The sequence below is a fragment of the Oncorhynchus kisutch genome, linkage group LG23 (genome assembly GCF_002021735.2).
Source record: "Oncorhynchus kisutch isolate 150728-3 linkage group LG23, Okis_V2, whole genome shotgun sequence".
NCBI classification, from domain to species: domain Eukaryota; kingdom Metazoa; phylum Chordata; class Actinopteri; order Salmoniformes; family Salmonidae; genus Oncorhynchus; species Oncorhynchus kisutch.
In genome coordinates this window covers 47,538,097-47,663,667 of record NC_034196.2, presented here as the reverse complement: position 1 = coordinate 47,663,667, position 125,571 = coordinate 47,538,097, and the positions used below count along the sequence as shown (strand labels likewise).

Genomic DNA, 125,571 nt, shown 5'->3' with positions numbered 1-125,571 from the left:
TGGCTGTACTAGAGAATTTAAAACCATTTTTGTAAGAACATAGTATATGGGATTGATTTTAAGAAATGTATTTCATTTTAATTAATTTGATTAATATTATGGTATTTCTATCCAAGAAAAACAAAAAAAACAGGGTTTCCGTTAGGATGGAACGGAAAATATGGTGCTATACAACGTGACGGTCGGGAGTAGGCTGCAGTACTAAGAGCATAACATTTCCACACCCTAATTGTAGTCTAACCAATACCCAAATGGAGATTCAGTGAAAATAAAAATCTCACTGATTTATCAAGACCAGGCCCCATGTTTGTCTCAGAGCAGAGTGAAACGGTGCTAAAATAGTTGTAGGCTATTGCTTCAAATCCTATTGCTTCTCACTTCAATATGCTTTTTAAATAAACAAGACCTACACCACTTTTAACAACACATTACTCAACACTAGTGAGACTCATGTCACCTACGGTAGGCATACAGTATATCAACAAATATTTTTTTTAATGATGTGACTCAGCCAATAATTATATTTAGAGGCTTGGAGGACTCTACAGTATATTAATATCTAAGGGGCATTTTCCATTAGGATCTCTAAGAATATCTAAGGGGCTTTTATATAATTTTAAATTACATACTGTAATAAACATGGTAAGTGCCTAATTCCTTACATAAGGGAGAGCAGGACATGTCCATACTTTCTCAGTGACCTCAAGTCATTCATTAACTCTGTCTTGAATACTTTTTAAAGGTTGCATGGACAGAAATTTCTGAGAGAGAGTATTAATGATGAACACCCGGAGGTTCACTGGTAAGACACATCTGCCTCAGGATCAATCCCAGTTGGTATTCTGTGTCCACTCGTGGTATCTGTCTTCGGTTACACATCCTTGGAATAGAACAGCATAACGGTCCGGACGGCCCTTGCTGTGCCTGGTGAGCAGTGAATCAAGTTCTGTTGTCAGAAGAGGAATGGAAATGTCAGGGTGAACTGACGACCTGACGAACCCACCAGGTATGTTAACTGTCTGTCAGAGGTGGAGTTCCAGAGCTCAAAAATGTAGTCAATTCTTGACTTTACTTACTTTGAGAAAACAAGTTGGGAATAATAATCTCCAGGTGTCCTGTAAAATATTTGTAGAGATGAATATTTTCAGCCTCTTTGGAATTTCCTTGACTTTCCCTTATTTATTGCTATATCTGTCTAACTTGCTGAATGCTCGATTTAGGTCACCTGCTAAAATAATACTTCCTGTCTGGGTTTGATCTAAAATTAATTATATCTAAAAACATCAAGTTTGCCCCTTGGGGGGATATACAATGAAATCAATGTGTATTTTTCCCCATGTAAGGTACAATTCAAAATTAGCAAATGTCCTTCTTGGTCTGTATGCTTGGTAGGATACAAGGGAAAAGGGTGCATTCTTATGTATCAGGATACCTACACCTCTGCTGTTACTACAGTAGGGGGCAGTATAGACCTCTGCTGTTACTACAGTAGGGGGCAGTATAGACCTCTGCTGTTACTACAGTAGGGGGCAGTATAGACCTCTGCTGTTACTACAGTAGGGGGCAGTATACACCTCTGCTGTTAATACAGTAGGGGGCAGTATAGACCTCTGCTGTTACTACAGTAGGGGGCAGTATAGACCTCTGCTGTTACTACAGTAGGGGGTAGCATTGGCTCTCTCCAACCAAGCTCCTCTTTAAATATGACATTTCTCCTTTTTTGAAGTGTAGCTCTTGCAGGAAAACCCCATCAGCTGAAAATATATTTAAATATTCAAGAACCTTGTGCCCCCCCCATCATCATGAAGCCTGTGCACATGCCATGTAATACATTAGATACATTATGTAATACATTAATACATTTACGTTGGCCTTCACATGTATAGAATCAAAGTTAACTGTTCCATCTGTCATTGAGAAACCAGAGGGTGGACATTCCATGGATATGGAAGAGCATGAATACATTGTATACCTTACATACATTACATATATAAAACCTATGAACATGTAGGCTGAGCAAACAGTTAAAGAGAACACAAAAAACATTAAGCAAGTACTTCTTTGTACTTTGTGCCTTTTTTTTAGGGCTTCAAGATCCTACTCCTCTCCTAATGTCTGTGGACTATATGTCACTGTACATAGGAAAAAGACTGCGACTTAAATACTGTGGTCAGTTTGTAGTATCTTGTGAGTTAAATTCAAGTATAGTGGCTGGTGGGGCTCTAGTTGTGGAGAGTAAGTCCACTGAAAGACCGAAGTGAGATGAGTGGAGGCACCACACATGCCCTCCCAGGTTCCCCGTCCTGATCCCTCGGATAGAGCCCATCTCTACTCTCATCAATAACCACCATTGGATCTTAACTATAAACAAACAAACAAACAAACAATGAATAATAACTTCACATCCTCTCCTAATTTGTCCAGAACTCTTTTCATTTTTACAAAAAGTCACAAAAAATAAATGAAATTACATTGTAGTATACACCGAGTGTATAAAACATTAGGAACACATTCCTAATATTGAATTGCATCCCCCTTATGCCCTCAGAAAAGCCTCAATTTCGTCGGAGCAAGGACTCTATAAGGTGTCCACAGGGATGTTGGCCCATGTTGACTCCAATGCTTCCCACAGTTGTGTCAAGTTGGCTGGTAGTGGATCTCTATTCCAAATAGCTTGTTCCACCTCACCTCACAGATGAGATTATCCTGCAAAAAAATTTAATTTCCAGATGGATACACTGCGGTCATGAAGGGTAGTGATGTTCAGATATCTTGTGGCGTTCAAACGTTGCTCCACTTTTATCAAGGGGCCCAATGTGTGCCATGAAAACACACCCCACACCATCACAACTGGTTCAGGTTATCAGTCAACCTACCAGGGTAGCTTGAAACAGCCCCTGTCTAGGGGTATCGTCGGACGGGGCCACAGTGTCTCCTGACCCCTCCTGTCTCAACCTCTAGTATTTATGCTGCAATAGTTTGTGTCGGGGGAAATGTAAAAATATATATAATGTAACCTTTATTTAATTAGGCAAGTCAGTTAAGAACAAATTATTATTTACAATGACGGCCTACCTAGGGTCAGTCTGTTATATCTGGAGTATTTCTCCCGTCTTATCCAGTGTCCTGCGTTAATTTAAATATGCTCCCTCTAATTCTCTCTCTTTTCATCTCCTCCCGGGGGACCCGAGACCTAGGACCATGCCTCAGGACTACCTGGCCTGATGACTCCTTGCTGTCCCCAGTCCACCGGGTCGTGCTGCTGCTCCAGTTTCAACTGTTCTGCCTGCAGCTATGGAACCCTGATCTGTTCACCGGACGTGCTACCTATCCCAGGCCTGCTGTTTTCAACTCGCTGGAGACAGCAGGAGAAGTAGAGATACTCTGAATGATCGGCTATGGAACCCTGACCTGTTCACCGGACGTGCTACCTTGTCCCGACCTGCTGTTTCCAACTCTCTCTCTCCACCGCACCTGCTGTCTCTAACGCTGAATGCTCAGCTATGAAAAGCCAACTGACATTTACTCCTGAGGTGTTGCACCCTCTACAACCACTGTGATTATTATTATTTGAGCCTGCTGGTCATCTATGAACATTTGAACATCTTGGCCATGTACTTTTATCAATTCCATCCGGCACAGCCAGAAGAGGACTGGCCAGCCCTCAGAGCCTAGTTCCTCTCTAGGTTTCTAATCTCCATCCGGCACAGCCAGAAGAGGACTGGCCAGCCCTCAGAGCCTAGTTCCTCTCTAGGTTTCTTCCTAGGTTTATGCCTTTCTAGAGTTTTTAGCCCACGTGCTTCTACATCTGCATTGCTTGCTGTTTGGGGTTTTAGGCTGGACACCGGCTGATGTAAAAAGGGCTTTATAAATAAATTGGATTGATAGATTGAAAGGAATGACATTGATCACATCTTTACTAACGCTGCGGATATTTAGCTTGAAAGCAGTATCCAAATCCATCGGATGTAGTGATCACAATATAGTAGCTATATCTAGGAAAACCAGAGTTCCAAAGGTTGGGCCTAATATAGTGTAAAAGAGGTCATTCAATAAGTGTTGTAGTGATTCCTTAGTTGATGATTTAACTAATATTGGTTGGTCTGTGGTGAGTAATGAGGAGAAAACAGATGCTGCATTAGACACATTTATGAAATCGCTTATTCCAGTTACTAATAAGCATGCAACCATTATGGAAAACGTTGGAGTGCCTTAAATGGAATTCTGGGGGGAAAAAATCCATAGGTTGAATCAGATGGCTCATTCATCACAAAACCCACTGATATTGCCAACTACTTTAATGATTTTTTTTTCCATTTGCAAGATTAGCAAACTTAGGCATCACATGCCAGCAACAAACACTGACACTACACATCCAAGTATAAATGATCAAATTATGAAAGACAAGCATTGTAATTTCTAGTTCTGTTAAGTGAGTGTAGAAGAGGAACAAATTATGGTTGTCTATCAACAACGACAAGCCACTGGGGTCTGACAACTTGGATGGAACATTACTGAGGACATTAGTCGATGATATTGCCCTCCTACTTGCCATATCTTCAATTTAAGACTACTAGAGAGTGTGTGCCCTCAGGCCTGGAGGGAAGCTAAACTACCCAAGAATAGTAAAGCCCCCTTTACTGGCTCAAAAAGCTGACCAATCAGCCTGTTACCAACCCTTAGTAAAATTCTGGAAAAATGTGTTTTTGACAAGATACAATCTTACTGATCATTGACCTGTTCAGTAAGGTGACCTGTTCAAGAAGATGACCTGTTCAGTAAGATGACCTGTTGAGTAAGATGACTTGTTCAGTAAGATGACCTGTTCAGTAAAATGACTTGTTCAGTAAGATGACCTGTTCAGTAAGATGACCTGTTGACCTGTTCAGTAATGACTTGTTCAGTAAGATGACCAGTTCAGTAAGATGACTTGTTCAGTAAGATGACCTGTTCAGTAAGATGACTTGTTCAGTAAGATGACTTGTTCAGTAAGATGACCTGTTCAGTAAGATGACCTGTTCAGTAAGATGACCTGTTGACCTGTTCAGTAAGATGACCTGTTCAGTAAGATGACCTGTTGACCTGTTCAGTAAGATGACCTGTTCAGTAAGATGACATGTGGACCTGTTCAGTAAAATGACATGTGGACCTGTTCAGTAAGATGACCTGTTGAGTAAAATGACCTCAAGTAAAATGACCTGTTGAGTAAAATGACCTCGAGTAAAATGACCTCGAGTAAAATGACCTGTTGAGTAAGATGACCTGTTGAGTAAAATGACTTGTTGAGTAAGATGACCTGTGGACCTGTTCAGTAAGATGACCTGTGGACCTGTTCAGTAAGATGACCTGTTGACCTGTTCAGTAAGATGACATGTGGACCTGTTCAGTAAGATGACCTGTGGACCTGTTCAGTAAGATGACCTGTTGACCTGTTCAGTAAGATGACATGTGGACCTGTTCAGTAAGATGACATGTGGACCTGTTCAGTAAGATGACCTGTGGACCTGTTCAGTAAAATGACCTGTTGACCTGTTCAGTAAGATGACATGTGGACCTGTTCAGTAAAATGACATGTGGACCTGTTCAGTAAGATGACCTGTGGACCTGTTCAGTAAGATGACATGTGGACCTGTTCAGTAAAATGACCTGTTCAGTAAGATGACATGTGGACCTGTTCAGTAAAATGACATGTGGGCCTGTTCAGTAAAATGACCTGTGGACCTGTTCAGTAAGATGAGCTGTGTTGACCTGTTGAGTAAGATGACATGTGGACCTGTTGAGTAAAATAACCTGTTCAGTATGATGACCTGCTGACCTGTTCAGTAAGATGACCTGTTGACCTGTTCAGTAAGATGACCTGTGCTGACCTGTTCAGTAAGATGACCTGTTCACCTGTTCAGTAAGATGACCTGTTGACCTGTTCAGTAAAATGCCCTGTTCACCTGTTCAGTAAGGTGACCTGTTCAGGAAGATGACCTGTTCAGTAAGATGACCTGTTCAGTTAGATGACCTGTTCAGTTAGATGACCTGTTCAGATGACCTGTTCAGTTAGATGACCTGTTCAGTTAGATGACCTTTTGAGTAAGATGACCTGTTGAGTTAGAGGACCTGTTCAGGAAGATGACCTGTTGAGAAAAATGACCTGTTCAGGAAGATGACCTGTTAACCTGTTCAGTAAGGTGACCTGTTGACCAATCCAGTAAGATGACCTGTTCAGGTAGATGACCTGTTGAGTAAGATGACCTGTGTTGACCTGTTCAGTAAGATGACCTGTGTTGACCTATTCAGTAAGATGACCTGTGGACCTGTTCAGTAAGATGACCTGTTCAGTAAGATGACCTGTTGACCTATTCAGTAAGATGACCTGTGGACCTGTTCAGTAAGATGACCTGTGGACCTGTTCAGTAAGATGACCTGTTCAGTAAGATGACCTGTTCAGTAAGATGACCTGTGGACCTGTTCAGTAAGATGGCCTGTTCAGTAAGATGACCTGTTGAGTAAGATGACCTGTGGACCTGTTCAGTAAGATGGCCTGTTCAGTAAGATGACCTGTGGACCTGTTCAGTAAGATGACCTGTTGAGTAAGATGACCTGTTGAGTAAGATGACCTGTTGAGTAAGATGACCTGTGGACCTGTTCAGTAAGATGGCCTTTTCAGTAAGATGGCCTGTTCAGTAAGATGACCTGTTCAGTAAGATGACCTGTTCAGTAAGATGACCTGTTCAGTAAGATGACCTGTGGACCTGTTCAGTAAGATGACCTGTTGACCTGTTTAGTAAGATGACCTGTTCAGTTAGATGACCTGTTCAGTTAGATGACCTGTTGAGTAAGATGACCTGTTGAGTAAGATGACCTGTTGACCTGTTCAGTAAGATGACCTGTTCAGTAAGATGACCTGTTGACCTATTCAGGAAGATGACCTGTTCAGTAAGATGACCTGTTGACCTGTTCAGTAAGATGACCTGTTGACCTGTTCAGTAAGATGACCTGTGGACCTGTTCAGTAAGATGACCTGTTGACCTGTTGACCTGTTCAGTAAGATGACCTGTTTGTTGACATGTGAAATATTAATTTTATTACAAGTGTATGTTATAATCACATCCAGACAACTTCCACAGTGTCCATAAAAGGACAAATCATGTCCATATCAGAAGAAAATGGCTGATAATGACAGGGCTTTTCTTGCCTGAGATGGAAAAATATGTTTTCTTAAGAGGTTCAATATGTCCTTAATGTCGTGAGGTCAGAAATAAGTCTTTATTTTGGTTTTTTAAAAATCGTACCGGTTTTGTCCCAGCTGCAGATAGCTGAGTAGTGAACAGAGATATCATCACCACACTGTGTTACATAACAGTGGGTAGGGGAGGGAGGAAGGAGGCAGTCCAACACCATTTGGCACTACATGTCTGCTTCCCCATCCTATTTCCTATATATATTGCACTACCAGAATCCTGGTCAACAGTAGCACACTAGATAGGAGGGATATTTGAGACGCTAACATGGATTCATACCAGTTAACCTTCGACCTCATCCCCAGGCTATTGGGCACAGGAGGAAGAGGCTGGTATGGTGTAATCTTGGCACCCCAGAATCAAATCCTGTGTGAGCAGCCTGTTTGCTTACGTTTGGTTCCTAGTGAATAGGTGTGGGAGTCAGACCACCAACCAGGAAACGTTAGACAGTATGTTAGCCAGTATGTGAGGTAGGTTTCCTCTTTGGCCAGAGGATTGCTGCTCTACTCTCCTGGACAGCTGGTTCTGTTAGTGCTTCAACAACAACATGATAAAAAACATGATGAAGATGCTGCTGGACTCTTCAAGGGCTTTGGGCATCAAAGACCATCAAAACACCTGCATTGTTTACAAAAAAAGATAATTGGCAACCAACCGTTCTCAACAGACTACAACCTTCTAACAGAAAAGAAACACTGCATATTTCCAATCAAAAACGCATCTTTTGACCAATCGGTAAAATAATGTTAATGGTGTAGAAAAACAATCTGTAAAAAAGCATCGAATCAGCTGAACTGGCAGGATCCCTTTCCTGTTGAAATCTTCATCTTCTCAAATCAACAGGACATAAAACAATCTAGATGCAACATAAATATCTATTTTGAGATGTGACATTTTCATATTCACTCAAAAATTCCTGTTCTTTTTCAAAGCTTTCTCACAACAAAACCCACAGCGTTTCTCTGTGAAATGTGCACAGAGCACTGAGCGTATACCGAGCTATTTCATTTCAAGCCTTTTACATTTTAATTCAGCTCGTGTCAAATTTGGCTGGTTATTTTTGTGTGTCACGGAAACAACTTTGAAGACGACGACAACAAAATGTAAAATCCTCAAAAGTTGTTAGGAGAAACGTGCAACGTCAACAGAGCCAGGTAGTTATCATCAGACGTTATGTTACAAAAAAAATCCTACTTTCTGATATAATGTTAAGGATATGTTAAAGAAAACCCCACTGAACGAGTCAGAACATAAATAATCGTATTTGTCTCGGTAAAATGTGTTATAAAACATAAGAAAGTGAAACTTCATCACCAAAGGGTGTTTTGGACACCCTAATATTAGTTTGGTCTCTACATTCGCTAATCCTTTGGCTGGTCGGTGGGACAGAACGCTTTATAGGACAGCCTGTATCAGGGTCGTGTTCATTAGTGCACAACGTAGCAAAACGTTAAACACACTGAAAGCGTTCAGCAACAAAAAATTTGTTTCTTTTTTGGACAAGTTCAGGTAGTCTGTTTTCTTCTGTTTGGTTTCTAGTGAATACAACCCAGGCTATTTTGGTGTGCAACAAAGTACAGAACAGGGCTTCCAGACAGACAGAGTAGAGAGAGAATAGTCAGAGTAGAGAGAGAGTAGTCAGAGTAGAGAGAGAGAGAGTGAGAGACAGACAGACAGAGAGAGAAAGAGAGAGAGAAGAGAGAGTAGAGAGAGAGTAGAGAGAGAGAGAGAGAGAGAGAGAGAGAGAGAAGAGAGAGAGAGAGAGAGAGAGAGTAGAGAGAGAGAGACAGAGTAGAGAGAGAGTAGAGAGAGAGAGAGAGAGAGAGAGAGAGAGTAGAGAGAGAGATAGAGAGTAGAGAGTAGATGGAGAGTGAGAGACAGAGAGAGAGGGAGAGAGAGTAGAGAGAGTAGAGAGAGAGAGAGAGAGAGAGTAGATGGAGAGTGAGAGAGAGGTAGAGAAAGAGTAGAGAGTGAGAGAGAGAGTGACAGAGAGTGAGAGAGAGAGTGAGAGAGAGAGAGACAGAGAGAGAGAGAGAGAGAGAGAGAGAGAGAGAGAGAGAGAGGTAGAGAGAGAGAGAACCATCCACTCTGCTCCATGGCTCTTCCCAGCAGGCCATTGTCTCACGTCAGATAGCGTCACTCCTACGGGGGGCTCATCCCTCAACCGATCTGTCACGTAGGACGTGGAACACATCTCTAATAATCTACATTTTGCTCTTCTGCCTAATTCTAGTTCCTAATTCTGAAAATAACTCTCTCTCTGTAGCTATGACACACTGTATACTACGGAAACCATGCTCAATCACTTGAGTAAACTCCAGTTAGCAGCCGAGTGCAGGGCTTGTTTGAATGGCCATACGGTAGATAGTTTGCCAGCTTGTAAGGCACCAAGGTTCTGGGACTGTTCTCAGAAATCAGCAGGTTTCTGACTCTGACAGCTGGCAATGTGCCTTGCTACATTCAGCTGTGCTGTAGAACTCGGCACCCTAAATCACAGCAGAACAAGATATCATGAAAACTCATTTGTGCATTAGCTAGAATTTACTAGGATTATTCAGCATTGAGTGTGTGTGAACTCGCATTGTTAGCATCCCTGCCTTTCATTATGGATTGATTTGAGACTGGTACAGCCAGCAAGCAGACACTAGCTACTGTAGCTGACGCGTTAGCTAGCTAATTTTAGTGTACATTACGAATTTCATAAATACTGATTCTTACAACCACATAACACCTTCGTTAGATGTAGAATTAGGTAGTGAAGATTTATTAGCTTCAGGGTGATATTTCTGGTAAGATTAACTCGAGGACTCCAGGGTGATATTTCTGGTCAGATTAAATCTGACTCCAGGGTGATATTTCTGGTCAGATTAAATCTGACTCCAGGGTGATATTTCTGGTCAGATGAACTCTTTCTCCAGGGTGATATTTCTGGTCAGATTAACTCGAGGACCCCAGGGTGATATTTCTGGTCAGATTAACTCTTTCTCCAGGGTGATATTTCTGGTCAGATTAACTCGAGGACCCCAGGGTGATATTTCTGGTCAAATTAACTCGGACTCTTTCAGATGATGTAGAGGCTTTTAAGCAGACGATGTCACCTTTGTAACGTTCCCGAATGTTAGCACAGCATATTGCGGCCAAACTTCTTTTTAGCTATCCCATGAGTGTTTGCAAGTTATCAGACAGATCAGTGTAGGCGGCCGTTGCGCTACCTGACGTGAGATAATGCCCAGCAGGCAGGATGGGACGTTCCGACTGACTGGGTTTCACAAATAGAAACACCAAAACTAAAAAGGACTTCAGTCTGTAGACCCAAAAGCCCATTTCCTTGGTAATCTCCCGTTGAGAGTATCTGTGTCTGTGTGTGACACTGGTAACTCGGGTAGAGAAGTGTTTGAGATGTTATGTCCACTTTCCAATGTGCTCCAAAGGGGAGCTGGCCGTGTCAGTCTTCCTCTGTTTCTGTCTCCTGTGGCTGCTTGTCCTGTAATACTGGAATGACAGACTCCCACGCTGCAAGGCACTGAAACACACAGAGAGATGGTCGTGTTAACACACTGAAACACACAGAGAGATGGTCGTGTTAACACACTGAAACACACAGAGAGATGGTCGTGTTAACACACTGAAACACACAGAGAGATGGTCGTGTTAACACACTGAAACACACAGAGAGATGGTCGTGTTAACACACTGAAACACACAGAGAGATGGTCGTGTTAACACACTGAAACACAGAGAGATGGCCGTGTTAACACACTGAAACACACAGAGAGATGGTCGTGTTAACACACTGAAACACACAGAGAGATGGCCGTGTTAACACACTGAAACACACAGAGAGATGGCCGTGTTAACACACTGAAACACACAGAGAGATGGCCGTGTTAACACACTGAAACACACAGAGAGATGGCCGTGTTAACACACTGAAACACACAGAGAGATGGCCGTGTTAACACACTGAAACACACAGAGAGATGGCCGTGTTAACACACTGAAACACACAGAGAGATGGCCGTGTTAACACACTGAAACACACAGAGAGATGGCCGTGTTAACACACTGAAACACACAGAGAGATGGCCGTGTTAACACACTGAAACACACAGAGAGATGGCCGTGTTAACACACTGAAACACACAGAGAGATGGCCGTGTTAACACACTGAAACACACAGAGAGATGGCCGTGTTAACACACTGAAACACACAGAGAGATGGCCGTGTTAACACACTGAAACACACAGAGAGATGGCCGTGTTAACACACTGAAACACACAGAGAGATGGCCGTGTTAACACACTGAAACACACAGAGAGATGGTCGTGTTAACACACTGAAACACACAGAGAGATGGTCGTGTTAACACACTGAAACACACAGAGAGATGGTCGTGTTAACACACTGAAACACACAGAGAGATGGCCGTGTTAACACACAGAGAGATGGTCGTGTTAACACACTGAAACACACAGAGAGATGGTCGTGTTAACACACAGAGAGATGGTCGTGTTAACACACAGAGAGATGGTCGTGTTAACACACTGAAACACACAGAGAGATGGTCGTGTTAACACACTGAAACACACAGAGAGATGGCCGTGTTAACACACAGAGAGATGGTCGTGTTAACACACTGAAACACACAGAGAGATGGTCGTGTTAACACACAGAGAGATGGTCGTGTTAACACACAGAGAGATGGTCGTGTTAACACACTGAAACACACAGAGAGATGGCCGTGTTAACACACAGAGAGATGGCCGTGTTAACACACAGAGAGATGGCCGTGTTAACACACAGAGAGATGGCCGTGTTAACACACAGAGAGATGGCCGTGTTAACACACAGAGAGATGGCCGTGTTAACACACAGAGAGATGGCCGTGTTAACACACAGAGAGATGGCCGTGTTAACACACAGAGAGATGGTCGTGTTAACACACAGAGAGATGGCCGTGTTAACACACAGAGAGATGGCCGTGTTAACACACAGAGAGATGGCCGTGTTAACACACAGAGAGATGGCCGTGTTAACACACAGAGAGATGGCCGTGTTAACACACAGAGAGATGGTCGTGTTAACACACAGAGAGATGGTCGTGTTAACACACTGAAACACACAGAGAGATGGTCGTGTTAACACACAGAGAGATGGTCGTGTTAACACACAGAGAGATGGCCGTGTTAACACACAGAGAGATGGCCGTGTTAACACACAGAGAGATGGCCGTGTTAACACACAGAGAGATGGCCGTGTTAACACACAGAGAGATGGTCGTGTTAACACACAGAGAGATGGTCGTGTTAACACACAGAGAGATGGTCGTGTTAACACACTGAAACACACAGAGAGATGGTCGTGTTAACACACAGAGAGATGGTCGTGTTAACACACTGAAACACACAGAGAGATGGTCGTGTTAACACACAGAGAGATGGTCGTGTTAACACACAGAGAGATTGTCGTGTTAACACACAGAGAGATGGCCGTGTTAACACACAGAGAGATGGTCGTGTTAACACACTAGTTAGTTACTGTTTGTTTTTCCTTTGTTTATTCAACCAGGATCAGCTGCACTGAAACACTAGTAGGGACGGAGAACGTTCAGCCTCGTAGGGACGGAGAACGTTCAGCCTCGTAGGGACGGAGAACGTTCAGCCTCGTAGGGACGGAGAACGTTCAGCCTCGTAGGGACGGAGAACGTTCAGCCTGCTGCACTGAAACACTAGTAGGGACGGAGAACCTTCAGCCTGCTGCACTGAAACACTAGTAGGAACGGAGAACGTTCAGCCTGCTGCACTGAAACACTAGTAGGGACGGAGAACCTTCAGCCTGCTGCACTGAAACACTAGTAGGAACGGAGAACGTTCAGCCTGCTGCACTGAAACACTAGTAGGGACGGAGAACCTTCAGCCTGCTGCACTGAAACACTAGTAGGGATGGAGAACGTTCAGCCTGCTGCACTGAAACACTAGTAGGGACGGAGAACCTTCAGCCTGCTGCACTGAAACACTAGTAGGGGTGGAGAACGTTCAGCAAGCTGCACTGAAACACTAGTAGGGACGGAGAACGTTCAGCCTGCTGCACTGAAACACTAGTAGGGACGGAGAACCTTCAGCCTCGTAGGGACGGAGAACGTTCAAATCAAATAAAACAGGTGGAGACTGTCGTGCCTTTGGCATCATTAAAACTGAAGACCTATTTATCAAATAACACCTTAAACTACTTATTAATCAGAAGACTAATTGATCAAATATTAAAATATCTGAAAAGTTATATTAGGAAAATTATAACTTAAATTAGAAATCTGAATATTTTCCTTGGTACCCCGACTTCCTCGTTAATTACAGTTACGTGATTAACCTTTTTGGGATATGGGGCAGCATTTTCACTTTTGGATGAATAGCGTGCCCAGAGTGAACTGCCTCCTACTCTGTCCCAGATGCTAATATATGCATATTATTATTACTATTGGATAGAAAACAGTCTGAAGTTTCTAAAACTGTTTGAATGATGTCTGTGAGTATAACAGAATTCATATGGCAGGCAAAAACCTGAGAAGAAATCCAAACAGGAAGTGGGACATTGAGGTTTGTAGTTTTTCAAAGCTTGGCCTACTGAATACACATTGAGATATGGATAAAGTTGCACTTCCTACGGCTTCCACTAGATGTCAACCGTCTTTAGAAACTTGAATGAAGATTCTACTATGAAGGAGGGGCTCATGAGACCTCTTTGAGTCAGTGGTCTGGCAGAGTACCTTGGTCTCATGACGCGTGCTCCCGACAGAGTTCCAGAACTTTTCTGAAGGAATTCTCCGGTTGGAACATTATTGATGTTTTATGTTAAAAACATCCGAAAGATTGATTCCATACATCGTTTGACATGTTTCTAAAGGAATGTAACGGAACTTTTCGAGTTTTGTCTGGATGAAGTGCCTGTGCCTCATGAAGATGGATTACTGGGCTGAACACGCTAACAACAAGTGGCTATTTGGACATAAATGACGGACTTTATGGAACAAATCAGTCATTTATTGTCAAACTGGGATTCCTGGGAATGCCTTCTGATGAAGATCATCAAAGGTAAGTGAATATTTATGGTGTTGTTTCTAACTCTGTTGAGTCCAAAATGGCGGATAGTCCTCTGGGTGTTTTGGGTTCTGAGCGCCGTTCTCAGATAGTTTTTTTCCATAAAGGTTTTTTTGTATTTTTTTTAAATCTGACACAGTGGTTGCATTAAGGAGAAGTCTATCTTTAATTCTGTGAATAACACTTGTATCTTTTATCAATGTTTATTATGAGTATTTCTGCAAAATCACCGGATGTTTTGGAATCAAAACATTACTGCACTGGCCCAGGAGTGTGAAGGTGAACCGAAAGGCACTGGAGCAACGAACCGCCCTTGCTGTCTCTGTTGCTCTTTCCACTGGGATTCTCTGCCTCTAACCCTATTACGGGGGCTGAGTCACTGGCTTACTGGTGCTCTTCCATGCCGTCCCTAGGGGGGTGCGTCACTTGAGTGGGTTGAGTCACTGACGTGATTTTTCTGTCCAGGTTGGCGCCCCCCCTTGGGTTGTGCCGTGGGGGAGATCTTTGTGGGCTATACTCGGCCTTGTCTCAGGATGGTAAGTTGGTGGTTGAAGATATCCCTCTAGCGGTGTGGGGGCTGTGCTTTGGCAAAGTGTTGCGTTTCATTCTCAAATGGGTCATCTACCATAAACACGGTGGCTCAAGGAGCTACTACATCTTATCATCTATTTTTATTTTATTTATCTGTTATTTTACCAGGTAATTTGACTGAGAACATGTTCTCATTTACAGAAACAACCTGGGGAATAGTTACAGGGGAGAGGAGGGAGATGAATGAGCCAATTGTAAACTGGGGATTATTAGGTGACCGTGATGGTTTGATGGCCAGATTGGGAATTTAGCCAGGACACCAGGGTTAACACCCCTAGTCTTACGATAAGTGCCATGGGATCTTTAATGACCTCATAGAGTCAGGACACCGGGGCTAACACCCCAACTCTTACGATAAGTGTCATGGGATCTTTAATGACCTCAGAGAGTCAGGACACCCATTTAACGTCCCATTCGAAAGACGGCACCCTACACAGGGCAGTGTCCCCAATCACTGCCCTGGGGCATTGGGATATTTTTTATACCAGAGGAAAGAGTGCCTCCTACTGGCCCTCCAACACCACTTCCAGCAGCATCTGGTCTCCCATCCAGGGACTGACCAGGACCAAACCTGCTTAGCTTCAGAAGCAAGCCAGCAGTGGTATCAACAGGTATATGTCGTATAGTTTAATTAGTTAGTTCCTTGTGTTTTGTCTTTTAGAGCAAACGGTACATTGGTGCCAGTCCAATTTCTATATTTACTATAATATTCAATGATTTCTATACAACGTCAATATATTTTGTGTTTAACCGTGGGGGATTAATTTGCGCACACTATTGATTACTGTAGAACAAGCTATTCAATACCGGTTTAGGAGTGTCCACTTGGTAAATGTTGTTGTTTCTCAGGTACTAATTTATCTAAATACAGTATAAGTCATCACAAGTGCGACACGTGTTTGTGATACTGTATGTTGAAGACCAAGACATAGAACTTATTTCAACATATTGATTATGAATTTGGACATTTAAAAAAAAACACCCAAACAGGAAGCAGCAACAGTATCGTTATCAAATTAAGTTTTAGGAAAATTAGTTATACTTAATAAAATAAAAAATAAAAATAGTAGACAGGTAAAAACGACGTAACGAGCCTAAAAACCTAATATGATGAATTGATTTTGATGATATTACTGAAAATACATTGGATCAATAAGAAACGTTTTCCCTTTGCACCCTGTACTACCACCTGTATTAAATGGACATATGATAACATGAGCCAGTAGTCTGTTGTAGTCAGTGGGTAGTCTCCCCTCTTACCTTCTCATAGTACTGGATGTTGTGGTCTGCCATGCCAGTGAGTAACTGTCTGAAGTCTTGTGTCTTGTTGTTCTGCCACTGGTCCCAGTCTGACTTCAGGTCAGCGTTAAAACACTCCACTCTGTCCTGGCACTTCTCCACGTCTGTAGGCACCTGTTGTAGAGAGGGGACAGAACTAAGCACCTGCAGTAGAGAGGACAGGGGACAGAACTAAGCACCTGTTGTAGAGAGGGGACAGAACTAAGCACCTGTTGTAGAGAGGGGACAGAACTAAGCACCTGTTGTAGAGAGGGGACAGAACTAAGCACCTGCAGTAGAGAGGACAGGGGACAGAACTAAGCACCTGCAGTAGAGAGGACAGGGGACAGAACAAAGCACCTGCAGTAGAGAGGACAGGGGACAGAACAAAGCACCTGCTGTAGAGAGGGGACAGAACTAAGCACCTGCTGTAGAGAGGGGACAGAACTAAGCACCTGCTGTAGAGAGGGGACAGAACTAAGCACCTGCTGTAGAGAGGGGACAGAACTAAGTACCTGCTGTAGAGAGGGGACAGAACTAAGTACCTGCTGTAGAGAGGGGACAGAACTAAGTACCTGCTGTAGAGAGGGGACAGAACTAAGTACCTGCTGTAGAGAGGGGACAGAACTAAGTACCTGCTGTAGAGAGGGGACAGAACTAAGTACCTGCTGTAGAGAGGGGACAGAACTAAGTACCTGCTGTAGAGAGGGGACAGAACTAAGTACCTGCTGTAGAGAGGGGACAGAACTAAGTACCTGCTGTAGAGAGGGGACAGAACTAAGTACCTGCTGTAGAGAGGGGACAGAACTAAGTACCTGCTGTAGAGAGGGGACAGAACTAAGTACCTGCTGTAGAGAGGGGACAGAACTAAGTACCTGCTGTAGAGAGGGGACAGAACTAAGCACCTGCTGTAGAGAGGGGACAGAACTAAGCACCTGCTGTAGAGAGGGGACAGAACTAAGCACCTGCTGTAGAGAGGGGACAGAACTAAGCACCTGCTGTAGAGAGGGGACAGAACTAAGCACCTGCTGTAGAGAGGACAGGGAACAGAACTAAGTACCTGCTGTAGAGAGGACAGGGAACAGAACTAACAGAAATAAGCATGGGAGTATGGGTAAACTGCTAGGGACACATACCGCAGCGCTCGAAGCAAGGCACTATGGGTAAACTGCTAGGGACACATACCGCAGAGCTCAAAGCAAGGCACTATGGGTAAACTGCTAGGGACACATACTGTAGCGCTCGAAGCAAGGCTTTATGGACATGTGGCTCTGCTTGGAGTCTGCTTCAATGGGCATAGCACTACGCTAAAAAGGGCTAAAGGAATGGTTGAGGAAAGGCTAGATCATTAGCATTAGCATTGACTTTGTGCAAGCCTAGATCATTAGCATTAGCATTGACTTAGTGCAAGCCTAGATCATTAGCATTAGCCTCTGATTTAGTGCAAGCCTCGATCCTTAGAATTAGCATTGACTTAGTGCAAGCCTCGATCATTAGCATTAGCCTCTGATTTAGTGCAAGCCTAGATCATTAGCATTAGCATTGACTTACTGCAAGCCTAGATCATTAGCATTAGCAGTGACTTAGTACAGAATTAGCACTGGATCATTACCACTGTACCACTGTCAACTACACTTGTTGCTTGCCTGCTCAGGAATGTCACATTCTTCATAGCTACTGTAGGTATGAGGAAAACTGATTCACCCAACCAGACACAGAAAAACGTGTACTTATTAGTTTTTTGACCTGCTATTAAACTAAGCTGTCTAAGTTTAAGCTTGTCTGTGTTCGAGTAATTTGTTTAGAGACATTGCTGTAGGCTCCTATGGATCTCAAAATGGCACCCTATCCCCCTATATAGTGCACTACTTTTGGCAAAGGCCCATTGAGTGTTGACTAGACTAACCTTGGCTGTTGGTCTCTCTTCTTTCCGGAGCGCAGCAGCTTCCAGTTTGGCCTCATATTCTGCCTGGACGTTGTCCCTCTTCTTCAGAACAGCCTGGCAGAGCAGAAAGATACCAGATGTTATATCTATTCCACACTCACATTCATACTGTTCATCATTACAATCCAAACTTCTTATTCAAATCATAGTTTAATATCTGTTTTTAAAGGTGGAAAGGTGGAGGAAAGACTAATTCTCCAACTCAACTCCTCTTCTGTAGAAACAAGACTGGGTTAGTTAGTTAGTAGAGAGATGTGACTGAAACAAGACTGGGTTAGTTAGTTACTAGAGAGATGTGACTGAAACAAGACTGGGTTAGTTAGTAGAGAGAGGTGACTGAAACAAGACTGGGTTAGTTAGTTACTAGAGAGATGTGACTGAAACAAGACTGGGTTAGTTAGTTACTAGAGAGGTGTGACTGAAACAAGACTGGGTTAGTTAGTAGAGAGAGGTGACAGAAACAAGACTGGGTTAGTTAGTTACTAGAGAGATGTGACTGAAACAAGACTGGGTTAGTTAGTTACTAGAGAGATGTGACTGAAACAAGACTGGGTTAGTTAGTTACTAGAGAGGTGTGACTGAAACAAGACTGGGTTAGTTAGTAGAGAGATGTGACTGAAACAAGACTGGGTTAGTTAGTAGAGAGATGTGACTGAAACAAGACTGGGTTAGTTAGTAGAGAGAGGTGACTGAAACAAGACTGGGTTAGTTAGTTACTAGAGAGAGGTGACTGAAACAAGACTGGGTTAGTTAGTTACTAGGAGAGAGGTGACTGAAACAAGACTGGGTTAGTTAGTAGAGAGATGTGACTGAAACCAGACTGGGTTAGTTAGTAGAGAGATGTGACTGAAACAAGACTGGGTTAGTTAGTAGAGAGATGTGACTGAAACAAGACTGGGTTAGTTAGTAGAGAGATGTGACTGAAACAAGACTGGGTTAGTTAGTTACTAGAGAGAGGTGACTGAAACAAGACTGGGTTAGTTAGTTACTAGGAGAGAGGTGACTGAAACAAGACTGGGTTAGTTAGTAGAGAGATGTGACTGAAACAAGACTGGGTTAGTTAGTTACTAGAGAGATGTGACTGAAACAAGACTGGGTTAGTTAGTTACTAGAGAGAGGTGACTGAAACAAGACTGGGTTAGTTAGTTACTAGAGAGAGGTGACTGAAACAAGACTGGGTTAGTTAGTTAGTTACTAGAGAGAGGTGACAGAAACAAGACTGGGTTAGTTAGTAGAGAGATGTGACTGAAACAAGACTGGGTTAGTTAGTTACTAGAGAGAGGTGACTGAAACAAGACTGGGTTAGTTAGTTACTAGAGAGAGATGACTGAAACAAGACTGGGTTAGTTAGTTACTAGAGAGATGTGACTGAAACAAGACTGGGTTAGTTAGTAGAGAGATGTGACAAACAAGACTGGGTTAGTTAGTTACTAGAGAGAGGTGACTGAAACAAGACTGGGTTAGTTAGTTACTAGAGAGGTGACTGAAACAAGACTGGGTTAGTTAGTAGAGAGATGTGACTGAAACAAGACTGGGTTAGTTAGTAGAGAGATGTGACTGAAACCTGACTGGGTTAGTTAGTTACTAGAGAGAGGTGACTGAAACAAGACTGGGTTAGTTAGTTACTAGAGAGATGTGACTGAAACAAGACTGGGTTAGTTAGTAGAGAGAGGTGACTGAAACAAGACTGGGTTAGTTAGTTACTAGAGAGATGTGACTGAAACAAGACTGGGTTAGTTAGTTACTAGAGAGATGTGACTGAAACAAGACTGGGTTAGTTAGTTACTAGAGAGAGGTGACTGAAACAAGACTGGGTTAGTTAGTAGAGAGAGGTGACAGAAACAAGACTGGGTTAGTTAGTTACTAGAGAGATGTGACTGAAACAAGACTGGGTTAGTTAGTTACTAGAGAGATGTGACTGAAACAAGACTGGGTTAGTTAGTTACTAGAGAGATGTGACTGAAACAAGACTGGGTTAGAAACCAGACTGGGTTAGTTAGTTAGTTACTAGAGAGATGTGACTGAAACAAGACTGAGTTAGTTAGTTACTAGAGAGATGTGACTGAAACAATACTGGGTTAGAAACCAGACTGGGTTAGTTAGTTAGTTACTAGAGAGATGTGACTGAAACAAGACTGGGTTAGTTAGTAGAGAGAGGTGACTGAAACAAGACTGGGTTAGTTAGTTACTAGAGAGATGTGACTGAAACAAGACTGGGTTAGTTAGTTACTAGAGAGATGTGACTGAAACAAGACTGGGTTACTTAGTTACTAGAGAGAGGTGACTGAAACAAGACTGGGTTAGTTAGTAGAGAGAGGTGACAGAAACAAGACTGGGTTAGTTAGTTACTAGAGAGATGTGACTGAAACAAGACTGGGTTAGTTAGTTACTAGAGAGATGTGACTGAAACAAGACTGGGTTAGTTAGTTACTAGAGAGATGTGACTGAAACAAGACTGGGTTAGAAACCAGACTGGGTTAGTTAGTTAGTTACTAGAGAGATGTGACTGAAACAAGACTGGGTTAGTTAGTTACTAGAGAGATGTGACTGAAACAAGACTGGGTTAGAAACCAGACTGGGTTAGTTAGTTAGTTACTAGAGAGATGTGACTGAAACAAGACTGGGTTAGTTAGTAGAGAGAGGTGACTGAAACAAGACTGGGTTAGTTAGTTACTAGAGAGATGTGACTGAAACAAGACTGGGTTAGTTAGTAGAGAGAGGTGACAGAAACAAGACTGGGTTAGTTAGTTACTAGAGAGATGTGACTGAAACAAGACTGGGTTAGTTAGTTAGTTACTAGAGAGATGTGACTGAAACAAGACTGGGTTAGTTAGTTAGTTACTAGAGAGATGTGACTGAAACAAGACTGGGTTAGTTAGTAGAGAGATGTGACTGAAACCTGACTGGGTTAGTTAGTTACTAGAGAGATGTGACTGAAACCAGACTGGGTTAGTTAGTTACTAGAGAGAGGTGACTGAAACAAGACTGGGTTAGTTAGTTACTAGAGAGATGTGACTGAAACAAGACTGGGTTAGTTAGTAGAGAGAGGTGACTGAAACAAGACTGGGTTAGTTAGTTACTAGAGAGATGTGACTGAAACAAGACTGGGTTAGTTAGTTACTAGAGAGATGTGACTGAAACAAGACTGGGTTAGTTAGTTACTAGAGAGAGGTGACTGAAACAAGACTGGGTTAGTTAGTAGAGAGAGGTGACAGAAACAAGACTGGGTTAGTTAGTTACTAGAGAGATGTGACTGAAACAAGACTGGGTTAGTTAGTTACTAGAGAGATGTGACTGAAACAAGACTGGGTTAGTTAGTTACTAGAGAGATGTGACTGAAACAAGACTGGGTTAGAAACCAGACTGGGTTAGTTAGTTAGTTACTAGAGAGATGTGACTGAAACAAGACTGAGTTAGTTAGTTACTAGAGAGATGTGACTGAAACAATACTGGGTTAGAAACCAGACTGGGTTAGTTAGTTAGTTACTAGAGAGATGTGACTGAAACAAGACTGAGTTAGTTAGTAGAGAGAGGTGACTGAAACAAGACTGGGTTAGTTAGTTACTAGAGAGATGTGACTGAAACAAGACTGGGTTAGTTAGTTACTAGAGAGATGTGACTGAAACAAGACTGGGTTAGTTAGTTACTAGAGAGAGGTGACTGAAACAAGACTGGGTTAGTTAGTAGAGAGAGGTGACAGAAACAAGACTGGGTTAGTTAGTTACTAGAGAGATGTGACTGAAACAAGACTGGGTTAGTTAGTTACTAGAGAGATGTGACTGAAACAAGACTGGGTTAGTTAGTTACTAGAGAGATGTGACTGAAACAAGACTGGGTTAGAAACCAGACTGGGTTAGTTAGTTAGTTACTAGAGAGATGTGACTGAAACAAGACTGGGTTAGTTAGTTACTAGAGAGATGTGACTGAAACAAGACTGGGTTAGTTAGTTACTAGAGAGATGTGACTGAAACAAGACTGGGTTAGTTAGTAGAGAGAGGTGACAGAAACAAGACTGGGTTAGTTAGTTACTAGAGAGATGTGACTGAAACAAGACTGGGTTAGTTAGTTACTAGAGAGATGTGACTGAAACAAGACTGGGTTAGTTAGTTACTAGAGAGATGTGACTGAAACAAGACTGGGTTAGTTAGTTACTAGAGAGAGGTGACTGAAACAAGACTGGGTTAGAAACCAGACTGGGTTAGTTAGTTACTAAAGAGATGTGACTGAAACAAGACTGGGTTAGAAACCAGACTGGGTTAGTTAGTTACTAGAGAGATGTGACTGAAACAAGACTGGATTACAGCCTTATTCTAAAATTGATTAAATTGTTTTTTTCCCCTCATCAATCTACACACAATATCCCATAAAAAAAAAATCAAAAACAGGTTCAGACATTTTTGCAAATGTACTATAAATAAACTGAAATATCACATTTACATAAGTATTCAGACCCTTTACTCAGTACTTTGTTAAAGCACCTTTGGCAGCGATTACAGACTCCAGTTTTCTTGGGTATGACGCTACAAGCTTGACACAACTGTATTTGGGGAGTTTCTCCCATTCTTCTCAGCAGATCCTCTCAAGCTCTGTCAGGTTGGATGGGGAGGGTCGCTGTACAGCTATTTTCAGGTCACTCCAGAGATGTTCGATCGGGTTCAAGTCCGGGCTCTGGCTGCATTGTCTTGGCTGTGTGCTTAGGGTCGTTGTCCTGTTGGAAGGGCAACCGTCGCCCCAGTCTGAGGTCCTGAGCGCTCTGGAGCAGGTTTTCATCAAGGATCTCTGTACTTTGCTCCTTCATTTTTCCCTCGATCCTGACTAGTCTCCCAGTCCCTGCCGCTGAAAAACATCCCCACAGCATGATGCTACGATCACCATGCTTCACCGTAGGGATGGTGCCAGGTTTCAATCTTGGTTTCATCAGACCAGAGAATCTTGTTTCTCATGGTCTGAGAGTCCTTTAGGTGCCTTTTGGCAAACTCCAAGCGTGCTGTCATGTGCCTTTTACTGAGGAGTGGCTTCCGTCTGGCCACTCAACCATAAAGGCCTGATTAATGGAGTGCTGTAGAGATGGTTGTGCTTCTGGAAGGTTCTCCCATCTCCACAGAGGAAGTGACCAAGGCCCTTCTTCCCTGATTAATTCCTTCTTCCCTGACTCTAGGAAGAGTCTTGGTGGTTCCAAACGTCTTCCATTTTAAGAATGAGGTCACTGTGTTCTTGGGGACCTTCAATGCTGCAGAAATGTTTTGGGACCCTTCCCCAGATCGGTGCCTCGACACAATCCTGTCTCGGAGCTCTACGGACAATTCCTTCTACCTCATGGCTTGGTTTTTGCTCTGACATTGTACTGTCAACTGTGGGACCTTATATAGACAGGTGTGTGTCTTTCCAAATTATGGCCGATCAATTGAATTTACCACAGGTGGACTCCAATCAAGATGTAGAAACATCTCAAGGATGATCAATGGAAACAGGATGCACCTGAGCTCAATTTGGAGTCTCATAGCAAAGGGTCTGAATACTTATGTAAAGGTATAATTTATATGCCCCCCTTTGTCTCCCCAATCTCTTGATATCCGATTGTGATCCAATTACAATCTTGTCTCATCGCTGTAACTCCCCAACGGGATCGGGAGAGGTGAAGGTCGAGTCACGCGTCCTCTGAAACATGACCCGCCAAAACGCACTTCTTAACACCCAAGACTGGGTTATAAACAAGACTGGTTTAGTTAGTAGAGAGATGTGACAAACAAGACTGGTTTAGTTAGTAGAGAGATGTGACAAACAAGACTGGTTTAGTTAGTAGAGAGATGTGACAAACAAGACTGGGGTAGTTAGTAGAGAGAGGTGACAAACAAGACTGGGGTAGTTAGTAGAGAGAGGTGACAAACAAGACTGGGGTAGTTAGTAGAGAGATGTAACAAACAAGACTGGTTTAGTTAGTAGAGAGATGTGACAAACAAGACTGGTTTAGTTAGTAGAGAAATGTGACAAACAAGACTGGGGTAGTTAGTAGAGAGATGTAACAAACAAGACTGGTTTAGTTAGTAGAGAGATGTGACAAACAAGACTGGTTTAGTTAGTAGAGAAATGTGACAAACAAGACTGGGGTAGTTAGTAGAGAGATGTAACAAACAAGACTGGTTTAGTTAGTAGAGAGATGTGACAAACAAGACTGGTTTAGTTAGTAGAGAGATGTGACAAGCAAGACTGGTTTAGTTAGTAGAGCGATGTGACTGAGACAACACTGGGTTAGTTAGTTAGTAAGTTAGTTAGAGTGATGTGAAGGAAATATAACTGGGTTAGTTAGTTAGTTAGTTAGCAGAGTGGTGTGACTGAAACAACACTGGGTTGGGTGGAATCAGAGTCATATGTAGAGAAAGTCCCTGGCTGTGGTTAGAACTAAGGAACGTGTTGGAGGTCAGAGGTCAGGGTCAAATGGGAGACATGGGGATGGAACTAAGGAACGTGTTGGAGGTCAGAGGTCACGGTCAAATGGGAGACATGGGGTTGGAACTAAGGAACGTGTTGGAGGTCAGAGGTCAGACTTACCTTCATGGACTCGATATAGAGGACGTATTCTCGGAGCACGGGCAGGAAGTCTCCGCTCATATCCTGGGTGAGTTCGTCCAGGGCGATGGAGCAGTTAGCCATGCAGCTGGCCACGCCCTCCAGAGGCCCCTGTAGCTCCGCCTCCGACGCCGCCCAGGTGGTGTAGACTGGACCGTACTCCTTCAGCTCTGCTAGGTACTCTACACACACACACACACACACACACGGAGGGGAAGAGTAAGGGACGCAGAGTCAAAACCCAGCTGGTGTAGAATGGACCATAATCCTTCAGCTCTGCTAGGTACTCTACACACACACACACACACACGGAGGGGAAGAGTAAGGGAAGAGCAGACCGAGATCACACAGAGAGACAGAGAGGGGAAGAGCAGACCGAGATCACACAGAGAGACAGAGAGGGGAAGAGCAGACCGAGATCACACAGAGAGACAGAGAGGGGAAGAGCAGACCGAGATCACACAGAGAGACAGAGAGGGGAAGAGCAGACCGAGATCACACAGTGAGACAGAGAGGGGAAGAGCAGACCGAGATCACACAGTGAGACAGAGAGGGGAAGAGCAGACCGAGATCACACAGGGAGACAGAGAGGGGAAGAGCAGACCGAGATCACACAGAGAGACAGTCTGACAGTGTCCCAGCACAGAGACAGTCTGACAGTGTCCCAGCACAGAGACAGTCTGACAGTGTCCCAGCACAGAGACAGTCTGACAGTGTCCCAGCACAGAGACAGTCTGACAGTGTCCCAGCACAGAGACAGTCTGACAGAGTCCTAGCACAGGGAGAGAGTCTGACAGAGAGTCCCAGCTCAGAGAAACAGTCTGACAGGGAGTCCCAGCTCAGAGAGACAGTCTGACAGGGAGTCGCAGCTCAGAGAGACAGTCTGACAGGGAGTCGCAGCACAGAGAGACAGAGTCTGACAGAGTCCCAGCACAGAGAGACAGTCCGACAGAGAGTCCCAGCACAGTGAGACAGTCTGACAGAGAGTCCCAGCACAGTGAGACAGTCTGACAGAGTCGCAGCACAGAGAGACAGTCCGACAAGAGTCCCAGCACAGTGAGACAGTCCGACAGAGTGAAGTATGAACAAGACAGTTATGTTACCCACCAGACTGTTCTTTGATGATTCTCTGTGCTATCCTGTCGATAGTACCCAGCTTCTGTGTGAACATATCCAGGTAGTCTCCCATAGCAGAAAACTCCACGGGTCGGCCCCTCAGCTTGTACCCTCCTGTCACGTACTTCACCGACTCCCCCATCTTAGAGAGCAGGGCTAGGCCTTGTCTCTTATTCAGGTCCTGAGGAGAAACCACAACACGCAGGTTAACACCACAACACAACACGCAGGTTAACACCACAACACAACACGCAGGTTAACACCACAACACGCAGGTTAACACCACACCACAACACGCAGGTTAACACCACACCACAACACGCAGGTTAACACCACACCACAACACGCAGGTTAACACCACACCACAACACGCAGGTTAACACCACAACACAACACGCAGGTTAACACCACAACACGCAGGTTAACACCAAAACACGCAAGTTAACACCATAACACGCAGGTTAACATCACAACACAACATGCAGGTTAACACCACACCACAACACGCAGGTTAACACCACACCACAACACGCAGGTTAACACCACACCACAACACGCAGGTTAACACCACACCACAACACGCAGGTTAACACCACACCACAACACGCAGGTTAACACCACAACACGCAGGTTAACACCACAACACGCAGGTTAACACCACAACACGCAGGTTAACACCACAACACAACACGCAGGTTAACACCACAACACAACACGAAGGTTAACACCAAAACACGCAGGTTAACATCACAACACAACACGCAGGTTAACACCACAACACAACACGCAGGTTAACGCCACAACATGCAGGTTAACACCACAACATGCAGGTTAACACCACACCACGCAGGTTAACACCACAACACGCAGGTTAACACCACAACACGCAGGTTAACACCACACCACAACACGCAGGTTAACACTACACCACAACACGCAGGTTAACACTACACCACAACACGCAGGTTAACACTACAACACGCAGGTTAACACCACACAACAACACGCAGGTTAACACCACAACACGCAGGTTAACACCACAACACGCAGGTTAACACCACAACACGCAGGTTAACACCACAACACGCAGGTTAACACTACACCACAACACGCAGGTTAACACTACACCACAACACGCAGGTTAACACCACAACACGCAGGTTAACACCACAACACGCAGGTTAACACCACAACACGCAGGTTAACACCACAACATGCAGGTTAACACCACAACACGCAGGTTAAAACCACAACACAACACGCAGGTTAACACCACCACACGCAGGTTAACACCACAACACGCAGGTTAACACCACAACACAACACGCAGGTTAACACCACAACACAACACGCAGGTTAACAACACAACACGCAGGTTAACAACACAACACGCAGGGTAACACCACAACACGCAGGTTAACACCACAACACGCAGGTTAACACCACAACACAACACGCAGGTTAACACAACAACACGCAGGTTAACACCACAACACGCAGGTTAACACCACAACACGCAGGTTAACACCACAATACGCAGGTTAACACCACACCACAACACGCAGGTTAACACCACAACACGCAGGTTAACACCACAACATGCAGGTTAACACTACACCACAACATGCAGGTTAACACTACACCACAACACGCAGGTTAACACCACAACACAACACGCAGGTTAAAACCACAACACAACACGCAGGTTAAAACCACAACACAACATGCAGGTTAAAACCACAACACAACACGCAGGTTAACACCACAACACAACACGCAGGTTAACACCACAACACAACACGCAGGTTAACACCACAACACAACACGCAGGTTAACACCACAACACAACACGCAGGTTAACACCACAACACGCAGGTTAACACCACAACACGCAGGTTAACACCACAACACGCAGGTTAACACCACAACACAACACGCAGGTTAAAACCACAACACAACACGCAGGTTAAAACCACAACACAACACGCAGGTTAACACCACAACACAACACGCAGGTTAACACCACAACACAACACGCAGGTTAACACCACAACACAACACGCAGGTTAACACCACAACACAACACGCAGGTTAACACCACAACACGCAGGTTAACACCACACCACAACACGCAGGTTAACACCACAACACGCAGGTTAACACCACACCACAACACGCAGGTTAACACCACAACACAACACGCAGGTTAACACCACACCACAACACGCAGGTTAACACCACACCACACAGGTTAACACCACACCACAACACGCAGGTTAACACCACAACACGCAGGTTAACACCACACCACAACACGCAGGTTAACACCACAACACAACACGCAGGTTAACACCACAACATGCAGGTTAACACCACAACATGCAGGTTAACACCACAACACGCAGGTTAACACCACAACACGCAGGTTAACACCACAACACGCAGGTTAACACCACAACACGCAGGTTAACACCACAACACGCAGGTTAACACCACAACACGCAGGTTAACACCACAACACGCAGGTTAACACCACAACACAACATGCAGGTTAACACCACACCACAACACGCAGGTTAACACCACAACACACAGGTTAACACCACACCACAACACGCAGGTTAACACCACAACACGCAGGTTAACACCACACCACAACACGCAGGTTAACACCACAACACAACATGCAGGTTAACACCACAACACGCAGGTTAACACCACAACACAACATGCAGGTTAACACCACAACATGCAGGTTAACACCACAACTGGCAGGTTAACACCCACAACACGCAGGTTAACACCACAACACGCAGGTTAACACCACAACACGCAGGTTAACACCACAACACGCAGGTTAACACCACAACACGCAGGTTAACACCACAACACGCAGGTTAACACCACAACACGCAGGTTAACACCACAACACGCAGGTTAACACCACAACACGCAGGTTAACACCACAACACGCAGGTTAACACCACAACACAACACGCAGGTTAACACCACAACACAACACGCAGGTTAACACCACAACACAACACGCAGGTTAACACCACAACATGCAGGTTAACACCACAACACAACACGCAGGTTAACACCACAACATGCAGGTTAACACCACAACACAACACGCAGGTTAACACCACAACACAACACGCAGGTTAACACCACAACATGCAGGTTAACACCACAACACAACACGCAGGTTAACACCACAACACGACACGCAGGTTAACACCACAACACGACACGCAGGTTAACACCACAACACGACACGCAGGTTAACACCACAACATGCAGGTTAACACCACAACACAACACGCAGGTTAACACCACAACACGCAGGTTAACACCACAACACAACACGCAGGTTAACACCACAACACAACACGCAGGTTAACACCACAACACAACACGCAGGTTAACACCACAACACAACACGCAGGTTAACACCACAACACAACACGCAGGTTAACACCACAACACAACACGCAGGTTAACACCACAACACAACACGCAGGTTAACACCACAACACAACACGCAGGTTAACACCACAACACAACACGCAGGTTAACACCACAACACAACACGCAGGTTAACACCACAACACAACACGCAGGTTAACACCACAACACGCAGGTTAACACCACAACACGCAGGTTAACACCACAACACGCAGGTTAACACCACAACACGCAGGTTAACACCACAACACGCAGGTTAACACCACAACACAACATGCAGGTTAACACCACACCACAACACGCAGGTTAACACCACAACACACAGGTTAACACCACACCACAACACGCAGGTTAACACCACAACACGCAGGTTAACACCACACCACAACACGCAGGTTAACACCACAACACAACATGCAGGTTAACACCACAACACGCAGGTTAACACCACAACACAACATGCAGGTTAACACCACAACATGCAGGTTAACACCACAACATGCAGGTTAACACCACAACACGCAGGTTAACACCACAACACGCAGGTTAACACCACAACACGCAGGTTAACACCACAACACGCAGGTTAACACCACAACACGCAGGTTAACACCACAACACGCAGGTTAACACCACAACACGCAGGTTAACACCACAACACGCAGGTTAACACCACAACACGCAGGTTAACACCACAACACGCAGGTTAACACCACAACACAACACGCAGGTTAACACCACAACACAACACGCAGGTTAACACCACAACACAACACGCAGGTTAACACCACAACATGCAGGTTAACACCACAACACAACACGCAGGTTAACACCACAACATGCAGGTTAACACCACAACACAACACGCAGGTTAACACCACAACACAACACGCAGGTTAACACCACAACATGCAGGTTAACACCACAACACAACACGCAGGTTAACACCACAACACGACACGCAGGTTAACACCACAACACGACACGCAGGTTAACACCACAACACGACACGCAGGTTAACACCACAACATGCAGGTTAACACCACAACACAACACGCAGGTTAACACCACAACACGCAGGTTAACACCACAACACAACACGCAGGTTAACACCACAACACAACACGCAGGTTAACACCACAACACAACACGCAGGTTAACACCACAACACAACACGCAGGTTAACACCACAACACAACACGCAGGTTAACACCACAACACAACACGCAGGTTAACACCACAACACAACACGCAGGTTAACACCACAACACAACACGCAGGTTAACACCACAACACAACACGCAGGTTAACACCACAACACAACACGCAGGTTAACACCACAACACAACACGCAGGTTAACACCACAACACAACACGCAGGTTAACACCACAACACGACACGCAGGTTAACACCACAACACGACACGCAGGTTAACACCACAACATGCAGGTTAACACCACAACACAACATGCAGGTTAACACCACAACACAACATGCAGGTTAACACCACAACACGCAGGTTAACACCACAACACGCAGGTTAACACCACAACACAACATGCAGGTTAACACCACAACATGCAGGTTAACACCACAACACGCAGGTTAACACCACAACACGCAGGTTAACACCACAACACGCAGGTTAACACCACAACACGCAGGTTAACACCACAACACGCAGGTTAACACCACAACACGCAGGTTAACACCACAACACGCAGGTTAACACCACAACACGCAGGTTAACACCACAACACGCAGGTTAACACCACAACACGCAGGTTAACACCACACAACATGCAGGTTAACACCACAACACAACACGCAGGTTAACACCACAACACAACACGCAGGTTAACACCACAACACAACACGCAGGTTAACACCACAACACAACACGCAGGTTAACACCACAACAACACGCAGGTTAACACCACAACATGCAGGTTAACACCACAACACAACACGCAGGTTAACACCACAACACAACACGCAGGTTAACACCACAACACAACACGCAGGTTAACACCACAACACGACACGCAGGTTAACACCACAACACGACACGCAGGTTAACACCACAACATGCAGGTTAACACCACAACACAACACGCAGGTTAACACCACAACACAACACGCAGGTTAACACCACAACACGCAGGTTAACACCACAACACAACACGCAGGTTAACACCACAACACAACACGCAGGTTAACACCACAACACAACACGCAGGTTAACACCACAACACAACACGCAGGTTAACACCACAACACAACACGCAGGTTAACACCACAACACAACACGCAGGTTAACACCACAACACAACACGCAGGTTAACACCACAACACAACACGCAGGTTAACACCACAACACGACACGCAGGTTAACACCACAACACGACACGCAGGTTAACACCACAACACGACACGCAGGTTAACACCACAACACGACACGCAGGTTAACACCACAACATGCAGGTTAACACCACAACATGCAGGTTAACACCACAACACAACATGCAGGTTAACACCACAACACAACACGCAGGTTAACACCACAACACAACACGCAGGTTAACACCACAACACAACACGCAGGTTAACACCACAACACAACACGCAGGTTAACACCACAACACAACACGCAGGTTAACACCACAACACAACACGCAGGTTAACACCACAACACAACACGCAGGTTAACACCACAACACAACACGCAGGTTAACACCACAACACAACACGCAGGTTAACACCACAACACAACACGCAGGTTAACACCACAACACAACACGCAGGTTAACACCACAACACAACACGCAGGTTAACACCACAACACAACACGCAGGTTAACACCACAACACAACACGCAGGTTAACACCACAACACAACACGCAGGTTAACACCACAACACAACACGCAGGTTAACACCACAACACAACACGCAGGTTAACACCACAACACAACACGCAGGTTAACACCACAACACAACACGCAGGTTAACACCACAACACAACACGCAGGTTAACACCACAACACAACACGCAGGTTAACACCACAACACAACACGCAGGTTAACACCACAACACAACACGCAGGTTAACACCACAACACAACACGCAGGTTAACACCACAACACAACACGCAGGTTAACACCACAACACAACATGCAGGTTAACACCACAACACAACATGCAGGTTAACACCACAACATGCAGGTTAACACCACAACATGCAGGTTAACACCACAACATGCAGGTTAACACCACAACATGCAGGTTAACACCACAACATGCAGGTTAACACCACAACACAACATGCAGGTTAACACCACAACATGCAGGTTAACACCACAACACAACATGCAGGTTAACACCACACACAACATGCAGGTTAACACCACAACATGCAGGTTAACACCACAACACAACATGCAGGTTAACACCACAACACAACATGCAGGTTAACACCACAACACAACATGCAGGTTAACACCACAACACAACATGCAGGTTAACACCACAACACAACATGCAGGTTAACACCACAACACAACATGCAGGTTAACACCACAACATGCAGGTTAACACCACAACATGCAGGTTAACACCACAACACGCAGGTTAACACCACAACACGCAGGTTAACACTACACCACGCAGGGTAGAGCCTTGTCCACCACTGTTACAATATTAGACTAACTGACGTTTGAAAGACTTTGATTGGATACTCCTTAAAACTTTATTTAATTTACAGAGTTACGAGAGAGTGATATTTACAGTATTGTCATACCTCCCATGCTAACATACTATATAGAGCCCTGCATCAATGTTAAGCCTGAGCTGTACCCATGCCAGTGACCTTCAGGCCAGGCCCGAATGATTCTGCCTAATTTAAGGCCCGGCCCGAAACCACAAACTTCCTCTGCTAGTCAGTCACTCCCTGAACCTCCCCGTGTAAATACCATTTCCAATCTTCTCAAATGTATCTCTGGCTCTGCTCAACGACGAAGAGCCTTGACAGAGTACTTAGCTGTTGGCTACTTTTTGGTCTAAACTCCGACAACTCAAGGAACATTATCATTTTTTTCTAAACAAATCATCTTTCCTGTCTTATATTTGACAAGGTTGAAGCACTTCTGACACCACGTTATGATCAGTCAGACTTTACTGCAGCAGCAAATGAACAAATGGCTTCAAAATGTTAGTGATCAATTTAATTACAGCCGAGTCCTAACCATACCTCAGGCATTGATAAAAAACAGACCTAACCCGATAACGTCTGGGCCCATTGGGCTCTGGTAGAAGAGCTCTACTAACATACCTTGGCAGAAAGGAAGGAGTTTAAGTGTTCATTGAACGATAGGACAGGATGGTCAGCCACTCTCTTCAGGAACTTATCCAGAGCCTTCCTCCTCGTCTCAACAAACTCCTCAGAGAACCGGTCCACCACCCCCTTCATCACAAACTTCTCAGGGAGGGGCTGGAGGGGGCAGAGAGAGCACAAGAGAGATCGAGCGAGACAGGAGAGAGAGCGAGGAGCACGAGAGAGAGCGAGACAGAGCGAGCAAGAGTGACAGAGTGTGAGAGAGAGAGCAAGAGAGAGCAAAGAGAGAGAGAGTGCGAGAGAAAGAGAGAGAGAGAGCGAGGAGCGCGAGACAGAGCGAGAGAAGAGAGAGAGCGAGACAGGAGAGAGAGCGAGACAGAGCGAGAGAAGAGAGAGAAGAGAGAGCGAGAGAAGAGAAAGCGAGAGAAATTGAGATTGGGGGGACAAAGAGAGAGAGTAAACATATAAATTATCAAATACAAATCTTAGAATCAACTATTAAATACTTCCAGAACCTGCTGGATTCTCCAATTATATTGAATGAACTACAGGACAAAATACAAACCCTCCAACCCAAAAAGGCCTGTGGTGTTGATGGTATCCTCAATGAAATGATCAAATATACAGACAACAAATTCCAATTGGCTAAACTAAAACACTTTAACATCATCCTCCACTCTGGCATCTTCCCCAATATTTGGAACCAAGGACTGATCACCTCACTCCACAAAAGTGGAGACAAATTTGACCCCAATAATTACCGTGGGATATGCGTCAACAGCAACCTTGGGGAAATCCTCTGCATTATCATTAACAGCAGACTCGTACATTTCCTCAGTGAAAACAATGTACTGAGCAAATGTCAAATTAGATTTTTAACAAATTACATTACGACAGACCACTTATTCACAACTGCACACCCTAATTGACAACCAAACAAACCAAAACAAAGGCAAAGTCTCTTTGTTCATTTCAAAAAAGCTTTTCACTCAAAACTCAATGTTGGGGAAAAAACCTACAACATTATGAAATCCATGTACACAAACAACAAGTGTGTGGTTTCAATTGGCATATAAAAACACACATTTCTTCCCACAGGGCCGTGGGGTGAGACAGGGATGCAGCTTAAGCCCCACCCTCTTCAACATAAATATCAACGAATTGGCGCGGGCACTAGAACAGTCTGCAGCACCCGGCCTCATCCTACTAGAATCTGAAGTCAAATGTCTACTGTTTGCTGATGATCTGGTGCTTCTGTCCCAAACCAAGGAGGGCCTACAGCAGCACCTAGATCTTCTGCACAGATTCAGCCAGACCTGTGAGCATAGCCTTGCTACTGAGAAAGGCTGTCGTAGGCAGACCTGGCTCTCAAGAGAAGACAGGCTATGAGCACACTGCCCACAAAATGAGGTGGAAACTGAGCTGCACTTGCTAACCTCCTGCAAAATGTATGACCATATTAGAGACACATATTTCCCTCAGATTACACAGACCCACAAATTCAATTTTGATAAACTCCCATATCTACTGGGTGAAATACCACAGTGTGACATCACAGCAGCAAGATGTGTGACCTGTTGCCACAAGAAAAGGGCAACCAAGTGAAGAACAAACACCATTGTAAATACAACCCATATTTATGCTTATTTATTTTTCCTTTTGTACTTAAAGCATTTGCACATCATTATAACACTGTATATAAATATAATATGACATTTTATTATTTTGAGTGTAAAGTTTACTGTTAATTTTTATTGTTTATTTCACTTCTGTTTATTATCTAGTTCATTTTCTTTGACAATGTTGACATATGTTTCCGATGCCAATAAAGCCCTAATTTGAAACTGACATTTAATTGCGTAAGAGTGTCAAAAATCTGTGTTGCCGTCGGCCAAAGAGGGAATTTCTGAGCGAGAAACCAGGGTTCAGATCCAACCAGTTAAACTAGTACCTAAGGGTTACCTACTGGTATGGGATGTGTAGTCTAGGGTCAGGGGTTAAGGGTTACCTACTGGTATAAGATGTGTAGTCTAGGGTCAGGGGTTAAGGGTTACCTACTGGTATGAGATGTGTAGTCTAGGGTCAGGGGTTAAGGGTTACCTACTGGTATAAGATGTGTAGTCTAGGGTCAGGGGTTAAGGGTTACCTACTGGTATAAGATGTGTAGTCTAGGGTCAGGGGTTAAGGGTTACCTACTGGTATGAGATGTGTAGTCTAGGGTCAGGGGTTAAGGGTTACCTACTGGTATAAGATGTGTAGTCTAGGGTCAGGGGTTACCTACTGGTATAAGATGTGTAGTCTAGGGTCAGGGGTTACCTACTGGTATAAGATGTGTAGTCTAGGGTCAGGGGTTAAGGGTTACCTACTGGTATGAGATGTGTAGTCAGGGGTTAAGGGTTAAGGGTTACCTACTGGTATGAGATGTGTAGTCTAGGGTCAGGGGTTAAGGGTTACCTACTGGTATGAGATGTGTAGGCTGACTATCCTCCAACTTGGTCCTGAGCCAATCAAAGTCCTGGTAGCGTCTCCTCACGGTGTACTCTGGTAGGTCAAACTCCACCCGCGTTGTCTGGAGAGAGAGAGAGAGAGACATGGAGGGTTACACTGTGTTACCTAGCCTCAGAGTACTGTGGTAGGTCAAACTCCACCCGCGTTGTCTGGAGAGAGAGAGAGAGAGACATGGAGGGTTACACTGTGTTACCTAGCCTCAGAGTACTGTGGTAGGTCAAACTCCACCAGTCTGGAGCAGGTATTCCCAAACTGGGCTACACACAATGCCATCGGGGGTACGCCAAATAAAAATGGGATTCACATTTTCAAAAAAATACTATATATATATATATGTATATAAAACCTGTATTTTTTAAACTTCACATTTTCAAACAGTCCATTTATATTTTCCATTTTTGGGTTAGGCTTTTTTCTCTCAGCCTCGTTTCACTGCCAAACATACAATGAAACCATCTAGTGTTCAGCGAAATAAATAACAACACAATGTCAAATACAGGCGGTAAAATAATTAACATCCAATCACATGAACCGTTACTCTCTCGTGGGAATTCCACTAACGGGCCGTAAACGTAGCTGCTGCTCACGTTGGTATCTGTACTGATGGAGCAAAAGCCATGACAGGGAGACATAGTGGAGGGGTAACACGCGTGCAAGCAGTTGCTCCCGACGCCACTTGGGTCACTGCAGCATCCACCGAGAGGCTCTTGGGTCACTGCAGCATCCACCTAGAGGCTCTTGGGTCACTGCAGCATCCACCTAGAGGCTCTTGGGTACACTGCAGCATCCACCTAGAGGCTCTTGGGTACACTGCAGCATCCACCTAGAGGCTCTTGGGTACACTGCAGCATCCACCTAGAGGCTCTTGGGTACACTGCAGCATCCACCTAGAGGCTCTTGGGTACACTGCAGCATCCACCTAGAGGCTCTTGGGTACACTGCAGCATCCACCGAGAGGCTCTTGCTGCCAAGGGAACGCCTGACAGATTGAAATACATTTTGGACACTTCAGTGAAAATGGTTAACTTTGTTAAAGCAAGTCCCTGAACTCTCGTGTATTTTCTGCACTATGCAATGATATGGGAAGTGACCATGTAACGCTTTTACAACATACAGAAGTGCGCTGATTATCAAGGAGTATTGACACAGTTTTTTTTTTAATTGAGAGACGAGATTAAAGTTTTCACTTGCCTGACCGCTTGACGAGTTTCTCACACAACTATAAACTGGATTCAGTCTATCACAGTGCCTATCTGGGGGATGTAGGACAGGGACTCACCGCAACTATAGACTGAATCCAGTTTATCACAGTGCCTATCTGGGGGATGTAGGACAAGGACTCACCGCAACTATAAACTGGATTCAGTCTATCACAGTGCCTATCTGGGGGATCTAGGACAGGGACTCACCGCAACTATAAACTGGATTCAGTCTATCACAGTGCCTATCTGGGGGATCTAGGACAGGGACTCACCGCAACTATAAACTGGATTCAGTCTATCACAGTGCCTATCTGGGGGATCTAGGACAGGGACTCACCGCAACTATAAACTGGATTCAGTCTATCACAGTGCCTATCTGGGGGATCTAGGACAGGGACTCACCGCAACTATAAACTGGATTCAGTCTATCACAGTGGCTATCTGGGGGATCTAGGACAGGGACTCACCGCAACTATAAACTGGATTCAGTCTATCACAGTGCCTATCTGGGACAGGGACTCACCGCAACTATAAACTGGATTCAGTCTATCACAGTGCCATCTGTTTTGTTACCAAATCACCTCATACCACCCACCACAGCGACCTGTATGCTCTCGTCGGCTGGCCCTGCTACATATTCGTCGCGAGACCAACTGGCTCCAAGTCATCAAAACGTCTCTGCTAGATAAAGCCCGGCCTTCTCAGCTCACTGGTCACGATAACAACACCCACCCGTAGCACGCGCTACATCTCATTGGTCATCCCCAAAGCCAACAAGCCTGCTTGTAATAAAAGCATGGATCAGTCTCTCTGTATCAGCCTGAGAGAGAAACAGCTGCACCGTGGCAATGTTCCTCAGGTGGTAAAAAGCTATTTTGGTCACATTCCTAAAGTGTGATTCAAAATGGAGTTCAGAATCTAAAATAACAACTAGGTTTTTTACCTGGTGTTTTATCTTTATTGCCCATTAATTAACATGTGCGTCGAGATTCTCTCCCTGTGCTTTGGCTCTAACAATAAGTACCTCGGTATTGTCTTGATTTAGCTGTTGGAAGTTGAGCCAACCAACTATTTAAAATCACTAATACAGTCTAATAATTTATCCGTGGATCTAAAATCCTCTGGTGACACAGAGATGTAAAGTTGTGTATCATCTGCCTAGCAGTGGAAATCTGTGCTTTGTGATAACGATGTCAAGGGGTAACATATATACCAAACTGAACAGTAACGGACCATTTGATATGTATTGAGTTGTTCACCAAGGGACACAAAACTATTGATCGGTTAAATATGTCCTAAACCAAATCCGAACTGGACCAGAAAGGCCGCACTGAAATCCAAGAATACCGTAGGACTGTCCCCGACTAAAAAAAAGTATCTCTCTCTCCTCCCTGTGACTAGAACCCATTGTCGCTCTCTCCTCCCTGTGACTAGAACCCATTGTCGCTCTCTCCTCCCTGTGACTAGAACCCATTGTCTCTCTCTCCTCCCTGTGACTAGAACCCATTGTCTCTCTCTCCTCCCTGTGACTAGAACCCATTGTCTCTCTCTCCTCCCTGTGACTAGAACCCATTGTCTCTCTCTTCTCCCTGTGACTGTGACTAGAACCCATTGTCTCTCTCTCCTCCCTGTGACTAGAACCCATTGTCTCTCTCTCCTCCCTGTGACTAGAACCCATTGTCTCTCTCTTCTCCCTGTGACTGTGACTAGAACCCATTGTCTCTCTCCTCCCTGTGACTAGAACCCATTGTCTCTCTCTTCTCCCTGTGACTAAAACCCATCGTCTCTCTCTCCTCCCTGTGACTGTGTGACTAGAACCCATTGTCTCTCTCTCCTCCCTGTGACTGTGTGACTAGAACCCATTTTCTCTCTCTCCTCCCTGTGACTAGAACCCATTGTCTCGCTCTCCTCCCTGTGACTAGAACCCATTGTCTCTCTGTCCTCCCTGTGACTGTGACTAGAACCCATTGTCTCTCTCTCCTCCCTGTGACTAGAACCCATTGTCTCTCTCTCCTCCCTGTGACTAGAACCCATGTCTCTCTCTCCTCCCTGTGACGGTGTGACTAGAACCCATCGTCTCTCTCTCCTCCCTGCTGCAGCTACAACCACAGAACATCAACAGTGTTTATAGCGCTGTCCTTGTTGCTGAAGCTGATACATAATGACAGCCACTTCTGTATGAAAAGATCTGTTTCCGATATCCCTCATTTGTTTAGGAAAAACATTCCCCATTCCCTCAACCCTTGCTCTCTTTGCGTGACACGTGTATGCATCAATAGGGCCTGACCTATACAGTATATCATAATCACATCAATAAATTGGTTCTAACAAACTCTGAACACCATAACACGCGTGACAGCAAGATGGATGCAGAGGACCTGATAAATAAACTCGAAACTGGGGAATGTTTACTGGTTGCCCAGGAGGTAAAGGGGAAGTCTGGCGTGTGGAATAAATGTGTTGTGGAAAATACTGGAGATCAAGAAAAAGAAGGTAAGAAGCAAGCGCCGCGTCCATATTATGTTTGCTGTTAGATTACAATATTGTTTTTCTGACCATTTGGAACAATGTAAACAACACTAAATAGATGACAAGCGTACCAGAGAGTCTGTTTTTTTTTTATAAAACATTTATTACAACCAAGACCGTCACTAAATGGAACGGTTTAGGCCTGTTTATTGTTTACACTAATTATTCAATGGTCCCTTTGGTATTTTAAAACTAAAATGCCTGATTGCATTTCACTCCATGAATGACTTGAATGCTGTTTGATGACTTGAACAAATAAATGATTGATAGATAAAGTACATTTCAATAAGTAGTGAAATGTAGGCCTCTAAGTTACAGTATTAACACTAAACAGGATGTGCTCTAAGGCCTACAGCTCCATGGTGGTTCTACAAGGCTCCTATACTAAGTCTACTAATGATAATGACATGGTGGTTCTACAAGGCTCCTATACTAAGCCTACTAATGATAATGACATGGTGATTTGATTTGATTTGGTGGTTCAATACTAATGGTATGGTGGTAATATGGTATGGTGGGGTCCATCAGTATGGTGATAATATGGAATGTTGATAATATGGTATGGTGATAAATGGTATGGTGAGGTCTCAGTATGGTGATAATATGGTATGGTGGTAATATGGTATGGTGGTAATATGGTATGGTGAGGTCTCTCAGTATGGTGATAATATGGTATGTTGATAATATGGTATGGTGAAGTCTCAGTATGGTGATAATATGGTATGGTGATAATATGGAATGGTGATAATATGGAATGGTGATAATATGGAATGGTGATAATATGGTATGGTGATAAAATGGTATGGTGATAAAATGGTATGGTGATAAAATGGTATGGTGATAAAATGGTATGGTGATAAAATGGTATGGTGATAAAATGGTATGGTGATAAAATGGTATGGTGAGGTCCTTCTCTCAGCACATATCAAAGCTGCAGGCTAAAGTTAAATCTAGACTTGGTTAGAGACTAACCCTGATTCAGATGACCATCCTACCCATGCTAGATTACGGAGACATAATTTATAGATCGGCAGGTAAGGGTGCTCTCGAGCGGCTAGATGTTCAGTATGGTGATAATATGGTATGGTGATAATATGGAATGGTGATAATATGGTATGGTGAGGTCTCTCAGTATGGTGATAATATGGTATGGTGATAATATGGAATGGTGATAATATGGAATGGTGATAATATGGAATGGTGATAATATGGTATGGTGATAAAATGGTATGGTGAGGTCCTCAGTATGGTGATAATATGGTATGGTGATAATATGGAATGGTGAGGCCTCTCAGTATGGTTATAGTATGGTGAGGTCTCTCAGTATGGTTATAGTATGGTGAGGTCTCTCAGTATGGTTATAGTATGGAATGGTGAGGCCTCTCAGTATGGTTATAGTATGGAATGGTGAGGCCTCTCAGTATGGTTATAGTATGGTGAGGTCTCTCAGTATGGTTATAGTATGGAATGGTGAGGCCTCTCAGTATGGTTATAGTATGGTGAGGTCTCTCAGTATGGTTATAGTATGAAATGGTGAGGCCTCTCAGTATGGTTATAGTATGGTGAGGTCTCTCAGTATGGTTATAGTATGGAATGGTGAGGCCTCTCAGTATGGTTATAGTATGGTGAGGTCTCTCAGTATGGTTATAGTATGGAATGGTGAGGCCTCTCAGTATGGTTATAGTATGGTGAGGTCTCTCAGTATGGTTATAGTATGGTGAGGTCTCTCAGTATGGTTATAATATGGTACGGTGAGGTCCTCTGTAATTCCCAAACCTGATTTGTATTTCTATTTTAGAACTGACCATCTGTTGTGTTGTAAAACCAACTACTTCTATGTCTGGGACCACCAAGCTATGAAAGTCCTATAAATCGGGGGATAAATCTGACCGGAGGACTCAAAAACCCCAAAACTATTCATGTAATGCAACTGGTTCCACCATCTGTGTTTCCTCCAGCTCAGCGTACAGAGTGGACCCTTGGTTAATGCATGGTTCCACATGTTCCACCATCTGTTTCCTCCAGCTCAGCATACAGAGTGGACCCTTGGTTAATGCATGACTTAGTAATCACCTCACTATCATCACACTCCCCCGCCCCACCCCTACGGCAGTGTACAGTATTACATAGTAAAGTGTGTGTATTACAGCAGTATACAGTATTACTATAGTATTGCATAGTAAAGTGTGTGTATTACAGCAGTATACAGTATTACTATAGTATTGTATAGTAAAGTGTGTATATTACAGCAGTATACAGTATTACTATAGTATTGTATAGTAAAGTGTGTATATTACAGCAGTATACAGTATTACTATAGTATTGCATAGTAAAGTGTGTGTATTACAGCAGTATACAGTATTACTATAGTATTGTATAGTAAAGTGTGTATATTACAGCAGTATACAGTATTACTATAGTATTGTATAGTAAAGTGTGTATATTACAGCAGTATACAGTATTACTATAGTATTGTATAGTAAAGTGTGTATATTACAGCAGTATACAGTATTACTATAGTATTGCATAGTAAAGTGTGTGTATTACAGCAGTATAACGCATCGAGTATCGTTTCAGTATCGAGTATCGTTTCGGTATCGAGTATTTTGTTACTAAACCCAGTATCAGCATTGTTTTGGTATACAGTATTTTGGTACTAAACCCGGTATCCAAGTCAACATTCTGGTATCGTGACAACACTGACACACTATCTGGGCTAGAATCCCAATTATGCTCGACTATTATGTTGGTTGGGAATGACCCTTCTGGCCTGGTCAATGTGTTCTGGTCAATGGTCAATGTGTTCACCATGGTTTCACTTCACGGTACAGCGTTCAGTTTGGGGTAACCAGGGTACCTCTAATCAGCCAAGGACCAAGTTCTTATTCTCAGGCACCGTAAACACAACTAAACTAAAACCCTCAATCATTGGCAGGGTTTATAATGAGTCTCAGACAACGTAAACACAACTAAACTAAAACCCTCAATCATTGGCAGGGATTATAATGAGTGCTTCTTTCACCAGGGCGGTTATCCAACGCTGCCATGCTTACGACCCTTATCACAAACACTGGACGGTTGCCATGATATAGTCCATCTACTCCAGTCCCATATCTGTCCTCTGGACTGTGATTACTGTCTACGTCCCAGATGGCACCCCATTCCCTACATAGTGCACTACTTTTGACCAGAGTCCTATGGGTCTCCCTATTCCCTATATAGTGCACTACTTTAGACCAGAGTTCTATGGGGCTCCCTATTCCCTATATAGTGCACTACTTTAGACCAGAGTCCAATGGGTCTCCCTATTCCCTATATAGTGCACTACTTTAGACCAGAGTCATATGGGTCTCCCTATGGATCCTGGTCAAAAGGGAATAGGATGCCATTTGGGACACAGACAAGCTGTTGTTCGGATGGACCCTGAACCCATTACCATGGGGACAGGGCATTCTGATTCAGCACTACAACAGAATACCCCATAATAATACTCTACATGAGGAGGGCTCTGAGAAGGGTGAGGTGAGGAGGGGTGAAGAGAGGTGAGGAGAGGTGAGGAGAGGTAAAGAGGGGTGAGGAGGGGTGAAGAGGGGTGAAGAGGGGTGAAGAGGGGTGAAGAGAGGTGAGGAAAGGTGAGGAAAGGTAAGGAGAGGTGAGGAGGGGTGAGGAGAGGTGAGGAGGGGTGAAGAGTGGTGAAGAGGGGTGAAGAGGGGTGAAGAGGGGTGAAGAGGGGTGAAGAGGGGTGAGGAGAGGTGAATGGGGGGAAGGAGGGGTAAATATGGGTAAAGGGGGCTGAGGAGAGGTGAGGAGGGGTGAAGAGAGGTGAAGAGGGGTGAGGAGAGGTGAAGAGGGGTGAGGAGAGGTGAAGAGGGGTGAGGAGAGGTGAAGAGGGGTGAGGAGAAATGGAGAGGTGAGGAGAGGAGAGGTGAAGAGGGGTGAGGAGAGGTGAAGAGGGGTGAGGAGAGGTGAAGAGGGGTGAGGAGAGGTAAAGAGGGGTGAGGAGAGATAAAGAGGGGTGAGGAGAGGTGAAGAGGGGTGAGGAGAGGTGAAGAGGGGTGAGGAGAGGTGACGAGGGGTGAGGAGAGGTGACGAGGGGTGAGGAGAGGTGAAGAGGGGTGAGGAGAGGTGAAGAGGGGGATGAGCGAGAAGGGAGAGACGACAACATTGTGTTGCTCCAGCCTCTAAGTTGGTCGATTTGATGACAGAATAAAAACAGAATTCTAACAGCAACAAAAAACTTTATGGTTGAAAGGGTTGGGGCAGATGTGTCTGTGTTTTCCCATCCACATTACAGGTTGTATTTTCCAGATTAGAGGTCCTTCAGCATCACGTGTCCTCCAGAGGGTAACAGACAGCTTCTCCACAGACACATTGACTCTCCATGAAGCTGAGAGACAGCGAGCATGTGAGAGGACCCTACCCACCTTAGTGACCACTCTGTAGGTGATGTAGGTCTCCATGGTGGAGACGTGTTTCTTCGGGTCGTCGACGGTGACGAAGAGGTCACGTGTTTCTCCATCCAGGTCGTCATCCAGCTGCAGCCGGTTCAGGAGGGAGGACGAGGAGGAGGGACTAGATGTCTCCACCGGCGTCCCATTGGGCAGAATTTGGTCCTAGAAGCAGGAAACATGAAGACCATAGAAACAGCTTAAGTAGTTGTATGTGTCCTAAATACCACCCAACATAGTGCACTACTTCTAACCAGAGAATACCACCCAAAATAGTGCACTACTTCTAACAAGAGAATACCACCCAAAATAGTGCACTACTTCTAACCAGAGAATACCACCCAACATACCACCCATACATACTACACTACAGCTAATAACAGATCACATGACTGGCACTCTACAGCTAATAACAGATCACATGACTGGCACTCTACAGCTAATAACAGATCACATGACTGGCACTCTACAGCTAATAACAGATCACATGACTGGTACTCTACAGCTAATAACAGATCACATGACTGGCACTCTACAGCTAATAACAGATCACATGACTGGTACTCTACAGCTAATAACAGATCACATGACTGGCACTCTACAGCTAATAACAGATCACATGACTGGCACTCTACAGCTAATAACAGATCACATGACGGGTACTCTACAGCTAATAACAGATCACATGACTGGTACTCTACAGCTAATAACAGATCACATGACTGGTACTCTACAGCTAATAACAGATCACATGACTGGCACTCTACAGCTAATAACAGATCACATGACTGGCACTCTACAGCTAATAACAGATCACATGACTGGTACTCTACAGCTAATAACAGATCACATGACGGGTACTCTACAGCTAATAACAGATCACATGACTGGCACTCTACAGCTAATAACAGATCACATGACGGGTACTCTACAGCTAATAACAGATCACATGACTGGTACTCTACAGCTAATAACAGATCACATGACTGGTACTCTACAGCTAATAACAGATCACATGACTGGCACTCTACAGCTAATAACAGATCACATGACTGGCACTCTACAGCTAATAACAGATCACATGACTGGCACTCTACAGCTAATAACAGATCACATGACTGGCACTCTACAGCTAATAACAGATCACATGACTGGTACTCTACATGTAATCTAATAACAGATCACATGACTGGTACTCTACATGTAATCTAAAAACAGATCACATGACTGTACTGTGTTGTTAGGTATTACAACTGTATCAGGACATCAAACCAGCATTGTAATAGTGGTGGGGAGGAGAGAGTTTTGTAATATAAGGCCCTAAAAGACAACCTCATTTAAAAGGAGCTGCTACTGCTGCTGGTGGAAAACACTGACAAAACTTTCCTGGTAGCCTGCCCAGCCAGCTGTGAGAGTTGGGCTTGTGTCATGAAGTGCTCTTTCCTAAACAGACAATAACAGTGTTACCCGAAGTTAAACACTGATGTTAAAAGACTGACAAATGATACCCAGGACAAATATAAGCACCCCCCCCCCCCAGGAGGTACACTGCCATGTCAGTAGAACATTTCAAACAGCTGCTAGTCAGGCCTAGCAGGACAAAGTCTTTCAACTCTCTAGCCCCCATCTAGGAGTCCCCATCTAGGAGTCCCCATCTAGGAGTCCCCATCTAGGAGTCCCCATCTAGGAGTCCCCATCTAGGAGTCCCCATCTAGGAGTCCCCATCTAGCATCTAGGAGCCCCCATCTAGGAGTCCCCATCTAGGAGTCCCCATCTAGGAGTCCCCATCTAGCATCTAGCAGTCCCCATCTAGGAGCCCCCATCTAGGTGTCCCCATCTAGGAGTCCCCATCTAGGAGTCCCCATCTAGGAGTCCCCATCTAGGAGTCCCCATCTAGGAGTCCCCATCTAGGAGTCCCCATCTAGGAGTCCCCATCTAGGAGTCCCCATCTAGCATCTAGGAGTCCCCATCTAGGAGTCCCCATCTAGGAGTCACCATCTAGGAGTCCCCATCTAGGAGTCCCCATCTAGGAGTCCCCATCTAGGAGTCCCCATCTAGGAGTCCCCATCTAGCATCTAGGAGTCCCCATCTAGCATCTAGGGGTCCCCATCTAGCATCTAGGGGTCCCCATCTAGGAGTCCCCATCTAGGAGTTCCCATCTAGGAGTCCCCATCTAGCATCTAGGAGTCCCCATCTAGGAGTCCCCATCTAGCATCTAGGAGTCCCCATCTAGGAGTCCCCATCTAGCATCTAGGAGTCCCCATCTAGCATCTAGGAGTCCCCATCTAGGAGTCCCCATCTAGCATCTAGGAGTCACCATTTACCAGTCCCCATCTAGGGGTCCCCATCTAGGAGTCCACATCTAGCATCTAGGAGTCCCCATCTAAGAGTCCCCATCTAGGAGTTCAGTGGTTAAAACGTCAATGTCTCCATGTTAAATCACAGGACATTTGTCACACATTCTCGTCTACAGCATTTGAGACCAAAACAATGTTGGCTTAGAGGAAAGAAACAACATGAACCGTTTGAACCGAGGTGATGGAGACAGACTGGTGGAGCTGTAGAGAGAACAAGGTGATGGAGACAGACTGGTGGAGCTGTAGAGAGAACAAGGTGATGGAGACAGACTGACTGGTGGAGCTGTAGAGAGAACAAGGTGATGGAGACAGACTGGTGGAGCTGTAGAGAGAACAAGGTGATGGAGACAGACTGGTGGAGCTGTAGAGAGAACAAGGTGATGGAGACAGACTGACTGGTGGAGCTGTAGAGAGAACGAGGTGATGAAGACAGACTGGTGGAGCTGTAGAGAGAACAAGGTGATGGAGACAGACTGACTGGTGGAACTGTAGAGAGAACAAGGTGATGGAGACAGACTGGTGGAGCTGTAGAGAGAACAAGGTGATGGAGACAGACTGACTGGTGGAGCTGTAGAGAGAACAAGGTGATGGAGACAGACTGGTGGAGCTGTAGAGAGAACAAGGTGATGGAGACAGACTGACTGGTGGAGCTGTAGAGAGAACAAGGTGATGGAGACAGACTGGTGGAGCTGTAGAGAGAATGAGGTGATGAGACAGACTGGTGGAGCTGGAGAGAACGAGGTGATGGAGACAGACTGACTGGTGGAGCTGTAGAGAGAACGAGGTGATGGAGACAAACAGACTGGTGGAGCTGTAGAGAGAACGAGGTGATGGAGACAAACAGACTGGTGGAGCTGTAGAGAGAACGAGGTGATGGAGACAAACAGACTGGTGGAGCTGTAGAGAGAACAAGGTGATGGAGACAGACTGACTGGTGGAGCTGTAGAGAGAATGAGGTGATGGAGACAGACAGACTGGTGGAGCTGTAGAGAGAACGAGGTGGTGTGAACTAAAATTATTTTTTATTTTATTGTACAGAGGGAATTGGAGGTAATAGGCAACTTTTTGAAGATGAAAAGGCAGCTGTGCTCCCTCTAGTCATTTGTGTCTTAATGACTTAATCAAACACTGTGCTTAAAGCATCAGACAAGCTCGTGGCATATAGCTGATTTTTTTAAACACATAGGATGTGTCAATATATGGATAAATACACTTTTTAATATGTTGTCCAATTGGTCGATCAACAATTTTCAAAACAGAGCCCTATGGGCCTTGGTCAAAACAGAGCCCTGTGGGCCTTGGTCAAAACAGAGCCCTATGGGCCTTGGTCAAAACAGAGCCCTATGGGCCTTGGTCAAAACAGAGCCCTGTGGGTCTTGGTCAAAACAGAACCCTATGGGCCTTGGTCAAAACAGAGCCCTATCGGCCTTGGTCAAAACAGAGCCCTGTGGGCCTTGGTCAAAACAGAGCCCTGTGGGCCTTGGTCAAAACAGAGCCCTGTGGGCCTTGGTCAAAACAGAGCCCTGTGGGCCTTGGTCAAAACAGAGCCCTGTGGGTCTTGGTCAAAACAGAGCCCTGTGGGCCTTGGTCAAAACAGAGCCCTGTGGGCCTTGGTCAAAACAGAGCCCTGTGGGCCTTGGTCAAAACAGAGCCCTGTGGGCCTTGGTCAAAACAGAGCCCTGTGGGCCTTGGTCAAAACAGAGCCCTGTGGGCCTTGGTCAAAACAGAGCCCTGTGGGCCTTGGTCAAAACAGAGCCCTGTGGGCCTTGGTCAAAACAGAGCCCTGTGGGCCTTGGTCAAAACAGAGTCCTGTGGGCCTTGGTCAAAACAGAGCCCTGTGGGCCTTGATCAAAACAGAACCCTATCGGCCTTGGTCAAAACAGTGCCCTATCGGCCTTGGTCAAAACAGTGCCCTATCGGCCTTGGTCAAAACAGTGCCCTATCGGCCTTGGTCAAAACAGTGCCCTATCGGCCTTGGTCAAAACAGAGCATTAAATAGGTAAGAGGATGCCAGTTGGGATTCAGCCGGTCACTGTGCATTCATTTATATGGGGTTCTGTTGCATATTCAGATCATAAGGCAAAGAAAGAATGGCCTATTGAGATGATGAGCACAGGAAGCAAGCTCCTTATGGTACCCAAACTATGATGGTAAACTATGATAACAAATGAACACATTCTTGAAAGGATTTCTTTAAGGTCAGTCCAGTGATTTATGGAAGATGGTTTAAAACAGCCCAATTCCTCGAGACCTAGGAGGCAGCATTAGTAATGCATTACACCGTGGAACGCCAGGAATGCTTCAACCAAGATTATGGGGAGGTTTGCAGGACACGGATTAAGGTCTATCCCTGGACTAAAAAGCTTAATCAATGGACAATCTCTATTGAAAATGCTTTTTAGTCTAGGATAAGTCTCAGCTTCTACCACCAAGCCATGACTCCTGAACAGCTCATCAAAGGGCTACCCAGACCTCTCTTTTACACTGCTGCTACTCTCTGTTATTATCTATGCATAGTAACTTTAACTCTACCTCCATGTACATATTTCCTCAATTACCCTGACTAACTGGTGCCCCCGCACATTGACTCTGTACCAGTACCCCCTGTATATAGCCTCCACATTGACTCTGTACCAGTACCCCCTGTATATAGCCTCCACATTGACTCTGTACCGGTACCCCCTGTATATAGCCTCCACATTGACTCTGTACCGGTACCCCCTGTATATAGCCTCCACATTGACTCTGTACCGGTACCCCCTGTATATAGCCTCCACATTGACTCTGTACTGATACCCCCTGTATATAGCCTCCACATTGACTCTGTACTGATACCCCCTGTATATAGCCTCCACATTGACTCTGTACTGATACCCCCTGTATATAGCCTCCACATTGACTCTGTACTGATACCCCCTGTATATAGCCTCCACATTGACTCTGTACCGGTACCCCCTGTATATAGCCTCCACATTGACTCTGTACTGATACCCCCTGTATATAGCCTCCACATTGACTCTGTACAGGTACCCCCTGTATATAGCCTCCACATTGACTCTGTACCGGTACCCCCTGTATAGTCTCCACATTGACTATGTACCATAACACCCTGTATATAGCCTCCACATTGACTCTGTACCGTAACACCCTGTATATAGTCTCCACATTGACTCTGTCTATGGTCATTCTTTAAAAGTAACTTCCTCACCATTTTAGATAAGCATGCTCCGTTCAAAAAATGCAGAACTAAGAACAGATATAGCCCTTGGTTCACTCCAGACCTGACTGCCCTCGACCAGCACAAAAACATCCTGTGGTGGACTGCAATAGCATCGAATAGTCCCCGCGATATGCAACTGTTCAGGGAAGTCAGGAACCAATACACGCAGTCAGAACTAAGGCCAGCTTCTTGAGGCAGAAATTTGCATCCTGTAGCTCTAACTCCAAAAAGTTCTGGGACACTAAAGTCCATGGAGAACAAGAGCACCTCCTCCCAGCTGCCCACTGCACTGAGGCTAGGTAACACGGTCACCACCGATAAATCCATGATTATCGAAAACTTCAACAAGCATTTCTCAACGGCTGGCCATGCCTTCCTCCTGGCTACTCCAACCTCGGCCAACAGCTACGCCCCCCCCCAACCCCCCCCCGCCCCGCAGTTACTCGCCCAAGCCTCTCCAGGTTTTCCTTTCCTTTTTTCCCAAATCCAGATAGCAGATGTTCTGAAAGAGCTGCAAAACCGGAACCCGTACAAATCAGCTGGGCTTGACAATCTGGACCCTCTATTTCTGAAACTATCCACCGCCATTGTCGCAACCCCTATTACCAGCCTGTTCAACCTCTCTTTCATATCGTCTGAGATCCCCAAGGATTGGAAAGCTGCCGCGGTCATCCCCCTCTTCAAAGAGGGAGACACCCGGGACCCAAACTGTTACAGACCTATATCCATCCTGCCCTGCCTATCTAAGGTCTTCGAAAGCCAAGTCAACAAACAGGTCACTGACCATCTCGAATCCCACCGTACCTTCTCCGCTGTGCAATCTGGTTTCCGAGCCGGTCACGGGTGCACCTCAGCCACGCTCAAGGTACTAAACGATATCATAACCACCATCGATAAAAGACAGTACTGTGCAGCAGTCTTCATCGACCTTGCCAAGGCTTTCGACTCTGTCAATCACCATATTCTTATCGGCAGACTCAGTATCCTCGGTTTTTCTGATGACTGCCTTGCCTGGTTCACCAACTACTTTGAAGACAGAGTTCAGTGTGTCAAATCGGAGGGCATGATGTCCGGTCCTCTGGCAGTCTCTATGGGGGTGCCACAGGGTTCAATTCTCAGGCCGACTCTTTTCTCTGTATATATCAATGATGTTGCTCTTGCTGCGGGCGATTCCCTGATCCACCTCTACGCAGACGACACCATTCTGTATACTTCCAGCCCGTCCTTGGACACTGTGATATCTGACCTCCAAACGAGCTTCAATGCCATACAACACTCCTTCCGTGGCCTCCAACTGCTCTTAAACGCTAGTAAAACCAAATGCATGCTTTTCAACCGTTCGCTGCCTGCACGCCCGACTAGCATCACCACCCTGGATGGTTCCGACCTAGAATATGTGGACTTCTATAAGTACCTAGGTGTCTGGCTAGACTGTAAACTCTCCTTCCAGACACATATCAGACACATGTATATAGCCTCCACATTGACTCTGACCGGTACCCCTTGTATATAGCCTCCACATTGACTCTGTACCGTAACACCTTGTATATAGCCTCCATATTGTACCGTAACACCCTGTATATAGCCTCCACATTGACTCTGTACCGTAACACCTTGTATATAGCCTTCATATTGTACCGTAACACCCTGTATATAGCCTCCACATTGACTCTGTACCGTAACACCCTGTATATAGCCTCCACATTGACTCTGTACCAGAACCCCCTGTATATAGTCTCCACATTGACTCTGTACCAGAACCCCCTGTATATAGTCTCCACATTGACTCTGTACCAAAACCCCCTGTATATAGCCTCCACATTGACTCTGTACCAGAACCCCCTGTATATAGTCTCCACATTGACTCTGTACCAGAACCCCCTGTATATAGCCTCCACATTGACTCTGTACCGGTACCCCCTGTATATAGCCTCCACATTGACTCTGTACCGGTACCCCCTGTATTGTATTCAGCATTTCACTGTAAGGTCTACTACACCTGTTGTATTCAGCATTTCACTGTAAGGTCTACTACACCTGTTGTATTCAGCATTTCACTGTAAGGTCTACTACACCTGTTGTATTCAGCATTTCACTGTAAGGTCTACTACACCTGTTGTATTCAGCATTTCACTGTAAGGTCTACTACACCTGTTGTATTCAGCATTTCACTGTAAGGTCTACTACACCTGTTGTATTCAGCATTTCACTGTAAGGTCTACTACACCTGTTGTATTCAGCATTTCACTGTAAGGTCTACTACACCTGTTGTATTCAGCATTTCACTGTAAGGTCTACTACACCTGTTGTATTCAGCATTTCACTGTAAGGTCTACTACACCTGTTGTATTCAGCATTTCACTGTGAGGTCTACTACACCTGTTGTATTCAGCATTTCACTGTGAGGTCTACTACACCTGTTGTATTCAGCATTTCACTGTAAGGTCTACTACACCTGTTGTATTCAGCATTTCACTGTAAGGTCTACTACACCTGTTGTATTCAGCATTTCACTGTAAGGTCTACTACACCTGTTGTATTCAGCATTTCACTGTAAGGTCTACTACACCTGTTGTATTCAGCATTTCACTGTGAGGTCTACTACACCTGTTGTATTCAGCATTTCACTGTAAGGTCTACTACACCTGTTGTATTCAGCATTTCACTGTAAGGTCTACTACACCTGTTGTATTCAGCATTTCACTGTAAGGACTACCTACACCTGTTGTATTCATCATTTCACTGTAAGGTCTACTACACCTGTTATATTCAGCATTTCACTGTGAGGTCTACACCTGTTGTATTCAGCATTTCACTGTAAGGTCTACTACACCTGTTGTATTCAGCATTTCACTGTAAGGTCTACTACACCTGTTGTATTCAGCATTTCACTGTAAGGACTACCTACACCTGTTGTATTCATCATTTCACTGTAAGGTCTACTACACCTGTTGTATTCAGCATTTCACTGTAAGGACTACCTACACCGGTTGTATTCGGCGCATGTGACAAATAATATGAATATTATTATGTATTTTTAGCCCGTGCGCGGCAAACTGACGCTATGAGAGAAAGGACATTGTTTAGTGTTCTACTTCTCCTGCTATTTGTAAACATAATGTATCTCTGAACAGGCCACAGCTTGTGTTGGACGTGGCCCCATTTTCACTACACACATTATGATACAACAAGTTATACACAGTAAACAATCCCCATAGAGAGCATAGGCTGAGGCCAAACGGTACCCTGTTCCCTATGTAGTTCACTACTTTTTGGAGGGCTCTGGTCAAAAGTAGTGCACTATATTGGGAATCAGGTGCCATTTGGCCACAGGCCATGAGAAGGAGATGTCCCTGCGGAAAACACAGTGCCGTTGTCGAGGCTGCGCTCCCCACCACTGGCACGGACATCCCACTCTGAAGAAACCAACAGTATCACAAAACGAGCTCAACTATCTATGACTGTTTGTTTGTGTGTGTTTATGTTTTAAATACCACTGCTGATACATCTGCTCTGTATCAACAACAGCTTGAACGTTTTTCAAACCTGCACCTGGTATTCCTATGTATTAGAGGCTACGTGTGATATTGTTATCTTGTGTTCTTTACAAACTACTGGTAGAAGGAATCTCCAGCTTGATGACTCCATCTTTATCATGTGATCAGAAAACCTTTGGATTCATTTACAAAATGTTATACAGAGTTAAACAATGCTTTGTTAGGTCTTTTTTTAATTTATTGTTTTTACTAGTGACAGTCACAACAAGCATCTATAGTTGATGCCATATGGTGAATTCACTGAATCCATGTAGCTTCAAGTAATCAATGGAAATCAGTCTCCAAACAGCTCTGTCACCAGATCTATTACACGTATACAGGATAAACTGATAAAATGTCATATTGGAGAAGATATGGGTGGTCTGGCGAAGCAGATGAGCGTTCAGAAAAAATACATCTGAAAGCATTTAGTAACCAGGTTAGCCGGTTATTATCCTCAACCCGTGTAAGAACAAAGTAGCTAAACAACTATCTCTATTTAACATATTTATCTATCTATCATACCTTCTCTCCAATGCTGCTAGTGATGTTTCTGACATCTGGACTGGGTGTGAGAACTGCCTCCTCGGCTCCGAGCGGATGGCACATCTCCTGAATGGGTTTTTGTCCAGACGAAGCCAGCGATTTAGGGGTGCAGGCACTCATTGTGCAAGCGAGGGGAAACCGAGAACGGATTTACCGGAAAATGTCTTCGTTTCTTGGCCTGAAATTATGGTTTGTTTTGTGATTATTTCCAATCCCGTGTATCAAATGCTGAACCCGCTGGCTGCAACCACACAACCGTCAGGTGACTCGCACCGCGCAGTCTCGGAAGTACAATAACAGTACCGGAAGTAATACAACGCTTGAGCCGGGGGGCGCGTTCGAGTGGATCACTTTTGTCAATTCCACTGCATGAACATTACAACCACCAGGGGCGGCAGGTAACCCAGTGGTAAGAGCGTTGGGCCTGTAACCTAAAGGTTGATAGATCAAATCCCCGAGCTGAAAAGGTACAAATCTGTCGTTAACAAGGCAGTTAACTCACTGTTCCTAGGCCGTCATTGTAAATAATAATTTATTCTTCACTAACTTGCCTGGTTAAATGAATGTGATCAGAGGTTTTGACTGCACATTTCTGCAGTTGCTCCTCACCAGCTGCAACTTGAAGCCATTGCCTGCATTGTGGAAGGCACTAATTGTCAATCATAAGTATTTTTGGTTAACCGATGTGAACGGGACCAAAGACATGACTGAAACAGTAAGCAGTTTGGAGGGTAACACAGCGGCCTCAACCCAGCGGCCTCCTCAATGGATGAGTCCACTGAGACAGGCCTCCTCAATGGATGAGTCCACTGAGACAGGCCTCCTCAATGGATGAGTCCACTGAGACAGCCTCCTCAATGGATGAGTCCACTGAGACAGGCCTCCTCAATGGATGAGTCCACTGAGACAGGCCTCCGCAATGGATGAGTCCACTGAGACAGGCCTCCGCAATGGATGAGTCCACTGAGACAGGCCTTCGCAATGGATGAGTCCACTGAGACAGGCCTCCTCAATGGATGAGTCCACTGAGGCAGGCCTCCTCAATGGATGAGTCCACTGAGGCAGGCCTCCTCAATGGATGAGTCCACTGAGGCAGGCCTCCTCAATGGATGAGTCCACTGAGACAGGCCTCCTCAATGGATGAGTCCACTGAGACAGGCCTCCGCAATGGATGAGTCCACTGAGACAGGCCTCCGCAATGGATGAGTCCACTGAGACAGGCCTCCTCAATGGATGAGTCCACTGAGACAGGCCTCCTCAATGGATGAGTCCACTGAGACAGGCACAAATCAGGCAGCTGTCTCTTGTGCCATGAAAGAAAAATCTTATTTTCAAATATGGACCACTTTTGTCACACAGTAATTCATATACAGCACCCAAACAGTAGCTGTGCATGTGTAAAGTCACTAAAGCCAAGCCCCCCAAAGTCCTATTACAACCTATGTGAAAGTGAAAGGGGGATATCTAGTCAGTTGTAAAGGGGGATATCTAGTCAGTTGTAAAGTGAAAGGGGGATATCGAGTCAGTTGTAAAGGGAAAGGGGAAAGTGGGATATCTAGTCAGTTGGAAAGGGAAAGGGGATATCTAGTCAGTTGTAGAGGGAAAGGGGGATATCTAGTCAGTTGGAAAGGGAAAGGGGATATCTAGTCAGTTGGAAAGGGGGATACCTAGTCAGTTGTAAAGGGAAAGGGGGATATCTAGTCAGTTGTAGAGGGAAAGGGGGATACCTAGTCAGTTGTAGAGGGAAAGGGGGATACCTAGTCAGTTGTAAAGGGAAAGGGGGATATCTAGTCAGTTGGAAAGGGGGATACCTAGTCAGTAGTTGTAAAGGGAAAGGGGGATATCTAGTCAGTTGTACAGGGAAAGGGGGATATCTAGTCAGTTGGAAAGGGGGATACCTAGTCAGTTGTAAAGGGGGATATCTAGTCAGTTGTAAAGGGGGATATCTAGTCAATTGGAAAGGGAAAGGGGGATATCTAGTCAGTTGGAAAGGGGGATACCTAGTCAGTAGTTGTAAAGGGAAAGGGGGATATCTAGTCAGTTGTACAGGGAAAGGGGGATATCTAGTCAGTTGGAAAGGGGGATACCTAGTCAGTTGGAAATGGAAAGGGGGATATCTAGTCAGTTGTAAAGGGAAAGATCTAGTCAGTTGTACAGGGAAAGGGGGATACCTAGTCAGTTGGAAAGGGGGATACCTAGTCAGTTGGAAAGGGGGATACCTAGTCAGTTGGAAAGGGGGATATCTAGTCAGTTGGAAAGGGGGATATCTAGTCAGTTGTACAGGGAAAGGGGGATATCTAGTCAGTTGTAAAGGAAAGGGGGATACCTAGTCAGTTGGAAAGGGGGATACCTAGTCAGTTGTAAAGGGAAAGGGGGTTATCTAGTCAGTTGTAATGAGAAAGGGGATATCTAGTCAGTTGGAAAGGGAAAGGGGGATATCTAGTCAGTTGGAAAGGGAAAGGGGGATTTCTAGTCAGTTGGAAAGGGAAAGGGGAAGTCAAAGTCAGAAGTTTAAATACACATAGGTCGGAGTCATTAAAACTAGTTTTTCAACCACTACACAAATTTATTGTTAACAAACTATAGTTTTGGCAAGTCGTTTAGGACATCTACTTTGTGCATGACACAAGTAATTTTTCCAACAATTGTTTACAGACAGATTATTACACTTATAAATCACTGTATCACAATTCCAGTGGTTCAGAAGTTTATATACACTAAATTGACTGTGCCTTTTAACAGCTTGGAAAATTCCAGAAAATTATGTAATGGCTTTAGAAGCTTCTGATAGGCTAATTGACATAATTTGAGTCAATTGGAGGTGTACCCGTGGATGTATTTCAAGGCCTACCTTCAAACTCAGTGCCTCTTTTGACATCATGGGGAAATCAAAAGAAATCAGACAAGACCTCCACACGTCTGGTTCATCCTTGGAAGCAATTTCCAAATGCCTGAAGGAACTATGTTCATCTGTACAAACAATAGTACACAAGTGTAAATACCATGGGACCACGCAGCCGTCATACTGCTCAGAAAGGAGACGTTTTCTGTCTCCTAGAAATTAACGTACTTTGGTGCGGAAGGTGCGAATCAAATCTTCCAAATGGACAATGACCCCAAGCATACTTCCAAAGTTGTGGCAAAATGGCTTAAGGACAACAAAATCAAGGTATTGGAGTGGCCATCACAAAGCCCTAACCTCAATCCTATAGAAAATGTATGGGCTGAACTGAAAAAGTGTGTGCGAGCAAGGAGGCCTACAAACCTGACTCAGTTACACCGGCTCTGTCAGGAGGAATGGGCCAAAATTCACCCAACTTATTGTGGGAAGATTGTGGAAGGCTACCCGAAATGTTTGACCCAAGTTAAACCATTTTAAAGGCAATGCTACCAAGTACTAATTGAGTGTATTTAAACCTCTGACCCACTGGGAATGTGATGAAAGAGATTAAAGCTGAAATCAACCACTCTACTGTTATTCTGACATTTCACATTCTTAAAATAAAATGGTGATCCTAACTGACCTAAAACAGGGATTTTTTACTCAGATTAAATGTCAGGAATTGTGAAAAACTGAGTTTAAATGTATTTGGCTAAGGTATGTATGTAAACTTCCCACTTCAACTGTACATTGACTACGTCCATCTTAGCTCATGAATGTAAATCTAAATGACTGATCCTCTTATCAGCTCATCGTCCCATTATGTTTGTACATCTCAATTGTCAGTAGAAACACCATTTGTTTAAGTAAGTCAGCCATATGTTGTTGTTTTTTTACTAAATCAGTAAATGAGTCTGAATTAACTGTTTCCCTGCCAGACGAGGCTCCGCTGATATCCAGGTGTAGTGGTGGTAAGGATTCACTCCATGGTGAATGCACTGTTTGGCTGCCAGACGAGGCTCCACTGATAGCCAGGTGTAGTGGTGGTAAGGATCCCCTCCATGGTGCTGAAAACAAGGCTCCGCTGATAGCCAGGTGTAGTGGTGGTAAGGATTCACTCCATGGTGCTGAAAACAAGGCTCCGCTGATAGCCAGGTGTATCAGTGGTAAGGATTCACTCCATGGTGCTGAAAACAAGGTTCCGCTGATAGCCAGGTGAAGTGGTGGTAAGGATCCCCTCCATGGTGCTGAAAACAAGGCTCCACTGATAGCCAGGTGTATCAGTGGTAAGGATTCACTCCATGGTGCTGAAAACAAGGCTCCGCTGATAGCCAGGTGTAGTGGTGGTAAGGAGTCACTCCATGGTGAATGAACTGTTTGGCTGCCAGACAAGGCTCCACTGATAGCCAGGTGTAGTGGTGGTAAGGATCCCCTCCATGGTGCTGAAAACAAGGCTCCACTGATAGCCAGGTGTAGTGGTGGTAAGGAGTCACTCCATGGTGCCGAAAACAAGGCTCCGCTGATAGCCAGGTGTAGTGGTGGTAAGGAGTCACTCCATGGTGCCGAAAACAAGGCTCCGCTGATAGCCAGGTGTAGTGGTGGTAAGGATTCACTCCATGGTGCTGAAAAGAAAGCTCTGCTGTTGAGACAGCTTTATGTAGAGCAGTAGAGTAGAGGCACTTACAGAAGTTGTACACATGGAGAACATTTTTAGTAGCCTAGGGGCTGGGAAAAATGTGGCCTTTTAAAAACGCACTTGATGCAATTCTATTTAATTTCACATGACCGGAGATTTTTTTTTTTAACCGCATAAACGATCGAAATGGCAGACTACTTTGACACTGACAAACTGAGATAATTTAAAACGACCTTGTCTTGAATCCATCAATAGCCCAGGCCAAGGTGTGTGGACACATATTGTAGGCTACAGTATGGTCTTGAATCCATCAACAGCCCAGTCCAAGGTGTGTGGACACATATTGTAGGCTACAGTATGGTCTTGAATCCATCAACAGCCCAGTCCAAGGTGTGTGGAGAGACATATTGTCGGCTACAGTATGGTCTTGAATCCATCAACAGCCCAGTCCAAGGTGTGTGGAGAGACATATTGTCGGCTACAGTATGGTCTTGAATCCATCAACAGCCCAGTCCAAGGTGTGTGGAGAGACATATTGTCGGCTACAGTATGGTCTTGAATCCATCAACAGCCCAGTCCAAGGTGTGTGGAGAGACATATTGTCGGCTACAGTATGAGGAGAAAATTATAGTCCTAAAAATGCTTTCCAGTTTCCCTGACTCCCAATGACGCGCAGTTCACTTGCTGGTGATGCCAAAGTCTATCTTTCTCTCTTGTAAAACAATATTTTGGAAGTTGATCTAATATATTGGTAGCCTACAGCTGTTCTCTTTTCAGCAGAAGCAATTTGCTTTAAAACCTGTGTTTTCCCTCGTATTCGAAATATTGCGAAAGGCCTTTTTTCTCTGACAGATTTGCCGCACGTTCCCGACTGTAGGCCTTGTTATTTGGCTACGATCCACATGCTATTTTAAAAAGAAGCTATTGATCCGCAGTGGCTAAATTATAAGCCTTCTCATGGTGTAGTGGGCTATTCTGAATTATTTCATTTATTTATGAACAGACAGCGGTTATTCTATAACTTTGTCAAATCTATTTCAATTGATCAGGGGTGCAGCAGTTCCCCCAGAACCCTTTGTGCGGCTATGATTCTATAAGGAAATAAATATTAAAGTGCAACGCTGGAGAGATGAGAGTTGCAAGCTCATGTCTATCCGAGCAGAGAGGGAGAGAGAGAGAGATCGTAGAACGCGAATGTCATTCTAGTAACGTGAGAGATACTGGCATGTTTTTCACGCAGCCCCGGTCAACTGTTGGTCTCAAACGTAGGTAACAATGTTACGCAAACCATAAACCCGGGACGGCTCAAACCAAATCAACTCTTAGAATATTAGGCCAGGGTTGAAAAATCTACGTTTTCACGTTACATTTGTGGGGGCAACTCAAATTAACTTTGATCTCTTTTATTCAAATTTTTTACATTGCAAAAAGAGAAAATAATATATGTTCTTGCCACGAGATGTACCAGATCCGGCCAAGTAGGTTCCCGGAACAACAAAACAGTCCAAAACTAAAAGGTTCCTGATCCTGTTTCGGCAGGATCCGGCTCAAATGAAGCACTGCGGTTGCTGCTTCTTGTCATTGATTTGTTTCATGTTATAGATCAGTGTCAAAACACTGGTTTTAAATGTACAAATGCAGAATCAATATGCTGAAAAGGCCTGTGATATTTTGAAGACCAAACAAAATGACTCTCTACACACAGGCTACATGTGTTACACTTGTGTTCAGATTAGCCCCATTTATATTTTCATTTGTTGAACACTTTTTTGGTTACTACATGATTCCATATGTGTTATTTTATAGTTTTGATGTCTTCACTATTATTCTACAATGTAGAAAATAGTACAAATAAAGAAAAACCCTTGAATGAGTAGGTTTGTCCAAACTTCTGACTTGTATATTGGGGCAGCAGGTATCCTAGTGGTTAGAGCATGGAGCCAGTAACCGAAAGGTTGCTGGATTGAATGAGCTGTGAGCTCTGAGCTGACAAGGTCAAAATCTGTCATTCTACCCCTGAACAAGGCAGTTAACCCCCCTGGCTGGCCGTCATTGTAAATAAGAGTTTGTTCTTAACTGACTCGTTAAATTTAAAAACAAATAGAAATATTCCGGACTCCGACATTGCTCATTCTGATATTTCTTTCTTTTTCATTTTTGGATTATGTATGTATTGTTTTTTATTTTTATTGCTAGCTATTACTGCACTTTTGAAGCTAGAAATACAAGAATGATATAGGTCGTGTGTCTGAGTTTTGGGTATGTGGTTCAATGAGAGGTTTATGTGGAAGACACATGATACACAAACACAGTTTTATCTGTACCAGGCATTGATCAGGTCATCTTTGGATTATGGGAGTTTTTTTGGGATCGGCAGCCAAAACGGTACCACAGCGCCTCGATAGGATACAGTCAACGGCCCTGAGATTGTGTGTTGGTGCCTTCAGGACGACACCTGTTGAGGCATTGCAGGTCGATAGTGGGGAACTGCCACTGAGGATAAGGAAGGACAAACTGGCATTATTGTACTGGCCCGAGATTGAAAAGGAGTTCAGAAGGACACCCTGCGGTCACGGCAACTGGGGAATGCTGGGAGCAAGTAGTGGGTAAGCAGAGGGCGTGCGGGTGGATAATTGGGCAGAAAGTGGTAGAATATGGACTGAGGGGGAGAGAGAGATTAGGGCCGGCAATTGCATTGGGGAACGTCCCTCCGCGGCTGTTTCTGAAACCAAGTGTAGATGTGGATATGATTGAGGGTAAGAGAGAATGGGGAGAGAACGTGAGACGGCGTTTAAGGATTTTTACAGATGATTGAAAGGATCCAGTAGGGGTGTGTATCCCAGATTTCAATGTTACGAGTATGTAAGCAGGTGTCAGTGTATACGGCCGAGTTGATGGCCATGATTCTACAGTAGGTTTGAGATGGATAGAGGAGGAGGTGATCTGCTCTGATTGGGCTGCGGTGTTGAGTATTGTGAAGACAGGCAGGATAGGGGAGACTTGCTTGTGGAGACGATGGTGCTGTTAATGGGATTGGAGAGGATGGAAGTAACTGGTTTCCAGTCCGTGTGCTGAGGGGAGGACGGCTCATAATAATGTCTGGAACGGAAGAAATGGAATGGCATCAAACACCATGGAAACCATGTTTGATATATTCTACACCATTCTATCCATTCCGCTCCAGCCATTACCACGAGCCCATCCTCCACAATGAAGGTGCCACCAGCCTCCTGTGGTGTGGAGGGTAATAAGAAGGCTGATGTGGAGGCTAAGAGTGCTGTGAGGAGAGAGGCGTAGACATTCAGGTCCCACTGGCCCCCATTTTAGTCAAGTCCTTGATCCAGACAAAAGGGCTCAATCTTTGGCAAAGGAAATGGGATGCTGGTGGTAAGGGGAGGCAATAGTCCGTTTTTATTTAACTAGGCAAGTCAGTTAAGAACAAATTCTTATTTTCAATGACAGCTTTAAGAACAGTGGGTTAACTGCCTTGTTCACGGATAGAACAACAGACGTTTAACTTGTCAGCTCGGGGGTTTGTTCTAGCAACCTTTCAGTTGCTCGTCCAACACTCTAACCACTAGGGTACCTGCCTCCCCTCCACTCTAACCACTAGACTACCTGCCTCCCCTCCACTCTAATCACTAGGGTACCTGCCTCCCCTCCACTCTAACCACTAGGGTACCTGCCTCCCCTCCACTCTAACCACTAGACTACCTGCCTCCCCTCCACTCTAATCACTAGGCTACCTGCCTCCCCTCCACTCTAACCACTAGGCTACCTGCCTCCCCTCCACTCTAACCACTAGGCTACCTGCCTCCCCTCCACTCTAACCACTAGGCTACCCTGCCGCCCCTCCACTCTAACGACTAGGCTACCTGCCTCCCCTCCACTCTAACCACTAGACTACCTGCCTCCTCTCCACTCTAACCACTTGGCTACCTGCCTCCCCTCCACTCTAACCACTAGGCTACCTGCCTCCCCAGTAACAGAGGAGGTGGGGAGTATGGGGTGTAGGAGAGAGGAAGTTATGTGGAGTAGACTACGGTTTGGGCACACAGGTTTGAATGCCACATTGTGGATGATAGGGAGAAATGAAACAGGTCTGTGTGATGAGTGTTTAGCGGCAGAAACGGTAGAACATGTGTTTTATATTTTGTGAACTGTATAACGTAGATAAGGAGAGATTGTGTGAAAGGGTTAGAGAGGCTGGACGGGGGTTGGGGTTTGGGTGGATTAGTGGGGGAAGGAAAGGGGAAGGGAAGTGGTGTCTAAGGCTCTATTTCACTTTCTTAGAGGAACAGGACTAATGAAGATAATGTAATATTAGGTAGGCAGTCACCGGCCTTACACTCCAGTACAATAGGTGGCGTTGTATGGATCTTAAAAGTTGGATGCAATCCGCCAACCAAATCACAAAGAAGAAGAACAAGGAGCAAACATTTCGCTGCGCCTGCAGATCTGTGTACTCGACCAAATAAACGTTGATTTGATCGATAGTCCCCAACTTGACAAAAACGATCCGCTCGAACGCGCCCTTAGTTGAAGTGGTCACGTTACTTTATTTTTTGTTGATACACGAGTTCAACAGAGAAGTAAAACGTAGTTATGTTTTAGCGGCTTTGTTTCTGTATATAGCAACAAAAATATATATATTTTTACGTAGAACTCAAGCATTCTATTCTTTGTAATAGTTATGTAGCTATTTGAACGACTGGTGAACATCTGCTTATCCTTGGTCGATTTGTCCCAGTGCTAATGCTAACTAGCTAGCACAGCGCTCTCTCTATCTTTTGTGTTGTTTAGGCTGCAGTCACTTTCTCTGACATGGCCTCGCCTGCACCTGGAGCGGGTAAGTCAAGTAGCAGAAGGCCGGGTAGTATAGCAGGGTAGTATAGCTAGTAGGTAGCTCTGAGCCAGGGTGTTTTCTGCTGCTTGCTGATGGCGAGTCTTCTTCAAGTAGCACTGGACTACAGCTAAGTTGGCTTTATTTGTGCTGATACTGCGTTTCTGTAATATTATTTTGTTGCTAATCAGTATTATTTTTTCTCCACTCAGGATTCCAGAACAAGAACCGTGTTGCCATTTTGGCTGAATTGGACAAGGAGAAGAGACGCTTGATACAGAACTCCTCCATGAATAACCCTGGAGCCAGGTATCTGGAAGCATCTGGTTATGTGTGTGTGTGTCAGTGACAAACTTTGTCTGCGCCCCTTATAGTGCAATACTTTTGAACAGAGCCCTATGAGCCCTGGTCAAAAATATTGCATTTATATAGGGTGTTGTTTGGGACCCCAGCGCAGCCCCTGACCCATATCCCACCATTCCTCTCGCCAACAGCATCCCTCTCTCCAGACCAGCCCTGAATAAAGACTTCAGAGACCACGCGGAGCAGCAGCACATCGCTGCCCAGCAGAAAGCAGCTCTGCAGGTAGGCCTTGACCTCATTCTAAAATGTCAGAAATGCACCCCTCCCTCCTTGTTTCATCTGGGGGTAAGCATAGATCTATAAGTGGTTGGACGGGTGTGAGCGAGGTGTTACCTAAACCGACCAATTCAGATCTGGGATTTCTTCGAGGACGGTAGGATGGAAGGATGCATTTCAGAAGTTTGTTGTAGGAGGGTCATAGGTGGCCCCAGAGCCATTCTGCATGATCTCTATAAACACAGTAAGGCAGGGGTCTGCAATATGTGGCCCACAAGTTATTTTTAGTTTTAGGTTTAAAAAAGACTCAAATTACTAGGAATAAAGCTAAGAATGAGTTTAATGTAGAAAATCTGTTCCCAAATATTCCCAAGACAAAAAAATGAAAAGATGTGACTATCTTAATGTAATCAAAGAGTAAAGGGGGATACCTATTCAGTTGGAAAGGGGGATACCTATTCAGTTGGAAAGGGGGATACCTATTCAGTTGGAAAGGGGGATACCTATTCAGTTGGAAAGGGGGATACCTATTCAGTTGGAAAGGGGGATACCTATTCAGTTGGAAAGGGAAAGGGGGATACCTATTCAGTTGGAAAGGGAAAGGGGGATACCTAGTCAGTTGGAAAGGGGGATACCTATTCAGTTGGAAAGGGGGATACCTATTCAGTTGGAAAGGGGGATACCTATTCAGTTGGAAAGGGGGATACCTAGTCAGTTGGAAAGGGGGATACCTAGTCAGTTGGAAAGGGGGATACCTAGTCAGTTGGAAAGGGGGATACCTAGTCAGTTGGAAAGGGGATACCTAGTCAGTTGGAAAGGGGATACCTAGTCAGTTGGAAAGGGGGATACCTAGTCAGTTGGAAAGGGGGATACCTAGTCAGTTGGAAAGGGGGATACCTAGTCAGTTGGAAAGGGGGATACCTAGTCAGTTGGAAAGGGGGATACCTATTCAGTTGGAAAGGGGGATACCTATTCAGTTGGAAAGGGGGATACCTATTCAGTTGGAAAGGGGGATACCTATTCAGTTGGAAAGGGGGATACCTATTCAGTTGGAAAGGGGGATACCTATTCAGTTGGAAAGGGGGATACCTATTCAGTTGGAAAGGGGATACCTATTCAGTTGGAAAGGGGGATACCTATTCAGTTGGAAAGGGGGATACCTATTCAGTTGGAAAGGGGGATACCTATTCAGTTGGAAAGGGAAAGGGGGATACCTATTCAGTTGGAAAGGGAAAGGGGGATACCTATTCAGTTGGAAAGGGGGATACCTAGTCAGTTGGAAAGGGGGATACCTAGTCAGTTGGAAAGGGGGATACCTAGTCAGTTGGAAAGGGGGATACCTAGTCAGTTGGAAAGGGGGATACCTAGTCAGTTGGAAAGGGGGATACCTAGTCAGTTGGAAAGGGGGATACCTAGTCAGTTGGAAAGGGGGATACCTAGTCAGTTGGAAAGGGGGATACCTAGTCAGTTGGAAAGGGGGATACCTAGTCAGTTGGAAAGGGGGATACCTAGTCAGTTGGAAAGGGGGATACCTAGTCGGTTGTAAAGGGGGATACCTAGTCGGTTGTAAAGGGGGATACCTAGTCGGTTGTAAAGGGGGATACCTAGTCGGTTGTAAAGGGGGATACCTATTCGGTTGTAAAGGGGGATACCTATTCGGTTGTAAAGGGGGATACCTATTCGGTTGTAAAGGGGGATACCTATTCGGTTGTAAAGGGGGATACCTATTCAGTTGTAAAGGGGGATACCTATTCAGTTGGAAAGGGGGATACCTATTCAGTTGGAAAGGGGGATACCTATTCAGTTGGAAAGGGGGATACCTATTCAGTTGGAAAGGGGGATACCTATTCAGTTGGAAAGGGGGATACCTATTCAGTTGGAAAGGGGGATACCTATTCAGTTGGAAAGGGGGATACCTATTCAGTTGGAAAGGGGGATACCTATTCAGTTGGAAAGGGGGATACCTATTCAGTTGGAAAGGGGGATACCTATTCAGTTGGAAAGGGGGATACCTATTCAGTTGGAAAGGGGGATACCTATTCAGTTGGAAAGGGGGATACCTATTCAGTTGGAAAGGGGGATACCTATTCAGTTGGAAAGGGGGATACCTATTCAGTTGGAAAGGGGGATACCTATTCAGTTGGAAAGGGGGATACCTATTCAGTTGGAAAGGGGGATACCTATTCAGTTGGAAAGGGGGATACCTATTCAGTTGGAAAGGGGGATGCCTAGTCAGTTGGAAAGGGGGATGCCTAGTCAGTTGGAAAGGGGGATACCTAGTCAGTTGTAAAGGGGGATACCTAGTCAGTTGGAAAGGGGGATACCTAGTCAGTTGGAAAGGGGGATACCTAGTCAGTTGGAAAGGTAAAGGGGGATATCTAGTCAGTTGGAAAGGGGGATATCTAGTCAGTTGGAAAGGGGGATATCTAGTCAGTTGGAAAGGGGGATATCTAGTCAGTTGGAAAGGGAAAGGGGGATATCTAGTCAGTTGGAAAGGGGGATATCTAGTCAGTTGGAAAGGGAAAGGGGGATATCTAGTCAGTTGGAAAGGGGGATACCTATTCAGTTGGAAAGGGAAAGGGGGATACCTATTCAGTTGGAAAGGGAAAGGGGGATACCTATTCAGTTGGAAAGGGGGATATCTAGTCAGTTGGAAAGGGAAAGGGGGATATCTAGTCAGTTGGAAAGGGGGATATCTAGTCAGTTGGAAAGGGGGATACCTATTCAGTTGGAAAGGGAAAGGGGGATACCTATTCAGTTGGAAAGGGGGATACCTAGTCAGTTGGAAAGGGGGATATCTAGTCAGTTGGAAAGGGGGATATCTAGTCAGTTGGAAAGGGGGATATCTAGTCAGTTGTAAAGGGGGACACCTAGTCAGTTGGAAAGGGGGGATACCTAGTCAGTTGGAAAGGGAAAGGGGGATACCTAGTCAGTTGTAAAGGGAAAGGGGGATATCTAGTCAGTTGGAAAGGTAAAGGGGGATATCTAGTCAGTTGGAAAGGTAAAGGGGGATATCTAGTCAGTTGGAAAGGGGGATATCTAGTCAGTTGGAAAGGGGGATATCTAGTCAGTTGGAAAGGGGGATATCTAGTCAGTTGGAAAGGGGGATATCTAGTCAGTTGGAAAGGGGGATATCTAGTCAGTTGGAAAGGGGGATATCTAGTCAGTTGGAAAGGGGGATATCTAGTCAGTTGGGAAAGGGGGATATCTAGTCAGTTGGAAAGGGGGATATCTAGTCAGTTGGAAAGGGGGATATCTAGTCAGTTGGAAAGGGGGATATCTAGTCAGTTGGAAAGGGAAAGGGGGATATCTAGTCAGTTGGAAAGGGAAAGGGGGATATCTAGTCAGTTGGAAAGGGAAAGGGGGATATCTAGTCAGTTGGAAAGGGAAAGGGGGATATCTAGTCAGTTGGAAAGGGAAAGGGGGATATCTAGTCAGTTGGAAAGGGAAAGGGGGATATCTAGTCAGTTGGAAAGGGAAAGGGGGATATCTAGTCAGTTGGAAAGGGAAAGGGGGATATCTAGTCAGTTGGAAAGGGGGATACCTAGTCAGTTGGAAAGGGGGATACCTATTCAGTTGTAAAGGGGGATACCTATTCAGTTGTAAAGGGGGATACCTATTCAGTTGTAAAGGGGGATACCTATTCAGTTGTAAAGGGGGATACCTATTCAGTTGTAAAGGGGGATACCTATTCAGTTGTAAAGGGGATACCTATTCAGTTGTAAAGGGGGATACCTAGTCAGTTGGAAAGGGGGATACCTAGTCAGATGGAAAGGGGGATATCTAGTCAGTTGGAAAGGGGGATATCTAGTCAGTTGGAAAGGGGGATACCTAGTCAGTTGGAAAGTGGGATACCTAGTCAGTTGGAAAGGGGGATACCTATTCAGTTGGAAAGGGGGATACCTATTCAGTTGTAAAGGGGGATACCTATTCAGTTGTAAAGGGGGATACCTATTCAGTTGTAAAGGGGGATACCTATTCAGTTGTAAAGGGGGATACCTATTCAGTTGGAAAGGGGGATACCTATTCAGTTGTAAAGGGGGATACCTATTCAGTTGTAAAGGGGGATACCTATTCAGTTGTAAAGGGGGATACCTATTCAGTTGGAAAGGGGGATACCTATTCAGTTGGAAAGGGGGATACCTAGTCAGTTGGAAAGGGGGATACCTAGTCAGTTGGAAAGGGGGATATCTAGTCAGTTGGAAAGGGGGATACCTAGTCAGTTGGAAAGGGGGATACCTAGTCAGTTGGAAAGGGGGATATGTAGTCAGTTGGAAAGGGGGATACCTATTCCGTTGTAAAGGGGGATACCTAGTCAGTTGGAAAGGGGGGATACCTAGTCAGTTGGAAAGGGGGATACCTAGTCAGTTGGAAAGGGGGGATACCTAGTCAGTTGGAAAGGGGGGATACCTAGTCAGTTGGAAAGGGGGGATACCTAGTCAGTTGGAAAGGGGGGATACCTAGTCAGTTGGAAAGGGGGGATACCTAGTCAGTTGGAAAGGGGGATACCTAGTCAGTTGGAAAGGGAAAGGGGGATATCTAGTCAGTTGGAAAGGGGGATATCTAGTCAGTTGGAAAGGGAAAGGGGGATATCTAGTCAGTTGGAAAGGGAAAGGGGGATATCTAGTCAGTTGGAAAGGGAAAGGGGGATATCTAGTCAGTTGGAAAGGGAAAGGGGGATATCTAGTCAGTTGGAAAGGGAAAGGGGGATATCTAGTCAGTTGGAAAGGGAAAGGGGGATATCTAGTCAGTTGGAAAGGGAAAGGGGGATATCTAGTCAGTTGGAAAGGGAAAGGGGAGTCAGTTGGAAAGGGGGGTATCTAGTCAGTTGGAAAGGGGGATATCTAGTCAGTTGGAAAGGGGGATATCTAGTCAGTTGGAAAGGGAAAGGGGGATATCTAGTCAGTTGGAAAGGGAAAGGGGGATATCTAGGCAGTTGGAAAGGGGGATATCTAGTCAGTTGGAAAGGGAAAGGGGGATATCTAGTCAGTTGGAAAGGGAAAGGGGGATATCTAGTCAGTTGGAAAGGGGGATACCTAGTCAGTTGGAAAGGGGGATACCTAGTCAGTTGGAAAGGGGGATACCTAGTCAGTTGGAAAGGGGGATACCTAGTCAGTTGGAAAGGGGGATACCTAGTCAGTTGGAAAGGGGGATACCTAGTCAGTTGGAAAGGGGGATACCTAGTCAGTTGGAAAGGGGGATACCTAGTCAGTTGGAAAGGGGGATACCTAGTCAGTTGGAAAGGGGGATACCTAGTCAGTTGGAAAGGGGGATACCTAGTCAGTTGGAAAGGGGGATACCTAGTCAGTTGGAAAGGTAAAGGGGGATACCTAGTCAGTTGGAAAGGGGGATATCTAGTCAGTTGGAAAGGGGGATATCTAGTCAGTTGGAAAGGGAAAGGGGGATATCTAGTCAGTTGGAAAGGGAAAGGGGGATATCTAGTCAGTTGGAAAGGGAAAGGGGGATATCTAGTCAGTTGGAAAGGGAAAGGGGGATATCTAGTCAGTTGGAAAGGGAAAGGGGGATATCTAGTCAGTTGGAAAGGGAAAGGGGGATATCTAGTCAGTTGGAAAGGGGGATATCTAGTCAGTTGGAAAGGGGGATATCTAGTCAGTTGGAAAGGGGGATATCTAGTCAGTTGGAAAGGGGGATATCTAGTCAGTTGGAAAGGGAAAGGGGGATATCTAGTCAGTTGGAAAGGGAAAGGGGGATATCTAGTCAGTTGGAAAGGGAAAGGGGGATATCTAGGCAGTTGGAAAGGGAAAGGGGGATATCTAGTCAGTTGGAAAGGGAAAGGGGGATATCTAGTCAGTTGGAAAGGGAAAGGGGGATATCTAGTCAGTTGGAAAGGGGGATACCTAGTCAGTTGGAAAGGGGGATACCTAGTCAGTTGGAAAGGGGGATATCTAGTCAGTTGGAAAGGGGGATACCTAGTCAGTTGGAAAGGGGGATACCTAGTCAGTTGGAAAGGGGGATACCTAGTCAGTTGGAAAGGGGGATACCTAGTCAGTTGGAAAGGGGGATACCTAGTCAGTTGGAAAGGGGGATACCTAGTCAGTTGGAAAGGGGGATACCTAGTCAGTTGGAAAGGGGGATACCTAGTCAGTTGGAAAGGGGGATACCTAGTCAGTTGGAAAGGGAATCGGGGATATCTAGTCAGCTGTAAAGGGGGATACCTACACCAAGTCTCAGAGCGAGTGACGTTTGAAATGCTATTAGCGCGCACCCCGCTAACTAGCTTGCCATTTCACATCACATCGGTTACACCAGCCTCATCTCGGGAGTTGATAGGCTTGAAGTCATAAACCGCAGAGCTGCTGGCAAAATGCACGATAGTGCTGTTTGAATGAATGCTTATGAGCCTGCTGGTGCCTACCATCGCTCAGTCAGACTGCTTTATCAAATCATAGACTTAATTATAACATAATAACACACAGTCATTAATATGGTCGAATCCAGAAACTATCATCTCGAAAACAAAGCGTTTATTCTTTCAGTGAAATACGGGAACCGTTCCGTATTTTATCTAACGGGTGGCATCCATCAGTCTAAATATTCCTGTTACATTGCACAACCTTCAATGTTATGTCATAATTATGTAAAATTCTGGCAAATTAGTTCGCAATGAGCCAGGCGGCCCAAACTGTTGCATATACCCTGACTCTGTGTGCAATGACAAGAGAAGTGACACAATTTCACCTGGTTAATATTGCCTGCTAACCTGGATTTCTTTTAGCTAAATATGCAGGTTTAAAAATATATACTTGTGTATTGATTTTAAGAAAGACATTGATGTTTATGGTTAGGTACACGTTGGAGCAACGACAGTCCTTTTTCACGAATGCACACCGCATCGATTATGTGCGACGCAGGACACGCTAGATAAACTAGTAATATCATCAACCATGTGTAGTTAACTAGTGATTATGATTGATTATATTTAATGCTAGCTAGCAACTTACCTTGGCTTCTTACTGCATTCGCGTAACAGGCAGTCTCCTCGTGAGGCAGGTGGTTAGAGCGTTGGACTAGTTAACCGTAAGGTTGCAAGATTGAATCCCTGAGCTGACAAGGTAAAAATCTGTCGTTCTGCCCCTGAACAAGGCAGTTAACCCACTGTTTCTAGGCCGTCATTGAAAATAAGAATGTGTTCTTTTTTACTTAACAAATGTTCTATTCTGGTAAACTTGATAAAGTATTCTATCATTTGTCTGTGTATTCAGATGGAATCAAGGCCAGAATGTACCAGAGGCCACCAAATTAGAGCTTCTTTGTCAAACACAATCTAACCATAGAGGTCACTTTCTACCCTGTGAACTTGTGGAAAACAATCTAATCTTCCTTTATCTTCTGTTTGTAGCATGCCCATGCTCACTCTTCTGGATTCTTCATCACTCAAGACTCGTCCTTCGGGAACCTGATCCTCCCGGTGCTGCCCCGTCTAGACCCACCTCCACCAGCAGAATAACCTTAAGATGAAAACACCCAACGGCTAAAAGCAGCAGGTGTTTACAGATCACCTGTTGGGTGTTGACGAATGGCAGCGGACCACAGATCACGTGTTGACGAATGGCAGCGGGGCCACAGATCACCTGTTGGGTGTTGACGAATGGCAGCGGACCACAGATCGGCCCTCATTTTTCCCAACGATTTTGTTGAATTGCCACTGTTCGTCGACACACGGCACATCGTTTAGTGCACATGGCCGACGTTTGTTTCTGGTGTTTTCTCCACGAACAGACATAGTGACAACACTTTGTTACAAGGACTTTCTGAACAAGGTCTTGGATTGTTTGTTGAAGCTAAGGGTCATGTTATTTCTGTCTATTTTTGGTGCACCGTACATCATGTGGTTTTGAAAGACAAATGTCATTTTTCTAACATTTTTTATAAATGGAAAAAAGGCCTAATCAAATAAAGATCAAGTCAACAACAACATTTGGACCTTTTACTTGGGAATTTGCAAACTCATTATATTAAACCCAGACGTTATATTGTTACAACATAGAAGGAACCAGGGTTTAATGTTTACGGAATTTGATGACAAAGCAAATCAATTACGTTACCAGCAAAAATATTGTAATTGGATTACAGATACTTTTGAATAAACTATTGAAATTATATTAAATTATTACTTCTTGGATTATTTTTAAATTCCGAAAGGATGTTTGTGAAAAAAATACATCGACACCTTTCTGTTTCCTCAACATTCAATTCAGCATTGGAAAAAACGCACGTTTTCTAGTTTGTTCCACCTGAGCGAGTCTTGACCACACATCAAATGTGTTTGATGGATCCTTTTTATACAATACGAAAGTAACGAGGTAATCAAATTACTGCGTTTGGGTAATCCCAAAATCACAGTTATTACAATTTTGGTAGGTAACTAACGGATTATATTTAGAAAGTAATCTACCCAACCCTGGGAGGAACTATGAACATAGCTTGTGAAATAACACATATGGAATCATGTAGTAACAAAAAAAAGTGTTAAACAAATCAAAATATATTTTAGATTCTTCAAAGTAGCCACCCTTTGCCTTGATGACAGCTTTGCATTCTCTCAACCAGCTTCACCCTGAAATGCTTTTCCAACAGTCTTGAAGGAGTTCCCACATATGCTGAGCACTTGTTGGCTGCTTTTCCTTCACTCTGCGGTACAACTCATCCCAAACCATCTCAATTGGGTTGAGGCCGGATGATTGTGGAGGCCAGGTCATCTAATGCAGCACTCCATCACTCTCCTTCTTGGTCAATTAGCCCTTACACAGCCTGGAGGGTCATTGTCCTGTTGAAAAACAAATGATAGTCCCACTAAGCCCAAAGCAGATGTGATAGCGTATCGCTGCAGAATGATGTGGTAGCAATGCTGGTTAAGTGTGCCTTGAATTCTAAATAAATCAGTGTCACCAGCAAAGCACCCCCACACCATCACACCTCCATGCTTTATGGTGGGAAAAACGCATGCTCATCTGTTCACCTACTCTGCGTCTCACAAAGACACGGTGGTTGGAACCAAAAATCTTAAAATCAGACGAGGACAGATTTCCACCGGTCTAATGTCCATTGCTCGTGTTTCTTGGCCCGAGCAAGTCTCTTCTTATTAGTAGTGGTTTCTTTGCAGCAATTCGACCATGAAGGCCTGATTCACACAGTCTCCTCTGAACAGTTGATGTTGAGATGTGTCTGTTACCTGAACTCTGAAGCATTTATTTGGGCTGCAATTTCTGAGGCTGGTAACTCTAATGAACTTATCCTCTGCAGCAGAGGTAACTCTGGGTCTTCCTTTCCTGTGGTGGTCCTCATGAGAGCCAGTTTCATCATAGCGGTTGATGGTTTTTGCGACTGCACTTGAGTTGACTTTCAACGTTCTTGAAATCTTCTGAATTTCATGTCGTAAATTAACCAGAATTTTGTATGTTTTGAATATGGTGTCATTTTGTTCATAAACCATGTGCCATAGAATCAGTACATCAAATCTCTTACCAACTATATATGGCACAGCTGCAAAAAATGTTGGTACTTAAATGAAACTGGTATACTTTATAATTTATCCCAATTTTCTTTAACTAATTTTGGTCTTTAATGCAGGGCCAACAGATACGTTACTTACTTTTTCCCCACTTCTACTTGCCTCTTCCATTTTTGTGGTAATGCTGCAATTTGCTGACCTGAGCCCTAGGACCATGCCCCAGGACTACCTGACATGATGACTCCTTGCTGTCCCCAGTCCACCTGGCCATGCTGCTGTTCCAGTTTCAACTGACCTGAGCCCTAGGACCATGCCCCAGGACTACCTGACATGATGACTCCTTGCTGTCCCCAGTCCACCTGGCCGTGCTGCTGCTCCAGTTTCAACTGTTCTGCCTTATTATTATTCGACCATGCTGGTCATTTATGAACATTTGAACATCTTGGCCATGTTCTGTTATAATCTCCACCCGGCACAGCCAGAAGAGGACTGGCCCCCCCACATAGCCTGGTTCCTCTCTAGGTTTCTTCCTAGGTTTTGGCCTTTCTAGGGAGTTTTTACTAGCCACCGTGCTTCTACACCTGCATTGCTTGCTGTTTGGGGTTTTAGGCTGGGTTTCTGTACAGCACTTTGAGATATCAGCTGATGTACGAAGGGCTATATAAATACATTTGATTTGATTAGTTGGTTGTGATTTTGGGTAGAGCAGACATTTCCATATGTCTGTGTTAGCTGCATGTGTGACATAACTTCACCAGTCCCATTTATGATAACATTTACAAAGATTAGGCCTTTTATTTTTATCCCAAAAATGTTTTTTTTTTATCAATTAGTTTGAGTTATATATAATATTTGTATTTTCTGGTGGATTAAACTGAAATTGCAGAAAAAGGAGAGGTTGTAACCTGAATAAAGGGAGAGGTTGTAATCTGTATAAAGGGAGAGGTTGTAATCTGAATACAGGAGAGGTTGTAATCTGAATACAGGAGAGGTTGTAATCTGAATACAGGAGAGGTTGTAATCTGAATACAGGAGAGGTTGTAATCTGAATACAGGGAGAGATTGTAATCTGAATACAGGAGAGGTTGTAATCTGTATAAAGGGAGAGGTTGTAATCTGAATACAGGAGAGGTTGTAATCTGTATAAAAGGAGAGGTTGTAATCTGAATACAGGAGAGGTTGTAATCTGTATAAAGGGAGAGGTTGTAATCTGTATAAAGGGAGAGGTTGTAATCTGAATAAATGGAGAGGTTGTAATCTGAATACAGTGAGAGGTTGTAATCTGAATACAGGAGAGGTTGTAATCTGAATACAGTGAGAGGTTGTAATCTGAATACAGGAGAGGTTGTAATCTGAATAAAGGGAGAGGTTGTAATCTGAATACAGTGAGAGGTTGTAATCTGAATAAATGGAGAGGTTGTAATCTGAATACAGTGAGAGGTTGTAATCTGAATAAAGGGAGAGGTTGTAATCTGTATAAAGGGAGAGGTTGTAATCTGTATAAAGGGAGAGGTTGTAATCTGAATAAATGGAGAGGTTGTAATCTGAATACAGTGAGAGGTTGTAATCTGAATACAGGAGAGGTTGTAATCTGAATACAGTGAGAGGTTGTAATCTGAATACAGGAGAGGTTGTAATCTGAATAAAGGGAGAGGTTGTAATCTGAATACAGGAGAGGTTGTAATCTGAATACAGTGAGAGGTTGTAATCTGAATACAGGGAGAGGTTGTAATCTGAATAAAAAGGCCATTCTTGAACATGGGGTGAGACATTCTTACTGATCTGCTAGAGAACCAGCTTGGATTGAAGTATAACTTTTGTATGACTGAAGGCTTTAGTGAGAGGTCTAACGCTTTAATATGTAACATGTGCCATGTTATCTGATGGGACAAGCTACAATTTAGTGTTCTGTCACACACAAGTAAATCAATGCATTTCATTGCCTGGAGAACCCATTTAACTTTAAATGGTTGCAAGTATGGCCTCCTTGTCTCTGTTGATGCTGTAGCTGAAGATTTGTTTATTGTCCAATGGGAATGTCTTGTGCTTTAGTCCGACCCCTCAGAAACACAGAGATCGGAGTAGAGGGCAGCCATACTACAACACCCGTTGAGCAGTTTCGAGTTTACGGACACAACGGCAAGAGATGGCATCAAGGACACTCCCGACCAGATAATTTTTTTATTGGGGAGGGGGGGGGGGGTTGGTCAACAGGAAGGTGTTGAGGGACCCGTTTCCTTGTGCTGATTTTTAAAGCTTGCTTCATAGTCTGGACTAATCTTTCGACGAGGCAGTTCGTTGCAGGGTGATACAGCGCTGATTTTGATGTGATGGATTCTGTTGCTTCAATGAATGACCGGAACTCTTCAAACACCAGCGACATTATCACTAACGAGTTGCGTTGGCAAGCCGAAGCGACTGAATATTGACTAACTTTTCGATGGCTCTCTCTGCTGAAGTGTTCTTCATCACTGCAACCTCAGGCCATTTGCTGTGTGACTAGGAACATACGATCCTCCAGTCTAGGGTTTTCCAAACTCGGTCCCAGGGCCCACCCTAGGTGCAGGTTTCTGGTGTTTTTTGCCCCAAACTCATCATCAAGCTTTGATTATTTTAAACAGCTGTGTAGTGTTAGGGGTAAAAAAAAAATGAAACGTGCACCCAGGGAGGAACCCTGGACAGAGTTTAGGAAACCTTGCTCCAGTAGGACTCGCTGCCAAGGCCCCTCTGGGAAGTCCCATGAGTGTAGCAGCGCTAGCTAAGGCACGTTCCTCGTCATGTGACATGCAGAACACTTGGCCTAGTCTTTGATAACTGCATCCTGGCCACCAGAAGTAGCTGCGTGCAATCTCCTTCATTCGCACCATGCCACAGTGCCCTGAATAGAGCTCTTCAAGGAGCTGCATGATGACTCGGAAAGCCCCAGAGCATTCCAGACTGAACTGTGAGCTCGTTTCTTCTCACCGGGTAAGGATTTAGGCTGTCCCGACAGCTCTCCTCCTTTGCCACGAGTGACAATGTACACAACCTCAGACATCACTGGATCAGTACGGGTGCCCTAAAGGAGCAAACTAAAATATCAACACGTCTCATCTCAATTAGCCCTAAAATCCCTAGTTTGAAAGCACCTGTTTTTCTGGAAGCTGTGCCATTTCCTTCCACGTGAGCCAGCCCTCTAGCAGTTCGAGTTCCAACCAATGAGCTTCAACCCCTCGCCATTTGAGTGACAGCTAGCAAGATGCGCACACACAGCGAGCGCAGTGACATAGTACGCAATTTTCAGGGACCCCTTTTGGCTCGTGAGCGCTACTTTCAAAACTACTGGCTAAAAAGTATACAAAAGTACTGGATAATCTCTTTAAAAACAACACTACATAGACCACCAAAAGTACTGGAGAATCTCTTTAAAAACAACACTACATAGACCACCAAAAGTACCGGAGAATCTCTTTAAAAACAACACTACATAGACCATCAAAAGTACTGGATAATCTCTTTAAAAACAACACTACATAGACCACCAAAAGTACCGGAGAATCTCTTTAAAAACAACACTACATAGACCATCAAAAGTACCGGAGAATCTCTTTAAAAACAGCACTACATAGACCACCCTACATAGACCACCCGACATAGACCACACTACATAGACCATCAAAAGTACTGGAGAATCTCTTTAAAAAAATAAGCTCCTTATTTGAATAGTATTTTCCAATGTTGTTCTCCACTACTAAAACTCTTCAAAGCATTAGCACATCGTTCAAAAGACTAAATAAATGTTACACATTACAGTAAATCCAACATTTGTGCACTACAATGTGTTTTTTAATGATAGTCATGGTGTCTGTCATCATTGATGGGTTAAGGTCATAGTGGGAGTGGCCAGACAAATGGAATGGAGCAATAACAACATTTCACTTGTTTTGAAATGGCAGTCGAGCATCACTGGGGATCAGAGGGCAAGCCTGGTCCCAGAACTGTTTGTGTCGTCTTTCCAACTTGGCATGACAACACAAACAGATCTGTGGACCAGGCTTTTATCATAAGGACAAGACAGACCAACACGAAGAACGTAGGCCGTACACAGCCGTCCCATCGCCTTTGACCACAGAACATCGGCCCCCATTTTCTGTTCATTTCCTGACGATTCTACATGTTAAAATTGCCACCGTTCGTCAAAACACCGAGCAGGTAATCTACCGCAGATGGTGTTGGTCTGGTTTGTCCTACAGGCATCCGAGGACACACCTTCCGTCTCTGGGGTTATTTGCTGACTATGGGCAGCAGGTCTCCCTTGGTTTTCATGGTTTTGATCTTGGCTCTGATGGTGTCGTCCATGGCCTGCCTGCAGCGGTGGGCGTAGTGAGCCAGCGTCTCCTCTTTCTCGTCCCAAGGTGGCAGAGCGTGGAACACCTAGGATTAAATAATACTTTATTAACCCCAAAGGACCAGCTAATACACACAACACCTGCTAATACACACAACACCTGCTAATATATACAACACCTGCTAATACATACAACACCTGCTAATACATACAACACCTGCTAATACATACAACACCTGCTAATACATACAACACCTGCTAATACACACAACACCTGCTAATACACACAACACCTGCTAATACATACAACACCTGCTAATACACACAACACCTGCTAATACACACAACACCTGCTAATACATACAACACCTGCTAATACATACAACACCTGCTAATACATACAACACCTGCTAATACATACAACACCTGCTAATACATACAACACCTGCTAATACACACAACACCAGCTAATACACACAACACCAGCTAATACATACAACACCTGCTAATACACACAACACCTGCTAATATATACAACACCTGCTAATATATACAACACCTGCTAATACATACAACACCTGCTAATACACACAACACCTGCTAATACATACAACACCTGCTAATACATACAACACCTGCTAATACATACAACACCTGCTAATACACACAACACCTGCTAATACACACAACACCTGCTAATACATACAACACCTGCTAATACATACAACACCTGCTAATACATACAACACCTGCTAATACATACAACACCTGCTAATACACACAACACCTGCTAATACACACAACACCTGCTAATACATACAACACCTGCTAATACATACAACACCTGCTAATACATACAACACCTGCTAATACACACAACACCTGCTAATACACACAACACCTGCTAATACATACAACACCTGCTAATACATACAACACCTGCTAATACATACAACACCTGCTAATACATACAACACCTGCTAATATATACAACACCTGCTAATACATACAACACCTGCTAATACATACAACACCTGCTAATACATACAACACCAGCTAATACATACAACACCTGCTAATACATACAACACCTGCTAATATATACAACACCTGCTAATACATACAACACCTGCTAATATATACAACACCTGCTAATACATACAACACCTGCTAATACACACAACACCTGCTAATACACACAACACCTGCTAATACACACAACACCAGCTAATACATACAACACCTGCTAATACACACAACACCTGCTAATACACACAACACCTGCTAATACACACAACACCTGCTAATACACACAACACCAGCTAATACACACAACACCTGCTAATACACACAACACCTGCTAATACACACAACACCTGCTAATACACACAACACCTGCTAATACACACAACACCTGCTAATACACACAACACCTGCTAATACACACAACACCAGCTAATACATACAACACCTGCTAATATATACAACAGCTGTAGTGGCGATTTCCTATGAAAAGCCACTGGCACAGGAGAGACACGTCCATAACAATCAGCTTTCCAAACATGACTCTTTCGGGGGGAAAGTTCCCATTTATTGTGTATATAAAATATAAATAGCTTCCAAACACACATAGAAAAGGTGCAGAGAGATGCATTCTATCAGCTATATATGTGTGTGCTGTGTGTGCTCTCCTCTCACCTGTACTAACCCTTCCTCTCACCTGTACTAACCCTTCCTCTCACCTGTACTAACCCTTCCTCTCACCTGTACTAACCCTTCCTCTCACCTGTACTAACCCTTCCTCTCACCTGTACTAACCCTTCCTCTCACCTGTACTAACCCTTCCTCTCACCTGTACTAACCCTTCCTCTCACCTGTACTAACCCTTCCTCTCACCTGTACTAACCCTTCCTCTCACCTGTACTAACCCTTCCTGATCACCTGTACTAACCCTTCCTCTCACAGCCTATGCTGCTCTGTACCATCACTCATTCATATATCTTTATGTACATATTCTTTATCCCCTTACACTGTGTATAAGACAGTAGTTTTTTTTGGAATTGTTAGTTAGATCACTTGTTCGTTATTACTGCATTGTCGGAACTAGAAGCACAAGCATTTCGCTACACTCGCATTAACATCTGCTAACCATGTGTATGTGACAAATACATTTGATTTGATTTGATTTGACATGTACTAACCCTTCCTCTCACCTGTACTAACCCTTCCTCTCACCTGTACTAACCCTTCCTCTCACCTGTACTAACCCTTCCTCTCACCTGTACTAACCCTTCCTCTCACCTGTACTAACCCTTCCTGGTCACCTGTACTAACCCTTCCTCTCACCTGTACTAACCCTTCCTCTCACCTGTGCTAACCCTTCCTGGTCACCTGTACTAACCCTTCCTGGTCACCTGTACTAACCCTTCCTCTCACCTGTACTAACCTTTCCTCTCACCTGTACTAACCCTTCCTCTCACCTGTACTACCTATACACACACACACACGAGACCAGTGACCCCAACAAATAGTGCCCTCTAGTGTCCAAAACAAGTCAAAATAACCCTGGACAGACAATATATACACAACTCATAAACCAAAATGGCCCCTACAACACTGAATAAATACAATGACAGACACAAATGCTAAAAACCTAATCCCAGACTAAAAACATCAATGGAGAGCCTTAGATTAAAATGCCCCCATCGGATGATAAGAAGTATTTACCTCCGGAGCGGCCAGGCTCAGCTCGGCGATGGCAGCCGTCCGTGAGATGGTGTTGCGGTCGACGCCCACGCGGTCGAACGCCACCTTCATGGAGACACTGCGTCTGAACTCCTGCAGGGCCGCCATGTACCTGGCGATGACGCCCACCACGTTCTTCACTGGGGAGAGAGAGAGACAGGACCGACGGGGTTAAGTAATAGTAAAACAAATGCATTTTTTGTTTAAAATGCTGATTTCTCAACTCTTTATTTGACATGTTTCAGTGTGAGGGATGGAGATGTACTAGAGAGCTCATCTCCTATCTTCGCATTGGCCACTTCTGTGACAGCATGGACAGCGCCATTCACCGCCATCACCAGGCTTTGGTCCAAGTGCGCCCTCTATCCAACTCTATGGTATTGGGTACAGTACTGTAGTCCCGACTCTGTTAAAGGGCCATCTACAGTACTGTAGTCCTGACTCTGTTTAAGGGCCATCTACAGTACTGTAGTCCCGACTCTGTTTAAGGGCCATCTACAGTACTGTAGTCCTGACTCTGTTAAAGGGCCATCTACAGTACTGTAGTCCTGACTCTGTTTAAGGGCCATCTACAGTACTGTAGCCCTGACTCTGTTTAAGGGCCATCTACAGTACTGTAGTCCTGACTCTGTTTAAGGGCCATCTACAGTACTGTAGTCCCGACTCTGTTTAAGGGCCATCTACAGTACTGTAGTCCTGACTCTGTTAAAGGGCCATCTACAGTACTGTAGTCCTGACTCTGTTTAAGGGCCATCTACAGTACTGTAGTCCTGACTCTGTTTAAGGGCCAACTACAGTACTGTAGTCCTGACTCTGTTAAAGGGCCATCTACAGTACTGTAGTCCTGACTCTGTTAAAGGGGTATCTACAGTACTTACTCCTAACTCGTGTGTTCTCTCCATCTCTGCTCCTCTTGGAGCTCTTCATCACCCTGTGGAGCTCCACCTCCTCAAAGCTGTCGAATAGGGCGGGGTTCTCAAAAGCCACACCCTCATCAGGGAAACCCACCCCCATGTGGGAGGAGCTACCCGTCCCCAGCTCCATCTGGTTGGACGAAAGACCACGCCTCTTCTCTGAGGAAAAGAAAAAACATTAAACCGATGGTCTCTGGCAGAAACATCACGCCATGTTTTTAACTCTGGATTTATAATAGAGTGTCATTCTTCATCCACATGCCTCCCCACCCCTGCTGATGACGATCAGGTACAGTTTGTAGACTAAGCCTCAGACTAGACCTAATTATGTTCTATACTGAACAAAAATATTAAATGTAATGTGTTGGTCCCATATTTCATGAGCTGAAATAAGAAGTGTCAGACAAAAAGCTTATTTCTCTCAAATTTTGTCCACAAATGTGTTAACATCCCTGTTAGTGAGCATTTCTCCTTTGCCAATATAATCCATCCAACTGACAGGTGTGGCATATCAAGAAGCTGATTAACTTCATTAGGTTAGGGGGCACTATTTTCACCTCCGGATGAAAAGCGTGCCCAAAGTAAACTGCCTGCTACTCAGGCCCAGAAGCTAGGATATGCATATAATGGTAGATTTGGATAGAAAACACTCTAATTTTTCCAAAACCGTTAAAATAATGTCTGTGAGTATAACATAACTGATATGGCAGGCGAAAACCTGAGAAAAATCCATCCAGGAAGTGAGATTTTTTTTATTTTTGTAGTTTATTGTAGTTCATTTATTGAATGACTCTAATTGCACTTCCTATGGCTTCGACCGAGAGCGCCCCTTTCTTGTTTACCTTTTATATTGACAACGTTATTGTACCAGTTGAAATATTATCGATTATTATGACTAAATACAACCTGAGGATTGATTAGAAACATAATTTGACATGTAACTCCTCTACTTGGCTGGTTACTGTTTGTAATGATTTGTCTGCTGGGCGCTGTTCTCAGATAATCGCATGGTATGCTTTCGCTGTAAAGCCTTTTTGAAATCTGACACCGTGGTTGGATTAACAAGAAGTTCACCTTTAAACCGATGTATAACACCTGTATGTTTTATGAATTTTTATAATGAGTATTTCTGTTTTTGAATTTGGCGCTCTGCAATTTCACTGGATGTTGGCCAGGTGGGACACTAGCATGATCATTACACAGGTGCACCTTGTGCTGGGGGACAATAAAAGGCCACTCTAAAATGTGCAGTTTTGTCACACAACACAATGCCACAGATGTCTGACGTTTTGAGGGAGCGTACAATTGGCATGCTGACTGCAGGAATGTCCACCAGAGCTTTTGCCAGATAATTTAATGTTAATTTCTCCAAAATAAGCCTTCAATGTCGTTTTTTGAGAATTTGGCAGTACGTCCAACTGGCCTCAACGTAGATGGCGTGTATGACGTTGTGTGGGCGAGCGGTTTGCTGATGTCAACGTTGTGCACAGAGTACCCCATGGTGGCGGTGGGGTTATGGTATGGGCAGGTATAAGCTATGGACAACGAACACAATTGCATTTTATTAAATGTCAATTTGAATGTACAGAGATGTCTTTTATGGCACACTACCTTTCAAAAGTTTGGGGTCACTTAGAAATATCCTTGTTTTTGTCCATTAAAATAACATTGATCAGAAATACAGTGTAGACATTGTTAATGTTGTAATTGACTATTGTAGCTGGAAACGGCTGATTTTTAATGGAATATCTACATAGGTGTACAGAGGCCCGTAATCAACAAACATCACTCCTGTATTAGCTAATCTAAGTTTATCAATTTAAAAGGCTAATTGATCATTAGAAATCCCTTTTGCAATTATGTTAGCACAGCTGAAAACTGTTGTCCTGATTAAAGAAGCAATAAAACTGGCCTTTTTAGACTAGTTGAGTATCTGGAGCAAAAGCATTTGTGGGTTCGATTACAGGCTCAAAATGGCCAGAAATAAAGACCTTTCCTCTGAAACTCGTCAGTCTGTTCTTGTTCTGAGAAATAAAGGTTATTCCATGCGAGAAATTGCCAAGAAACTGAAGATCTCGTACAATGCTGTGTACTACTCCCTTCACAGAACAGCGCAAACTGGCCCTAACCAGAATAGAAATAGGAGTGGGAGGCCCCCGTGCACACCTGAGCAAGAGGATAAGTAAGTTAAGTTAGAGTGTCTAGTTTGAGAAACCGACACCTCACAAGCCCTCAACTGGCAGCTTCATTAAATAGTACCCGCAAAACACCAGTCTCAACGTCAACAGTGAAGAGGTGACTCTGGGATGCTGGCCTTCTAGGCAGAGTTCCTCTGTCCAGTGTCTGTGTTATTTTGCCCATCTTAATCCTTTTTATTGGCCAGTCTGAGATATGGCTTTTTCTTTGCAACTCTGCCTAGAAGGTCAGCATCCCGGAGTCACCTCTTCACTGTTGATGTTGAGAATGGTGTTTATATACACACACACACGCACGCACACACACACGCACGCACGCACGCACGCACAGCCATGCAATCTCTATTTACAAACAGAATGGCCTTACGGAAGAGCTCAGTGACTTCCTACGTGGTACCGTCATAGGATAGCACCTTTCCAACAAGTCAGTAAGTCAAATTTCTACCCTGCTATGGCTGCCCTGGTCAACTGTAAGTGCTGTTATTGTGAAGTGGAAAGGAGCAACAACGGCTCAGTCGCAAAAGCTCTGAAGTGCGTAGGGCGTAAAAATCGTCTGTCCTCGGCTGCAACACTCACTACCAAGTTCCAAACTGCCTCTGGAAGCAACGTCAGCACAATAACTATTCAGGAGCTTCATGAAATGGGTTTCCATGGCCGAGCAGTGGCACACAAGCCTAAGATCACCATGCGCAAAGCCAAGCGTCCGCTGGAGTGGTGTTAAGCTTCCCCCCTATTGGACTCTGGAGCAGTGGAAACTGGCCCATTAGTTCCAGGGAAGGGAATTCTTAACACTACAGCATACAATTACATTCTAGACAATTCTGTGCTTCCAACTATGTGGCAACAGCTTGAGGAAGACCCTTTCCTGTTTCAGCATGACAATGCCCCCGTGCACAAAGCGAGGTCCATACAGAAATGGTTTGTTTAGATCGGTGTGGAAGAACTTGACTGGCCGCCTCAACCTTTGCGATGAATTGGAACACTGACTGTGAGCTAGGCCTAATCGCTCAACATCAGTGCCTGACCTCACTAATGCTCTCGTGGCTGAATGGAAGCAGGTCCCCTCAGCAGTTCCAACATCTAGTGGAAAGCCTTCCCAGAAGAATGGAGGCTGTTATAGCAGCAATGTTCCAACATCTAGTGGAAAGCCTTCCCAGAAGAGTGGAGGCTGTTATAGCGGCAATGTTCCAACATCTAGTGGAAAGCCTTCCCAGAAGAGTGGAGGCTGTTACAGTGCCTTGCGAAAGTATTCGCCCCCCTTGAACTTTGCGACCTTTTGCCACATTTCAGGCTTCAAACATAAAGATATAAAACTGTATTTTTTTGTGAAGAATCAACAACAAGTGGGACACAATCATGAAGTGGAACGACATTTATTGGATATTTCAAACTTTTTTAACAAATCAAAAACTGAAAAATTGGGCGTGCAAAATTATTCAGCCCCCTTAAGTTAATACTTTGTAGCGCCACCTTTTGCTGCGATTACAGCTGTAAGTCGCTTGGGGTATGTCTCTATCAGTTTTGCACATCGAGAGACTGAATTTTTTTCCCATTCCTCCTTGCAAAACAGCTCGAGCTCAGTGAGGTTTTCTAGAATCTTCGCTAGACCAGGAAGCCTTGAAATGGGCCGATGGTTATTAACATCTCTACTATCCACGTCCTTAAGGAGTGGCAGAACAACAGCTGATTTCTGGACTTTTGAAATATTTCCTGATAACAATGTTAAAAAAATTTAAAAGTGGTTTATTGCGCCAACAATGATGGGCGCGGCAAACTTAAGCAAACCAGGGTCCAAGCGTTCGGTCCCTGTGTCTATTTTTCGTTGGATATTGCTAGCAAAGCATCCAGGACTTCTTTTTCTGTATATAGATTAAAAGAAAAGCTTTGACTATCATTTCTCAGATCATTCAGTAAGCTTCCCCTGCCAGCATCCAGCCCAGTATCATTGTGAATAGACTTAGAAGTTCTTTCAAAGAGAGATAACCCGCTGAAATAAAAAATGGTGATTAAACGCATCAATGATGAGGCCAGTGTCTGAATTAAATTTGTTGTGGTAGAGAGGAGGAATAGAACCCTACGGGGATTTGACACCTTCCCAGAATTTAGCCGGGTTCCCGTTACAATCCAAAAGGTCACATTATAAATCAGATTCAGCTTTTCTTTATTTCTCTTACAAAAACGTTTCCTCAGTTGCTTAAACGCCAGTCCAGAACTAAGACTGTGTTCCTGGCCTTGACCCAAGCATAATCTTCTTTTTTTTTTTAAGGAATTCCAGAGTGTACCAGGCATTCAATCCTCCTTTAACCCTGAGTATTTTTGAAGGGATCATCCACAATAGTACTGAAAACATCTGAAAAAAGGCTGAAAACTAAATCAGGTTCAGGGATAGCTGAAATACAATCAAGATCACTAAAATAAAGATCATTTTTAAAAGCCTATTTGCTGAAGCTTAGATGCTTAGAATACACCAGTAGAAACACATGTGTATTTAACATAACATGTGTATTTAACATAACATGTGTATTTAACATAACATGTGTATTTAACATAACACGTGTATTTAACATAACATGTGTATTTAACATAACATGTGTATTTAACATAACATGTGTATTTAACATAACACGTGTATTTAACATAACATGTGTATTTAACATAACATGTGTATTTAACATAACATGTGTATTTAACATAACACGTGTATTTAACATAACATGTGTATTTAACATAACATGTGTATTTAACATAACATGTGTATTTGTCAGAATAAGATCAGAGTTGACTTTGAAGGCTCATGTAGTCTTAGTCAACACAGCTGGGTAAGGTTTAGGTTTAGGTTTAGGTTTAGGTTTAGGTTTAGGTTTAGGTTTAGGTCACACATTACTTTTTTTTAGATTGGGAAATACAGGCTTCAGACAATCACAATTTAGGTCACCCAGGATCATGACTTCTGACTTAGTAGAAGACAACAAACTAGTTAACTCCTCGAGTGCACAGCCGAGGGAGGACGGTAAGACCCCTATAACAGTTATGGATACATTTTTTATCCAGACAAACAGACAGATAGTAGTGCCAATTTTTTGGGGCAAGGGAAAATGTATTTTAGTAAAGAGACAACTTGTTTTTTTTCTATCCAAATGGCCGCTCCATCACCTCTACCCTGTCTGTCAGCGTTGAACACATAACCCTCTTAATATCCCATTATATAACATCCCATTGAGCTCATAGGGTACCTGAGAAGAATGAGAGGTGCCTACCTGGGCGTAGTAAGAGCGTACCTGGTCGTAGCTGGTCTTGCAGGAAGTCACAGATGAGTTCAGCCTTCTTAGTGAGTTCCTGCTGCAGCAGCTCCTTGTCCTGTTTCAGACTAGAGATGGTCTCCCCCATCTGCTCACTGCGGCTCCGCTCAACACTCAGCAACGCTCGCAGCCGCTCTATCTCACACAGAGCTGGTCCCACTGGCAACAGAGACAGGAAGGGTGAGACAGGATATACAGTTTCAATATGTACATACATAATAATAATAATAATTAAAGTAATTAGTATTACAGAAATCATTTTAAAGTACATAAAAAGCTAAACGAAGTTAACACTGTGTCTCTGGGTGTTGGAAAAGGGGTCATAGTTCAGAGAACATACAGAGTAGGATCACTTTCAAACTAATGTAGGCAGAACCCCCCCCCCCCTCCCCCCCGGTTCCAACATATGAGAGAGAGAGCACGTGCAGCATGAAGGCCAAATAAAAAGGAAAACATTATGAGAGAAACTGGAACCTACCTGCTACTCATAACAGTTAACTTTCCAATATGAGGAGTTTTTCCCACTTGCTTTAAAACTCTATAATCGGTCCTATATGTGTTTTAATAAATAAAAGGGAGTTGGGAAAAGTTTTTAAATATCGATTAGCTATTTAGTACATACAGTTGAAGTCGGAAGTTTACATACACCTTAGCCAAATACATTTCAACTCAAGTTTTTCACAATTCCTGACATTAAATCCTAGTAAAAATTCCCTGTCTTAGGTCAGTTAGGATCACCATTTTATTTTAAAAATGTGAAATGTCAGAATAATAGTAGAGAGAATTATTTATTTCAGCTTTCATTTCTTTCATCACATTCCCAGTGGGTCAGAAGTTTACATACACTCAATTAGTATTTGGTAGCATTGCCTTTAAATTGTTTAACTTGGGTCAAGTGTTTCTGGTAGCCTTCCACAAGCTTCCCACAATAAGTTGGGTGAATTTTGGCCCATTCGTCCTGACAGAGCTGGTGTAACTGAGTCAGGTTTGTTGGCCTCCTTGCTCGCACACGCCTTTTCAGTTCTGCCCATACATTTTCTATAGGATTGAGGTTAGGGCTTTGTGATGGCCACTCCAATACCTTGACTTTGTTGTCCTTAAGCCATTTTGCCACAACTTTGGAAGTATGCTTGGGGTCATTGTCCATTTGGAAGACCCATCTGTGACCAAGCTTTAACTTACTGATGTCTTGAGATGTTGCTTCAATATATACACATAATTTTCCTCCCTCGTGATGCCATCTATTTTGAGAAGTGCACCAGTCCCTCCTGCAGCAAAGCAACCCCACAACTTGATGCTTCCACCCCTGTGCTTCACGGTTGGGATGGTGTTCTTCGGCTTGCAAGCATCCCCCTTTTCCCTCCAAACATAACAATGGTCATTATGGCCAAACAGTTCTATTTGTGTTTCATCAGACCAGAGGACATTTCTTCAACGTTCTTTGTCCCCATTTTCAGTTTCAAACCGTTTTTTATGTCGGTTTTGTAGCAGTGGCTTCTTCCTTGCTGAGCGGCCTTTCAGGTTATGTCGATATAGGACTTGTTTTATTGTGGATATAGATACTTTTGTACCTGTTTCCTCCAGCATCTTCACAAGGTCCTTTGCCGTTGTTCTGGGATTGATTTGCACTTTTCGCACCAAAGTACGTTCATCTCTAGGAGACAGAACGCGTCTCCTTCCTGAGCGGTATGACGGCTGCGTGGTCCCATGGTGTTTATACTTGCGTGCTATTGTTTGTACAGAGGAACGTGGTACCTTCAGGCGTTTGGAAATTGCTCCCAAGGATGAACCAGACTTGTGTAGTTCTACAATTATTTTTCTGAGGTCTTGTCTGATTTCTTTTGATTTCCCCATGATGTCAAGCAAAGAGGCACTGAGTTTGAAGGTAGGCCTTGAAATACATCCACAGGTGCACCTCCAATTGACAGAAGCTTCTAAAGCCATGACATAATTTTCTGGAATTTTCCAAGCTGTTTAAAGGCACAGTCAACTTAGTGTATGTAAACGTCTGACCCACTGGAATTGTGATACAGTGAATTATAAGTGAAATAATCTGTCTGTAAACAATTGTTGGAAAAATGACTTGTGTCATGCAAAAAGTAGATGTCCTAACCGACTTGTCAAAACTATAGTTTGTTAACAAGACATTTCTGGAGTGGTTGAAAAATGAGTTTTAATGACTCCAACCTAAGTGTATGTAAACGTCCGACTTCAACTATAGTCTTCAACACGAATCACTAATATAAAACTGTGACATACAGAATTCAGAATTGATTAAAGAAAAGTTGTAGAGAAACATGAAGAGATCAGTTTAAACCCTTCTATGGCTGAGATCAAGGCTTGTCTATTTAAATATCCATTCAATAATTTCTCGACACCATCGAGGGGTATTGACCATTTATTTCAGGGCAACATACTGTCAACGTTTCTCCTTCAGTCATTGGTCTAACATCATTACACACAGCATTTCTCCTTCAGTCATTGGTCTAACATCATTACACACAGCATTTCTCCTTCAGTCATTGGTCTAACATCGTCACTAACAACAATAACTTAATGCAGGAAAAATGGAAGTGAAGAACATAGAACCCTGCATTCCGCGGGCGTCATGTCTTCCAGATTAGAAAACACGTCGTCCCACAGGCCATGGCGTCACGTCTTCCAGATTAGAAAACCCGTCGTCCCACAGGCCATGCTCAAAATGGCACCATATTCCCTATATAGAGCACTACTTTTGACCAGAGCCCTATATAGAGCACTACTTTTGACCAGACAAAGACATGGTCTCATGTCTAACAGAAGGCAGACATGGTCTCATGTCTAACAGAAGACAGACATGGTCTCATGTCTAACAGAAGACAGACATGGTCTCATGTCTAACAGAAGACAGACATGGTCTCATGTCTAACAGAAGACAGACATGGTCTCATGTCTAACAGAAGACAGACATGGTCTCATGTCTAACAGAAGACAGACATGGTCTCATGTCTAACAGAAGACAGACATGGTCTCATGTCTAACAGAAGACAGACATGGTCTCATGTCTAACAGAAGACAGACATGGTCTCATGTCTAACAGAAGACAGACATGGTCTCATGTCTAACAGAAGACAGACATGGTCTCATGTCTAACAGAAGACAGACATGGTCTCATGTCTAACAGAAGACAGACATGGTCTCATGTCTAACAGAAGACAGACATGGTCTCATGTCTAACAGAAGACAGACATGGTCTCATGTCTAACAGAAGACAGACATGGTCTCATGTCTAACAGAAGACAGACATGGTCTCATGTCTAACAGAAGACAGACATGGTCTCATGTCTAACAGAAGACAGACATGGTCTCATGTCTAACAGAAGACAGACATGGTCTCATGTCTAACAGAAGACAGACATGGTCTCATGTCTAACAGAAGACAGACATGGTCTCATGTCTAACAGAAGACAGACATGGTCTCATGTCTAACAGAAGGCAGACATGGTCTCATGTCTAACAGAAGGCAGACATGGTCTCATGTCTAACAGAAGGCAGACATGGTCTCATGTCTAACAGAAGGCAGACATGGTCTCATGTCTAACAGAAGACAGACATGGTCTCATGTCTAACAGAAGACAGACATGGTCTCATGTCTAACAGAAGACAGACATGGTCTCATGTCTAACAGAAGGCAGACATGGTCTCATGTCTAACAGAAGGCAGACATGGTCTCATGTCTAACAGAAGGCAGACATGGTCTCATGTCTAACAGAAGGCAGACATGGTCTCATGTCTAACAGAAGGCAGACATTATGACCTCCTTTCCTCCACAACGGTAGGATCCTCAGACCCTGACCTGCGGAAAGTCGTCAGGACATGTAACAATTCTCCTCTGACACATCCTCAGTCTACACTTATTGATGCATGCTTTCTTCAGTTTGGACGACTCCACCGACGTCCATCCATCCAGGGCAGAGCAGTGGAGGACGTATGCTGTGAAGTGTAGATACAGTTAGTTAACTGACACGTTTAGCAGTTGGTATGAGTCAATACATACATGGGCCCAGAGTAGAAAACACAAGTAACAATCACGTGTATGGTAACCTATTCCCTCTATATAGTGCACTACTTTAGACCAGGGCCCTATTCCCTTTATATAGTACACTACTTTAGACCAGGGCCCTATTCCCTATATAGTACACTACTTTAGACCAGGGCCCTATTCCCTCTATATAGTGCACTACTTTAGACCAGGGCCCTATTCCCTCTATATAGTGCACTACTTTAGACCAGGGCCCTATTCCCGATGTAGTGCACTACTTTAGACCAGGGCCCGAAAAAGTGCATTAACAGTCTTCTACTCCTCCTCACCTATGATTGCGTCCACCGTTCTGCGGTCAAGAATCTTCTTGCCGTCGGGTACTTTGCCCCTCCTGCCGAAGGCCACCGCCCCTATGAGGTCTTCCTCGGTGAAGAAATGCTCGAATAGGAGATGGAAGAGTCTCATGCAGTTCCCTCTGGCCTCCTGAAACATGGCAGCCAGCTGCAGGGAGGACAGCAGGACTCCTGAGCCGGGGTAGAGCTCCTGCTGGCCCTGCAGCTGCTCCCGGTGACGGCCTCGCCAGCGCGTCGGCTCAGGCTGGGGTTGAAGCTGTGGCTGGTGGGTTTCAAGATGGGACTGGAACTGGGTCTGTTGCTGATGGGTGTTGGGTTGATAAATGTGGGGCTGGGGATAATGACTGGGAGCTCTATCCTCATGGAACTGCCCTCTCCTCTCTTCCCCTCTCCAATCCTCCCCTCTCCCCGGTCTCCTCTCTTCCTCTCTCTCCATTCTCCAATCCTGCCCTCTCTCCGTTGTCCTCTCTTCCCCTCTCTCAGTTTTCCAATCCTGTCCTCTATCCGTTCTCCTCTCTTCCCCTCTCTCCGTTTTCCAATCCTGTCCTCTCTCCGTTCTCCTCTCTTCCCCTCTCTCCGTTTTCCAATCCTGTCCTCTCTCCGTTCTCCTCTCTTCCCCTCTCTCCATTTTCTTGTCACGGAAAGACAGAACCTGTTGGATGACTGTCTGTAGACTCAGTAGCTGACCCAGATCTGTAGAGAACAACAGAGATATTTACACACAAAAACAAAGCAAAGCAATTTATACGAAACGAGGAGAAACCTTCACGTGCCTAGGACCTAACCTAGAACCTTCCTCAATAGTGTCATTTGAAAACTAGCGTAGTTACAGAATGGTCTCACCTATTCTAGCAACAAACTCTTCGACGCGCCGCCTCTCCTCTGCCGGTTCGCTGGTCAGGCAGTGGCTTGAAGAGGTGGGCCAGATTACGTCTAAAAAAAGAGGAGGAATCACAGGTTTTTAGAAAAGGTTTATATTAATATTTTCCATTAAAAGTGGCAATATGTCACTTTTTGGATGAGCCGACCAAACTCATAGAAATTAGAGTTATAGATCTGTCGCCGAGTCTAAGAAACGGCAGATCTGTTCTGTATGTGCTATTTCTATGCTTCCTGTTCTTAAGTTTAGTTTTTGCGTTTGTTTGTTTTTTACTTTCAGTTTTGTCCACCAGCTTCAAACAGCTGAAAATACTATATTTAGAGTTATGGATATAGATATATATAGATATATATATATATATATTTATTATATATATTATAGATCACAGCGGTTTAGATGGTACAATGATTCTCTACACTGTCCTTTCTCGTTTTGTCACAAACTGAAATTAGGCAAACTTTTGAAATTTTGCAACCAGGAAATGGCGGAGCGATTTCTACATAGTGCATCTTTAATTATAATCCCTATGAGACATAATGACAACACAGTTTGGCTATACATTGTTTTTTATTACAGTTTATTTTACACAGTATTCACTGAACAATGCCTAGTCATAGGTCCTCAACAGTCATTCTGATTCCAATGTCAAACAAGATTAAATTTAAATTTGAGGAAAAAGTACTTCCTACCAGGAAGTTTAAAAAAAAGACTGGTTGAGTTTGCGGGGAGCTTATATTCATGAGGTGGCCTTGACTGACAGCTCTTTTGAAAACACCAAGCAACTTGGATGCAACGTTGCAGTAAAATCATCTCAACCTAATTTGGTGAAACATCACTGGATGACTCCCGTTTGTTGCGTCTCTCGTGATGCGGTTCACAGCAGCCCTGACGGACGTGCTGACGTGAGTTTTGAACAACCCCCCCCCCCTTGTTCTATGCTGGCTAAAGACCTAGCTAGCCGGATGAAAGGGTAAACGAATGAGTAAAAACTTTAAATGATATTAGCTGCCACCCTACAGTCAGATTTTGGCACCAGAAGAGTAGCTTTAGAGCTATATAGGACACGCCCCTCTGCAAACACACCATCTCTGATGTTGGTTACAAGCCCCTACTTATTTAAATTAGGTGAAATAATAATCATGTTACCATTGGTGTATTAAAAGTGATGTCACCCGATCATCTTAATAATCCCGCCTCCTGAATCCAAGTGTTTGGGGGAGTAACTTTATAATCCAACTTTAGTGATGTAGAAGCAACAGTCATTTATTCATACTTTTGATCTGGTTTCATCCAAATATCATCCAATTAAAAATGAAAAACATGATTTTGATTGGTCATGACATTTAAAAGCACATGTAATTGGAAACGTACATACAAATAACTAACCATGTTCTCGCAAAGTAAAAAACTGCTGACTCCATCTTCTTGGAACAGTCTGGTGGACCTATAAAATGGGATTGAACACTTGTTCATTCACTGTTTCACATGAAGTTGGCACCTTAATTCCCCAAATGGAGCCCTATTCCCTATGGGCACTGGGCAAAAGCAGTGCACTACTTAGGGAATGGGGTGGGATTTAGGACGGAAACATACAGTGCTCTCCTTAGTTACAGCATACAGGCAGTCTCAATACAATGAAATCCCATTTCACAGAGCTACATTACACAAAACGGCTAGAATTATATATGTGATCACTCAACAACGAAAAGGTTTAATAAACTCACCTTATATTGAGATTAGTGGTGCGCAGGTCAGCCGTTTCTTCTTACTCATCCGCAACCTCCCGACTATGTGGTAAAAGTTTAACATTTGAGGCCCGCCATCAACCCTAACATTGAAAAGGCACTGTACAGTCAGGAAAAGCTGAATCATTTTTTGACAGGTGTTTGGAAATTGCTCCCAAGGACGAACCAGACTTGTGGAGGTCTACAATTTATTTGAGGTCTTGGCTGATTTCAATTGATTTTACCATGATGTCAAGCAAAGAGGCACTGAGTTTGAAGGTAGACCTTGAAATACATCCACGGGTACACCTCCAATTGACTCACATGATGTCAATTAGCCTATCAGAAACTTCTAAAACCATGACATAATTTTCTGGAATTTTCCAAGCTGTTAAAAGGCACAGTCAACTTAGTGTATGTAAACTTCTGACCCACTGGAATTGTGATACAGTGAATTATAAGTGAAATAATCTGTCTGTAAACAATTGTTGGAAAAATGACGTGTGTCATGCAAAAAGTAGATGTCCTAACCGACTTGCCAAAACTATAGTTTGTTAACAAGAAATTTGTGGAGTGGTTGAAAAACGAGTTTTAATGACTCCAACCTAAGTGTATGTAAACGTCCGACTTCAACTGTATGTACATAAGGTATTTCTGTTCATTTAAACATTTTATATAAATGTGCAAAAATGTTTAAAAACCTGTTGTCGCTTTGTCATTATGGGGTGTTGTGTGTAGATTGAGGATTAAAAAAATTGTAATCCTTTTTAGTAAAAAGGCACATGACAGCCCGCTTGGAGTTTGCCAAAAGGCACCTAAAGGACTCTGACCATGGAGAAACAAGATTCTCTGGTCTGATTGAACCAAGATTGAACTCTTTGGCCTGAATGTCAAGTGTCATGCCTGGAGGAAACCTGGCACCATCCCTATTGTGAAGCATGGTGGTCGTAGCATCATGCTGTGGGGATGTTTTTCAGCGGCAGGGACTGGGAGACTAGTCAGGATCGAGGGAAAGGACCTCAAACTGGGGCGAAGGTTCACCTTCCAACAGGACAGTGACCCTAAGCACACAGACAAGATAACGCAGGAGTGGCTTAAGGACAAGTCTCAATGTGCTTGAGTGTCCCAGACAGAGCCCGGACTTGAACCCGATCTAACATCTCTGGAGAGACCTGAAAATAGCTGTGCAGCGACACTCTCCATTTAACCTGACAGAGCTTGAGAGGATCTACTGAGAAGAAATGGGAGAATCTCCCCAAATACAGGTGTGCCAATCTTGCTGCGTCATACCGAAGAAGACTCGAGGCTGTAATCGCTGCCAAAGGTGCTTCAACAAAGTACTGAGTAAAGGGTCTGAATTCTTACGTAAATGTAATGTTTAAGTTTATTTTTAATAAATTAGCAAAAACGAACAACAGATTTGTACCTTGTCAGCTCGGGGATTCGAACTGACAACCTTCCGTTACTAGTCCAACTCTCTAACCACTAGGCTACCTGCCCCCTCTACGCTCTAACCACTAGGCTACCTGCCCCCTCTACGCTCTAACCACTAGGCTACCTGCCCCCTCTACGCTCTAACCACTAGGCTACCTGCCCCCTCTACGCTCTAACCACTAGGCTACCTGCCCCCTCTACGCTCTAACCACTAGGCTACCTGCCCCCTCTACGCTCTAACCACTAGGCTACCTGCCCCCTCTACGCTCTAACCACTAGGCTACCTGCCCCCTCTACGCTCTAACCACTAGGCTACCTGCCCCCTCTACGCTCTAACCACTAGGCTACCTGCCCCCTCTACGCTCTAACCACTAGGCTACCTGCCCCCTCTACGCTCTAACCACTAGGCTACCTGCCCCCTCTACGCTCTAACCACTAGGCTACCTGCCCCCTCTACGCTCTAACCACTAGGCTACCTGCCCCCTCTACGCTCTAACCACTAGGCTACCTGCCCCCTCTACGCTCTAACCACTAGGCTACCTGCCCCCTCTACGCTCTAACCACTAGGCTACCTGCCCCCTCTACGCTCTAACCACTAGGCTACCTGCCCCCTCTACGCTCTAACCACTAGGCTACCTGCCCCCTCTACGCTCTAACCACTAGGCTACCTGCCCCCTCTACGCTCTAACCACTAGGCTACCTGCCCCCTCTACGCTCTAACCACTAGGCTACCTGCCCCCTCTACACTCTAACCACTAGGCTACCTGCCACCTCTACGCTCTAACCACTAGGCTACCTGCCCCCTCTACGCTCTAACCACTAGGCTACCTGCCCCCTCTACGCTCTAACCACTAGGCTACCTGCCCCCCTCTACGCTCTAACCACTAGGCTACCTGCCCCCTCTACGCTCTAACCACTAGGCTACCTGCCCCCTCTACACTCTAACCACTAGGCTACCTGCCTCCCCTCCACTCTAACCACTAGGCTACCTGCCTCCCCTAGACTCTAACCACTAGGCTACCTGCCCCCTCTACACTCTAACCACTAGGCTACCTGCCTCCCCTCCACTCTAACCACTAGGCTACCTGCCTCCCCTAGACTCTAACCACTAGGCTACCTGGCCCCTCTACGCTCTAACCACTAGGCTACCTGCCCCCTCTACACTCTAACCACTAGGCTACCTGCCTCCCCTCCACTCTAACCACTAGGCTACCTGCCTCCTCTACACTCTAACCACTAGGCTACCTGCCTCCGCTACACTCTAACCACTAGGCTACCTGCCTCCTCTACACTCTAACCACTAGGCTACCTGCCCCCTCTACACTCTAACCACTAGGATACCCAAACCAAGCCTAGGCTACCTGCCCCCTCTACACTCTAACCACTAGGCTACCCAAACCAAGCCTAGGCTACCTGCCCCCTCTACACTCTAACCACTAGGCTACCCAAACCAAGCCTAGGCTACCTGCCCCCTCTACACTCTAACCACTAGGATACCCAAACCAAGCCTAGGCTACCTGCCCCCTCTACACTCTAACCACTAGGCTACCTGCCTCCTCTACACTCTAACCACTAGGATACCTGCCCCCTCTACACTCTAACCACTAGGCTACCTGCCCTCTCTACACTCTAACCACTAGGCTACCTGCCTCCTCTACACTCTAACCACTAGGCTACCTGCCTCCTCTACACTCTAACCACTAGGCTACCTGCCTCCTCTACACTCTAACCACTAGGCTACCTACCCCCTCTACACTCTAACCACTAGGCTACCTGCCTCCTCTACACTCTAACCACTAGGCTACCTGGCCCCTCTACGCTCTAACCACTAGGCTACCTGCCCCCTCTACACTCTAACCACTAGGCTACCTGCCTCCTCTACACTCTAACCACTAGGCTACCTGCCCCCTCTACACTCTAACCACTAGGCTACCTGCCCCCTCTACACTCTAACCACTAGGCTACCTGCCACCTCTACGCTCTAACCACTAGGCTACCTGCCCCCTCTACACTCTAACCACTAGGCTACCTGCCTCCTCTACACTCTAACCACTAGGCTACCTGCCTCCTCTACACTCTAACCACTAGGATACCCAAACCAAGCCTAGGCTACCTGCCCCCTCTACACTCTAACCACTAGGTTACCTACCTCCTCTACACTCTAACCACTAGGCTACCTGCCCCCTCTACACTCTAACCACTAGGTTACCTACCTCCTCTACACTCTAACCACTAGGATACCTGCCCCCTCTACACTCTAACCACTAGGCTACCTGCCTCCTCTACACTCTAACCACTAGGCTACCTGCCCCCTCTACACTCTAACCACTAGGATACCCAAACCAAGCCTAGGCTACCTGCCCCCTCTACACTCTAACCACTAGGATACCCAAACCAAGCCTAGGCTACCTGCCCCCTCTACACTCTAACCACTAGGATACCCAAACCAAGCCTAGGCTACCTGCCCCCTCTACACTCTAACCACTAGGATACCCAAACCAAGCCTAGGCTACCTGCCCCCTCTACACTCTAACCACTAGGCTACCTGCCTCCTCTACACTCTAACCACTAGGATACCTGCCCCCTCTACACTCTAACCACTAGGCTACCTGGCCCCTCTACGCTCTAACCACTAGGCTACCTGCCCCCTCTACACTCTAACCACTAGGCTACCTGCCTCCTCTACACTCTAACCACTAGGCTACCTGCCTCCTCTACGCTCTAACCACTAGGCTACCTGCCCCCTCTACGCTCTAACCACTAGGCTACCTGCCCCCTCTACGCTCTAACCACTAGGATACCCAAACCAAGCCTAGGCTACCTGCCCCCTCTACGCTCTAACCACTAGGCTACCCAAACCAAGCCTAGGCTACCTGCCCCCTCTACACTCTAACCACTAGGATACCCAAACCAAGCCTAGGCTACCTGCCCCCTCTACACTCTAACCACTAGGATACCCAAACCAAGCCTAGGCTACCTGCCCCCTCTACACTCTAACCACTAGGCTACCTGCCTCCTCTACACTCTAACCACTAGGATACCTGCCCCCTCTACACTCTAACCACTAGGCTACCTGGCCCCTCTACGCTCTAACCACTAGGCTACCTGCCCCCTCTACACTCTAACCACTAGGCTACCTGCCTCCTCTACACTCTAACCACTAGGCTACCTGCCTCCTCTACGCTCTAACCACTAGGCTACCTGCCCCCTCTACGCTCTAACCACTAGGCTACCTGCCCCCTCTACGCTCTAACCACTAGGATACCCAAACCAAGCCTAGGCTACCTGCCCCCTCTACGCTCTAACCACTAGGCTACCCAAACCAAGCCTAGGCTACCTGCCCCCTCTACACTCTAACCACTAGGATACCCAAACCAAGCCTAGGCTACCTGCCCCCTCTACACTCTAACCACTAGGATACCCAAACCAAGCCTAGGCTACCTGCCCCCTCTACACTCTAACCACTAGGCTACCTGCCCCCTCTACACTCTAACCACTAGGCTACCTGCCTCCTCTACACTCTAACCACTAGGCTACCTGCCTCCTCTACACTCTAACCACTAGGCTACCTGCCTCCTCTACACTCTAACCACTAGGCTACCTGCCTCCTCTACACTCTAACCACTAGGCTACCTGCCTCCTCTACACTCTAACCACTAGGCTACCTGCCTCCTCTACACTCTAACCACTAGGCTACCTGCCTCCTCTACACTCTAACCACTAGGCTACCTGCCTCCTCTACACTCTAACCACTAGGCTACCTGCCTCCTCTACACTCTAACCACTAGGCTACCTGCCTCCTCTACACTCTAACCACTAGACTACCTGCCGCCTCTACGCTCTAACCACTAGGCTACCTGCCTCCTCTACACTCTAACCACTAGGCTACCTGCCCCCTCTACACTCTAACCACTAGGCTACCTGCCTCCTCTACACTCTAACCACTAGGCTACCCTGCCCCCTCTACACTCTAACCACTAGGCTACCTGCCACCTCTACACTCTAACCACTAGGCTACCCAGCCCCCTCTACACTCTAACCACTAGGCTACCTGCCACCTCTACACTCTAACCACTAGGCTACCTGCCACCTCTACACTCTAACCACTAGGCTACCTGCCACCTCTACACTCTAACCACTAGGCTACCCTGCCCCCTCTACACTCTAACCACTAGGCTACCTGCCACCTCTACACTCTAACCACTAGGCTACCCAGCCCCCTCTACACTCTAACCACTAGGCTACCTGCCACCTCTACACTCTAACCACTAGGCTACCCAGCCCCCTCTACACTCTAACCACTAGGCTACCTGCCACCTCTACACTCTAACCACTAGGCTACCTGCCACCTCTACACTCTAACCACTAGGCTACCCAGCCCCCTCTACACTCTAACCACTAGGCTACCTGCCACCTCTACACTCTAACCACTAGGCTACCTGCCACCTCTACACTCTAACCACTAGGCTACCTGCCACCTCTACACTCTAACCACTAGGCTACCTGCCACCTCTACACTCTAACCACTAGGCTACCTGCCACCTCTACACTCTAACCACTAGGCTACCTGCCACCTCTACACTCTAACCACTAGGCTACCTGGCCCCTCTACGCTCTAACCACTAGGCTACCTGCCCCCTCTACACTCTAACCACTAGGCTACCTACCTCCTCTACACTAACCACTAGGCTACCTGCCTCCTCTACACTCTAACCACTAGGCTACCTGCCTCCTCTACACTCTAACCACTAGGCTACCTGCCACCTCTACACTCTAACCACTAGGCTACCTGCCTCCTCTACACTCTAACCACTAGGCTACCTGCCACCTCTACACTCTAACCACTAGGCTACCTGCCTCCTCTACACTCTAACCACTAGGCTACCTGCCTCCTCTACACTCTAACCACTAGGCTACCTGCCTCCTCTACACTCTAACCACTAGGCTACCTGCCACCTCTACACTCTAACCACTAGGCTACCTGCCTCCTCTACACTCTAACCACTAGGCTACCTGCCTCCTCTACACTCTAACCACTAGGCTACCTGCCTCCTCTACACTCTAACCACTAGGCTACCTGCCTCCTCTACACTCTAACCACTAGGCTACCTGCCCCCTCTACGCTCTAACCACTAGGCTACCTGCCTCCTCTACACTCTAACCACTAGGCTACCTGCCACCTCTACACTCTAACCACTAGGCTACCCAGCCAAGGTAAGTTGCTAGCTAGCATTAAACTGATCTTATATAAAAATCAATCAATCATAATCACTAGTTAAACTAGTAATATCATCAACCATGTGTAGTTATCTAGCGTGTCCTGCGTTGCATATAATCTGACTGAGCATGCAAGTATCTAAGTATCTGACTGAGCGGTGGTAGGCAGAAGCAGGTGCATAAACATTCATTCAGACAGCACTTTCGTGCGTTTTGCCAGCAGCTCTTCGTTGTGCGTCAAGCATTGCACTGTTTATGACTTCAAGCCTCTCAACTCCCGAGATGAGGCTGGTGTAACCGAAGTGAAATAGCTGGCTATTTAGCGGGGTGAGCGCTAATAGCGTTTCAAACGTCACTCGCTCTGAGCATTGCAGTGGTTGTTTCCCTTGCTCTGCATGGGTAATTCTGCTTCGATGGTGGCTGTTGTCGTTGTGTTGCTGGTTCGAGCCCAGGGAGGAGCGAGGAGAGGGATGGAAGCTATACTGTTACACTGGCAATACTAAAGTGCCTATAAGAACATCCAATAGTCAAAGGTTAATGAAATACAAATGGTATAGAGGGAAATAGTCCTATAATAACTACAACCTAGAGCTTCTTACCTGGGAATATTGAAGACTCATGTTAAAAGGGACCACCAGCTTTCATATGTTCTCATGTTCTGAGCAAGGAACTGAAATGTTAGCTTTCTAACATGGCACATATTGCACTTTTACTTTCTTTTGCATTATTTATGTTTCATTATTTATTTGAGGCTAAATTGATTTTATTGATGTATTATATTAAGTTAAAATAAGTGTTCATTCAGTATTGTTGTAATTGTCATTAGAAAGAAAGAAGAAAAAAAAAAAGTCTGATTAATCGGTATCGGCTTTTTTGGTCCTCCAATAATTGGTATCGGCGTTGAAAAATCATAATCAGTCGACCTCTAGAGCAGGCCCCACCACACAGAGGAGCAGGCCCCACCACACAGAGGAGCAGGCCCCACCACACAGAGGAGCAGGCCCCACCACACAGAGGAGCAGGCCCCACCACACAGAGGAGCAGGCCCCACCACACAGAGGAGCAGGCCCCACCACACAGAGGAGCAGGCCCCACCACACAGTTTAGGCATAGACTTTAGGCCTAGTATTTTTACTTTGTAAATATATTTTTTAGAGGTATTAGAGTTCACAGTGCGGACCGAACCAAGGTCCCGTGCCAAACAGTTCAGTACACACATACGTGTACTGTTACACCCTTAAGAGGCCTACATTGATTCACAGAGGAACTGTCATGTCTTATGCAGCAGTGTTGAGGAACAGATTACAACAGACAGAAAAAAGACTGAAATAAAACTACAAAACAGACAAATACAGGTTTCCACCAGAATAGAAAAGGGGAAACAGTACATTATATTCTAGATGTTTAGAATCTCTTTAAGTGCTAGGTGCATAAAGCTCTCAGGTATACTCAGAAATGGTGAGGGGCCTTTTTGTGACAATTGGTTGTGTTTCTTTATGTATGACAGCAGAACCAGTGTGGTGACACACACAGACAGAGAGGGCAAGAGAAGAGAAAAGAGAGCAAGTGCGAGAGAGAGAGAGAGAGAGCAGCTAGAGAGAGAGAGAGAGAGAGAGAGAGCAGCTAGAGAGAGAGAGAGGTTAACTGTACCTGTTGCCTCTCCTTTGGTCTCTGCTCCCAGGAGGTCCAGGTCAGGGTTCATCCCACTGGGAGAGGCGGGAGTCAGGTTCCCCAACGGTCCCTCAGATCCTCCATGGTTCAGCAGGTCCTCCATCAGCTCACTACCTGCCCCAGGGAGAGTGCTCAGGCCCTGGGTCGACACCGAAGACAGGTCCTGATGTCTGGGAGAACTAGTGCTCATCATGGAAGGTTTGGAGACAGAGCTGGAGATAGAGCCTCGGAGAGGTTTGTGAGGAAAGGAGTGGCCCAACAGAGACGACGACACACCACCAACCAAACAGTCGGCGTCCAGTTGCAAGGGTTTGTGTGGCAATGCATGGTGGGACAGGGAATTATTAGGTTTTGGGGACTGAGAGACTGAGTGAGAGGCTAGGCCAGAGTCAGTACCTACCCCTGCTGCTAGCTGGGCTTTAGGTACTGTGTAAAAGTCCTCAGCAGTCTCCTGCTTGATCTTCTTCACTGACTTGTCCCCCTGTCCCCTGTCCTCGGACCCTGGTCTCTGGGGGCCGGGCATGCCCCCCGGGGGACCCCTCTTCCTGGGTCTGTGATGAGGCTCGTAGTCTACGTCTCCATCCTCGTCCGTCGTGGCTGAAGACTCACAGACAATATCAAACAGGTTGCTGTTATACTCTTCGGTGTTGTCGTCTGCCTCGGTGTTGTCGTCGCTGCAGTTGGAGAAGTCGCAGGAGTCCCGTGTCTGACTGCTGTCACCTCCCTTGGCCTTGGTGGAGCGGCCCAGAAACCTCTCACCTCCTGGGCTGCTCTGACGGGCTGAGGCCCCTCCCTGGACACTGAGGCTGTCTGAGTTGATGCTTCGGCTGTCCTGGAAGCAGCCCCCCCGCTCCTTTAGAATCAGAAGTCAACAAATACATTTTACATGGATCGGGAATTTGACCTGGTGGAATGGCCCTGACAACAGAGAGAATACAGTGAAGTATTCAGACCCAGCAACTATTATCCACATTTTGTTACAGCCTCATTTTGAAATGGATTAAGTCGTTCTCTTCCGCCTCAATCTACACACAATACCCCATAATGACATCACAATACCCCATAATGACATCACAATACCCCATAATGACATCACAATACCCCATATTGACAAAGCGAAAATAAGATTTTTCTTTCTTTCTTTCTTGCAAATGTACTAAAAATACCTAAGTATTCAGACCCTTTGCTATGACACTCTAGATTGAGCTCAGGTGCATCATGTTTCCAATGATCACCCTTGAGATGTTTCTACAACTTGGAGTCCACCTGTGGTAAATTCAATTGATTGGACATGATTTGGAAGGGCCTTGGTCAGGGAGGTGACCAAGAACCTGATGGTCACTGACAGAGCTACAGAGTTCCTCTGTGGAGATGGGAGAACCTTCCAGAAGCACAACCATCTCTGCAGCACTCCACCAATCAGGCCTTTATGGTAGAGTGGCCAGATGGAAGCCACTCCTCAGTAAACGGCACATGACAGCCTGGCACCATCCCTACGGTGATGCATGGTGGTAGCAGCATCATGCTGTGGGGATGTTTTTCAGCAGCAGGGACTGGGAGACTAGACAGGATCGAGGGAAAGATGAACGGAGCAAAGTACAGACCGATCCTTGATGAAAACCTGTTCCAGTGTGCTCAGGACCTCAGACTGGTGCGAAGGTTCACCTTCCAACAGGACAAGGACCCTAAGCACACAGCAAAGACAATGTATGGGTGGTTTCGGGACAAGTCTATGAATGTGCTTGAGTGTCCCAGTCAGAGCACGAACCTGATCTAACATCTCTGGAGAGACCTGAAAATAGCTGCGCAGTGACGCTCCCCATCCAACCTGACAGAGCTTGAGAGGATCTGCAGAGAAGAATGGGAGAAACTCCCCAAATACAGGTGTGCCAAGCTTGTAGCACTATACCCAAGAAGACTCATGGCTGTAATCGCTGCCAAAGGTGCTTCAACAAAGTACTGAGTAAAAGGTCTGAATAATTATGTAAATGTGATATAAAAATATATATAAACCTGTTTTCGCTTTGTCATTATGGGGTATTGTGATGTCATTATGGGGTATTGTGATGTCATTATGGGGTATTGTGATGTCATTATGGGGTATTGTGATGTCATTATGGGGTATTGTGATGTCATTATGGGGTATTGTGATGTCATTATGGGGTATTGTGTGTAGATTGATGAGGGGGGGGGGGGGAGGGGGCTGTAACGAAACAAAATGTGGAAAAAGTCACGGGGTCAGAATACTTCCCGAATGCCCTGTATATATGACCTTTCTATAAACTAGGGTACCAGAGGATGGGTACCAGAGGATGGGTACTAGAGGATTTCCCTGGAATGGTGTTCCAGCTTTTAATAAAAGTCATTATAATCATCTGACAATGTTTTAATGTCATTAAATGAAGATGGGGGATCATAATCAATAACATCATCGCTATAATCAATAACATTCACAAGTTGATTTAAAACCGGTTTTACCGTTTTATTTGTCCAAAGCTTTGTGTAAAAGACATTTTGGCTGTTGGATAGTTTGTGTATAGAGATCATTACATTTTGTGTGTCTTTATGTTACAGGTGAAAACGGTTTTCATGGACACACAAATCTAAAATGATGGAATGCTTCTAACAGAGAGTCACTTTACATTGACACTTAAACCCTGTTCACTCAGTCCCCTCCTATACTCTCTGTTCACTCAGTCCCCTCCTATACTCTCTGTTCACTCAGTCCCCTCCTATACTCTCTGTTCACTCAGTCCCCTCCTATACTCTCTGTTCACTCAGTCCCCTCCTATACTCTCTGTTCACTCAGTCCCCTCCTATACTCTCTGTTCACTCAGTCCCCTCCTATACTCTCTGTTCACTCAGTCCCCTCCTATACTCTCTGTTCACTCAGTCCCCTCCTATACTCTCTGTTCACTCAGTCCCCTCCTATACTCTCTGTTCACTCAGTCCCCTCCTATACTCTCTGTTCACTCAGTCCCCTCCTATACTCTGTTCACTCAGTCCCCTCCTATACTCTCTGTTCACTCAGTCCCCTCCTATACTCTCTGTTCACTCAGTCCCCTCCTATACTCTCTGTTCACTCAGTCCCCTCCTATACTCTCTGTTCACTCAGTCCCCTCCTATACTCTCTGTTCACTCAGTCCCCTCCTATACTCTCTGTTCACTCAGTCCCCTCCTATACTCTCTGTTCACTCAGTCCCCTCCTATACTCTCTGTTCACTCATGACTGCACGGCCAGGCACGACTCCAACACCATCGTTAAGTTTGCCGATGACACAACAGTGGTAGGCCTGATCACCGACAACGACGAGACAGCCTATAGGGAGGAGGTCAGAGACCAGGTCGTGTTGTGCCAGGACAACAACCTCTCCCTCAACGTGATCAAGACAAAAGAGATGATTGTGGACTACAGGAAAAGGAGGACAGAGAACGCCCCCATTCTCATCAATGGGGCTGTAGTGGAGCAGGTTGAGAGCTTCAAGTTCCTTGGTGTCCACATCACCAACAAACTAACATGGTCCAAACACACAAAGACAGTCGTGAAGAAGGCACGAGAAAACATTTTCCCGCCAGGAGACTGAAAAGATTTTGCATGGGTCCTCAGATCCAGGTTTTACAGCTGCACCATCGAGAGCATCCTGGCGGGTTGCATCACCACCCGGTATAGCAACTGCTCAGCCTCTGACCGCAAGGCACTACAGAGGGTAGTGCGTACGTCCCAGTACATCACAGGGGCCAAGCTTCCTGCCATTCAGGACCTATATACTAGGGTGGTGTCAGATAAACGCCCTAAAAATTGTCAAAGACTCCAGCCACCCTAGTCATAGACTTCTCTCTGCTACCGCACGGCAAGCAGTACCGGAGTGCCAAGTCTAGGTTCAAGAGGCTCCTAAAACAGCTTCCACCCCCAAGCCATAAGACTCCTGAACATCTAATCAAATGGCTTCCTGTATATAGCCTCCACATTGACTTGGTACTGGCAGTGCTGTACAGTCCTAGCTCTGCGTTGCCGTACAGTCCTAGACCCGTGTTGTCGTATAGATGGAGTTGTCATGACGTTGCCCTCTTTGGGTACAGCAAGCCCAATCCCCCTCTCCCTGCCTCCCCCTTGCCTCCTTCAACTAGGCTGCTGCGGTCAGAGAGAGGTCGTAAATTCCTGAGGAGAAGACCCTGCCTCATGGACACACAGTATAAGAGACAGAGTGAAGTTTCATAGAGAACAAAGGAATTTCTTCCACCTCACAGAACTTGAGGTCCGAACAAATTTCATGTTCCGGAGAAAGTATAGAAGATCGGTGAAGAACCCAGCTACGAACTGGTCCGTTTGTTACAACTTGGTGAAGCTCATGGGAGACGGTGTGGCTACATTACCATAACGCTGTTTATATAATAGCCTCCGATATGAGGTTTACATCTAATTGTAATTACATCTAATTGTTGTATAAGATGAATGAGTGAGTATGATACTGTTTGTAAAATTGTGTGATGTGATTTTGGACTGTTTAATGAAGGAAACTCCAATTCTATTTTAAGTTTAACTAAATCAGAGGACCGCCACTGAGCCCAGTTAGGGACAGCCCCTTTTCTGCAATTCCGAATAAAACCCCAACTTTGAGAAATTCTCAAGTAGACCATGTTTTCCTCCATTACGAGGGGACAAAGGTAGTAGACCATTGCTGAATCTTTTAAGCATACCACGTGGTTAAACTCTTAGACTATCGATACCGACAGGATAAGAACAAGTCTTTGATATTAATTACTAGTCTGCAGCTAGGAATTCGGTATCATTGAACGCGAAGAACGACAACTGCCGAAACATCCATTCTCCAACAACATGAATGAATGTCACTCTGAACTACCCCCTCTAACCACGACAGACAGAGACGGACAATTCTACAGAAGAAACACACTTTTCACCAGCGATCAAGATGACACACTGAGCGTAAATATATATATATTGATTGCAATTGTTCCCGAATGAGTGAGCGTTCATATGCAAAGGATTCGCATTTCAATTGTTATAATGATCAACTCTGTAGTGACTTCTCAGCTGACCTCCACTCCCTGTTTTGTCCACCAAGCAGCCGGTTTAGCCCACTAGGACACATTCCCTTATCATTTCCTGTAACCATATTGACTGTTTGTTTGTTTATGCATTTCTGTGAATTACTTAGTTAGTAATAAATAAATGATTTAAGACAATTGATGTATGGATGACTCATAGTGAAGACTGGGTTCGTGCAGATAACCAACAATTTACGACGTTTGGAATGAGACTAACGTGAGGTAAAGTAAATAATTCATTAATTCAAAGACTAATTGATCAGATAAAATATCGGAAAGGTTATATTAGGAAATTATAACCTTGTAATCTGAATATTTTCCTTGGTGACCCGACTTCCTAGTTAATTACGGCTACATGATGAATCAGTTTGATCGTGTAATACTAATTACAGAGAATCTTTGATCAAAACTAAAAGTCTTCAGTTTAATGACACGAAAGACTTACGGGCCAATTTGTATATATTCACTTTTATTCCTGCATGAAAATCATTTTTATTTTTAGTTTCAAACCATTTAGAAATGTTTATCCCAATGTCACACATTGGCCCCATTATTTACAGAAAAACAAACTGTCCACTGATTGTAAACTCTTACAGTACTGGGTTGAACCCCCCTTTGCCTCCAGAAAAGCCAGACTTCGTCAGGGAAAGTTGCTCAATCGGTATCAAGGGACTTAAGGCATGCTCCATTAAATCACCGCCACCAGCCTGTAGTGTTGACCACAGGCAGGATGGGGCCATGACTCATACTGCTTACAGAGCACTCTGCTAGGCAAGTCAGTTAACTAGGCAAGTCAGTTAACTAGGCAAGTCAGTTAAAAACAAATTCTCATTTTCAATGACAGCCTAGGAACAGTGGGTTAACTGCCTGTTCAGGAGCAGAACGACAGATTTGTACCTTGTCAGCTCGGGGATTTGAACTTGCAACCTTCCGGTTACTAGTCCAACACTCTAACGCTCTAACCACTAGGCTACCCTGCCGCCCCTCATGCTAAATACTGAGCGCCATCAGCTTGACAACAGGAACCGGGATTCGTTGGACCAGGCAATGTTTTTCCACTCCTCTATTGTCCAGTGTTGGCCGCTGGAGCCACTTCCTCTTGTTTTTTTTATCTGATTGGAACCTGGTGTGGTCGTCTGCTGCAATATCCAATCCATGAAAAGGACCGACGAGTTGTGTTCCCGAGAAGCCGTTTCTGCCACTGTTGTACTGCACCGTTATTTGCCTGTTCGTGGACCACCTTTTAGCTTGCACGATTCTTGCCATTCCCCTTCGACGAGCTGTTTTTGGCAACAGGATTGCCACCGACCGGATATTTTTATGTTTGTCGCAGCATTCTCGGTAAACCCTAGACACTGTCGTGCGTGAAAAGCCCAGCCGTTTCTGAGAACCGGAGCATTGGAACCGGCACACCTGGCACCGACAATCATACCACGCTCAGTCGTGTAGGTCACTTGTTTTGCCCATTCTAACATTCAATTAAACAATAACTGAATGTCTCGATGCCTGCCTGCCTGCTTTATATAGCAAGCCACGGACACATGACTCACTGTCTGTAGGAGCGAACCATTTTTGTGAACGGGGTGGTGTAAACTGGCCAGTGTAAATTGCAGTGCCATAAATGCCTATCCTGGGCTCCAGTCTGTTTCTGCCCTCTTGCCAACCCAAACATGTTCAGCTTGTCAATAGAACATTCAAAATCACAAACATCTCGGACAAAAAAAAACACCTACCTTCTGGCCTGTTTTACAGGTGGCGGGGAGGGGCCAGTGGTAGGCGTGGCCCGCGCTGCACCCCCACATGGCTGTCAGGTTCCCATGGGAACCCTCGGTAAGCAGGTGTTTGAGGTTCGGGATGAGAGCACAGATGGTGCCGTGACTGTGGGCCCAGCGGACCAGCTTAGACAGGTTCTCTGAAGAGGTGTGCAAGCAGTCTTCCATCGTGAGTTGGAGCCGTTTCCCCTATGGAAAAATGTATAGTACTTATTCATAATAGAAGTGTGAGTTCAAATCCAAATCGAATCAAACTTCATCACACGCGCCTAATACAATAGGTGTAGACTTTACCATGAAATGCTTACTTAAAGGCCCTTAACAGTGCAGTTTAAGAAGAACATATTTACCAAGTAGACAAATACAAAATAATAATAACAAGTAATTGTTAGTGTTATTTTTATTATGCCAATGTGCTTTCATTAATTGAAATTAATCTATTTTATGAGAATTTGTAAGATTCTTGTTTGCATAAAATAGACGGAGACCAGTCTTTTTAATAATAGGTAACAATTTATTCTCGGAGCGCACTCCCACTTAACCACGAGCAACAGTTTATATACAGATCATGACGTCATTTCATTGCTTTAACAGAATCCCCTCTTCTCGACCTGGACAAAGTGAGGTGAAAAGTTCATTCTAACTTACTAACATACTCCCAGGTAACTTTTGACCCCTCAACATTATCGATCAACACTGAGCTGACAGTTCTAATTAACAGAAAACCTAAGAATGCACTCACTGTCTTATCTAAAAACCCCAGAGCTCCGTTCTGTAGGTTCAACCATAGGTTAACGACCTTATGTGTTTACACAGTCCCCAACCAATTTGTTTCTTCCTAGTTGGAATGGTGTTCATTAACTTTAATTACTCCTTGTCCGTGTTACACAATCCCATCGTATGAACTCATTTTGTTAATCAGATATAATAAAACAGAGTATTTTATTTGTAACTGAGTTTACTTAGTGAATTATTCAACAGTCTTATGGTTTTGGGGGGGGGGTAGAAACGCTTAAGGAGCCTTTTGGTCCAAGACTCGGCGCTCCAGTACCACTTGCCGTGTGGTCTCTGACAAATGTATAGGCTTTCCTCTGACACCACCTGGATGGCAGGAAGCTTGGCCCCCGGTGATGTACTGGGCCATTCACACCACCCTCTGTAGCGCCTTACAGGCAGATGCCGAGCAGTAATAGGTCATCTGTCTGGCCCAGCGGCTTTGTGAACGTTGACTTGTTTAAAGGTTTTGTTCACATTGGCTACCGAGAACGTTATTACACAGTCATCCAGCACAGCTGGTGCTCTCGTGCATGCTTCAGGGTTGCTTGCCTTGAAGCGAGCATAAAAGGGATTTAGCTCGTCTGGTAGGCTCACGTCACTGGGCAGCTCGAGTCTGGGTTTCCCTTTGTAGTCTGTAATAGTTTTCAAGCCCTGCCACATCTGACGAGCATCAGAGCCGGTGCAGTAGGATTTAATCTTAGTCCTGTATTGATGCTTTGCCTGTTTGATGGTTCGTCTGAGGGCATAGCGGGATTTCTTATAAGCGGCTGCTCTGGCCATTAGCTCGATGAGAATGTTGCCTGTAATCCATGGCTTCTGGTTGGGATATGTACGTGTAGTCACTGTGGGGACGACATCATCGATGCACATCCGTGTCTTACATTCCTCAATGCCATTGGATGAATCCCGGAACATAATCCAGTCTGTGCTAGCAAAACAGTCCTGTAGTGTAGCATCCGCGTCATCTGACCACTTCTGTATTGAGCAACACAGAAGTCACTGGTACTTCCTGCTTTAGTTTTTGCTTGTAAGCAGGAATCAGGGAGGATAGAATTATGGTCAGATTTCCTAAATGGAGTGCGATGGAGAGCTTTGTATGCATCTCTGTGTGTTGAGTAAAGGTGGTTTAGGATTTTGTTTTTTCCCTGGTTGCACATGTGACATGCTGGTAAAATTTTGGTTAAACTTATTTAAGTTTGCATGCCTTAAAGTCCCTGGCCACTAGGAGCGCCACTTCTGGGTGAGCATTTTCTTCTTTGCTTATGGCCTTATAGAGTTGGTTGAGAGCGGTCTTAGTGGCAGTATCGTTCTGTGGTGGTAAATAGATGGCTACGAATAATATAGATGAGAACTCTCGTGGTAGACAGCGTGGTCTACAGCTTATCATTAAGCATTCAGGGGCCAAATGGGATCTAGTCATTCTGCATTAACGCCCGCTCCCTTGTCAGGGCTAAATGGGATCTAGTCATTCTGTATTTTCACCCGCTCCCTTGGCAGGGCTAAATGGGATCTAGTCATTCTGCATTAGCAGATTTATTTATTTTACCATTTTTTGCTCCAAAATCAAAACAAACTTGTAAACAGGAAAACTTATATTTCAGAGGATAGGAGAACTAAGAACTGAGATGGTATCACCAAGTTAAGTCCTACACCAGACACATCTCATTCATTTGAGTCAGTAATGCCCAGAGCACACTGACCCCACATCTTGGCCTTGTTCTGTTATAATCTCCACCTGGCACAGCCAGAAGAGGACTGGCTAGCCCTCATAGCCTGGTTCCTGTCTAGGTTTCTTCCTAGGTTCCTGCCTTTCTAGGGAGTTTTCCTAGCCACCGTGCTTCTACATCTGCATTGCTTGCTGTTTGGGGTTTTAGGCTGGGTTTCTGTACAGCACTTTGTGACATCGGCTGATGTAAAAAGGGCTTTATAAATACATTTGATTGATTTTCCACAACATGTTCATTGATCCTCTCGTTTTAGCAGGGTCTGCTTTGTTCGACATGTTAGGAGTTGAGACATAAATAAGGTATTATTAGAAAGGTCAAGGTCTCCTCTATTACAGTCAAATAGTGTCTCAATGTGTTTCGGTGTCCATACGACCGATTGTGTTGGACCAAACCTCAAATAGCAACTTAAAAACTGCAGGCTGTCCAAGAGGAAGAAGATACATTTGTCTGTTGCGAGTGGCATGGGGAGGGGCTTGGCGTCTGTGACGTGACAAAAAAAAAACAGAAGCAGTTGACAGCTCAATTTATGTTTTTATGAATATACAACTGAATTTTTAACATTGATTTCCAATGGTATTGTATTTAATCTGGTAAAAGCTGCTGAATGTGTCCAAAAACACACTGCGATTTATTTGTTGATGATCTACCAGGGTTTGCCCTGCCTACTATCCTGTAATGGCTAATGGAGCACGTTACAATCTGCTAGCAACAGTCCGCTCACACTCGCCGCTGCTCAACTCCATAGTAATTCGTAGAGTTGAGTTTAAGGCCTTTGTGCAGACTGTACGTCAGATTCAGTCTTTTACCATTATCACATCACTGTGTATTAATTAAAATGTTGATATCAAGCTGGTTAAATTGGTACAGGCTTACGTCAACACCAGCGGTGTATTTGATCTATGCATGTACCAGCAGCGCAAGCCTCTCTCTACGGTTATGCGCGAGACATGGTAACATGGTAGAACATTTATTTTGTTTGGATATTTTCTGCATTTATCGACATCCCATCATGTAAACAAGATTATTAGGGAAATCGTTCCTTCTTGCACAGCATGTAAATGTTTAAAATCAAACTATTATAATATTCTGACTAATTGTGTGCATACTCAGTGTCCCTATTGGTCAGTCACTGGGATCAGCTCGGAACACCTGCCACACGACATGATAAAGACACCACCTGAACGGTCAGAGCCTACGACCTAGACCCTGTTACACTGAACGAGCCCAATGTCCAACAATCGTTTACGATTTTAACATTTGCCAACGTCGTGGAAATGTCTGCAAAATCACAGCATAAATCATACAGCCCGTAGAGGGTTTAAGGCCGGGTCACACTACACTACCTTAACATGAATTCACTACATTTTTGCCATCTCAGACAAATATTCATGATCTAGCTGAAATCCTATGAACTTGGGCTAGGATCATTACATCGAGACTCGCATAGTTTGAGCAGGTCAAGGACGCACCAATGATGGCTGTTCTGTTCTCCAGACCCCTGTCGGATGTCCTGACCATTTTCTGACATGTCCTAAATTTTGGTTGTGCATTTTATAGTATGAGCAGTGCTACAGCATGATTGGGCAAGGACTGCTCCCAATAGCCATTGAGCATTCAGCATGTGAGACGAAAACAATGGGCGGATTCAATTATGTTGAGCCCAGGCCGATGTCTGTCACATCTGGTGAAAACGGGGAGGGAGGCATGTCCTTCTCAAATGGAACAGCTCTGTCATTTTGTCAACAAGACAGCATGGTGCATCGTCCATAAAACATACATATCTTTTCCATAAAATACATATTTTAACATTTTCTAATATTTTTCATTGGGAAGGAAGAAAAATACGTTTTATCAAAAGCAATCTCTTTTGCAAGGGAAAACAGAATCCTTGGTACTTGGTACTTACGTAAAAGCTCCACTCACCCGAGGCAACAGGCAAAACGAACCAATATTACATCAGTGTCCTACATTACATGACAGAAAAAATATATATATAACGACATGAAATCAAGACAATATTCTGCGCCTCAATACTTAAAAAAAAATGTTTCTGCACCTATTTGTGTTTTTCCTACGACAACCGAGAAAAGCAGGACAGGCTCAACTAGGGACTCATTGTGTAATGTGAACACCCTCGTCCTGTGGTTTTAGGATGGATGGGAAGAAAGATTTGGGGACAAGGGCATCGGGAAATGTGAGCACGTCCAAGTTGTTACGATTTCAGAAGTCGTGTAGTGTATACCGAGCATAAGACAACTAAGGCAAAGTACGGCCTACTGTTACAATTACTAGATATTTAGCAACACAGATCAAATATTGTTCATAGCCCATATCGTTATCAGTGGCTTACGCATTGATATAATGTTAATTCTGGACTGGCTAGTCATTTCAACCATTCTGCATATCGCTATCTATCTAGCTTGCTAATTATCTAGCTGGGCCCGCGGCTAACATAACACACCCGAGCTAGCTAATTCAGCTATTTCAAATCAAACAGCAGTCCGAATATGAAGCTGGCTTTCGTCTACGGCTAACTAGCTAGCTAGCTACGGTCGTTAGCGTGATCCGACTCATAGAACAAAGAGACGCCTATCTCTCTGTTATTGTCAATAAACACTTACCTTTACACCGGAGACTCTTCATATAGCTATTTCTTCTAATATAAAAAGGAAGGAGTTGTTTGGGATGATTATAAGTAACAATCAGCGGTCAAAGCAAGCGATAGACCACTCCGACTAGCTGGATAGTGGGAGATATTTTCTTCTTCTTCTTCTTCTCCAAAACATAGAAATAAAACGAGGCCTTACCGGAAATACGTCGATTCGGATATGTAGCTACGTCATCGTGTTGTTATGAGAGATGAAAATGATCATCTTATTCATAATAAATAAAAATACAGGACAATTTGTAACATGTACAAAACATGTGGAAGGATGAGAAAACTGAGGACAACGTATGGGTTGATGTTAGGCTCATTGTAGATTTATATTAACAAAACTGGAAAGTTAAACTTTAATGTTTACATTCATTAAATGAATAGGGGGAATTCAAAAATAACTCACACTAACTAGCTGCTTTTTAAATTTTATTTCTAGAAAATGTAGATGGGTTTAGACTGTTGATAAGAACCCTCCACCGGTAATGTTATCAACTTTACCCACAAATAAATCTGGTTAATGTACAGTGCATCCTCATTTTGTTGCATTACAGCCTTATTCTAAACTGTATTAAACTGTTTGTTCCTCATCAATCTACACACAATACCCCATAATGACATCACAATACCCCATAATGACATCACAATACCCCATAATGACATCACAATACCCCATAATGGCAAAGCAAAAACAGGTCTTTAGAATGTTTTGCAAATGTATGAAATAAAAAAAAGCATATCACATTTAGTGATAAAAAGAATGTTCTCACTACTGCAAGTCTCTCTGGATAAAAGTGTCTGCTAATTGACAAATGTAAATGTATCACAAACTCAGTAGTTTGTTGAAGCACCTTTGGCAGAGATTACAGCCTCGAGTCTTCTTGGGTATGACGCTACAAGCTTGGTACACCTGTATTTGGGGAGTTTCTCCCATTCTTCTCTGCAGATCCTCTCAAGCTCTGTCTGGTTGGATGGGGAGCGTCGCTGCACAGCTATTTTCAGGTCTCTCCAGAGATATTTGGCTTCAAGTCCGGGCTCTGCAAATCCACTGTGTTCTTGGGGACCTTCAATGCTGCAGAAATGTTTTGTTGCCCTTCCCCAGATCTGTGCCTCGACACAATCCTGTCTCGGAGCTCTATGGACAATTCCTTCGACCTCATCGCTTGGTTTTGCCATGACCTGAACTGTCAACTGTGGGACCTTATATAGACAGGTGTGTGCCTTTCCAAATCATGTCCAATCAATTGAATTTACCACAGGTGGACTCCAATCAAGTTGTAGAAACATCTCAAGGATGATCAATGGCAACAGGATGAACCTGAGCTCAATTTCGAGTCTCATAGCAAAGGTTCTGAATATTTCTGTAATTTTTTTATTTGTAATGTATTTGCAAAACTTTCTAAAATCCTATTATCGCGTTATCATTATGGGGTATTGTGATGTCATTATGGGCTATTGTGATGTCATTATGGGGTATTGTGATGTCATTATGGGGTATTGTGATGTCATTATGGGCTATTGTGATGTCATTATGGGCGATTGTGATGTCATTATGGGGTATTGTGATGTCATTATGGGCGATTGTGATGTCATTATGGGGTATTGTGATGTCATTATGGGGTATTGTGTGTAAATTAATGAGGACATTTAAAATAAATCTATTTTAGAATAAGGCGTAATAAAATGTGGCAAAAGGGAAGGGGTCTGAATACTTCCCTAACGCACTGTAGGTAATCAGCTGACGGCCCTGTATAACATGGGTAATCAGCTGATGGCCCTGTATAACATGGGTAATCAGCTGATAACCATAGAGTACAGCAGACAAGATTACACTGCCATCTCCTGGCATTAAATAATACTTCTTCATTTTTTTCAAAGCTTGCAATGAACAAACACCTTTTCAGTTTGGTAAATAACACACTAGACTACTGTCATTAACATTGAAGTTGAGACAGACAGACATTCTTTAGTGTACTGATTCATTGTCGAGGTCTCAAATGGCACCCTATTCCATATATATATGCTACTTTTCATCAGAGCTCTGTTGGCTCTAGTCAAAAGTAGTGCACTTTAAAGGGAACAGGGTGCTATTTGAGACCGCAGCCATTCACTCACGTCAGATAGGTCCCTCGGAGGTTGACGCCCACCATAAAGGTCCACCTTCTTCATGGGTGTCTCCAGGCTTCCTGGTTAATGGCACTGGAATGGTTCACCAGGATATCAGTACCTTTAAGGACCACAGAGGAAATACTACAGTACAATAACTACAATACTACATGTTTATACCTGACCAATAACTACAATACTACATGTTTATACCTGACCAATAACTACAATACTATATGTTTATACCTGACCAATAACTACAATACTATATGTTTATACCTGACCAATAACTACAATACTATATGTTTATACCTGACCAATAACTACAATACTACATGTTTATACCTGACCAATAACTACAATACTACATGTTTATACCTGACCAATAACTACAATACTACATGTTTATACCTGACCAATAACTACAATACTATATGTTTATACCTGACCAAGAACTACAATACTAAATGTTTATACCTGACCAAGAACTACAATACTACATGTGGGCTCCCGAGTGGCACAGCAGTCTAAGACACTGCATCTCAGTGGGCACCCGAGTGGCACAGCGGTCTAAGACACTGCATCTCAGTGTGCACCCGAGTGGCACAGCGGTCTAAGAAACTGCATCTCAGTGGGCACCCGAGTGGCACAGCGGTCTAAGACACTGCATCTCAGTGTGCACCCGAGTGGCACAGCGGTCTAAGAAACTGCATCTCAGTGGGCTCCCGAGTGGCACAGCGGTCTAAGACACTGCAACTCAGTGCTGGAGGCGTCACTATAGACCCTGGTTCAGTGGCCTAAGACACTGCCTCTCAGTGCTAGAGGAGTCACTACAGACCCTGGTTCAGTGGTCTAAGACACTGCATCTCAGTGCTAGAGGCGTCACTACAGACCCTGGTTCAGCAGTCTAAGACACTGCATCTCAGTGCTAGAGGCGTCACTACAGACCCTGGTTCAGCAGTCTAAGACACTGCATCTCAGTGCTAGAGGCGTCGCTACAGACACCCTGGTTCAGCAGTCTAAGACACTGCATCTCAGTGCTAGAGGCGTCACTACAGACCCTGGTTCAGCAGTCTAAGACACTGCATCTCAGTGCTAGAGGCGTCGCTACAGAAACCCTGGTTCGATTCCAGCCTATATTACAACCGGCCGTGATTGGGAGTGTCATATGGCGGCGCACAATGAGCCCAGCGTCGCCCGGGTTTGGCTGGGTAGGCTGTCAGTGCAAATAATCATGTGTTCCTAACTGACTTGCCTAGTTAAATAAAGGTTAAATACATTTTTAATGTACATTAAATTATCCACCCTAATTCATCAAGCCTACATTACCCCCTCGTCCCCTAATTCATCAAGCCTACATTACCCCCTCGTCCCCTAATTCATCAAGTCTCCATTACCCCCTCGCCCACTAATTCATCAAGCCTCCATTACCCACCCTAATTCATCAAGCCTCCATTACCCACCTGAATTCATCAAGCCTCCATTACCCATCCATAAGTAATCAAGCCTCCATTACCCCCTCGTCCCCTAATTCATCAAGCCTACATTACCCCCTCGTCCCATAATTCATCAAGCCTACATTACCCATCCATAAGTAATCAAGCCTCCATTACCCCCTCGTCCCCTAATTCATCAAGCCTCCATTACCCCCTCGTCCCATAATTCATCAAGCCTCCATTACCCCCTCGTCCCCTAATTCATCAAGCCTACATTACCCCCTCGTCCCCTAATTCATCAAGCCTCCATTACCCCCTCGCCCCCTAATTCATCAAGCCTCCATTACCCCCTCGCCCCCTAATTCATCAAGCCTCCATTACCCCCTCGCCCCCTAATTCATCAAGCCTCCATTACCCCCTTGCCCCCTAATTCATCAAGCCTCCATTACCCCCTCGCCCCCTAATTCATCAAGCCTCCATCACCCCCTCACCCCCTAATTCATCAAGCCTACATTACCCCCTCGCCCCCTAATTCATCAAGCCTACATTACCCCCTCGCCCCCTAATTCATCAAGCCTCCATTACCCATCCATAAGTAATCAAGCCTCCATTACCCCCTCGCCCCATAATTAATCAAGCCTCCATTACCCCCTCGTCCCATAATTCATCAAGCCTACATTACCCCCTCGCCCCATAATTCATCAAGCCTACATTACCCATCCATAAGTAATCAAGCCTCCATTACCCCCTCGCCCCATAATTAATCAAGCCTCCATTACCCCCTCGTCCCATAATTCATCAAGCCTCCATTACCCCCTCGCCCCATAATTCATCAAGCCTCCATTACCCCCTCGCCCCATAATTCATCAAGCCTCCATTACACCCTCGCCACATAATTCATCAAGCCTCCATTACACCCTCGCCCCATAATTCATCAAGCCTCCATTACACCCTCGCCCCCTAATTCATCAAGCCTCCATTACCCCCTCGCCCCCTAATTCATCAAGCCTCCATTACCCCCTCGCCCCCTAATTCATCAAGCCTCCATTACCCCCTCGCCCCCTAATTCATCAAGCCTCCATTACCCCCTCGCCCCCTAATTCATCAAGCCTCCATCACCCCCTCACCCCCTAATTCATCAAGCCTACATTACCCCCTCGCCCCCTAATTCATCAAGCCTACATTACCCCCTCGCCCCCTAATTCATCAAGCCTCCATTACCCATCCATAAGTAATCAAGCCTCCATTACCCCCTCGCCCCATAATTAATCAAGCCTCCATTACCCCCTCGTCCCATAATTCATCAAGCCTACATTACCCCCTCGCCCCATAATTCATCAAGCCTACATTACCCATCCATAAGTAATCAAGCCTCCATTACCCCCTCGCCCCATAATTAATCAAGCCTCCATTACCCCCTCGTCCCATAATTCATCAAGCCTCCATTACCCCCTCGCCCCATAATTCATCAAGCCTCCATTACCCCCTCGCCCCATAATTCATCAAGCCTCCATTACACCCTCGCCACATAATTCATCAAGCCTCCATTACACCCTCGCCCCATAATTCATCAAGCCTCCATTACACCCTCGCCCCATAATTCATCAAGCCTCCATTACCCCCTCGCCCCATAATTCATCAAGCCTCCATTACACCCTCGACCCATAATTCATCAAGCCTCCATTACCCCCTCACCCCATAATTCATCAAGCCTCCATTGCACCCTCGCCCCATAATTCATCAAGCCTCCATTACACCCTCGCCCCATAATTCATCAAGCCTCCATTACCCCCTCGCCCCATAATTCATCAAGCCTCCATTACCCCCTCGCCCCATAATTCATCAAGCCTCCATTACCCCCTCGCCCCATAATTCATCAAGCCTCCATTACACCCTCGCCCCATAATTCATCAAGCCTCCATTACACCCTCGCCCCATAATTCATCAAGCCTCCATTACCCCCTCGTCCCCTAATTCATCAAGCCTCCATTACACCCTCGCCCCATAATTCATCAAGCCTCCATTACCCACCCCTAATTCATCAGTTCCTCTGTGGGTCCTGCTTTTTGTTTCACATCTGCTCTATAAGGACTCATATAGAATAGACAACACCTGCTCTATAAGGACTCACATAGAATAGACAACACCTGTTCCATAAGGACTCATATAGAATAGACAACACCTGCTCTATAAGGACTCATATAGAATAGACAACACCTGGTCCATAAGGATACCTGGTCCATAAGGACTCATATAGAATAGACAACACCTGCTCTATAAGGACTCATATAGAATAGACAACACCTGGTCCATAACGACACCTGCTCCATAAGGACTCATATATAATAGACAACACCTGCTCTATAAGGACTCATATAGAATAGACAACACCTGCTCCATAAGGACTCACATAGAATAGACAACACCTGGTCCATAAGGACACCTGGTCTATAAGGACTCACATAGAATAGACAACACCTGCTCTATAAGGACCCATATAGAATAGACAACACCTGCTCCATAAGGACTCATATAGAATAGACAACACCTGGTCCATAAGGACTCATACAGTGGGGAAAAAAAGAATTTAGTCAGCCACCAATTGTGCAAGTTCTCCTACTTAAAAAGATGAGAGAGGCCTGTAATTTTCATCATAGGTACACTTGAACTATGACAGATAACAATAATTTGTTATATACCCTTTGTTGGCAATGACAGAGGTCAAACGTTTTCTGTAAGTCTTCACAAGGTTTTCACACACTGTTGCTGGTATTTTGGCCCATTCCTCCATGCAGATCTCCTCTAGAGCAGTGATGTTTTGGGGCTGTTACTGGGCAACACGGACTTTCTCCCTCCAAAGATTTTCTATGGGGTGGAGATCTGGAGACTGGCTAGGCCACTCCAGGACCTTGAAATGCTTCTTACAAAGCCACTCCTTCATTGCCCGGGCGGTGTGTTAGGGATCATTGTCATGATGAAAGACCCAGCCACGTTTCATCTTCAATGCCCTTGCTGATGGAAGGAGGTTTTCACTCAAAATCTCACGATACATGGCCCCATTCATTCTTTCCAGTCGTCCTGGTCCCTTTGCAGAAAAACAGCCCCAAAGCATGATGTTTCCACCCCCATGCTTCACAGTAGGTATGGTGTTCTTTGGGTGCAACTCAGCATTCTTTGTCCTCCAAACACGACGAGTTGAGTTTTTACCAAAAAGTTATATTTTGGTTTCATCTGACCATATGACATTCTCCCAATCTTCTTCTGGATCATCCAAATGCTCTCTAGCAAACTGCACTGCAGGATTTGAGTCCCTGGCAGCGTAGTGTGCTACTGATGGTAGGCTTTGTTACTTTGTTACATGTGGTTCTGGGATTTTTGCTCACCGTTCTTGTGATCATTTTGACCCCACGGGGTGAGATCTTGCGTGGAGCCCCAGATCGAGGGAGATTATCAGTGGTCTTGTATGTCTTCCATTTCCTAATAATTGCTCCCACAGTTGATTTATACAAACCAACCTGCTTAACTATTGCAGATTCAGTCTTCCCAGCCTGGTGCAGGTCTACAATTTTGTTTCTGGTGTCCTTTGACTGCTCTTTGGTCTTGGCCATAGTGGAGTTTGGAGTGTGACTGTTTGAGGTTGTGGACAGATGTCTTTTATGCTGATAACAAGTTCAAACAGGTGCCATTAATACAGGTAACAAGTGGAGGACAGAGGAGCCTCTTAAAGAAGAAGTTACAGGTCTGTGAGAGCCAGAAATCTTGCTTGTTTGTAGGTGACCAAATACTTATTTTCCACCATAATTTGCAAATAAATTCATAAAAAATCCTACAATGTGATTTTCTGGATTTATTTTTCTCATTTGGTCTGTCATAGTTGAAGTGTACCTATGATGAAAAGTACAGGCCTCTCTCATCTTTTTAAGTGGGAGAACTTGCACAGTTGGTGGCTGACTAAATACTTTTTTGCCCCACTGTATAGAATAGAGAACCATTTGTACAAACTGTCTGTTTTTCCCCCCATCAGCCCCAAACACAACTAAAGATGTAATCATAATGATTACAGAAGAACCTCAATCACCATCTTGGGTAAAGAGGAAGAATCACTTTCCTTAGATGTTTCCATAAAGGAAAGACAAATGCCTTTATTAAATGGTCCACATGGTCCACACTTTGTTAAAACATTATTTTTCTCGAATAACCTTCGTCGACTATTACATATGTTAAATGCTTCCTCAGAAGCTCCTTGGGCCGTTTTCTCTCTCGATACAGAAAAATCTTTTGATAGACTAGAACGGTCATAATTCCGGTCTGTCTTGGAACACATGGGAAATGGCTACAACCTCAGTAACATGATTAAAATCCTATACGCCAATTCCTCAGCCATAGTTTTAACAGGTAATATCTGCTCTGCTCCGTTCAGAATCACTAGAAGCAGCAGACCCGGTGATCCAAAGTTCTCTGTTATTTGTATTGTCCGTGAAAGGCCCAGTTATACCTGGTTAAAATAATGGTTCATAAAAACTACTTCATGGAGGGCGCTATAAAAATCTGAGTTATTTACCAAAGGATGTTGATTTTGTTTTTCCACTCTCAAAATTACAATGGTTCATAGAGAAACAACGAAAATGTATGTTCTGAGTCCATGTCAATGCTTAAATCACAGCTGAATTTAATTGCTCGGGAGAAAACAACAAAAAACAACAACAAGTGTATATTTCATATTTGTTTATTCGAGATTCTTCAAAGTAACTTTTCATTGATGACAGCTATGCACAATCTTGTCTACTTTGAAGAATCTACAATATATTTTGATTTGTTTAACACTTTTTTGGTTACTACATGATCCCATAATAAATAAATAAAGAAAAACCCTTGAATGAGTTTGTCCAAATTTCTGACTTGTATTTTACTTCTGCCAGGTAAGCCTACTTTGTAGTTAACATCTAATTGAGAAGGTTTTGTGGAAAGTATTTCTGTCAACACACAAGATGGTTATCACAACAACTGACTACACAAAACGAGCACACCCAAACACATTAAAGATCATAGATCAATTCAGCTTATATCTCCAGTTATAAAATTAACCTAACAAAATAAGCCCTACTGCCTATCAAGACCCCGATGGAGGACTCCATCTCTACTTACGGAATCCCAAACATTTCCATTTTAAATAGATTTCCTTCCTTACACAAAAAACAGTCAGAAACTAACAGAACGCTCAACTCAATTCAAAACTGATATGTTAATGTAATTGATCCTGGATGAAGTTAACACATTTACAAAGAGGGACAGACGTGGGAGGACAATCTGTACCAAACGTTAAATTGTATTCTGTCTGTGGCTAGGGAACCCTGGCCTGTTAACTAGATGTGCTACCTTGTCCCGGACCTGCTGTTTTCAAATCTCTCTGTCACTACCACACCTGCTGTCTCGACCTCTGAATGCTCGGCTATGAAAAGCCAACTGACATTTACTCCTGAGATACTGATCTGTTGCCTCGACAACTACTGTGATTATTATTCGACCCTGCTGGTCATCTATGAACATCTTGAAGAACGATCTGGCCTTAATGGCCATGTACTCTTATGATCTCCACCTGGCACAACCAGAAGAGGACAGGCCAACTCTCAGAGTCGGGTTCCTCTCTAAGCTATGACAACATTGCCACCGTCCCTGGCAGCTTTGAGTGCGATAGCTTTCCCTATTCCACGACTTGCTCCTGTGATGAACAGGGTTTGTCCTGCCAGCTTCCTGTAAGTCAACCACAGTAAAGAATGGGTTGAACTGTAGGATAGGCTAGTTCAGGACTGTTGCTGACACTATGGAACATCCAACCTGATCTCATAGTTTCACGTCTGGGATTTAATGTAATTGGATGAACGTATGGATGTTCCGCAGGCAGAACAGTTGAAACTGGAGACAGCCAGGAGTCATCAGGCTAGGCAAATCCTGAGGCATGGTCCTAGGACTCAGGTCTTCCGCGAGGGAAGGAAGAGAGGGAGAGAGAATTTGAGGGAGCATACTTCAATTCACACAGGACAGTAGATAAGACAGGATAATTACACCAGATAGCAGACTGACCCTAGCCACCCGGCACATAGACTATTGCAGCATAAATACTGGAGGCTGAGACAGGTGGAGGTTCGGGGACACTGTCGGGGACACTGTGGACCTGTCTGTTGATACCCCCGGACAGGGTTGATACCCCCAGGCAGGATATAACCCCACCCACTTTGCCAAAGCACAGCCCCCACACCACTACAGGAATATCAACAAACCACCAACTTACTACCCTGAGACCAGGCTGAGTATAGTCCCCACACCACTAGAGGGATATCAACAGACCACTGTCGTGTCTTTGGCTATGCCGGATTAATTGCTATGACATGCTATTCTATAAAATAATTTCTCTGTAATTAATATCACCTGATTGAGCTAATCAGGTAAATGGAATTAACTAGAGAGTCGGGCACCACAAAATCATATTTAAGGAGCTGTTATCTTCCGAATAAACTCTTAAAGATATAGTAATATTTTACATCAATAGCAGTCAATATAAATCGTCATCTTACTTCCGTCTCATAATCTGAAAGTTGTAAATTCTTGGTTATCTGCAAGAACCCTGGCTAACAATTTGAATCAGCAATACAAAATTGGGTTTAATTATTTATTTACTAAATACCTAACCAATCACCCAGATCTACATATACAAAGAATTAATTATACCTGGATAATTCTTTACATCATAAAGGAAAACATCCCTAGCGGGCGGAACAGATATGACAGCTTGTTACACAAAGGAAAAGGGGCTGGGTTGAGTGAAAGAGCGGGAAGACAGGAACAAAGGCGAAGCTGTGCTATTGTAAATACAGTATCTTATGTATTCTAAATTACCGCTCATTTGGAAAAAGAAAATGCAATAAATATTTACTCTGAGCTGCGCTTCAGCAGGTTGGTGGTAGATGGAAGACATTGTTGCCAAACAAGTCCTCTGTCCTTTGAAGAATGTTTCTGGTGGTCACTTGGATAAGTTGTAGTAACGTCGTTGTTTGGTAGATGGGATACTCTGTCTGTTCCTAACATGCGTTTGCAGCTGCAGTTGCAAACTCAACAGCTAGGAGGTATCACTTCTGTCGTGAATAAGAGTTCAAAGTTCATACCATTCGCAACCAAAACTCATGCTGATGTTGGCTTCATTCTGTAGTTTTATCTGAACCATTCTGACATAAGATCGTCATCCTACCTCATCGGAACAGGAAGTTCTATTGTCGTCAAGGCTTTATATAGGAAGGGAGAAAAGGGTGTGTTTGAAAAGTTTTATAGCCCTTGTCCCTTCCCAGGGGAGGGCCACTGAGTGAGCAGCCCTAACTTATGAAAACCCACATCTCACATTTTAGAAGCTAAAATCACATTACATCCCGTCACAAATCATTTCATATTCAAACATTTAAATTGAACAACAATTCCATGTGAATCTGATAACTCTGATGTGTAGACTTTCCACTGTAGAGTTTATGTCATCTTATCATTGATGAGAATGTCTCAGATGACAACCTGACTGACATCATATTCATTAAGTACCACTGCATATGTTCAATTGGTCGGATTACCAGAATATAGTTCATTTCCCCCCCACATTCTGACGTTCCCAGAATCTCTATGTTAACCAAGGGTTTTGCAAATGTAACCTTAGTAGGGTAGAGAGAGGAAAAAGGGTGGAGGAGGTATTTATGACTGTCATAAACCACCCCCCCAGGCCAACATCATGACACCACCAACTTACTACCCTGAGACCAGGCTGAGGATAATCCCCACACCACTAGAGGGATATCAACAGACCACCAATTTACTACCCTGAGACAAGG

The 125,571-nt window shown here is 44.6% G+C and overlaps 3 protein-coding genes across 8 annotated transcripts; 1 reads left to right on the top strand and 2 right to left on the bottom strand.

Annotated features, from left to right (window-relative positions):
• Positions 1 to 7,243: 7,243 nt before the first annotated feature.
• Positions 7,244 to 54,296, bottom strand: LOC109880306 (sorting nexin-30). The gene is made up of 9 exons (XM_031802955.1): positions 53,954 to 54,296; positions 44,292 to 44,480; positions 36,087 to 36,197; positions 33,626 to 33,784; positions 25,816 to 26,005; positions 24,691 to 24,890; positions 18,103 to 18,195; positions 16,179 to 16,331; positions 7,244 to 10,755 (listed from the first exon to the last, which is right to left on the bottom strand). Exons 1-9 carry the CDS (start codon positions 54,092 to 54,094, stop codon positions 10,678 to 10,680), a joined length of 1,314 nt encoding a protein of 437 aa, XP_031658815.1. The 5' UTR covers positions 54,095 to 54,296; the 3' UTR covers positions 7,244 to 10,677.
• Positions 54,297 to 62,908: 8,612 nt separating this feature from the next.
• inip (ints3 and nabp interacting protein) lies at positions 62,909 to 72,034 on the top strand. Its single transcript, XM_020472516.2, has 4 exons — positions 62,909 to 63,340; positions 63,547 to 63,643; positions 63,829 to 63,919; positions 71,274 to 72,034. Exons 1-4 carry the CDS (start codon positions 63,316 to 63,318, stop codon positions 71,379 to 71,381), a joined length of 321 nt encoding a protein of 106 aa, XP_020328105.1. The 5' UTR covers positions 62,909 to 63,315; the 3' UTR covers positions 71,382 to 72,034.
• Positions 72,035 to 76,820: 4,786 nt separating this feature from the next.
• Positions 76,821 to 114,312, bottom strand: kiaa1958 (KIAA1958 ortholog). 6 transcript variants are annotated; one of them, XM_031802723.1, is made up of 7 exons: positions 114,130 to 114,312; positions 108,966 to 109,193; positions 102,145 to 103,018; positions 86,845 to 87,024; positions 81,336 to 81,530; positions 80,440 to 80,597; positions 76,821 to 77,798 (listed from the first exon to the last, which is right to left on the bottom strand). In XM_031802723.1, exons 2-7 carry the CDS (start codon positions 109,170 to 109,172, stop codon positions 77,649 to 77,651), a joined length of 1,764 nt encoding a protein of 587 aa, XP_031658583.1. In that variant the 5' UTR covers positions 109,173 to 109,193; positions 114,130 to 114,312; the 3' UTR covers positions 76,821 to 77,648. The 6 variants fall into 6 exon arrangements, with proteins under 6 accessions (XP_031658583.1, XP_031658580.1, XP_031658584.1 ...); XM_031802720.1 differs by having other exon boundaries at positions 86,824 to 87,024; positions 114,130 to 114,305; XM_031802724.1 differs by lacking the exon at positions 114,130 to 114,312 and adding an exon at positions 113,415 to 114,034.
• Positions 114,313 to 125,571: the final 11,259 nt, after the last annotated feature.

Coding starts and splice junctions, on each gene's coding strand:
- LOC109880306 (XM_031802955.1), bottom strand. CDS start 54,094: ATGAGTGCCTGCACCCCTAAATCGCTGGCTTCGTCTGGACAAAAACCC. Junction 36,198..44,291: donor CCTACAGAGTGGTCACTAAG/GTGGGTAGGGTC, acceptor CTCTCTCTCCAG/ACAACGCGGGTGGAGTTTGA. Junction 10,756..16,178: donor ACATCCAGTACTATGAGAAG/GTAAGAGGGGAG, acceptor TGTGTGTTTCAG/TGCCTTGCAGCGTGGGAGTC.
- inip (XM_020472516.2), top strand. CDS start 63,316: ATGGCCTCGCCTGCACCTGGAGCGG. Junction 63,644..63,828: donor ATGAATAACCCTGGAGCCAG/GTATCTGGAAGC, acceptor TCTCGCCAACAG/CATCCCTCTCTCCAGACCAG. Junction 63,920..71,273: donor AGCAGAAAGCAGCTCTGCAG/GTAGGCCTTGAC, acceptor TTCTGTTTGTAG/CATGCCCATGCTCACTCTTC.
- kiaa1958 (XM_031802718.1), bottom strand. CDS start 109,172: ATGGAAGACTGCTTGCACACCTCTTCAGAGAACCTGTCTAAGCTGGTC. Junction 103,019..108,965: donor CCTGTAAAACAGGCCAGAAG/GTAGGTGTTTTT, acceptor CTGATTCTAAAG/GAGCGGGGGGGCTGCTTCCA. Junction 90,838..91,215: donor AACGGTGGACGCAATCATAG/GTGAGGAGGAGT, acceptor TACACTTCACAG/CATACGTCCTCCACTGCTCT.